Genomic DNA, 144,179 nt, shown 5'->3' with positions numbered 1-144,179 from the left:
GGCCAGTGCGGGAGATCGCTCCCCACACCATGATGCCGGGTGTTGGCCCTGTGTGCCTCGGTCGTAGGCAGTCCTGATTGTGGCGCTCACCTGCACGGCGCCAAACACGCATACGACCATCATTGGCACCAAGGCAGAAGCGACTCTCATCGCTGAAGACGACACGTCTCCATTCGTCCCTCCATTCACGCCTGTCGCGACACCACTGGAGGCGGGCTGCACGATGTTGGGGCGTGAGCGGAAGACGGCGTAACGGTGTGCGGGACCGTAGCCCAGCTTCATGGAGACGGTTGCGAATGGTCCTCGCCGATACCCCAGGAGCAACAGTGTCCCTAATTTGCTAGGAAGTGGCGGTGCGGTCCCCTACGGCACTGCGTAGGATCCTACGGTCTTGGCGTGCATCCGTGCGTCGCTGCGGTCCGGTCCCAGGTCGACGGGCACGTGCACCTTCCGCCGACCACTGGCGACAACATCGATGTACTGTGGAGACCTCACGCCCCACGTGTTGAGCAATTCGGCGGTACGTCCACCCGGCCTCCCGCATGCCCACTATACGCCCTCGCTCAAAGTCCGTCAACTGCACATACGGTTCACGTCCACGCTGTCGCGGCATGCTACCAGTGTTAAAGACTGCGATGGAGCTCCGTATGCCACGGCAAACTGGCTGCCACTGACGGCGGCGGTGCACAAATGCTGCGCAGCTAGCGCCATTCGACGGCCAACACCGCGGTTCCTGGTGTGTCCGCTGTGCCGTGCGTGTGATCATTGCTTGTACAGCCCTCTCGCAGTGTCCGGAGCAAGTATGGTGGGTCTGACACGCCGGTATCAATGTGTTCTTTTTTCCATTTCCAGGAGTGTAGTATGTCTCAGGTTTCATTCGAGTAAAGTTGTTATTCAAATCAATATGGACACTCGAAAACGAACGTCATGGTTCTGGGAATACTTTACGGAGGATGGTGATAACGTTACTTGCAACATTTGTCGTAAAAATCTCCCTTTTGTATCAAAAAATGCAACAGGCATGATTAGATATCTTAAACTGCACAATTTATTGAGCAATAAAACAGCGACGTCCGTGGATACAGAGGTTCTCCCAATAGTGCGAGGCAGACAAAAAATCCAGGTACGTATGGTACAAAATATGCAGGCATGATTATGTGGTGAAGTATAATGTTCACAACTCACTGTACTACTGATTTAAATAAACAGAATTTATTTCTATCTTTTTAACACATAAATGCTTAGCAGTAAACTAAAAGCGACTGTGCGAGTGCTTATCACTGACATGATCGTTCTTATCATTGATGTCAGCATGGGAGAATCACGCTCCCCTCCCTATCCAACTCGCCTCCTCCTCCTATCACCTCCAGTCAGCCGGTTACAGTGTAGTATTTTAGCAGTCACTAAAATGATACGGCCAGTCACAATATAGCCCCAGGGTGTGCTAAAAATATCTGAATTATATGTTGTTCTTTTTTTTTTACCGATACACAAAATTATGTGAACTACCTGTATTCAAATGAAACTACATGATTCCAGAGACCTTTTCAAGTCTGAAACGTCAATGCTGTATCTATGCAGACTGAAGCGATGAATAAACATTCCTACAAAGCCCGGGATTGGGGCCTTATTAGGCAAATGCGCTAACTAATATGCCAAACTGGCATAGTGGCTTTGCACAACTGCACAGACTGCCCTATAATGTCCCCTTCCTCAAGCCAAATCCCCATTAACGCCTCACCTCACTTGTTATTCCCTTTAAATTCGAACAGCATTGCAGAGCCTCTCCGTGTAGTATTAGCACCTCAGCATGGAACGAAACGGGGGATCGTTCCTGAAATCCAGGCACAGATGCTTTAATCAAATGAAACTGTATGGTTCCAGAGATATTTTCAAGCCTCAGACATCTATGATGTATATATGCAGACTGAAGTTATGAACGAAACTTTGTACCAAGGCCAGGAATCAAAGCTTGATCTCCTGCTCACTAAGCAGATGCACAAACCATTAAGTCAACATGGCACAGTGGCTCTGCACAACTGCAAAGACTACCCCAGCATACCTCCCTCCTCAATCAAATGGAATTTGGTTTGAGGAGGAGGTCGTATTAGGGTATGAGATTTTCACTCAGCAGCGGAGTGTGCGCTGATATGAAACTTCCTGGCAGATTAAAACTGTGTGCCGGACCGAGTCTCGAACTCGGGACCTTTGCCTTTCGCGGGCAACTGCCCTACTAACTGAGCTACCCATGCAAGACTCACGCCCCGTCCTCCCGTCCTCACAGCTAGCTCAGTTAGTAGGGCAGTTGCCCACGAAGGCAAAAATCCAGAGTTCGAGTCTCGGTCCGGCACACAGTTTTAATCTGCCAGGAAGTTTCATATCAGCGCACACTCCGCTGCAGAGTGAAAATCGCATTCTGGAAACATCCCTCACTCTGCGGCTAAGCCATATCTCTGCACTATCCTTTCTTTCAGGAGTGCTACTCTGCAAGGTTCGCAGAAGAGCTTCTGTAAAGTTTGGAAGGTAGGAGACGAGGTACTGGCAGAAGTAAGGATGTGAGAACAGGGCGTGAGTCGTGCTAGGGTAGCTCAGTTGGTAGAGAAATTGCCCACGAAAGGCGAAGGTCCCGAGTTCGAGTCTCGGTCCGGCACACAGTTTTAATCTGACAGGAAGCTTCGTATTAGGGAAATCTGTACAATTGTGCAACGCCACTGTGCCAGGGTTGTGTAGTGGTTTGTGCATCTGCGCGAGCGCGCGCGTGTGTGTGTGTATGTGTGTGTGTGTGTGTTTGTGTGTGACATAGATGTTTGAGACTTGAAAAGCCCTGTGTTTCCTTTCATTAAAGCACCTATGCCTGGGTTTCAGGCAGGATACCCATTTCGTTAGACGCAGACGTGCTATTCTAATACAGTTGGAGAGCCTCTGGAATGCTGTTCCTGTTTCGAGAGAATACGAAGTGGGCTGAGGTGTGAATGTGATGTGACTTTGAACTGAGGAGGGAGGCGTGCTAGTGCAGTTCGTGCTGTCATGGAAAGCCACTGTGCCAGGGCAGTATAGGGGTTTGTGCATCTGCCTAGTAAGCAGGGGACCCTAGTTCGAATCCCGCCTTGGTACAAATTTCCATTTGTCACTTGAGTTTGCATATGTACTACCTGTATTATTTATAAAAAAATATTATGTTTCTGGTAATTTTCATCTCGAAAATGTGAGCAGTGAAGCACACACACACACACACACACACACACACACACACACACACACACACACAGTCTTCAAGAAAAGGTAACCTTCACCTGAACTGAATTTCTCAAAATTGCGCCATATTAAAAAAATATTGCCAACTTTGTCGACATGCCAATCCAACAATGCAGAGTTGATATATGCTGGGAAAAAATTATTTCCAAATTTAGCCATTTGATGCAGATCTGGTACCGTCAATGCAAGAAAGGCATATAGAATTGTTACCATTGGGAATGGGACATGGACAGGGAACGTCAAACAGGTGAGAAAGACATAAGGTTGGTTTTATTATTAACCACTATGGCTTGTCAAGTAACAGCATGGATGTCATGCAAACAGTGCAGGGTGCAGGGTGCAGGGTGGAGGCTAAGTACGAGTAGAACACCTGGAGCATTAAAACCACCATGTCATCATTTGTATATTTTTCATTAATGCAGTGTCGAAATTTTTTGGACTGACGGGATATTTAAACACGTCTTTCAATGCGTGGAGCACCACCTTATAAAATTACGTTTTATTAATTCATTTCCAACGCCCTTACCACGTTCGATTCACCAGTTCTCGCACGATTATCGTAGTTGCGCAACTTCCGATTTCGGAACGCCGGGTACTATTGACTAGGGACATGCAGTCGCCTAAGTGGCGTCCAGTTGAAGAACTAACATCAGACTGTTGAACTACACGACATTATTATTATTATTAATTCAGCAGGAAGAAGCACCATGGCAGTGGCATCGGCATGTAACAGCATTTCCTACCGATGAACTGCCCTGTAGGATGGATCGGCCGTAGGGGGCGTAGGATCTCGCATTACGCCTTTGGCTCCAAGGTCGCCTCAGCCCAAGGTATGATTTTGTTATTTTTCCAGGGGTGAAGCGTGTGTTAAGAAAGCAATCGTCTGTCTGACACATGGTTCTCTTGGTAGAACCAGTGATGGGAAGGCGAGGCGCGGCGACTCGAGCGCACCGAGAATTTCTCGAGCCTCTAGTTCTTAAGCAATTCTCGAGAAGCTCACGAGAAATCGCTCGGCGGCGTGTGCCGCTGCGCGCCAGTTGACTGCGACAACATACGCCGCGCCGCTGTTGTTTTATGAATTGAATGTCGCCGCTAGACAAACACGCTCGCTGTGCTCATAACTCGTATGTCTCAGGTTTCATTCGAGTAAAGTTGTTATTCAAATCAATATGGACACTCGAAAACGAACATCATGGTGCTGGCAATACTTTACGGAGGATGGTGATAACGTTACTTGCAACATTTGTCGTAAAAATCTCCGTAATGTATCAAAAAATACAACAGGCATGATTAGATATCTTAAACTGCACAATTTATTGAGCAATAAAACAGCAACGTCCGTGGATACAGAGGTTCTCCCAATAGTGCGAGGCAGACAAAATATCCAGGTACGTATGGTACAAAAGGTGTATTCCGTGCAAAAGTTCGGATAGTGTCCGAAGCGATCCTCCACGCTTAAAAAACATTGATTATTTTAATCGTACTCCGATAACATGCAACATACCCCAAATCAATCCTATAGTATCCTAGCTTTTGCACGATACGATATGTGATTTCATTGGACTAGTTGTCGAGCATAACGTATACCCTCGCAGGAGCACTGAACTAAATCTTACGTTTCTCTTCATAGAGGGAAGAAAACGGCAACAACAGCTAGATGAAGCACTAGTGGCCATGATAACAGACGATTTTCAACCGCTTTCAATCGTCGAGGACACTGGTTTTCGACGTTTTGTTTCACTGTTGGACCCACAATACTCGATACCAAATCGAAAAAAGTTGCGCCTCATGATTGAGGACGATTACCATAAACAGAAAGAGGCTGTAAACTTGGCCGTGGAAGACTCTACTTGTGTTTCTTTAACGACCGATATTTGGACCTCGCTCAATAGTGAGCCATATATTGCTGTAACTGGTCATTTCATTAACACTAATTGGTGCCTGAAAGCTTTTGCTCTCGAGACATTCCGTTTCCCGGCAAAGCATACAGCCCTAAATATTAGTGAGGTGTTAGATAATGTGATTTCAATATAGAACATTGAAAACGAAGTTGTAAGCATCACAACTGACAACGCCAGTAACATTACGGCAGCCGTACAACTTATTCACAGTGGCGACATGGATATGCAACATGTGCCTTGTTTAGCACACACCATCAATTTAGTTGTGAAAAATTCTTTGAACATCAACAGTGAGCTCTGCATAATGCGGGAAAGGGCCAAAAAAATTGTTAGCTATTTTAAAACAAGTTGCAATGCTAATGAAAAACTCCATGAAATCCAGGATCTAATAAAAAAACTTGTTCATAAATTGATTCAGGAAACCGAAACCCGATGGAAAAGTACGTTTTATATGCTACTACGTCTAGTGGAGCAAAACGAATGCATTACAGCCTGTTTATCAACTTTGTATTCAGGTGTACAGAACCTCACAGCTGACGAGTGGCGAATTTTGAGCGAATGTTTATGTGTACTAGAGCCATTTGACGTGGTAACAAGTGAAATCTCAACTGAAAACTATACCTCTCTTTCGAAAGCTATTCCAGTAATCAGACAGCTAATCCTAACCGTATGCAATGGGAAGTGGGCTACCACGACAGCGCAAGAGCTACAGCAACATCTGCGCAACTCACTAATAGCCCGGCTAGGATTAATAGAAACAAACAAAGTACATGCCGTTGCCACAGTTCTCGACCCAAGATTCAAAACATTACCATTTACGAATCCCATTCATTCAAAACATGCCGTTGCAAGCCTAACTGCAGAGTGCACAAACGTGGTAGAGACCGTACGATCTACTCATTCGGCTGCGAACGACACTAGCCACGAGTACCATTTCGTACAAAACGTCAGTAGTTCTTTATGGGCTTCTTTCGATGAAGAGGTTTCCAATAAAAATCTAATGAAAAGCGGTTGCGATGGCATAGACCTGGAGGTACAACGATATTTGGAAGAACCGTACCTACAACGCACGGATAATCCTTTACATTACTGGAAAAAAATGAAAACAGCTACCCAGGTCTAGCTGTCGTGGGAAGAAAATATCTTGCAATACCTGCAACTTCTGTTCCCAGTGAAAGAATATTTTCGAAAACAGGACTATTTACAAACAAACAAAGAAGCAGACTAAAAGGCCAATTGGTTAATAAAATCATATTTCTAAACAAAAATCTACGGCAGCGTAGCAATGGGATGTAAAAATGCCTTCTGTTGAGCAACTTTTGTTTCTTTTCTTTCTTCAGTAAGTAAACGCATGTACGCAGTTTCTGTATATAAAAGGCAATAGCACTTCTCTTTTACGTTTAAGCACGCATGCATTCATGCATAATGTACAAGGTAATTTATTTTGTAAGAATAAAGCTTCTGTTTTATGCGAATTCTGTGCTTTGTTTTAAACAACAATTCTATGATTTTTGTCTTATGAGACATATACTAATACTTCAGTACACATTAATAAAGGTAGTACTGTTGATATCGATCATAGAATTTCAAAGTTTTCCGAGCACGTACGTACGACGAGTACGACCGCCGCGGCTCAGTGCTTCGTGTACTGAAGGTTTGCGCAATTTCTCACAGAGCGCAGCACTGTCAACTTCTCGAGCGTCCCCGAGAAATTCTCGAGAAATTGCCTTCGCGTCGCGCGTTTCTCCAGCGCGATCATAGCCCATCCCTAGGTAGAACATCGACAACAGTTGTGTACATTATTCGTCATTGGTACCGTCTGCATAATTTGTAACGTACCTACAACAAATTAAACCTATGTTCGTCTGTGAAAATGGACTCGATAACAACCTGAGCTATGAGTAATCGGAATCTAACCCGCATAACAATGTGTGCGTGTTGTATAAGTATTGGTTTCCTTTGTCATTTAAGCCCTCAACAGATCGTTACATAAAAAACTTAAAACTAACATTTGGATAAGCTATCTGACTGCGTATTTCAGCCGGCCGGTGTGGCCGTGCGGTTCTAGGCGCTTCAGTCTGGAACCGCGTGACCGCTACGGTCGCAGGTTCGAATCCTGCCTCGGGTATTGATGTGTGTGCTGTCCTTAGGTTAGTTAGGTTTAAGTAGTTCTAAGTTCTAGGGGACTGATGACCACAGATGTTAAGTCCCGTAGTGCTCAGAGCCATTTGAACCATTTTTGCGTATTTCAATATGAAAAATTGCAGGAACAAATGAACCTGTAACAATGAATACCTAACTTATCTGACTGCGTATTTGAATAGGAATTTACAAGCAATACAGAATCCAGCTAGTGCTACGGAATTTACTGGATTACAGTACATGACATGTTGTGGTGTGTCAGTGTCACTATTTTGACCCTAAGTTTTGCACTCACTTCTTTAGATTACTGCCTTTTTCCAAGTGGTTTACAGCCATTCGCAGCAGCATGCAGCAGAAGCGTCTAAAGCTCATTGTTACTAACAATGAAGTTAATAAAAAGGAGTTTGCGTGGCTCCTGTTAACTACTAAATAACTTGTAAGAAAGGATTTCATAAATTAAGTCTATTTAAAAACTTCAGAAATCTTCATGACCAATAATAATTTGACAAGCATTAATAATGGTGAAAAGCCTGACAATGACATTATAAGTATCAATAATTACTGAGTGGCAGATTAACAAATTACTTCAATTTCAAAGTTACATTAACATTTAATAACCATAGCATATTTATAAATTAGATGTGGAGAATAATTATTATTTTTTGGAGCATACGGAGGCTCCTTTAACTGACAAACAAAACATGGGATTATTGCAAACTCGGTTAGCAATCACGAGCCTAACCCTGCAATTGCGCTTTGCTCTATGCTTGCGAAGTTTACCTTGAATTCCATCTTGAAGCATAGTTAAGCTATCTAAGTCTCTCCTGGCCATATAAATGATATCAGGCCTTGAGTGAGGTAAGATCCGCCATCACCGACGTAAGGGCAGCGTGACACGTCTTCCGTCTCCGAGTTATCGACCAACACTACTGAAATTTTGCTAGCACAGACAGACCTCGTCTCACAACAATACTTAGAATCGCGCTCCATTGTTTCGCCCTCAGATTGCTCCTATCAATATCTGAGTGCTTATTTATTTCCACAGAGAATCGCAGAATCTTACACAATGCAAAGAATAGCCGAAAGTCGGCTGTATTGTTTTTGATACTCAATGTAATATTTAATCAATGTAATGGAGAGTTCTGACGCACTCCTTACACTATTTGTATTACATTTTCCAATAAATAAAGACCACAACCAGGTTTCAGGGAGACGGTCCTGTAATCAGGTGCATAGACTATCCATACCAGTCAACTAAAACGAAGCAAGACAGTGATTCTCTGGCACATGTCATGTAAGCAGAAAATTAATCTCATATATTCCAAGATTACCCGGAGATCACTCACAGAACTGGATAAAGGTGCAGGCTTAAGTTTGTCACCAACACCCGCCCGAAAAAGGTGAGGTAACCAGACTGTCGCACACAATACTGCATACTTGCCAATCGGGTACCATACCAACTGCATACCGACGTAAAAAATATTCGTCCATCTGCCGCCCCTTCCAACAATTTTGAACAATTGCGTGGTCGCAGTGTAACAGCTGTGAATGCAGGATTTCCAAACATGATCGCAAAGGTATGCGACGATCGTGACTAACGTCTCGTGTGGATGTTTGTCTTGCGTCCGGTGAAAGGGATATTTAACGTTTGGAAAAAGTAAATAAATAGTTTGATTCGAAATTTAATTTTGTAAAGTAGCCCTACGTTGTAATAGGCGCAGATGGCACGAGTTTGATAGTAATTATTACACGAAGAGCGACACTCCTTCATGCAAATGACGAAGAATCCAGGTTTTGTACTGATAACACCAATCCTCGTCAATTGTCCGCTTTCGCATTTCAATTATGTCGCGGCAGGCGTGTGTGCGTCGTTTCTGCTGGGGAGTCAAGGTGTGTGCGACAAACACTGCACAAACTTCGCTCTTCTTCAAAACATTCTGGAAAATGTCTTTAGGTTTAGAGAGGTTGCTCCATTGCGACTTGTGACACAACATCGTTGGCACTCTACAGCCACACGTCCACTGCGTAACAATGCCTACTCGCAGCTGACTGGTACAATGCACGTCTAGTAACAGTTGTTAGATCAAGCTGCCACTGTAGTTAATGCTCTGACGTCGTTTACACTCCAGGAACACAATCAGTCTCGGGTCTTTTTCGGCAAGAGGTGTATACCTTGAGTCATGCCACAACGCTTAAGTTTTTTCTTCTTGATGGGATGTACGAATCATAAATAATGAATTAACGGATGAAAAAAATTCCGAGTGTTGGCCGTTACTTACTCTGTCGGGAAAGTTCAAATTTTTATTAATATGCATCACGATATTTCTTTCTTATTTCAGATGAAACTGCTGCAACGTATACCCTCAGTAATGGGTTTCGAATACTCGGCCAGTCTAAAGATGGCTGCTGCCTACAGTCGAAACTAATTATTGGATGATGTGTAATTGAAAATGGTGTTTGTCGTCCGGATAAATTAAAGAAAAATAATTATTATACAGATCACGGAATTTTCCGAAGCGACAACTTGCCTCCTTACAGAAAAAAGTTTATTCTGTTGCTGTAATTTTGTGTCAGTTTTACTGCTAACGTACACCATAGTTCGTCGTTTTAATTTCATCTCCACTGTCCAACTCTATTCATATTCCAAGAGAGTGAAATGATGCTACTTTCTACACTTTGTTCGTGATTAGGTATCCGAATTCCAAGTAACAAAATTAGCATTCTACTGCCGCAACATTTATACCACACATTCACGAAGTGCCTGTATCTCTCTACTTCATTACGTGTGCATTTCCTCTGATTTGCAATACTAAACCTGGTATTTTCAAATATTTCAAAATTATTACTGAACATCTATAAGTAGTAATAATTTAAAAAGAAATCGTCACTGCTCTCAATATGTGTGTATCCCAATGGGGAAACAATTTTTGGAAATAATGCTGTATATAGCTATCCCGGTCACGTTACAAGCACGCTTCACCTGAACGAAACATCTAGCAGGGCTGGCAAACGGTTATGAATATTCATGTGCTTTGCTCTTCTAGCGTCTGACGTCATGCTCAGTATCGAAGTCTCTGTATGCAGACCGTATCGTGCCAAGCACCTCCATGCTCTTCTCCTTCCATTTGCAAGAATGTTCCTTGAAATACAGGAATACTAGAACAGTTTGGCCACAAACAGCAAGAAAGAAGAACCTGATCACAATCGTTATAAACTTGATTAGCTTAGGAAGCGTAATGTGATTTGTGAAATACCAACATAATTTTCGACCATCTTCATAACGAGAATGATTAATGACTTAACGTGTGAATCTTGTAAGTGAATGACTTTCGCCACATGATTTCTGTGATCAGTTTTCAACACTAGCTGATGAAATATGAAAAATAAAAAGTTGATGGCATTCCAACAAATTTCTGGGTACTAGAGCCTCAGCCGGTTTCCGTAGTTTCGTTACAGCCTCACAGAGAAAGCAACTGACTCAAAATCTACATGCTACTTCCGTGCTGGAAGTAGAACATCACTTCAAGACGCAATATTGGTGGACATTTTCATAATTTCTGTCTTTCTTTGATGCCACAACACACAGCTTGTCCCCTTACACGTCCTTCTCTCTAGGACAAATGGAGACAGTTAAGTGCCATCTGTGGTAACACAGAGAAGGAGACAGCAAGCGCAATCGCTCTGATGACTGACTTACGTCATATTGAGTAATGACGACAGTGTATTCTAATTTATCATTCGTTTATGGTGGAGGATAGATTTAGTGGATAGTAATGGATGGGATACAATATCGAAATAAGAGGAAATACTAATCACGAAAGCTTAACCTGTTTCCGTTACTGGTACAAATTCCAGATGCAGTCGTGCCTTGAATGAAGTAGCGTCAAAACTTGTTCGGATTGTGTTTGGTGTACCATTTAGTTATGATACCCATTAACCATCAGACCACAGTGATCGCACGTACTTCGACTCTGCATGAAGCTGAAAATGATAAAAGTTTCAACTTTTCGAGACTGAACTCATGTCCAGATATGCACTGGAATGCTTCTCTTGCTAGGCGCAGTCCGTATGTCCACTTTATACTTATCGCTAAGCAGATATCTTAGGGTACCAAACACAATCTGAAGGAGGTTTGACGCCATCATTCTCAAACTTCGACGCCCCACACTGTCTAAATTATGCAGAACGCCCATTTCCGTCTTTAAAATTGACGAGATTACCGTTCCGCACAACATACTAAGGATCTGGAGTATTTTTTTAAACGCCATACATGACCTGCGCGCATATAGTGTGACATTTTGCTCTTAAATTTCCGACAAAAGGAAAACTGAGACGTACTCAAGAAATACTTATTCTTCTGTTGAAAGTGAAGTTTTGAAGAAGTTCTTTAGCCATTATTTAACCATATTTGTCCCTATAAAAAGGTGAAATACAGAAATAACACGCAAGATAATTAAAGAAGTAAATGCAGGTACTGAGAATGGGACGCTGTGTTCTAGCATGAAAGCCGTTATTAAGATGTCGGTGAAGAAAGAAAGGTCTGTTACGTAGGTAACAGTTGGCGAAATCCTTATCCACTATTGTGAAAAAAAGTGAATAGACAGTTGGCCTTCAATTCCTTCATGTAGGCAGTAATCTCTAACAAACTAAATTAGATTTTTAAAATATCTTTCATTTCCGTGGATATCAATTAATTGTTGGATAATTTACTCACTTATAACTATTTATTTATTTCAGTCATTGTTGCTAACGGATACAAGTAATCGAGACTAGTCTTAACCGCTAGACATCCATAAAACAAACAAATGAATAATATATAGTATCTTTACCACCAACATAAATTCGGGAAAGCTCGTCCACGTAAATAAAAAAAAATAAAAATAAAAAACTTCTTGCTTCATTCAACCAGAGTACGTTGCAAATAATAGATGCTGGTGGACAGGTAGATTGTTTCTTATTAAATTTCTAAAAGGTATCCTATACTCTAGCACATTATCTACAAGGAACCAAGATGTGATGATCATCACATATATGCGGCTGGCTCGAGGATTATTTGATTAACAAAACCAAGCACATTGCAATGGAAGCAGTTCAGCAGAAACGAAAGTAACATAGGATATGAACCAAGGAGCAGCAAAAGAAATTGTAATTTTCTCAATACATGTAAACTTGTTGTCAGACAGGAGAGCCTCTAAAGACACTGTTATCTAAAGAAAAATATCGACGTTACACGATAGAAAGGAAATGCAGAATGACTTGGCAAAAACAAAAAATGGTTCAAATAGCTCTTAGCAATACGGGACTTAACATCTGTGGTCAAAAGTCCCCTAAAACTTAGAACTACTTAAACCTAACTAACCTAAGGACGTCACACACATCCATGCCCGAGGCAGGATTCGAACCTGCGACCGGAGCGGTCACGCGATTCCAGAATGAAGCGCCTAGACCGCACGGCCACACCGGCCGGCTCAAAAAAACAGAAAAGGTAAAGACCCACATCAGCAGTTCCGAGGTAGCACTTAATAATGGAGGGAAATCAAAACACCTTCGCAAGATATCTAGACTGAGAAAAGTTGTTCGGCAACGGAATATGTGGCAGTATGTTTGTAACTGTCAGAAAAATAGTTATACGCTGTAGGGAAAACGGATAGTATATAATTTGCACCAAGAGAAAACAGTTATACTGGAAGACCAAGCTGCTGAGCGAAGAACCTATGGAGAAACTAAAAGAAAGGTTCAGGATTGAGATTAAAATTCTGAGTAAAAGGGTCTCAATCATAAGATTTGATGACGACATGGGTATCCTCAGCGAAAATGAGAAAATATTACGAAAACTGTTAAATGTAAAGAACAGTCTCATGAGGGAAACACGAAAGTAATGTGGAATGGCAGAAATGAATTCTGGCTATAAATTTGACGACGTCGTGAAGTAATTCTGCTACCTTGGAAGCAAAATACATCGCAGACAAACCAAGGAGAATATAAGAAGCAGACTAGCACAAGCAAAGAGGGAATTCCTCGCTAAATGGAGCCTACGAAAATAGGATATATTTGAGAATGAATTTTCGAGAATGTAAGTCGGGAGCACGTGATTATATGGAAGTGCTATGAACTGAGGGAAACGGGAGACTTACCAAGCTAGTGGGATGTGGTGCTACAGAGAGATGCTGAAAATTGCATGGACTAATAAGCAATGAAGAGGTCCTCTGCCGGCACGGCAAGGGAAGTAATTTACAGGAAACACTGACTTGAAGATGGGACAGGATGATAGGATTTGCGTTAAGGCATCAGGTACATCCATGGTACTAGCGGGTGTAGTAGAGAGCAAAATTTGATTTGGTCCACAACTGTTACCTTGTGAGACTTCAGTCCGAAGTGCTTAGGGGAATAAAGATTTTGTCAGTGTTCCTTAATACCAGCCTCCATCTCGTAAAGCTCAGTTAAAACCGATCCGCCGCCTACCGCAGTCAAAGGAACAGTCTGGAACGCGTGCAACAATCGGAACCTGCCTCCTCAGTACTGATTTCCGCATCCCCGGATGCAGCACTTGGATCACACGCCGAATCCACTGATTACAACGGATATCCATGAATTATCGTATCACTTTTTAATAATCTGTATACAATTGTAATAAGCGCAGTTGGATTTGTATATGAAATAGAGGTACAAAATATTTTCAGGCTTCCAACCACGTCACTATCTGAAGTATCCGGACAGCCCCATATAATGACTGGAGGACTAGAACTCCTCCTTCTTTAGTCTGAGTGTACTTAGATAGATTTCCAGGAATATTACCAGGCTATCGCGACTAAATCTATTGGTGTGCGGAAGTGACTACTAGGTGTCACGACAGGCCGACCCATCTGTATAAAAGGAGACGCGGTGTATTGTGTTTACTCGTAAGAAATCAGCAAAAGCAGAATGTGCTTGCCAGGAGAGATCGTGACTTCGAAAATGGACTAACCCTAGTCGGCCGTTGGTGATATATGACCGCGAAAATTGGAAACGCGAAACAACAATCACAGCTGAATCAGGACCATCATGACCTCATCCACTGACGGACAGGGGCCGTCAAGCACTCCTGAGGCTGATTGTACAAAATCTCATGAAATCAACGAAAGGAATGACTCGTGAGCGTGAGTTCCGATTTGCTACCAGCACTCCAGATAGCACAAAGATTGTGCGCAGGGAGTTAAAAAGAACGGGGTACAATGCTCTAGCAGCTCCTCATAAGCTACACATTTCGGAAGTCAATACTAAAGGACGCCTAGTTGGTAGAAAGAGCGACGCCACTGGACGTTGGATGACTGGAAACAAGTGATACAGGGTGAAGAATCACGCTATACCCTGTGACAGTCCAATAAAAGGGTTTGGGTCTGGCGAATGCCTACAGAACTTCACCTGCCATCATGTGTAGCGGCAACAGTGAAATACGGAGGAGGCAGTGTTACTTTGTTACAGTATGGGGTGTTTTTTGTGGTAGGTGCCCGCATCTCGTGGTCGTGCGGTAGCGTTCTCGCTTCCCACGCCCGGGTTCCCGGGTTCGATTCCCGGCGGGGTCAGGGATTTTCTCTGCCTCGTGATGGCTGGGTGTTGTGTGCTGTCCTTAGGTTAATTAGGTTTAAGTAGTTCTAAGTTCTAGGGGACTTATGACCACAGCAGTTGAGTCCCATAGTGCTCAGAGCCATTTGAACCATTTTGTGGTAGGTGTGTGGTCGCTGCGTACAGTAGAGAAACAGTTCTGGGGCGATGACGATGACTGCATTAGCATGACAATGAACCCTGTCATAATGCAGCATCATTGAGGTCATGGTCTAGAGGATAATAGAGGATCATAACACTCCCAAAATGGACTGGCCTTCCCAGAATTCCAACCTGAATCAATTATAAGACCTTTGCGTTGGGTTAGAAACGTCTACTTCGTTCTAGAACCCAGGTCCAACATCATTATCTTCTTCGGTCTCGATTCTTGAGGAAGAACGGACTGCCATTCCTCCACATTCAGACTCCGCCATAAAGCCGAAGTACCCAATATTAATGTCCACTAATAGGTGTCCACATACTTTTGATTTGATTTACACCCACTAGCTCCCCGATGAATGATCCTAGGATATAGGTAATCAAGAAAGCGCTGAAGATTCCAATCTAACAGACGTAAAAGCACAGTAAATTTAAAAAGTTTTGCAAGCAATAATCTTGGGACAAATAAAAACTGATTTGCGCGTCGTCGATTGATAAAATTCCAAGGGCTGAGTTAAGATGGTTTTTGGGGAGTGTAACCTGCGTGAGGCAATATTTGGTTGAGAGTTCCGGTCCTGACGCCATTGAAAGTTACAGACCATTCAAGAGTTAGTGGCGGAATTGCTACACAAGTAGTTCCAACATGCACCGATGTATTTTTTAATTACTTTGTCTTCATAGACACCATACAGCAGTATCCTTACAGTTAAACCGGGACATATTTTGTATAAACCTACTATCGACAGTCGGCCGCGGTGGTCTCGCGGTTCTAGGCGCGCAGTCCGGAACCGTGGGACTGCTACGGTCGCAGGTTCGAATCCTGCCTCGGGCATGGATGTGTGTGATGTCCTTAGGTTAGTTAGGTTTAAGTAGTTCTAAGTTCTAGGGGACTGATAACCACAGCAGTTGAGTCCCATAGTGCTCCGAGCCATTTGAACCTACTATCGACAGTGTTTGCGTACAGATGTCACGACAGACGCTGCTTTCAATTACTGCGCAGTGAATAAGTAAATAAGTAGTTGTAAAGACTACGGAGTATTCTAAGTTAGCTATACAACACCATCAAGTAGTGAGTGTGTCTGAAAGAATATCAAATGCTGTCTAGGTACCATCCTTCGCAACCAACAAATATGTCTCGTCTGGTATCATCTTGACAAACATCACATAGCTGCTCCATTGTATGCGACTCGCAATCGTTTCAGCTATTATTCATCATTTTCTAGGTCAGTCGATGTCACGGCAACCAGTGGCCAGTATAATATTGGCAAACTGTTCAATAATTCTCGAAAATTTTTGACATCTGGTTTCTTGAGATGCAAGTAAATAACGGGCGTTTGAAGACAGCGCGTGGAGTATACGGGACACCTTATGCGAGTGACTCTGCCTTTGATGGCTTGCATATAACGGCTCGGTACCTGTACAGTCGCCGACACGTCTTCGCCGCCTGTACACCTGCTGCGCAGTGACGTCACACTGAACTGACATCACCGACCCCTGCGGCGGCGTCTATTCATAATGACCGAGTGGACGTGGTGCAACCTTCCGAACAAATAGGAATTCAAACTTGCCGATGCTGTCATAGTTTGGCGTTGAGAATCGGTAATAAATAGCGGCTCGTGCAGCAATATCCCGAAGGCCTAATTAATATTAAAATCTCGATGGTGGCACCGAAAGTAATAGTTTCTTGACACCAACACTGCCAAGGATATATGCGACACTCCGGGAATTACAAATGCAAATTCTCACAGCAGCTAGTAAATTAACGTTTAATGCCATATCGTTTTTTACTGTGAGGGTAAATACTGGAAATTGAAAACAATCACTTGAGGTTTAATGAGAAGAAACGTTGTAAATTCCACATACGTTGGACTCGCTGAAATACAATCATTTTCTCCGTTTCACTGGTAAGTGGCAGCACATTTGCTAGTGAGGACAAGTTGTAGCGTCGAAGATCAGCACGTTTCACCAGCAGCTGGAATCGAGATTTTCCGTATCTCACTACAACTTTCTAGCAGTCCGATTTCCCTATACTCAACAGCAAAACTCGTGAATAGGCTTTCGTACCTCCCGACACTATTCACGAGATCATTTAAACGTATCACGATGAGTGATGGCCCCAAAACATTCCCTTGGAGTACTCCCTACGCTGATGCGCATCTGACGATTCCTCCCACCTTAACAACCATATTTTGCATTCTGTCTACAAGAAAGTCTTCGGTGCAGTCTCAGTGCCGGTCATAATGCCGCTCACACCACGTAACCTTTTACACTCTAAGGGAAAAGAAAGACACACCACGTTGGGATTATCCGAATGGGACAGAAATCGGTAAATGTGATGTGCGTGTACAGACAAACAAATGATTACAGTTTCAGAAAAATTGGATGACTTACTCATGAAAGAGAGTTTAACAAATTTAGCTTGTCGTAACGCCTTGGTCCACCAGTTATTTGGCTTGTCACTAAACGATAGTGCTGTTGGATGTCCTCCTGAGGGGGGAGATCGTGCCAAATTCTGTCGGATTAGCGAATTAGGTCCGCAACATTCTCTATTGGGGAAAGATCCGGCGACATTGCTGATCAAGGTGGGGTTTGGAAAGCACAGTCACAAGCAGTAGAAACACTCACTGTGTGCTGACGTGCATTAGTTTACTGAAACGTAAGACCAAGACGGCTTGCCATGAAGTGCAACAAAACAGGGCGTAGAATATCGACGACCTCTTGCCCAACGTAAAGTCCCGAGCGACTGGAAAAAAGCGCAGGTGACACGTGTATATAAGAAGGGTAGAAGGACGGATCCTCAAAATTACAGACCAATATCCTTAACATCGGTTTGTTGCAGGATTCTCGAACATATTCTCAGTTCGAGCAGAAGTTGCTGTCCATGCATCAGCACGGCTTTAGAAAGCATCGCTCCTGTGAAACGCAACTCGACCTTTTTTCACATGATATCTTGCGAACCATGGATGAAGGGTGTCAGACGGATGCCATATTCCTTGACTTCCGGAAAGCGTTTGACTCGGTGCCCCACTGCAGACTCCTAACTAAGGTACGAGAGTATGGGATTGGTTCCCAGATATGTGAGTGGCTCGAAGACTTCTTAAGTAATAGAACCCAGTAGGTTGTCCTCGATGGTGAGTGTTCATCGGAGGTGAGGGTTCAAAATGGCTCTGAACACTATGGGACTCAACTGCTGAGGTCATTAGTCCCCTAGAACGTAGAACTAGTTAAACCTAACTAACCTAAGGACATCATACACATCCATGCCCGAGGCAGGATTCGAACCTGCGACCGTAGCGGTCTCTTGGTTCCAGACTGCAGCGCCAGAACCGCGCGGCCACTTCGGCCGGCCGGAGGTGAGGGTATCATCTGGATTGCCCCAGGGAAGTGTGGTAGGTCCGCTGTTGTTTTCTATCTACACAAATGATCTATTGGATAGGGTGGATAGCAATGTGCGGCTTTTTGCTGATTGATGCTCTGGTGTATGGGAAGGTGTCGTCGTTGAGGGACTGTAGGAGGACACAAGATGACTTGGACAGGATTTGTGATTGATGTAAAGAATGGCAGCTAACTCTAAATATAGATAAATGTTAATTAATGCAGATGAATAGGAAAAAGAATCCCGTAATGTTTGAATACTCCATTAGTAGTGTAGCGCTTGACACAATCACGTCGATTAAATATTTGGGCTTAACATTGCAGAGCGATATGAAGTGGGACAAGCATGTAATGGGAGTTGTGGGGAAGGCGGATAGTCGTCTTCGGTTCACTGGTAGAATTTTGGGAAGATGTGGTTCATCTGTAAAGGAGACCGCTTATAAAACACTAATCCGACCTATTCTTGAGTACTGCTTGAGCGTTTGGGATCCCTATCAGGTCGGATTGAGGGAGGACATAGAAGCAATTCAGAGGCGGGCTGCTAGATTTGTTACTGGTAGGTTTGATCATCGCGTGAGTGTTACGGAAATGCTTCAGGAACTCGGGTGGGATTTTCTAGAGGAAAGGAGGAGTTCTTTTCGTGAATCGCTACTGAGGAAATTTAGAGAACCAGCATTTGAGGCTGACTGCAGTACAATTTTACTGCCGCCAACTTATATTTCGCAGAAAGACCACAAAGATAAGATAAGAGAGATTACGGCTCGTACAGAGGCATATAGGCAGTCATTTTTCCCTCGTTCTGTTTGGGAGTGGAACAGGGAGAGAACATGCTAGTTGTGGTACGAGGTACCCTTCGCCACACACCGTATGGTGGATTGCGGAGTATGTATGTACATGTAGACCTACGACTGTGCTATAAGAAGTGCTGTGGATGAGAACCAAACGGGTCTTGCTATGAAAAGAAAGGGCACCCCAGCTCATTACTCATTGTCGTCAGGCCGTCTGGCGCGCAACATTCACCGCCTTCTGGGGCGTCTCCACACACGCTTTGGGTGTGGTACTGGGCTCAGTTATGAGCGGGACTCATCACTTAATTCTAGTCCACCCAATGAAATTCCAAGTCGATGACGTGCCTGGAGACGTTCCAGACGGCGATGGGATACAAACCTGTGTGTCGCCCACCACACAGCGATGAGTGTTGGTCTGGACTGCTCTTTCTTTCTGTGATAGGACCCCTTTGGTTGTCATCAGCTGCAGCCTTACAGTACTACGGTACGTTGACAATATTCTATGCTCCGTTTTGTCGCCCTTCGTGGCAAGCCATTGTGGGCTAACATTTTAGAGAGATAATGCCCGCGCGCACACGGCGAGAGATTCTACTTCTTCTCTTGGTGCTTCCCAAACAGTACCTTCGCCAACAAGGTCGCCGAATCCCTCCCGAATTATGAACGCTGGGAGGATTACGGGTAGGACCCCATACCAGCTCGGGATTTTGACGATCTGAAATACCAGTTGGACAGAATTTGGTACAATATCCCTCAGGAGGACATGCAATAACCAGAAAATCAATACTAAGCACAATAACTGCTTGCATAAGAACCAAAGGTGGACCAACGCGTTATTGACCTGCTCATTCTGTGAAGCTCTTTCCCTTGAATAAATATAATTTTTCTGAAATCACTTGTTTGTCTCTAGCCTACATGTATATCACATCTAATCGTTACTGTCTCATTTGGTTTCTGTGAGTGTGTTAGTGTGTACATTCATGGAATCGGAACTAACAGCTTGACAGAACGCTTCCACATCGACACACAATTATTTCCATGGCTGTGGGATATGTCCTTCAGTGCTGAAGAAAGTCATTCCTGCAGATGAATAGTTCACTCTAGCCCTATATGTCTCCGCCTGCAGGAACGATGTGCTGTGGAGCTATTAGACAAGGCAAACAGTAAGGATTTAGTAATTGCTCAAGGAAAGCCAAATGCTCGATATTATCTGTCGAGAATACTGCACCCTCATGTCCATGATAACAAAAGGGTACTTTCCAGCAGGATAATTCACAATTTCACACTGCTGTTCACACCAGATGACATTGCCGGCCGGAGTGGCCGTGCGCTTCTAGGCGCTACAGTCTGGAACCGAGCAACCGCTACGGTCGCAGGTTCGAATCCTGCCTCGGGCATGGATGTGTGTGATGTCCTTAGGTTAGTTAGGTTTACTTAGTTCTAAGTTCTAGGCGACTGATAACCTCAGAAGTTAAGTCGCATAGTGGGTACCCATTTGAACCAGATGACATTCCGATACTGCTTGCCTCCATGCCACAACGGATACAAGTGTATTTGCGCCTGCGGTGGTCACTAGAGATATGCAAACTGAAACACGTAACTGTTTGGAAACAAATGAAACAGTACAATGTAAGGCTTCGAAACGCTGTTTCTAAACAGTGAAACAGTTTGTGTTTTGTAATAGTATAGGCCTACACATTATATCATCTTGAGATCTTGAGTGTCTACTGTATAAATATTGTCATAAAAACACAAAGCCCCGCGGGGTAGCCACGCGGTCTCGCGCCCTGTCACGGTTCGCGCGGCTCCCACCCCCGCCCCCTCTGCCTCCCTCGGGCATGTGTGTGTGTGTGTGTGTGTGTGTGTGTGTGTGTGTGTGTGTGTGTGTTGTCCTTAGTGTCGGTTAGTTTAAGTGACCTCAGCAGTTTGGTCCCATAGAAACTCATACAAAAAACAGAAAAAAAAATGAGGTGCAAGAGCCCCCATCGTTTTGCAGAAAGCAGGAAACTTTCACTTAGGCGTCTTGGCAGTTTCGTATTTCCTGTTGAAAATGCGCTAATTTTGTGTCATGTGAGTTTCATACTTTCCAATTGGCTGAGGACAGACTTTGTATGTTTGACATAACAGATTTTGCCTAATTCGTTTCCCTGTATTCTAGTTTCTAATGTTGATAGATCTTATGAGTGGATGTGCTCTTGAAAAAGCATATCATGAGCTATAATTTATTGAGATAGCATTCTGGGAAGCGAGGCACTGAATTAACATTTATGCGTGTGCCACTGACACTTTTCTTACTCACAGTTAAATCTCCCATTGTTTGTAAATACAGAGCAGGATGCAAAGTGACTGAGCACACCGATCAAAAAATTACCATAACAGACTGGAGCATATAGCACAATGGTCAAGTATGGCAGTTATTCATCAAATGTTCACAAGTTAGCTGGATACAGATTATAATACGTACATTTGCTGGAAGTGGAAAACATGTTAAAACATTTCACTGTAACTGCGATGCAGAGATCGGAATGTTTCCTTGAAGTATGAAGTCCAGATTAAAATTTAAAACAATTCATCCAGTGTAATGCCTTTGCGATACCTATATCATATCAGATCTGGCTCTAGACCACTTGCAATTCTTGATAAAGAAGTTTATTTGATGTACAGTTATATGGCGTTCCCTCCAGTACGCACAGCAAGCATATATATTATCATCTTATTATAAACTTCCACAGGAAATCAGACATGAAGTTAAGTTGCTGTTGAAATGCAATTTTTATCACAATATCTGAAGCAAAAACAAAAGCATTAAAGTTTGCTGATTTGCCTGAGAATTATTTATGATACACAAGTATTAAGTTACCTATAGTGTAATAACCAAACATAGCACATTTACAGAATTAAACACATAAACATATACATACATAAATCAGATAATTATTCTCAAACACATATATGAATAACGTACTCAAAAAAATTAAACTCACTGAATGATGAGCAACAAATGGTATGCAACAAATTTGAGAAAAACGTTCTTGTGAGGTAGCTACATGTAAGATTTAGTGGACTAAAGAAAATATAGTCAAATACAAATTCAGTGCACATTATCCAGAGAAGAACAAAATCAACTGAAATTTTACTGTTTCATTTCTGCGTTTATCTATTGTACCCATTCTAAGTTGTAGTTTAGAAATATCATTTTTGATACATTTTCACTTGAAAGATGGGATCGTCTGTCTATTGTTGTTTGCCCCTGCTTTGAAAACATGCGCTAACATGGAACAGAAGTGGCCATAATGACAAAGACGTCGTTTCATTATTTCAAACAGCATAGGAAACAGCCACAGCAATGGGTCTTGTGATCTGTGTACCAGTGGCATCTTCGTATATTTGTCAAGCTCGAATCTACTTGCAGCACGTGGATCGTCTACACTTTGGATCAAACCTCCTACAGCTTGGTCAAAATCTTGCCAAATACTGCCACTGCTAGAGTTCAATGTGCTCACCAAAACTGGTTTGGCTGGTGGTGGATTGTCTGTAGAAAACCGAGTGGATTTCTGTCGTATCGCACAGCACTTGTTAATTATGGCATCTTTTGTTTCTTTTAATCGATGGAAACTCGTGCTCCCTGAAGCGATGATCCAATAATGTTGCTTCACAAACAATTGCTTTATCTGCAAACTTTTGAACGAAGCAGGTACAGATTCCATCCTCAAGTTCAGCAATTACTGTATTAATGGCTTCATTGCTGTAATCTGAGTTTTTCAATCTCAGACAGCTTTTGACAAGGGTAGATTTCTTTCGCTGTTAATTTCTGTTGTGACTTGCTAAGGAGGAGATAGTTTTTCACAAGTTTTTTTCAATAACTGACCGGACAGTTTGTGAATCCACTCTGAGGATTGCGAGGCTGCTTTGCAAAGGATCTTTGATTTTCAGGAGCCTGTCAAACGTTTCATACGTGGAATTCCATCTCGTAGGGCAATCTTGTTTCGGTGTTAAAACAGGGAAGCCCATTTGCTTCTGGATAATGTATTTTTTCAAGTGCTTGAGGACTTCTTTTCAGAAATTCCACTATTGACTTCACTTTTGTCCTTGTGTCTCTAATTGGTTCAAGGCTTGCTTGCACAATTAAATTCAGTGTACTATGCGCAAAACAAGGTACATGCCACCATTTGCACATCATCATTGCCTTCACCATATTAGGTGCATTACCTGTCATGCAATCTACAATTTATTCGTAATACCCCAAGTTGAAATCACATTTTTAATTCACTGGATATGTTTTCAGCAGTATGCTTGTCATGGAATTTAAAACTAGATAACAAATATGACTTCAGATTGCAGTTTTCATCAGTGGAGTGAGCAGTCACTGCAATATAACTCTCATTTTTCACAGATGTCCATCCATCAGTCGTAATGCAGATGTAGATGCAGCTTGCACTGCAGATCTCACTCGCACTAGTGTGTTGTCGCACAATTGGGAGAGTAAACTGTTGGAGAGTGTTTCTCTACTGGGAGGTACATAGTTTTTATTTAATAAATAAGTCATTTTTCTAAACTCTACACTCTCAATTACATTAAATGGAAGACATTCTTTAACAAGTCTTGAAATCTGTACGTCTATTTTGGCTTGTTTGGATGAAGGCACTGGCCTTGATGCAAATCCAGTAATCTTTGTTCGTCTACCACACCTATCCAGAACTGAACTGGGTGAAGTGATGAGTATTTCTTGCGCAGATTGTTCATCTTGACGCACAGGCACTGAAATAGTAGATTCCTGAACAATTGCTGTGGAAGATGAAATGGCTTCGTCACTGCCCAGATTCATAAAAACTAGTTTCGAACGAGTTTCACTTAAATTAACTGTAGGATGGTTATGTCGCAAATGTCTGTTTAAGGAAGAAGTTGAACTAATTTTAAACGACATCATTGCCAAGCATATGAAGGGCTCGGAGAGATATAGTCATAAGCCACAACTTTGACGAAATTGAGTTTTTCATGCTGCGACATTCTTAACAATGTCTTCTTCACAATGTGTTGAAAAAGTTCCGTGCAACTGCAACAGACGGCAGGCTATGATGGAGTGCAGTTCTATGCTGTGCTATCTGGTGGTTGTTTCAGAAGATACATAGTCACAAGCCACGGCAAAATGGCAGGTGCGTCAGGAACGTCTCCAGCGTCTTCGGGTCTTCAACGCACATTTGACACAGACAGTAGTGGAAGTGAAGAGCTTTACCCTTTGGATCCTGAAAATGATGAATCTTGGCATCCATCGACCAGTAGTTCCAGCTCATATGATGTTTCGGTAACTATATAAAACGGTTTATTTCTGGTGATTAATTTCCTGTGGCTTGTGACTTTGTTTCTCTCAACATTGCCAACGCATTTCACAGCCATCCTGTGTGTTAATGATGAAACTTGATGGGCACATTTATGTTACTGCATAAAGGTACAACAATGTAGTTTCAAAGGCAAAAGATGTGTAAAAAATATTTTCTCGTTAATGTGATTGTAGCGAAATTTAATGTTTTTTGTGGCTTATGACTATATCTCACGCAAATTCTTAGACTATTTTACTCTTCATACTATAGCTTGAAATAAGTAGATTAAATGAAGAATCACCCGAAAAACCAAAGCCCTCACGGAAAAGAAAGCGAAATATTGATCAGTGGAAGAAAAATAAAGTAAAACGTCGACGAAATGATGGTCAGCAGTATAAGTCTTTAAACACCCACAAGACCGTTCAGGCTGATACTACAGGAAGTCCCTGTATTTGTTTAAATAAATGCTTCACAAAACTGCTTGGAGAGGAAGAAAACATTTTTCATTCATTTTGGGACATAGGAAACTTTAATGCCCAGTATACTTACCTGAAAATGGAATCGAAAAAGAAGAGGTTTGTTCACTATTTAAATACAAATGGTTTAATATTTTGTATATTTATTTCATTTTGTTATATTTGTCATAATTTCTTTCAAAGCTATCCAAAAAAGACTTCCAAGAAAATATCATCCAGGGATGTTACATTTTCTTATACTGTGATGGTATGCAGAATAGAAGTCTTGATCTGCAAGGAAGCTTTCCTAAGAGTTCATAGCTTACAGATACATACATGAAGAGTGAGGAATTTGCAACATATAATGAAGCAGGGATTTGCAGTGCCAAAAGGAGATGGAAGAGGTTTGTATGTTACTCTTTGCTGTAAGTTAGAGATGTACTCAAACTGAGTACTATACAAATATTTCTATTAGGAAGAGGATATAAGCTCATCTTTTTTTTCTTTCAGGAAAACATGGAAACTACCCACACAAATTTCAAGATGAAGCTGTACAAAGTGTGAGAGAATTTCTCAACGCCATACCGAAATATAACAGTCATTACAGTAGGCAACAGAACGTCAATCAAGTGTATTTGGATTGTGATCTCACAATTGCTTCCTTATTTCGAGATAAATACTCAGAATACTGCAAGGAAAAGCAAGTTCCTGCAGTATCTGAAAGTAAATTCAGAGAAATTTTCGTATCTGAATTTGACATAGGCTTCAAACTAACAAAAAGTGACACCTGTCCACAATGTGATGGATTTCTAATTGCAATAAATAACCCAGAATTATGTGCAGAAGATGTCACAGAAAAGAAACAACAATGTGAACTGCATCTCAAAAAGGCTGACAGAGGACAAAATATGATTGCGTCTTTAACTGCTCTGGCTAAAGAACATTCGAAAGAGCATCATGTGATAGCAATGGACATGCAGCAAACGTTCCCCACACCTAAACTAACAGTTGGTCCAGCATTTTACAAGAGGAAAATATGAACATACAACTATGGTATCCACGACTGTGGATCAAATAAGGGGTATATGTTTCTGTGTAGCGAGAAAGATGGAGGACGGGGTTCAGATGAGGTTGAGAGCTGCTTATTGAAGTTCTTGGAGATAACTAATCCTCAGACAAAACGTCTCCACATAATCACAGACAACAACTGCAAGGGTCAAGCAAAGAATTGGACTATTATTTCTTTGGAAAGGTCCCTTGTCGCTATCAAAAGATTTGATTGTCCAGCATTACTTCCCTGTGGTAGGTCACACCATGCTACCTTGCGATCGTGAATCTGGCTGCGATCGTGATTTTGGTCGCATTGACCGGTATGCAAGAAACAGACGTCCAATAGTGTACACTCCAGATGAATGGGCAGAAGTAATAAAATCTGCGAGTCCAAAACATTTAACCGTAACTAAACTGGAAAGAGAAGACTTCAGAAATTTGGAAAGCCTGAAGACATTGATCTCTCAACATACAGAATCCACATCTGGAGATCCCCACCATTTCAGTGAAGCTACTCAATTTGAGTCTGAAGATCCCTTCAAGCTAAGTTTAAAGCACTCTTATTCAGACAGGAGCTTTCATGTTGACATTTGTATAAAAAAGAAAGGAAGGCTAGTTGAACCAAATCCATATCAGCTGCCAATAAAGTACAGAAAGCCACTACCAATTAACCAGAAAAAATTGATATACTGTCTCTTATACCATACATACCTCCAGCAAATCAAGATTTCTTTCGGTCATGTGCTGGAAATAACGTGTACAATGATGATGTAGAGGAACTTCCTTGATGTAACTGTATCAATGAAAAAATAATCCATACATCTCAGATACCTGATATGTATATATTAATGTGTAAAAAATATATATTGTGCTTGCTGTGTAAGAGTAGTTAAAATAAATCCTTACAAATTCATACTTTATGTTTTAAACAATTTTTTGGGAGATATAGTCATAAGCCACCATTGACTACATCTTAATTAGAATCATTCTAAAATTAAAATTTTATAGCATGCAGAGAGTTGACTATTTAACAACATACTTCACAAGTATTAAGCAAGTGTTTGCAGTAGAAATAAGGTTTCTATTTTGTATTAAAGATTTTCAGATCTCCGTGGAACTTTAAACTCGCTGTATCTCAAAACTAGTTCGATGTGGCTTATGACTATATCTCTCCGACCCCTTCATATGTTACATTTAATTTTCTCACGATTCATCTTCATAAAATAATCCCACACCGTGCTTCGTAACGCCGTGGCTAAAGACAGAAGAACCAACACGAACTGGAGGCGGGAACAAAGTGCAGAAGCAATGGATACGCTACTGGGTTCAAAATGGTTCAAATGGCTCTAAGCACTAAGGGACTTAACATCTGAGGTCATCAGTCCCCTACACTTAGAACTACTTGAACTTAACTAACCTAAGGACATCATATACATCCATGCCCGAGGCAGGATTCGAACCTGCGACCGTAGCAGCAGCGCGGTTCCGGACTGTAGCGTCTAGAACCACTCGGCCACAGCGGCCGGCATACGCTACTGGGATTGCCACATTCCGTTAATATGGATAGTACACCCGTCCTGCTAATTTCCATGCACACAACACGGATCATTGTGGAGAATAGGCACATTGACTATAGACTCACAAATAACGCCACGTATTTCAAATAAATAACAAAATATAAGAAAAAATTTTTGTTCCCTAAGGTGTTTCGGACCATTACTATAAATCCTCCATGCTTCCCAGCCCTTCCCGTTCACCATTACACCATCAGTGATCCGTCAATCACATTGCTTGCAATTATACATGCATCCAATTTATGTATATGTCTGAAATCTACCACTCTACGCCTTTTTTTCTTTAAAATGTTATAGGTTTACTTGAGTTTTTTAATATGATTACTCTACATGGATAGAGAAGCGTATGTTATAAGAGATGTGTAATTTAACTGAATGTTTTCACACTTTTATTATTTTGAATGCGAATACGAGGTGTGGCTAGAAAAAAACCGGACTAGTACTGGTGAAACAATAAAACAAATGCAATAAGGCTGAAAGTCGCGTGGCCTGTCACGTGACTCTCGCTACTGCTCGAGTTTCATCTGCCTCCTGCACTCAGTCTGCCCGTGGCGTCTGTTTTAAGTAGTTGACGTTTCGTCTGTGCGTCGGAAAATGTTGAGTGTACAGAAAGAACAGCGTGTTAACATCAAATTTTGTTTCAAACTAGGAAAATCTGCAAGTGAAACGTTTGTAATGTTACAAGTGTACGGCGACGATTGTTTATCGCGAACACAAGTGTTTGAGTGGTTTAAACGATTTAAAGATGGCCGCGAAGACACCAGTGATGACACTCGCACTGGCAGACCATTGTCAGCAAAAACTGATGCAAACATTGAAAAAATCGGTAAACTTGTTCGACAAGATCGCCGTTTAACGATCAGAGCAGTGTCTGAGTTAACAGGAGTTGACAAGGAAAGTGTTAGGCAGATTCTTCATGAAAGTTTCAACATGAACAAAGTGTGTTCAAAAATGGTTCCAAAGTGTCTCACAATTGAACAGAAGGAACGCCGAAGAATGATTTGTTCTGACATCCTGGAAAACATTGAAAGTGATCCCACCTTCTTACAAAATGTTATTACTTGCGATGAATCGTGGTTTTTACTTACGATCCCGAAACTAAACGCCAATCGATGCATTGGAAAACTCCTGGTTCTCCACGACAAAAAAAAAAAAAAAAAAGCACGAATGTCAAAATCGAAATTCAAGGCAATGATGATTGTTTTCTTTGACATCAAAGGGATTGTGCACATTGATTGGGTACCAGAGGGACAAACAGTGAATCAGCATTACTACATTAGCGTCCTGGCTACCCTACGTGAGCGAGTACGGAGAAAACGGAACGATTTGTGGAGAAAAAAGTCATGGATCATTCACCAAGACAATGCCCCAGCTCACAGTGCGTTGTCAGTGAAGACGTTTTTGGCAAAACACAACATTCCCATCTTAGATCATCCACCCTACTCACCTGATTTGGCCCCCTGTGACTTTTTTCTTTTCCCTAAAGCCAAGTCAGCTTTGAAAGGAACTAGATTTGAGACTGTTGAAGCAGTAAAAGAAAAAGCGACGGAAGTAATGTATGGACTTACCGAAAATGATCTGCAGCATTGCTATGAACAGTGGAAAATTCGTATGGAGCGGTGTAGAGACCGAGGAGGAGAGTACATTGAAGGAGATAACATGAAATTGTAAATAATTGTAAATAAATGTTTTTTCCAGCATCAGTCCGCTTTTTTTCTAGCCGCACCTCGTAGTGTGCGTTATTTTGTTATTTGTTAGTGTTTATAAAGCAGATATTACGTTATTTCGGAATAGGGCAGTCAGTTAGAAACGAAGCTTCATTTTCAGAAATCTTAAGCTTGATGCTGTTGTGTGTCAAAAAGATTTCGACTCTCTTGAAAGTATTTTATGAAGTGGTATGTTAAATGTGTTTCAGCATGTGTGTTGTGCCCGAATCTCGTCCGAGACAGAGCGGAATGAAACATCACTGTTCCGGTACAATTAGTGCGTTACAAGCACAAAAGGACTGAAACAGCATTATTTTGAAACAACAAACAGTTTCTGTGTTTGGCTCGAGATCGAATCTGGTTCCGTTATCCGAGACAAAGCGGAATGAAACACCACTGTTTCGAAACAGTGAAACATAGTTGTTTTGAAACACTGAAGCATTTCCACGTATCGATACACTGTATCGAAACATAGAAACAGTGGCCAAGTCTAGTGGTCACACCTCACACTGATGTTGGTGACAGACATTGCCCTTGCTGTTGGTGGGGAAGCTTGCATGGCTAAGCGATACTGATAGCTGATAGCTGTGCAACCACAATGGAGGGATATCTGTTGAGAAGCCAGACAAACGTGTGGTTCCTGAAGAGGGGCAGCAGCCTTTTCACTAGTTACAGGGAAATAGTGTGGATGATTGATCTGGCCTTGTAACATCAACCAAAACGTCCTTCCTGTGCTGGTACTGTGAACGACTGAAAGCAAGGGGAAATTAGAGACGTAATTTCTCCGGAGGGTATTTAGCTCTACTGCTTGGTTAAATGATGATGGCGTCCTCTTGGGTAAAATATTCCGGAGGTAAAATAGTCCCACATTCGGATCTCCGGGCAGGGAGGATGCCGTTATCAGGAGAAACAAAATAGGCGTTGTACGGATCGGAGCGTAGAATGTTAGCTCCCTTAATAGGGCAGGTAGGTTAGGAGATTTAAAAAGGGAAATGGATAGGTTAAAGTTAGATACAGTGGGAATTAGTGATGTTCGGTGGCAAGAGGAACAGGACTTGTGGTCAAGTGAATACGGGGTTATAAATACAAATTCAAATAGGGGTAATGCAGGAGTAGGTTCAACAACGAATAATAAAATACGAACGCGGATAAGGTACTATGAACAGCGTAGTGAACGCATTATCGTAGCCAAGAGAGACACGATGCCCACACCCACCACAGTAGTATAAGTTTATATGCCAACTAGCTCCACAGATGATGAAGAGATTGAAGAAACGTATTATGAGATAAAAGAAATTATTCAGATAGTTAAGGGAGAAGAAAATTTAATAGTCACGGTGGAACGAAATTCGATAGTAGGAAACGGAAGAGAAGGAAAAGTAGTGGGTGAATATGGACTGGCGGGAAAAGAATGAAAAAGAAAGCCGCCTAATAGAATTTTGCACAGAGCGTAATTCAGCCAGAGATAACACTTAGTTTAAGAATCCTGAAAGAAGGTTGTATAGTGGAAGAAAGCTGGAAACATCAGAAGGTTTCAGATTAATTATACAATGGTAAGACAGAGGTTTAGGAATCAGGTTTTAAATTATGAGACATTTCCAGTGGCAGATGTGGACCCTGACCACAATTTACTGGTTATGAACTGCACATTAAAACTGAAGAAACTGTAAAAAGCTAGGAATTTAAGGAGATGGGATCTGGATAAACAGAAAGGGACCGGAGGTTGTAGAGAGTTCCAGAGGAAGCATTAGGGAACGAATGACAAGAACGGGGGGAAAGCAATGCAGCAGAAGGAGAACGGGCAACTGTGAGAGATGAAACAGTGAAGGAACCAAAGGATCAAGTAGGTAAAAAGACGAGGGCTAGTAGGAATCCTTGGATAACACAAGAGATATTGAATTTAATTGATGAAAGGAGAAAATATAAAAAATGAAGGATCAAGTAGGTAAAAAGACGAGGGCTAGTAGGAATCCTTGGATAACACAAGAGATATTGAATTTAATTCATGAAAGAAGAAAATATAAAAAATCAATAAATGAAGCAGGTGAAAGGGAATACAAACGTCTAAAAGCATGGATCGACAGGCAGTGCAAAATGGCTAAGCAGGAATGGCTAGAAGACAAACGTAGGGATGTAGAAGCATATATCACTAGGGGTAAGACAGCTGCCTACAGGAAATTTAAAGAGATTTTGGAGAAAAGAGGACCACTTGTATGAATATCAAGAGCTCAAATTGAAAACCAGTCCTATGCAAAGAAGGGAAGGGAGAGAGGTGAAAGAAGTATATAGAGAGTCTATACAAGGGACATGCACTTCAGGGTAATATTAGGGAAATGGAGGAGGACATAGATGAAGATGTGGTGGGAGATTTGATACTGCGTGAAGAATTGGACAAAGCACTGAAAGACCTAACTCCAAACAAAGCCCCAGGAGTGAGCAACATTCCGTTAGAACTACTGATAGTCTTAGGTGAGCCAGCCATGACAAATCTCTTCCATCTGGTGAGCAACATGTATGAGACAGGCGAAATACCTTCAGACTTCATGAAGAATGTAACAGTTCATATTCCAAAGAAAGCAGGTGCTTACAGGTTTGATAATTACCGAAATATCATTTTAATAAGTCAGAGTTGCAAAATACTAACACGAATCCTCTACAGAAGAATGGAAAACCTGGTAGAAGCCGGCCTCGGTGAAGATCAGTTTGGATTCCGGAGAAATGTAGGAACACGCGAGGAAATACTGATCATACGACATCTCATGGAAGACAGGTTAAGGAAAGGCAAACCTATGTTTATAGCATTCGTAATCTTAGAGAAAGCCTTTGACCATCTTGACTGGAATACTCTCAAATTCTAAAGGCAGCGAAAGGCTACTTACAATTGTACAGAAACCAGAACGCAATTATAAGAGTCAAGGGGCACGAAAGGGAAGCAGTGGTTGAAAAGGGATTGAAACAGGGTTCTAGCCTGTCCCCGATGTTATTCAATCTGTTATTGCGTACCATGAGAAAAAGATCGAATAATCAACGAAATTAAAAGTTCTACGAGTCGGGAGGTCGAATGTCAGAAGCTTGAACGTGGTAGGGAAACTAGAAAAACTGAAAAGTTCAAAAAATGGCTCTGAGCACTATGGGACTTAACATCTTAGGTCATCAGTCCCCTAGAACTTAGAACTACTTAAACCTAACTAATCTAAGGACATCACACACATCCATGCCTGCGACCGTAGCAGTCCCGCGGTTCCGGACTGCAGCGCCTAGAACCGCACGGCCACCGCGGCCGGCTAATCTGAAAAGGAGATGTAAAGGCTCGACCAAAGTATAGTAGGAGTCAGTGAAGTGAAATGGAAAGAAGACAAGGATTTCTGGTCCGATGAGTATAGGGTAATAGCAACAGCAACAGAAAATGGCGTAACAGGAGCAGGATTCGATATTAATAGGGAGGTAGGGCAGAGAGTGTGTTACTGTGAACAGTTCAGTGATATGATTTTTCTTAGCAGAATCGACGGAAAACTGACACCGAAAACAATATTTCATATACACATGCCAACATCGCAAGCTGAAGATGAAGAGATAGACAAAGTATATGAGGATACTGAAAAGGTAATACAGTACGTAAAGGGAGGTGAAGATCTAATAGTCACGGGGGGCTGCAGTGCAGTTGTAGGGGTGGGAGGATAAGAAAAGGTTATAGGAGAATATGGGCTTGGGGCAAGGAATGAGAGAGGACAAAGACTAATTTAATTCTGTAGTAAATATCAGCTAGTAATAGCGAATACTCTGTTCAAGAATCACAACAGCAGGAGGTATACTTGGAAAACGTCGGATGATACGGGACGATTTCAGTTAGATTACATCATGGTCAGACAGAGATTCCAAAATCAGATACTGGATTGTAAGGTGTACCAGGAGCAAATAAAGACTCAGATCACAATTTAGTTGTGGTGAAGAGTAGGCTGAAGTTTAAGAGAGTAGTCAGGAAGGATCAATATGCAAATAAGTGGGATACAGAGGTACTACGGAATGACGAGATACGCTAGAAATTCTCTAAGGCTACAGATACAGCAATAAGGAATAGCTCAGTAGGCAGTTCAGTTGAAGGGGAATGGACATCTCTAAAAAGGGCCATCACAGAAGTTGGAAAGAAAAACATAGGTAAAAAGAAGATAACTGCAAAGAAACCATGCGTAACAGAAAATGTATTTCAGTTGATTGATCAGAGAAGAAGGTACAGAAATATTCAGCGTAATTCAGGAGTACAGAAATACAAGTCGCTGAGAACTGAAATAAATAAGAAGTGCTGGTAAGCTAAGACGAAAAGGCTGCACGAAAAATGTGAAGAAATTGAAAAAGAAATTATTGACGGAAGGACTGACTCAACGTATAGGACAGTCAAAACAACATTCGGTGAAATTAAAAACAAGGATGGCAACATTAATAGTGTAACGGAAATTCCAGTGTTAAATGTGAGGAGAGAGCGGATAAGTGGAAGGAGTACACTGAAGGCCTCTGTGAGGGGGCAAATTTGTTTGATGGGATAGAAGGAAAAGCAGGAGTCGATTTAGAAGAGATAAGGGATCCAATATTAGAATCGGAATTTAAAATAGCTTTGGAGGACTTAAGATTAAATAAGGCAGAAGGGATAGATAACATTCCATCACAATTTCTAAAATCATTGGGGGAAGTGGCAACTAAACGACTATTCACGCTGATGTATAGAATTTACGCGTCTGGCGACATACCATCTTACTTTCAGAAAAATAGTATCCACACAATTCTGAAGACGCAAGAGCTGACAAGTTTGATAAATACTTCACAATCACCATAACAGGTCATGCATCCAAGTTACTGACAGGAATAATATACAGAAGAACGGGAAAGAAAATTGAGGATGTGTTAGATGACGATCAGTTTTCTTTAGGAAAAGTAAAGGTACCAGAGAGGCAATTCTGACGCTGTGGTTGAGAATGGAGGCAAGACTAAAGAAAAATCAAGACACTTTCATAGGATTTGTCGACCTGGAAAGAGCGTTCGACAGTGTAGAATGGTGCAAGATCTTCGAAATTCTGATAAAAATAGGGGTAAGCTATAAGGAGAGCCGGGTAATATACAATATGTACCAGAGTCAAGAGGGAATAATAAGAATTGACGACCATAAACGAAGTGCTGGGATTAAAAAGGGTGTAAGACGGGGATGTAGCCTTTCGCCCCTACTGTACAATACGTACCTCGAAGAAGTAATTATGTAAATAAAAGAAAGGTTCAGGAGTGGGATTAAAATTCAAGGTTACAGGATATCAATGATACGATTCGCTGATGACATTGCTATCCTGAGTGAAAGTGAAGAAGAATTACATCATCCGCTGAATGGAATGAACAGACGAATGAGTACAAAATATGGACTGAGAGCAAATTGAAGAAACACGAAACTAATGAGAAGTAGCAGAAAGGAGAACAGCGAGAAATTTAACATTCGGTTGATCGTCACAAAGTAGTTGAAGTCACGGAATTCTGCTACCTAGACAGCAAAATAACGCATGACGGACGGAGCAAGGAGGACATCAGAAGCAGACTAGGAATGGTAAAACGGGCATTCCTGGCCAAGAGAAGTCAACTAATATCAAATATCGGCCTTAATTTGAGGAAGAAATTTCAGAGAATGCACTTGCAATGTATGGCAGTGAAACCTGGAGTGTGGGAAAACCGGAACAGAAGAGAATGGAAGCATTTGAGATGTGGTGCTACAGACGAATGTGGACTGATAAGGTAAGGAATGAGGAGGTTCTGCGCAGACTAGGGGAGGAAAGGAATATGTGGAAAACACTGATAAGGAGAAGGGACAGGATGATAGGACATCTGTTAAGACATGAGGAAATGACTTCCATGGTACTAGAGGGAGCTGTAGAGGGGAAAAACTGTAGAGGAAGACAGAGATTGCAATACATCCAGCAAATAATTGAGGCTGTAGCTTGCAAGTGCTACTCTGAGATAAGAGATTGGCACAGGAGAGGAATTCGTGGCGGGTCGCATCAAACCAGTCAGAAGACTGATGACTCAAAAAAATAAAAAATAAATAAAAAATAAAAAAAATAAAAATAAAAAAATAAAAAAATGAGCGAGCAGTGAAGGTAAAAAAAAAGAAAAATTTGGAGTAGGAATTAAAGTCCATGGAGAAGAACTAAAAACTTTGTGGTTTATCGATGACATTGTAACTCTGTCAGAGACAGCAAAGGACCTGGAAGAGAGCTGAACGGAATGGACAGTGTCTTGAAAGGAAAATATACACTGAAGAGCCAAAGAAACTAATACACCTGAGTAACATGGTGTATGGCCCGCGCGAGCACGCAGAAGTGATACAACACGGCGTGGAATGGACTCGATTAACGTCTGAAGTAGTGCTGGAGGCAACTGACACCATGATTCCTGGACAGCTGTCAATAAATCCGTAAGAGTCTGGGAAGTTTGGTGGCCAGCGGAAGAGTTTAAACTCAGAAGAGTGTTCCTGTAGCCACTCTGTAGCAATTCTGGACGTGTAGGGTGTCGCATTGTCCTGCTGGAATTGCCCAAGTCTATCAGAATGCACAATGGACATGAATGCATGTAGGTGATCAGACATGCTTACGTAAGTGCCATCTGTCAGAGTCGTATCTAGACGTATCAGGGGTCCCATACCACTCCAACTGCACTCGCCCCACACCATTACAGAGCCTCCCCTGCTGATGTGCAGTGTCTGATGTTTCATTGAACGGTTCGCACGCTGACGGTTGTTGCTGGCCCACCACTGAAATCTGCAACAATTTGCGGAAAGTTTGCATTTTCACACTGAACGACTCTCTTCAGTCGTCGTTGGTCCCGTTCTTGCAGGATCTTTTTCCGGCCGCAGCAATGTCGGAGATTTGATGTTTTACCGGATTCCTGATATTCACCGTACACTCGTGAAGTGGTCGTACGGGAAATCCCAACTTCTTCGCTACCTCAGAGTTGCTGTGTCCCATCGCTCGTGCACAGTCTATAACACAAGGCTCAAACTCACTTAAATCTTGATAACCTTCCATAGTAGCAGCAGTAACCGATCTAACAACTGCGCCAGACATTTTTTGTCTTATATGGGCGTTTCCTACGGCAGCACCGTATTCTGCCTGTTTGAATATGCATGCCTGTACCAGTTCTTTGGCGCTTCAGTGTAAAGCAAAACGGGGATAATGGAATGTGGTAGAATTAAATCAAGTGATGCTAAGGGAATTAAATTAGGAAAGGAGACACTGAAAGTACTAGAGGAGTTTTGTTATTTGGCCAGCAAAGTAAAAATGATGAGCGCAGCAGGGAGGACATAAAAGGTAGACTGGCAGTGGCAAGGAAAGAGTTTCTGAAGAAGAGAAATTTGTTAGCATCGAGTGTAGATGTGCGTGTCAGGAAGTCCTTTGTGAAAGTATTTTTATCGAGTGTAGTCATGTATGGACGATAACCAGTTTAGACAAGGAGAGAAAATAAGCTTTTGAAATATGGCGCTGCAGGGGAATGCTGAAGATTAGATGGTTAGATCATTAACTAATGAGGAAGTACTGAATAGAAATGGGGAGAAGAGAAATTTTTGGTTCAACTTAACAAGAAGAAGCGATCGATTGATATAAGACATTCTGAGTCATCAAGGATTCACCAGTTTAGTACCGGAGGGAAGCGTGGAAGATAAAAATCATAGAGGGCGACCAAGAGATGAATGTAATAAGCAGATTCAGCAGGATGTAGGTGGCAATAGTCAGAGATGAAGAGGCTTGCACAGGACAGAGTAGCATGGACAGCTGCATCAAACCGCTATTTGGACTGAGGACCACAACAACAACAACAACAGCCCGTTACGTGGAGAACAACTCCACGGTGTTTGATAAATGTTGGTTGGTGTTTCATCGTGCTTTCCATCCGCCAGTGTATTTAGGAATGTACCCTTATTTGCTACCATCTGGATCACATTGACGAACACACTCACAAGCTCTGTGTTTGTGAATTTCGTGTTGATACCCAAAAAAGAGGTTTTCAATCTTCAAAAAGAATTGCTATCGTAAAAGTGTGCCATAACTCAACAACACCCGCCGTCGATACAGTCCTGCAGTTATGACCATAGCCCCCTGCTTTTTTTTAAAAAAAAAAGAAAAAAAGAACATAAATCACCGGACCCTTGTTCCCATTATTTGCAACGCTTCTTTGCTATTGGAAGAGAAGCAGGATCATTCACATAAATTTTGCAGGCTATCCAAAGGGTTCCTGACGGCTTTTCCATGCTCTGTTGCACCTCTATACCGCGGTCACTTACGACTCTATATGTCTGTTTGTTAGTGCAACGACTGAAAGGATAAATATCACTACAATATTTCTCAATGAAACTACCTTTAGGGGTCGAGTCCAGTATTTCGGTCTCCTCCGTGCCATCTGTATTGGTGCCAGAATGAGCACGGAACGATTCGACACATGAATCTGATACGTTTTCTGATTTTTCATATGACAAATAAACGAGTATCTTAGGGTTCTTTTTGTCAGATCTAGTGATAAAATTTTACTTTCAACTTCATCGAATGTTTCTCATGTTACTCTCCTCACGCTCGTCCCTTGCTTCATTCAACTTTTATTTCTCAACAAATCTGTGATGCTCTCTTTGCTATCGCACCAACTTCTTAATACTTGTATTGAACCCATCGAGTTTTTCATACCGATCAAAAATTTGCTCGGCACATACCTGTTAAAGTGTATTCTACATTAATCTTGAATTAATTCCATCGCTGCTCCTTCTCCTAATCCGGAGACGAACTGTTTATGTTTGATGATCGTTTCATCTATTATCTGTTTCTTGGTGGATTTTTAAATGGAAATATTTTGCTTCAGATATTTAAAAACTCCGTTCTTGCAAATACTGCCTGCCGAATTGGCCGTGCGGTTGTAGGCGCTGCAGTCTGGAACCGCGAGACCGCTACGGTCGCAGGTTCGAATCCTGCCTCGGGCATGGATGTGTGTGATGTCCTTAGATTAGTTAGGTTTAACTAGTTCTAAGTTCTAGGGGACTAATGACCTCAGTAGTTGAGTCCCATAGTGCTCAGAGCCATTTTGAACTTGCAAATACTAAGGATGCATATTTATTCTACCATACACGTTGCGTTTTATTCTTTTATTTATAGCGTAATGACTAGTTGCGTTTTGTATGATTTTTCACTTCCATTCAAAAGTGTCGTTTACTTGTTCATTTTCAAGGCATTCTTCCGTTTGGTACAAGTTTTTTCGGCCTAGTTTCTCTTTCACTTGCAGCACTACACATTTCTTAGTATAGTACACTAGTAAATATCACACCACTAATGTTTTTTAATTAAATAAACATTAGTGGAGAACAATTAAACATCAAGAAAAGATAGCGCTCCAAGACTAAGGGAAACTAGGCCGATGACATCAGCACCAAATGCAAGGTCGCCTGGAAAATGAGCATGGAGACGACATTTCCGAACGAAAGCAAAAATGAGACTAAAAACCATTTAATTAATAAAATGTAACACATATGGTAGAATAATTGCAATGGTAGAATCATTACAAAGTATTATTTTTAAGTGCCTTAAATACTCATACACCAACTACGGTCCAGCATTGCCACAGACGGGAAGAAGAAATATTGTAGATCATTCCTTAACGTCCCTATTACCATATGTGATCGCATGTATCAACATAGCCTGATGCACACTAACTGCCTCGTCTACTTTAAGCGAAGAAAATTATTTTGTTTGCTTCCTTGCCTATTTCCCTCTCGAGTGAGTTACCTATATATCCTAGGTGAATCTCGGATAAGACACTTAAGTAATATCATATTTTCCCAGTCAAGTCACTTGCTGATCATGTGAGATTACCATGCTGTACAATGTTTCATCTCTTCCTAATACCACAACATGAAGAGGAAATTTATTTAATCAGATCTGTGATTTATAAAAGCATTCTTCGAATTTGACCCACCATCAATGCTTACCTTTACCCAGGTTATTTCAGATTCAGAGTACGTAATTACTACTGCAGTAAATGCGCTGCTAATGTGTGTAGTATAACAACAGACTACAGCGTTGGTCGCAGAGTGGCATTTCCAGAGACGGAGCTTTCCCTCCAATTTCTGTTGGCGTCTGCGAGTTGCTCCGTTTGATTAGAGAGAGAGGGAATTTCAAACAAGCAAATCCCACATATAGGGTGTTGTAATCACTGGCTAACCCTGCCAGACAGATATCCCTTCCAGCAGCTTTGTGCTCCGAGTGACATGCTCTGCAGGTGACGGCATGAGTAGCGCAGGCCTCTGCGGTTGTCCGAAGGTGTCACTTGTTGCAGGTGGACCACTTGCCATATCCACCGTGGACACCAACCAGAGACTACGAAGACATCATCCGGCCAGGAGAGCCAATGGTCAACGAGTTCGTTATCTCCAACAGTGGTAGCCAATTTTGCAGATCCAAAGCAGAACTCTGTGCGGTGTTGCAACCTCCAGCTCGGTGGCTAGAGGGCGGTAATAATTCTACTCCGTCAGTTGCAGTTCTGTTCTGAATCAATCTGCAGTTGCAGTTATGAAGTTATCAGCAAGTGCCATAGACTATTGAGAGATGCCATACTGGAATACGTCATATTAGTAAACACACTTGTTACTCGAACCACCACAGCCATAGTGCTGCATTGCAAATGCAGACTTAGTGTCTGGATACTAACTACTGCAGGCTCTATGGTCAATGAGACTATTGTAGAGGGCTGACAGTGGTTGTGATGCCGAATTGAAGGCCGCTGCTGTGTTCGTTCAGTTCTAGGCGCTTCAGTCCGGAACAACGCGGCTGCTACAGTCGCAGGTTCGAATCCTGCCTCGGGCATGGATGTCTGTGATGTCCTTAAGTTAGTTAGGTTTAAGTAGTTCTAAGTCTAGGGGACTGATGACCCCAGATGTTAAGTCGCTTAGTGCTTCGAGCCATTTGAACCATTTGATGTCGAATTTAATGGTAACTAAAAGCATGAAGCCATTAGCGGTGGAGGAACTGAGCTCTTATTCAGAATGAGATTTTCACTCTGCAGCGGAGTGTGCGCTGATATGAAACTTCCTGGCAGATTAAAACTGTGTGCCCGACCGAGACTCGAACTCGGGACCTTTGCCTTTCGCGGGCAAGCGCTCTACCATCTGAGCTACCGAAACACGACTCACGGCCGGTCTCACAGCTTCGGTAGCTCAGTTGGTAGAGCGCTTGCCCGCGAAAGGCAAAGGTCCCGAGTTCGAGTCCCGGTCGGGCACACAGTTTTAATCTGCCAGGAAGTTTCTGAGCTCTTATTTTTTCAAACAACCATGGCTGTGACAGTAGTGGCTTAATGGCGACAATTCTGAGAGTACGACAAGTCACAGGTGTCTCTAGAGGGAGGTGAGACCCGAGCTGGCACCTCTGGACAGCGGAAGCCACTACAGAGGTCTCAGCCAATGGCCCGGTGGTGGGAAGGGGTGGGGACGGTCACGGCATAGAGAGTGGAAAGCCAGGAGCAGGGCAACAGTGTATTGTTCCTGACGCCAGAGGTAAAACATTTTACGACTGCTTTCGCCGAGCTGCGGTGGACTGAGGAAATGGAAATTATTCCCGGCCTAGCTGAAGCACATTCTGCCGTTCCGACAAGGATCCTTGTATTGTTATCTGGGAAGCTTTCTGTAAGATTGGTATCAGCTAGGCCGGCGAAAACATTTCGCCGGAACGGACGAAATACTGGGTGCCCGAGAGTGCTGTATTCACTTTTTTTCATATGTCATTGTAGATGCACGAGCTGTGCTCTGTGGTAAATAATAGCGTGTTGATTGGGAGGTGGACGGTGAATTCAGTAAACGTAACAGTGTGGGCCGTGCGTGGCTTATGTTCCCCCATCACGCATTTTATACCCTGTTTTTAAAGTACTTCCACCTCACTACGTTAATTTAAATTACCACTGTCACTGAGTTGCTGCTTCGCCTGACCGTGAGCGGCGCTAGCAGCGCGTATCAATATATCTCCTCTCTTTGCTGGACTGCTATTACTTCCCGGTCGTTCTCTGTCGACGCGAGTTCTGGCTGCCAGTCAGTTGGAACATGTCTGGAGGGCAGCCCGGACCTGCCAGTCGGGGAGTTGCAATGCGGCACTAGTGCAGTCGGGTTGGAGCTGTGAGGTCTGCGGCGACATGGCTCGTCCGACCATTGCCGCCACGCATCTCTTGAGCCAGGCCATGGTCTTGGTGGATCGTCGGTCGGTCGTCCTACCGGACGACGCGTTTTGACTCGTCGATCCTTCATGAGTCGGCTGTGTGTGTGTGCATCGACTCCCGATTTGTCTTCGTGCGTGCTTCGTTACTGTTTGGTATCGTTCAGGCTTCGTGCAAGTTTTCGTCAGGTTGTGTGTGTAGTGACGTCTATTTTAGATGTTGTCGGCATTCTGCGGGCAGTCGGTCGAATGGTGCGGACCAGGGAGGATATCTCCGTGTGGTGCAGTCAGCTGGGTCCGCTGGGGGTTCTTGCGCAGTGTCAGAGCGTGTTTGGAGCTGTCCGATCGCTACGAGCTTCGTGGCTCACTGACCCAGGACGTCAAAGTTGAATTGTGTTTTAAGTACCCAAGCCACGTCCATTCCTGTTGTGGTTCGTTCCGGTGGTTCGCTGTTGAGGAGGTTTTGCTGTGAGCAACATCGACTGTTTGTATTGCTGAAATTTAGCCGCCATGCGGTGGAATTAACTATATTGGTTGACTACAATTCAAGTGCACCAGCGGAATTTTCTGCCTTGTGGCCGTTAGTGTTCCGGTTACCTGCCCTGCCCACTAAATTTCAGGCAGTGTCCTTTCCTCACCTGTGTCGCTGTCCAACACGATGTGTAGCTTTGACAGCTGTTCCATTGCTTGAGACTTACTGCGATTAGCGAAAGGAGTCGGAAGGCGACTGTACAGTAAATGAAGTGATATACGACTGGCGCAGGAGTCTTTACCAGATTTCAGTTGGTTGTTTTAGCTGCACAGTGACCTTTTGGCAGACTTGGATGTAATGTGTAGAAGCAGAAGATTCGATCACAAAACGCGGATGAGAGCAGTCGATTTGGTGTTGGAGAAGAGATTTGGTTTTGGACTGGGACCCCGAGTGCGAAGGTAGATCAGGTCGAGAGGAGGAAATGGTCTGCCGTTCGATCCGAAGCTGACGCGTACTGGGCACCACATCTCGAGACATCTACATGCACACGGTGAGCATTTCACAGCACTGGCACTAGGAATCTTTGGAGTGAATTTCTCTTGCTTTATTGTGCACCCACAGCAGCAGCAGTCGCAGTCTTATTTAAGGGCAATGTGGATGTTTGTTTCAGAGTACCGTTTCACAGTCACTACCATTCTATTAATCACAGTCAGATCGCGTTATCGATTTGTTCAACTTCGTCAGCTGTCTATAGGAACACTGCACTTTATGAAAATGAGGAAAAATATAATCGATGTGTTGTGTTAACCTATGTTCCATTTAATTCATGTCTTTTAGAAATACGTCTGTCGTTACATTGAATTCTACCTGTTATTCACACAGAAAAGGTCCCTTGATCACTTTTACTAATTTTACTTATCTGAGTGAGAAATACTAGGAGTAGTCCTGGAATAAAAAAATACAATTTGTCGTTTTCAGTTTTACTGCACAAGACACATTTCTTGTTATTCACGTCTAAATTCTTTTGCTTACACTTTCCTCCGTAGTGTCAATGAAGGGGTGGTTCTGTAACAGAGAGACACCTGCCTGTCAGATACATTTTGTAAGGTTTGCGGCTCTATTGAACACTTGTGTACCAGAGTTCACGTTGAGATATTCTGTAAGTTAAAATAATATTTCTTGTACTTAGACTCATTTATTTATGTAGTAGTTCCAGAACCTGGACTGGTGCAGTCGACAGTCGTTCATAGTGACAGAGGTTAACAGAGCAGATACCACGTCGCAGTAGTGGCGCAGTCCGTACCGTGACACAACACCTATGCTTTAGTCACCATAGCCACAAGTGACCTACACGTTAGCTGCATTTCTCCATATACACTCCTGGAAATGGAAAAAGAACACATTGACACCGGTGTGTCAGACCCACCATACTTGCTCCGGACACTGCGAGAGGGCTGTACAAGCAATGATCACACGCACGGCACAGCGGACACACCAGGAACCGCGGTGTTGGCCGTCGAATGGCGCTAGCTGCGCAGCATTTGTGCACCGCCGCCGTCAGTGTCAGCCAGTTTGCCGTGGCATACGGAGCACCATCGCAGTCTTTAACACTGGTAGCATGCCGCGACAGCGTGGACGTGAAACGTATGTGCAGTTGACGGACTTTGAGCGAGGGCGTATAGTGGGCATGCGGGAGGCCGGGTGGACGTACCGCCGAATTGCTCAACACGTGGGGCGTGAGGTCTCCACAGTACATCGATGTTGTCGCCAGTGGTCGGCGGAAGGTGCACGTGCCCGTCGACCTGGGACGGACCGCAGCGACGCACGGATGCACGCCAAGACCGTAGGATCCTACGCAGTGCCGTAGGGGACCGCACCGCCACTTCCCAGCAAATTAGGGACACTGTTGCTCCTGGGGTATCGGCGAGGACCATTCGCAACCGTCTCCATGAAGCTGGGCTACGGTCCCGCACACCGTTAGGCCGTCTTCCGCTCACGCCCCAACATCGTGCAGCCCGCCTCCAGTGGTGTCGCGACAGGCGTGAATGGAGGGACGAATGGAGACGTGTCGTCTTCAGCGATGAGAGTCGCTTCTGCCTTGGTGCCAATGATGGTCGTATGCGTGTTTGGCGCCGTGCAAGTGAGCGCCACAATCAGGACTGCATACGACCGAGGCACACAGGGCCAACACCCGGCATCATGGTGTGGGGAGCGATCTCCTACACTGGCCGTACACCACTGGTGATCGTCGAGGGGACACTGAATAGTGCACGGTACATCCAAACGGTCATCGAACCCATCGTTCTACCATTCCTAGACCGGCAAGGGAACTTGCTGTTCCAACAGGACAATGCACGTCCGCATGTATCCCGTGCCATCCAACGTGCTCTAGAAGGTGTAAGTCAACTACCCTGGCCAGCAAGATCTCCGGATCTGTCCCCCATTGAGCATGTTTGGGACTGGATGAAGCGTCGTCTCACGCGGTCTGCACGTCCAGCACGAACGCTGGTCCAACCGAGGCGCCAGGTTGAAATGGCATGGCAAGCCGTTCCACAGGACTACATCCAGCATCTCTACGATCGTCTCCATGGGAGAATAGCACCCTGCATTGCTGCGAAAGGTGGATATACACTGTACTAGTGCCGACATTGTGCATGCTCTGTTGCCTGTGTCTATGTGCCTGTGGTTCTGTCAGTGTGATCATGTGATGTATCTGACCCCAGGAATGTGTCAATAAAGTTTCCCCTTCCTGGGACAATGAATTCACGGTGTTCTGATTTCAGTTTCCAGGAGTGTATTTGGCAAATTTATTGAGCCATTGAAGCAGTTACACTTCAGCGCATTTCTTTTGGATCTCGCTGACAAGGTACTTCATGTGGTAATGTTATTCAGCACAGTGTACTTTCTCCGGATTTTCTATCTTCTAGTGTTGTCCTCAGAACATTGGGTGTTTATTGTGAACGTAGAAGTCAAAATTTTTTTTTCTCAGAACTCTGTTGGACATTGATTTAAAATAGGTTATTTGGTGGGTGTTTTGGACTTGGGCAGCCACTCTTGCGGCCTTATTATATGGTTAAGATTTCTCGCTGTTCGTGAACTGATCCAAATGTCGCGAACACTTGACGTTATGAACATTTTACAGGCACTCACTGCTTCTACGGAAAAATTAAGTCTTACTCAGGACTTACTGTTGCACCAGCTGAAGGACCAGGAACGACACCACCTAGATATTTAGCGGATGCCATCTGCGTTTCATCCATTTGACGTGGCACAGGAACATTTGGCCAATTACATGGTCATCCTTGAACAACATTTTACTGCACACTGAACTTCACGTTATATAATTAACGTACATTTATCTTTTCTAATGCTGATACTTACATGTATGGACTGGTTCAGCAACTTTTCCCAAATAAAAACTTGAGTGAGTTGAGCTATTCAGACATTAAGGACAAGTTAAGTGAATATTTTCAAACGTCTAGTTGCGGCGGCATGCTATACAGTTTTTCGTACTTCTGAAGAGCCTGGCAAACACTTAAAGAATAGGACTTTACAATGGGAGGCTTCAAACGCAACTGTCGCTTCAATTTTGAAAACAAAGATTTTGCCCTTTCCTATGCAAATGCTGCATGAGAGATATGTTAGTTATTTATGCTCCTATCACAGGGCTTCGTAATGATCTCATCAATTTGAATAATCCTACATTAGATTAGTGCATTTGAACAGTTAAATCAAGTGGCACAGGCTCTTGAATGCTAGGGAACCGGAATTTTTCAACTTCAAGCGCAATGACTTTCACAAAGGAAAAAAGAACGATAAACATAGTCAGGCACCTAGACCCTGCGCCTCAGAACAAGGCCAAATCATCTACTGGTGGTAACAACTCTCACGTCAAATCTTGGTCTCAGTGTTTCGTGACTCGTAATTCGCAGTTCTGCTATTACAAACGCACGAATTAATAAGGATGAAGTTAGTTTGAAGAGATTACGACACACGATCAGGTGCTTCACTTGCACAGGTGGCACACATGATTCAGCAAAGACATTCTAATACTGATGGTTTTGAGAACAAAGTATACAGTGTGTTATTACGTGACAATTTTAATAGTGATGGTTTTGAAGATAATTTTTACGGTGCTCTCTCATTTTACAACTTTCGCCCTAATGTTGATGAATATGAAATGATTTGGATCGGCTACTTCCACATAATGATAAGGTTATGTTTGTGGATATCGCAATTAATGGGCAAGTAATTCAGTTTCACGTACGCATTGGTTCATATAAATCTCCTATCAATAGTGATACTTATGAGATAATTGGATTTATAAAGTTTTTCATGTTCCATGGAACTCTGAACTGTTACGATAAGCAAGCAGTGTAAATCAATAGTCATTGTCAAGTATGTATCCGCTATAAATACAATGAAGTGTAAACTCTGTTTTTAGTGATGCAATCGCATACAGATCTCTCTCGCCAACTGCGTTTCTGGGTCCCTATTCAGGCCCCCACATCCCGGCCATGGATGTGGATGGGGGCGGTACGCTGCCGCCTTCTTCGCTGCATTGGACAGAGCCATGTGAGCCATCTAACTGCCTCCACCTTCGATCTGTTGGAACTTCTGTGGGGATGCACTGGTTCGTCCTGCTATAAGCTAGCATTGACAATTCCTATGTGGTATATATGGACAATCTACCAGACAGTCTGGACATTACAATGATTTTTCGCTGTGGATGGTCTTCCTCACGCCCTTGTGACAGATCATGGCATACAGCATTTGCACTGTTCTACCGATGGTGTCACAGGTCACTTCATCCAAACATTCTAGGATCAAATGTGGACGTTAGTGGCTGACTACCCTCTATAGGATGCTTTGCATTGCCAGTGGACACGCTGCACTCCTGTTACGGGCGACGCCCTGCCGCCACGACAACGTGGACGTTACCTGCTTCCATATTGGCAAACCTCAGTTCACCCAGGACACGACAGTTTCTAAGTCGGTGACTTGATTGGGACGGTATGGAGACGAACGGTGACCTCACAACATCGTTCTCTATGCATCAGGGCAGTCTTGTCTTACAGGCTTTACAGCCCTCTTCAGGTACAAGTGCCAGTGATGCATCTTTTCATGTAGAGGAATTTGGAGTCTAACACAGAAGCAGACCACTCTCACTGATGCTCAGCCACACCACATGCACTACTCGTATAACGCACAGTGTGTTGTAACGACCATCAAACCACCAGCAAGCAACCATCAGCTGCAGAATCACTCGGGTAGTGCTCCTCTCCTTCCCTCTTCCTCGACTGGGATCACTTTCCGCCTGGCCTGGATGCAGAGACCCACATCATTGGCAGGGAGGCCTGGATACAAATAGAAGACCAAAACCCATGGCCAATGAAGATGACGCGCTCAACTCACACTATCACAGGGATGTCGTATCCCCTGGGTACCCCTGCTGTATAGATATCCTTCCCAGCACTTTTGTGTTCCAGGCTGCATGCCTCGCAGGCGATTCAATAAGCAGCACAAACTTCGGCGACTATTCACAAAAGGTCACCTACAGCATAAGGACTACACTGTGACACTCGCCATGAACACCAGCCAGAAACTGAGATGACATCATGCAGCCAGGAGAGCCAATAGACAAGGACCACTCCTGTGAGTGGCAGCCAGTCACATGGATCCAGTGGAACAATTTGCACGGTGATATAACCTGCAACCCAAGGGCTGCAGGGCAATTGCAGTTCTACTCCAGCAGTTGCAGTTCTACTCTGCACCAAGGTGCATACACAGTTACGATGTTACCAACATGTTCCATGGACTGTCGTGAGACGCCATAGTGGAATATACTGTATTAACAAACACACTTGTAATCGGAGTCACCGCAGCTACAGTGCTGCATCACAGATATAGACATAGTGTCTACATCTACATCTATATAGATACTCCGCAAGCCACCGTAAGATGCGTGGTGGAGGGTACCCATACCACTACTTGTCACTTCCCCTCCCGTTCCATTCGCAAGTAGAGGGAGGGAAAACGACTGTCTGTACGCCTCCGTATGAGCCCTAATTTCTCGTATCTCATCTTTGTGGTCTTCACGCGCGATGTATGTTGGTGGCAGCAGAATCGTTTGGCAGTCAGCTTCAAATGCCAGTTCTCTAAATTTTCTCATCAGTGTTTCTCGAAAGAACGTTGCCTTCGTTTAGGGATTCCCATTTCAGTTCCTTAAGCTTCTCTGTAGCACTTATGTTTTGTTCGAACCTACCGGTAACAAATCTAGCAGTCCTCCTCTGAATTGCTTCGATGTCTTCCTTCAATCAGACCTGGTACGGATCCCAAACAATCGAGCAGTACTCAAGAAAAGCCGCACCAGCATCCTATATGCGGTCTCCTTTACAGGTGAACCACTCTTTCCTAAAATTCTCCCAATAAACCGAAGTCGACTATTTGCCTTCCCAACCACGTTTTTCACATGCTCGTTCCAGTTCATATCCCTTTGAAACGCTACGCCCAGATATTTAAACGACTTGACTGTGTCAATCAGGACACTGGTAATACTATAATGGAACATTACAGGTTTGATCTTCCTACTCACCCGTATTAACTTACATTTTTTCACATTTAGAGCTAGCTGCCATTCATCACACCAATCGGAAATTTTGTCTAAGTCGTTTCTTTCTACAGTCACTCAACTTCGACATCTTACCGACACCACCGCATCATCATCAAACAGCCGCAGACTGCTGCCCACCGTGTCCACCAAATCATAGAGAACAACATCGGTTCGATCACACTTCCCTGGGGCACTCCCGACGATACTCCCATCTCTGATGAACACTTGCTGTCAAGGACAACTTATGGGGTTCTATTACTTAAGAAGTCTTCGAGCCACTCACATATCTGTGAACTTATTCCATATGCTCGTACTTTCGTTATCAGTCTGCAATATGGCACCGTGTCAAATGCTTTCTGGAAATCTAGAAATATCGAATCTGCCTTTTGCCCTTCATCCATAGTTCTCAGTATATCATGTGAGAAAAGGCCAAACTGAGTTCTGCACGAGCGATGCTTTCTTAAACGATGCTGATTCGTGGACATGAGCTTCTTAGACTCATGAAAGTTTATTATATTCGAATTGAGAATGTGTTCAAGAATTGTACAGCAAACAGAAGTTAGGGATATTGGTCCGTAATTTTGCGGGTCCTTTCTTTTACCTTATATGCTTGGGTCACCTGCTGTTTTTTTTCAGTCGCTTGGGACTTTGTGCTGGGCGAGAGATTCAATAAATGCAAGCTAGGTAACGGACCAATGCCATAGAGTACTCTTTGTCAAATCGAATTGGGGTTCCATCCGGACCTGATGATTTATTTGTTTTCAAATCTTCAAGTTGCCTCTCTACACCAGGTATGTTTATTTCTATGTCGTCCGTATGGGAGTCTGTCCGATGGTCAAATGACGGTATATTTGTGCGGTTGCCTGCGTGAACGATTTCTTGATCGTGAAATTTAAATCTTCGGCTTTTGTTTTGCTGTCTTGAAGTGCCACTGGTTAACAAGGGACTTAATGCAAACCTTAGACCCTCTTAGCAATTTTACATAAGACCAGAATTTTCTTGGGTTCTCTGCCAGATTTTTTACTAAAGTATGACGGTGGTAGTTGTTGTACGCTTCGGGCATAGATATTTTCACAGACGCAACAATCTCTACTAACCTGTGCTTGTCGTCATTTGTGCGTCCCCTTTTGAACCTGTCTGGAGGATATTTACTATTCCACCTGATAAACTTGTCACGGGTTAATTTTTTGTCTGTACTGAAACTACTCGTGTACTGCATTTAATGTTAAAGAATTATGTGCCTCACAAAAACCTAAGAGTTCTTGTACGTGGACTAGGTTATTCGTCTGGTAGTTACAGAACACTATGCTGCACAGTTGTTAATAATAATGCTACTTAACAGTAGAACAGAGCAAATTACAGAAGAGGGTACTTACTTCGCTTTAGATACTTTTTCATATGTCACCATGGCTTCATGAGACTTCATGTTTTTGTATCCTTATTAACCTAACCAACGAGTGTCAGATATCAGCTCGGTTTTTTCATATGAAACAATGCGACTTTTTGGTTGCAGAATGTTAGTCTTACATCAGCTCTGTGCTCCTTAAGTGTTCTCCACAACTTCGTTGTCAGCTAATTATACAGTATTAAAAATAATTTTCGACCAAAAAAGTTTACAAATTCATAACGCTGCTACACAAAATAATTTATGAGAAGTATTAATTAAATTAACTTAGGCTTATGTACCACTATGTCTGACTACGTAGATTTTGATTCCAGTGTATTTCATTCAAAACTTCAGAATGGCGACGTACAATTAATATATTATCTTCTAGCTAGCGCTTTTAGTTTTTTTTTTTTTTTTTTTTTTTTTTTTTTTTAAAGAGAGAAGCATAAAATGCTTTGTATAACACCTCAAGAACATCAGTAAAACAAAAATTTTAATATATTTTACTACATAGTATCATTGCAGAACTACGGTTTTGTTATACCAGTGAACTGTGTGTGCCCTCTGTTCCACTTATAAGTTATCGATGCGGCTGCATAAATTGTTTGCAGAAATTTTCATGTTAGAATTTTCGCATAAGGAATGAAATTGTGAGTGCAGAATAACAAACAAATTTATTGGTGAAATTGAGTAATTTACCTATTACAGTATTTCAGTTTATGCTATCTGTGAATATACATGGAATGTAACTCAGAAGCCCCCCATGACTCTGCAGCACACTATCGTTCCCTCGATGACATTTTCCATAACTTTTAGGCACACTTGCACCTCTGTCTCTGAAATCATGCGCTAAATCTCGACCTTGAGTTCTGGAACTGATTGTGGCATATTGGGTTACTCAAGAGATTTCAAACACCCTTACAGAAAGAAATTATGTGGTGTCAAATCACAACATGTAGATAACCAATTGACGTTCCTGTTTCCATCTGTCACTATGACAGGGAACCTCTCTCGTGACAAGTCCATTTTTGCAATCTATGAGTGACAGACTGCACCATCTTGTTGAAAGCAAGCCTCTTTCTGTATTCACACGATCCACTTTAGACCAAAAAAGCTTCCTAAACATACTGCGGTAACTTTCGGTTTCCGGTGTTAGCGCGTTTCCCGCGCTTTCTTCAAAGAAGTGCAGCCCAATTACGACCTCAGCTCAAAAGCCGCACCATCCAATAACTCGTTTTGGATGTAATGGGTTCTCGAGGTTTTTTATGCCTCAAATCTTGCAATTCTACTTGTTCACGAAGCCACTCAAGCACGTCTCATAAATGAATACTATTTTATTGATGAATTTGTTGCCTTCTCTTTGATTCGCTCTTGTGCCTGTTAAATTTTATAGGCTCAAGGTGCTGATCTTCTTTCAGTATCCGATACATGCTGCTTGATGTGAACGTCACAATGTATATTTTACCGGACTTACAGCAACATTACCACTCACGTCAGCAGAAGTACTTATAGCATAGGATTTAAGTGGAATACGGGTCCAGCGGAGGTTTTGCAGACTTGGGGCTCAATTTAACGATTTTCTTCTTTAACATGAGTATAGTTCTGATTTCAGAATTGTAAAGCATATTCAATAAAGCAAAATATTTCTGTGTCCTTTAAAGATCCTTAAATAGGACACCACAGAATTAATACAAAAAATATCTTCCATTCAATCAGAGAACGAAAATCCGATCTTTGTCCCAACATAAACAAGAGAGCAACAACATTAACAATTTACAATGCTCAGCCTTAGGCCGTAACCAGTAATAGTATCCGAGACAACTTCAGCAGTAGAACATAAAGTGGAAAAACAACCCTTAGACTTACCTAGGATCATCACACACAACTGCGCATTGATCTTCTGCTACCACAACAAGCTGCACACAATGCTCTGCCTGTCTACCTACACACATATCTTAACAGGTTCATGTATTAGAATACAAACAATTGATCATCCGCAAAGAGCAAGTAACAAGATGAATTTCCAGCAGCAAATCTCATGGTGTAGTTTAAACAGAACACTTCAGGATTAATATAATTACTCGCTCTCAGAGCATGTAGGTAACAAGTAGAACTTCTCTCGCTTCCAGCACACGTAACTCCACTGCTGTGTCCCTTCAATACAAATCCACATTTGTTACACTACAGCCACGGATTCCGTGCAGATATAAGCGTTGTATCAACCATCAAACCAACGGCAAGCAACCATCAGCTGCAGAATCACTCCGGTAGTGCTCCTCTTCCTTCCCCTGCCTCGACTGGGTTCACTTTCCGCCTGGCCTGGGAAAGACACAAACCGCGCCACCAAGTCACTGCGTCCACATAGTGTCAACGTCCTGTGCAGACCTAGCTGGCAATACCAAAGCACACCAGCTCCTAGAGGCCCTCGCTCACACCTTTGCCCAGAAGTCGCTCTTTCGTCTATGTCAAGTGAGTGACTCAGACACCTTCAGGCCTAACGTGCCGTTCCAGTTACCTCGGCTGCCACTCGAAACCATCGCTTGACGATGTGCAGTAGGCTTGACAACGGCGGCGAGGCGCTATCCTCCAGAAGATGTTGCGTGACTGCGCTCGTGGTAGCTGAGTGGCTGCTCCACTGACCGCTCTTCCCATCAGCTCGGCCAAGGCGGCGATTGCAGCAGACACCAACCTGCCCTGTCCATCCTCTAGCGGCACCAGCATCACACGCCATTCAGAATGACTCTCTAGAGGCGGGGAAAACAACCGTGTCATTCGACAAGGCGCAAACTAACTTGAGGACGCACCGAGGTTTAAATATGCTCAACAGAACCGGTTTTCTCAAATTTAGCCCCAAGGCTCGCCATAGTCTACTTATCCAGTGCATGAAGATGAGCAAATATTCCACGCACTTTGTGAGCACTCTTCTTATAACATCCTCCACACTTTTAATGAGTTTTCACAATGACACCGCGCTGTTACGCCGTAAAGTTCTCCATTAACAATCACGGCAAAAACAGATGAAAATCATGGGGCACTCAGCGCTTCCAAATTTATTAGTATAGAAATAGCGAGCATTTCAAAAGATGCCGTCTTTATGAGACACACTTACATATTTTTGGCCCTACAGCATCATATTAATTTTTGTGGCATCGTTTTAAGTGACTGTGGGAAGCAGACGTCACTGCACACTTCGTTTTGAGCCTCCGATCTGCGTTTTGCCCTACGTAAAAAATAGCCAAATGACCATCTCATCCGTTCCTCATCGTTGTGATAGCAATCTAGTCAGAAGTTATAACCTCATCGCTAATTAACTGGATTAGATGTCTATATAACTCACACAAAATAACGTGGCTCCTGTAGAGAATCGCATTCTCGGACCGAATGCTGGGAGACTCCGCCCTGTTGTTCGGAAGTAACGGCCACCTTATCTGACTGCAGCCAGCCAGCTCCCACCTCCGAGGACTCCCTTTGCTGTCTCCCTATTACAGCTATCAAGGCGCTGCAGTCTTCTCGCGCAATAGGTGGATAGAAGTTCTTGGTAATCAGGCGCAAATGATTGTATGCAATCTCATTAAGATTTGTCGAAAGACTGAAATGAGGAAGCCAAAATCTGGTAGAAACGGGTGTCTGAGACAATTGCAGGAACCGCTGGAATGTTGTTGTTGTAACCGATTTCACCGGAGTCGGCGTCCGGCGTTAGTTGCCAACTTATCCCAAGATTTCGGCGGACGTAGATAGCGGTCACACAAGACAGGACCGTAGCCGATGATGCGCACCGGCTGCTGACGACAATGACCTCTACGGAATGTATAAAGAACAGCCCCGCTGTACGTAAGGTTCAGTTCAGCTGACTGTGGGCAGGACGTCAGACTGCGTCGCGTCCTTTCTTGCAGACTGTGTGTTCTGTGCTAATACGTTTTCCTGTGAACCTTGGACTCTGATTTTGGATTTTACTTCAGAAATATTGGAACAGATAAAGTATTTGTCCTATGTAGATGACTGGGGGCGACAATCCGCTACTCTTCGCCACTCGTCATCCTATGTGTGTATCTCAGTGACAAATACGTCGGCTATTCCAGTCGAGCAAAAAAGGTAATGAAGGAAGGGGAAAACGTACACTACAGGACATTAAAATTGCTACACCAAGAAGATGACGTGCTACAGACGCTAAATTTAACCGACAGGAAGAAGATGCTGTCATATGCAAATGATTAACTTTTCAGAGCATTCACACAAGGTTGGCGCCGGCGGCGACACCCACAACGTACTAACATGAGGAAAGTTTCCAACCGATTTCTCATACACAAACCACAGTTGACCGGCGTTGCCTGGTGAAACGTCGTTGTGATGCCTCGTGTAAGGAGGAGAAATGCGTACCATCACGTTTCCGATTTTGATAAAGATCGGATTGTAGCCTCTCACGATTGTGGTTTATCGTATCGCGACATTGCTGCTCGCGTTGGTCAAGATCCAATGACTGTTATCAGAATATGGAATCGGTGGGATCAGGAGGTTAATACGGAACGCAGTGCTGGATCCCAACGGCCTCGTATCACTAGCAGTCGAGAGGACGAGCATCTTATCCGCATGGCTGTAACGGCTGGTGTAGCCACGTCTAGATCACTGAGTCAACACATGGGGACGTTTGCAAGACAACAACCATCTGCACGAACAGTTCGACGACGTTTGCAGCATCGTGGACTATCAGATCGGAGACCATGGCTGCGGTTACCCTTGACGCTGCATCACAGACCGGAGCGCCTGCGATGGTGTACTCAATGACGAACCTGGGTGCACGAATGGCAAAACGTCATTTTTTCGGATGAATCCATGTTCTGTTTACAGCTTCATGATGGTCGCATCCGTGTTTGGCGACATCGAGGTGAACGCACATTGGAAGCGTGTATTCGTCATCGCCATACTGGCGTATCACCCGGCGTGATGGTATGGGGTGCCATTGGTTACACGTCTCGGTCACCTCTTGTTCTCATTGACGGCACTTTGAACAGTGGACGTTACATTTCAGATGTGTTACGACCCGTGGCTCTACCCTTCATTCGATCCCTGCGAAACCCTACATTTCAGCAGGATAACGCACGACCGCATGTTGCAGGTCTTGCACGGGCCTTTCTGGATACAGAAAATGTTCGTCTGCTACCCTGGCCAGCACATTCTCCAGATCTCTCACCAACTGAAAACGTCTGGTCAATGGTGGCCGAGCAACTGGCTCGTCACAATACGCCAGTCACTACTCTTGATGAACTGTGGTATCGTGTTGAATCTGCATGGGCAGCTGTACCTGTACACGTGATCCAATTGGTGTTTGACTCAATGCCCAGGCGTATCAAGGGCATTATTACGGCCAGAGGTGGTTGTTCTGGGTACTGATTTCTCAGGATCTACGCACCCAAATTGCGTGAAAATGTTAAAACCTTCCCGTGTCCTCTATACCTCTTTTGTTAACGATCACCTTCCCTTTTACAAACTTCCCTTTGAAATTTATTCTCTTTCTCAATCTTCGCATACAAATTGAATTGCTGCTTATTAATAGTGATTTTCTGATTATTTCGACGAAACATAGAATGTGTCGTCGTTGTGGCCTTCAGTCGTTATCTGCAATAACCCAAAACTATTCCTTACCTTTTTTTACTGTTACTGGATCGCTATCTGACTGCTACATCGCGCTGCGACATGAATATGCTTGCTCTGTTTTACTATACTCTATTAGCTGCTGGTGGGCTTTCATAATAAGTGGCTGTATTTATTACCAAAGCTGACGTTATTCTTTAATAGCAAAGCTGACGTTATTCTTTAATTAATTTGAGTGAAGTTACGTAATTCATAGTTAAACTAATTCTTGAAGCAATAAAATTTTGCAAAGTTTTACGTTGATGGTTTTTGGGATGGATTATAATTAGAAATGCAATATTGCTGGCAAAAGTTAATTATATTCTGAATAAAATGATTTTACAAACGTTCTAATGGGACTTACTTTTTACAATAATCTTACAACTAGCAATGCGCAAACATACCTTCAGTAGTCTTGAGTTTCTCAAAGAAATTAATTCAATAATATTAGTTCCTCTTATTATAATAGTTAGCTGATGTCTCTGTACATCCGTTTATAATCTCTTGCAAATCATAGCTAGTGGTTGGCAGGCACACCGCTCCTCTCAACCTCTCGCTTCAGATCTGCTACCGACTCGCTTCACTTCTCGCTTACTACTGAGTTCCTACGACCGCTAATGTGCGGTCTCTCCTGCCAACAAAGCTTTCTGGTGCAGACAATCCCTGCTACCATTACAAAATGTATCAATGCGCGGTCTTTCCCGCTCTTTTCTTAAAATGGATCCATACGCGGTCCCTCCCACCCTTTTTAAAATTATATCATTTTGCGGTCTCTCTTGTCAACAACACTTTGGTGCAGACATTCCCTGCTACCACAATTATTTCCAACATGACAAATATTAATTATTCCTACTTAATCCTATTAATAAAATATAAACATCTTTCATAAATTGTGATTTGACAATAGATAATAGAAATATGTATAATTTATGGAATCAAGTCGTGATTCATTTTAGTAACATCCCAAAAGGAATGATTGGCTTGTTGTGCTAAAGTGAAGTGAAATAAAACCGCAATACGATAATTCGTTTCATGGAAATCCCTAGGTCTAGGTTGTCAATGATAGGGTCATTTGAATAATCTACAGACGTAAGAATCCTTTTGCAAAGACGACATTAGCCAACCATACACACACGAACTGCATGTTATATATACCACGAGGTTTACACAGATACTTCCTTAGTTTCTACAACTTCGGAAAGACGTGAGAGTAGGAGAAGGAAATTTTACTTTTAGATAATATTACCGAACAAGTTAGAAGGAAATAGTACAGAATTCCCATGAGACGCAAATTCTTAATTTCATTTTGTCAGTCTCGTAGTAAGCCACGTTGCCCGCTATCTTACATTTCTTACCCCTTTTTTCCTTTATGGGATTTCCTTTTGGCACTATGCACTCGGTCTTGTTTTGATTTAGTTGCTCCTTTCTTTATGCGACTATCTGTGTTTCGGCACTCTATTGAGAAACAACTGAATTCGTGATGGGACGTAGCAAATAAATAAGGAGATAGCCAGTTTAGTATCAGTTGCTGTGATTGCGATGAAAATTGGTGTGTGGCCTGACGCCTGAGTGGATGGTGACCAGCCAGGCTTTATGGGGGTTTGAAGAGACGCGACAGCCCGGTTTGAAAGGGTGTGGGGAATGTGACACGGCAAATTCCTCCAACGCACTGACGCCAGCGTAAAACCATTGACTGCCCGGTCAGCCTTGAGCGCCTATAGGTACTGAAGTCCACCAAAAAATGAGTTAACAAATCACTGCCCTGCATTTAAATTATGTATGTCCCGTCTACTATAAAAAGTCATCGCTATGTATGCGACGGCATGCTTATCAATAAGTTCCCAAATGCCATGCATAAAAAAAGGATTTTCCGGAGCTCATACCTCAGGCTCTATTGGTGATAAAAAGATAGGCTCAAGTGTTGTGGATAGCCCTTGTGCTAGGGACCATTTGTATACCCAACATAAGGATCGTCTTAGTGTCACTACCCTGCAGTACAGGATCAAAGTATGGATATAACACACTTCCTCCTGCTCAGGCAAACGGAGAAAATCGGTTGATTCTTTTTGCATTTGATGTGACCTATGGTGGGCTTGACGGCACCATTAGTCCATGGACGGTTCCGCGCAAAACACCAAAAAAGTTTTTTTTATATATTTTCGCCGTCACCAATGGACCAAAACCCAGCCGAAGGTTCCAAGATATCTACCCACAGCAAATGGCTGAAAGTATTGTGATATGTTCCTGAGATCGCGATCTCTAACAACGTCGTAAATTTTCTTCATATCTTTCTCCTTATCCCAGATACAGAGGTTCGATGTTACCCTACTTGTACACGCAAAAAAGGCACATAAAAATTAAATAGATTGATTGATGAGGGGTATACTCGTCATAAACCCATGATTTAATTAAACTAACGGGTATACCCGTGACAGAATGTATGAACGAATTAACGATGCATTTGCGTAAATTCATGGGTGGTTCCTGAGAAAACACAAAGCGTTTTTCACCATTTTTTTCGCCGTCAGCAGCGGACCAAACCACAGTCGCGAATTCCAAGATGGCTATGCACAGCAAATGATGTAAGTTGTACGATATATTTTTACGATTCCGGTCTCGAACAACCTTGAAAATTTTCTCGATAAATTTATCCATTTTCGGGATACAGAGCTTTAAAATTACCCTGCTTGCGCACGTAAAACACGAACGTAAAATGCGTGTGAACCGAAAACATGGTGACAGAACAGTTCTAGGAAAAGAATGAAGCAGACACTGCAAGTGGGAGATGAATAACGAGAAGGAGAATGTGGAAGTGGAAGAGAGTCAGTGATGATGAGAGACACAATGACAACGAGGGAGAGAGGGATAGTAACAATGAGAAGAGACAGCAGTAGCAGCAGCAGAGGGAAGGAATGAATGGGACAGTAGCAGTAAGAGAGAACAAGAGGGAGAGGATACAGTAGTAGTAGTAGTAGGACAGAACGAATGCGATTGTGGCAGTGACAGTGGCAGTTCGAGAGCCACAAAGAGAACAAGACAATGAGTTAGGCGGAATGACTGAGTGAGAATGGACAGTTGGGAATGGATGAGCACGAGAGACTTACAGCGATGGACCAGTAGATGTGAGCGAGTTACAGATAAGGGAGATGGTGAGGGTGAGACGTGAGTTGCGTGTTAAAAAGAGTGCGAATATGCTCGCATGCCAACATTTTTTAAAAAAATTTTAAAGGTGTTGAGGAAGGCAGAAATAGGCGGCTGGTATCCCGCTTTTCAGTCATAGTCCCTTATTGAAGAGGAGCATATTCGCCTTTTTTGTGCACGCAAGGAGCATTTTTCCGCTAGATTCATGAGTACATGACATGTAGACAAAGAGAACCTGTCTTCCACCAAGTCATCTGCGACAATTAATCACATTTTCAAAGATGCAGTCACTCTAAAATGACATTAAAAGCTAAAGAAGCGTCGAGGAAGTTACCAATCGCTGACTGGCTGGAAGAAACGTATGTTGTGCACTCGAAAAAGACACTAGATGCTGGTCGCACGTCAGCAGCGGACGCGAATACTTCTTCATCGTCACACGTGATTTGGCGAATATGTTTGAGCATGGTGGTGCACAATAAAGGTTAGAAGTTGTGCACCAATTAGCTTCTTCCTTTGACATTGGTTTTTCCTATCCGGGAACAATTTGTGGCATAGCAGGTTTAGTGTAAATATTTACAGTAAGATTTAACTGGTGCTTCCTAAAGGCTAATCAACGATGTGTAGTAGCTGGGTCGTGGCTTCTGTAATCCTGACTGATTTGTTTATTTCGGTGTGCTAAACCAGTAGCGACCTTGTTGTTTGCTGTTGGTCCCTGCTGACGTTGTTGCACATGCTGCATGCAGAGTCTTGGTTGCATCAGTTGAACGACAGGATTCAGCGAAGTACAAAGCAAATCTCGATCCGCTTATTTCCGCAGGTTGTCGAATCCGCACGCTCCATCAGAATACAGCAACAGCATTTCAAACCCCTTCTGTCACAGACAAGTGATATCACCGTTACTCTTAAAGTCCGTAATTGTCGAGTTGTCATATTAGTGATCGTAGATACATAACTCGTCCATACGATCGCCTGCAGACTCGCCAGCTATAGCCTACAAGTTCTACTTCTTTCATCATCGCCTAAGCTACAGGCCTGTTCCGGCTTCCAAGTATCGAGCCATCTATTTCTTGGTCATTGTAAGGATGTTTTAACTATAGACCTGACATTTAAGTCTTGTTTTAGTAGTGTCGAAACTTGCATTCTTTGTAGATGTTCTAGTCAGCTTAGTCTATTATACTTGATCTTCTCATTTATAGCATACATCCCAAGCTCCGCTCTCATTCATTCGTTTCCTAGTCTTCACTTGTGTTAGAAATTTAATTCGTGCCGCGTGGCTTGTACTTTCTTGCTAATTAGTAGTCGTCTAAGTTTCGCATACAAATAGGAGTGCGAAGTCGGCCATTACCTTACAAAATTTGATTTTTGTGGCTTTACTAACTTTATTTCTCAATGTTCTATTGATTGCTCCGTATGCAATTTGATATTTCTGCAGTTTGATGTCAATGTCGAGTTAATTCTGATAGCTTAAAATATTTTGCAGCTAGTTGAAGTGACTAACTAGTTCAGTTATTTTGTTTCCTGTTATTATCTTAGTCTTCAGCGTTTTGATACCTTTGAAAGCAATAATTTTTGTTTCTTGAATGGATATTGCATTCTTTAGAAATTAGGTTCAGTCTACAAATGGATCTTTGTAGCGAAGTTTTGCTACCCTTTACGATTGCAAATTCGTTTGCAAAAATCATTGTATTAAAAAATCTTTCATGTGATAATCTCAAGCCTGGATAAATTTCTTGTTTCCGTGTTTCAATCATATCGTCAATATTTATTTAAAAAAATGTTCAAATGTGTGTGAAATCTTATGAGACTTAACTGCTAAGGTCATCAGTCCCTAAGCTTACACACTACTTAACCTAAATTATCCTAAGGACAAACACACACACACACCCATGTCCGAGGGCGGACTCGAACCTCCGCCGGGACCAGCCGCACAGAATATTTATAAAAGTATGGGTAATAAGCTCCGACTTCTCGGTTTCTAGAGGGTTTCATACAGCATGGTTATTGTCTGTTAAGTAAGGTCGTGCTCGGCTTAATTATTAGAAAAATGATTTGACAACAAATTAAAACATTTACACACATCCAACACGAACAAAAGAAAAATTAAATTACATTTAATAATATGTCTAGCAGCTTGCAGCGTCGATAATTGCTTGGCTTCTCCGAGGCACCCTTGAAACTAAGTTTTCCACTTATTCACGTGGAAGAGACCTCCAAATGCGTCAATTTTGCGTTGACAGTTGTTTGCAAGTGAAGAACTTTTTCCATTGCAACTTCTTTCTTATGTAAGACAATACATTTTCTATAGGCTTTCAGTACCTGCATATCTTTCTGTTTGTAACAGTCACTGCAAAGCCCGCTGCGGATCATTGTCCTTCTGAGGTATCACATCTTAATTTTTGTCGATAAATCAACGTTTGGCAGTCGACATAAAAATTCTTTGATAAATGCGTTGCGCAAGCTACAGTCATGTCTCTTACTGTGTATCTCAGTCAAGAATTCAAAGTAAACTGGTGCTTTTCGGTCACTACCTGAGTGACTAAAGTTCCCTCTAGTGGGCTGCGAAAGAACTAATGCGATATCTTTTACCAGCTATGTGTAATGGCGACCGCGCTCTCAGTAAACAGACTGTAGTTTTTATTCTTATTTTTGTACCTGTATATCGGCTTTCTATCAGCGTTATTATTTGCTGCGGATATCCTTTCTTGTCTAGTATGTTGCATAGGATTTTTCTGTCTGCATGGACAAAGGCTTTATGTAAGTCTACAAATGCGATGTGTGTTTTCCTATTGAGTTCTCTTTGGTTCTCTATGTCTTGTTTAAGTGTGACAAGATTAATCAGTACAGAATCATTTTCTGAACCATTTTGTTCAGGTAATAAATTTTTATCAATGATTTATAGACGCTGATTTATTATCTTTGCGTAAATCTTAAGCGCTCTTTTTGCCAATATACTACGGTAATTATTTCGTTTACCTTTTTTAAGACTCGTATGGCAACTGCAACTGTCCATAGTTTTGGGATTTGGCGTTTTTTCCAACTCACTGTATAACTGAAGAAGTCTAGTAATGCGGGATATTCCGCATGGGCTTCAGTTATCGAACTACAGTACTGGCCATTGAAATTGCTGCACCAAGAAGAAATGCAGATGATAAACGGGTATTCATTGGACAAATATATTATACTAGAACTGACATGTGATTACATTTTCACGCAATTTGGGTGCATAGATCCTGAGAAATCACTACCCAGAACAACCACCTCTGGCGGTAATAACGGCCTTGATACGCCTGGGCATTGAGTCAAACAGAGCTTGGATGGCGTGTACAGGTACAGCTGCCCATGCAGATTCAACACGATACCACAGTTCATCAAGAGTAGTGACTGGCGTATAGTGACGAGCCAGTTGCTCGGCCACCATTGACCAGACGTTTTCAATTGGTGGAGATCTGGAGAATGTGCTGGCCAGGGCAGCAGTCGAACATTTTCTGTATCCAGAAAGGCCCGTACAGGACCTGCAACATGTGGTCGTGTACTATCCTGTTGAAATGTAGGATTTCGCAGGAATCGAATGAAGGTTAGAGCCACAGGTCGTAACACATCTGAAATGTAACGTCCACTGTTCAAAGTGAGGTCAATGCGAACAAGAGGTGACCGAGGTGTGTAACTGATGGCACCCCATAACATCACGCCGGGTGATACGCCAGTATGGCGATGACGAATACACGCTTCCAATGTGCGTTCACCGCGATGTCGCCAAACACGGATGCGACCATCATGATGCTGTAAACACAACCTGGATTCATCCGAAAAAATGACGTTTTACCACTGGTGCACCCAGGTTCGTCGTTGAGTAAACCATCGCAGCGCTCCCGTCAGTTATGCAGCGTCAAGGGTAACGGCAGCCATGGTCTCCGATTTGATAGTCCATGCTGCTGCAAACGTCGTCGAACTGTTCGTACAGATGGTTGTTGTTGTCTTGCAAACGTACCCATCTGTTGACTCAGGGATCGGGACGTGGCTGCAAGATCCGTTACAGCCATGCGGATAAGATGCCTGTCATCTCGACTGCTAGTGATACGAGGCCGTTGGGATCCAGCACGGCGTTCTGTATTACCCTCCTGAACCCACGGATTCCATATTCTGCTAACAGTCATTGGATCTCGACCAACGCGAGCAGCAATGTCGCGATACGATAAACCACAATCGCGATAGGCTACAATTCGACCTCTATCAAAATCGGAAACTTGATGGTACGTATTTCTCCTCCCTACACGAGGCATCACAACAACGTTTCACTGGGCAACGCCGGTCAACTGCTGTTTGTGTATGAGAAATCGGTTGGAAACTTTCATCATATCAGCACGTTGTAGGTCTCGCCACCGGCGCCAACCTTGTGTGAATGCTCTGAAAAGCTAATCATTTGCATATCACAGCGTCTTCTTCCTGTCGGTTAAATTTCGCGTCTGTAGCACGTCATCTTCGTGGTGTAGCAATTTTAATGGCCGGTAGTGTACTTCTGCACTGTGGCATGGAAGTCGTTCACTCGGAGTACCGAACTACCGTTGTCCCCACCCCTACCTCATCGTCCTTTGCAATTATGGACCAAGTTATTTTCTACGAACCGTAGCCTTAGCTCCAATAGAGCTGCTTTGAGTAACACAAGAGCTAACCCGAGGGAACTCTGACTTAACTCGCCGGCTAGCAGGATCCTGTCACCACCGGTAATACTCGCGCCTTCGTCCCCGGTTGCTCCTCTCCCTTGATGACATTCCACGCCGGATGGCATCGTGAGGCGGTGAAGGCTACGCGATCGCGTCAGCCCGCCTTCACGGCAAGCGGCGGAGAATGCCATCCGCGAGCGCCCGCCGGGGTCTCGCGCCACGCCCGCCCTTGGGAGACCGCCATTGCTCGCGTAACGTGGCGTGGAGGGCCGCGAGCACGCCTAGGTGACGCTAAGGCGGCGGCGCCACCTGGACGTCGCAGGGCGCCGATGAGGCGCGCCGCATCTAGGCCGACGCCGGAGCGAGGCGGAACGAATGTGCCTCACGTACTTGCCCGCTCAGCGCAAGTCACTTTCTCAGTAAAAGGCACTCCATAATACAGCTTGGCGAGTCCACCGATCACAGAGAAGCCTTAAAGGTAGACAACGCAATAGAAGGGGAAGAAGGACAAGTTCTTGTTAACGTGGGTATGTGACGGAACTGCAGTTCATCCCGTATGTCGAAGAAACAACAAAGGAACAAGTGAAAAAAATTATAGGGGAACAGATACCGATCTTAAGTTAACAGACCACACAGACAATCTGTCATGTACTATCCTACTACAGTATTTATTTTCTGCAAGCGTTGGGGAGTGCAATAACTATGATCTCATTACTCAACAGCAGCAACTACTGCACTTGGCTCCCATGTGCAGTAAAGATCTGTTCTGCGAGGTACCGAAAGAATAATTGATGAAAATGTGGAAACTTTTCATTTTCACTGCTTAAGGACAATTATCATTTTTTACTTGTAATGAGCAGGCCGCGGGACTGCTACGGTCGCAGGTTCGAATCCTGCCTCGGGCATGGATGTGTGTGATGTCCTTAGGTTAGTTAGGTTTAAGTAGTTCTAAGTTCTAGGGGACTGATGACCTAAGATGTTAAGTCCCATAGTGCTCAGAGCCATTTGAACCATTTGAACTTGTAATGAAGTGGCATAGGAAATGAATCGTCATTGTGATAATGTCTGGTTGTACAGGGTGGGGCAAATAAAAGTAGCCCAGACAGTTTGAAACCATTTGCGACGGTATTAACGGAGGAGGAAAAGACCTATAGTTACTTCTAACACGATGGGGCAACTGCCCTTTCAGCCGGCCGAACCTCGGAGCACCACAATTTTCACACCTGACACAGTTGTTACTAGAGGTCAGCCTGGTCGCGGCCTTAGATGGCCACTCACGCCACCTGACCTGTCAGTGAGCGATTAGTTTGTGCGGCGAGCCGTCAAGTCTAAGGCGTATTGCAACAACCCTCATAGTCTTCAAGGGCTCCAATAGAACATTTAGGATGAAATTGCAGCTTCGATCCTTCAGAAACTTACTGACCAGAGCCCAAAAGCGCCAAGAGCTGATGGTGGTCACTTTCAACGTCTGATATAGTCTCGTTAGTACTGCATTTCCTTTCCTGTTCTGTGTCCCTTTGTACCCGTGAAGTGTGTACCACTTTGATTTGTCCCACCATGTGTAATCCGATATAGAGTAATTGGGCTTCGACAGATAACATACTGAACTGCTCCCGCCAGTGATACACCATTCTCGACTCTCAGTGTGTTACAACATCCGTTGCGGTAGCTTCTTGCCTACTAGTTCCCAAATAGGAAACTAGCTTTTTTATGGTGAGAGAAAAAGATAGTGGCTCTGGCAAAGAGACGGAAAAGTAATAAATACTGCAAGATAGCAGTGTGTTATAGAAATAGTGAAGAAGAGAATGGTAGTGTGAGAGAAAGAGAGGGATTCAGTGGCAGTGGAACATGGTTGACAGTGACAGAATGGTGCTAGGATACGAGTTAAGGAAACAGTGCCGGGGGGAGGGGGAGGAATAAAGAGAAAGATAAAGTAGAAAAGGGTGAGAGCTAGTGATAATCAGAGTATATGACAGTGACAACGAGTAAGACAGAGATAGTGACGATGAGAAGAGATAGCCGCTGTAGGAAGGAAGGTATGAGATATTTGGAGTAAGAGAGAGCAAGAAGGAGACAGTGACAATGAGAGGAGAACTAAATAGGACAGAACGAAGTTGACTGTGGCTGTGACATAGGAGACAATGACAGATAGACGCGAAGAGAAAATGACTGTTTCAACTTCCTTTGCCGCGTCGCCAGTCTGTTTTAACTTCCTTGCACGTTGCGTGGTTCCTCAGTGGATACAGGAGCGAGGAACACTAGAGCAGGAAAGGTTTTTAATGTGTTGTTCCGGTGTTTGGATGGAGACGATTATGTCGTCAAGATAATTAAAACAAGAAGGCAATTTGGTCATTACTTATTCGAGGAATTTTTGAAATAACGCAGGCGCGGAAGCACTTACGAAGAGCAAGCGTTGATATTCAATCAAGCCGACATGACTATTCACAAAAGAAATTTTCTTTGTCTCTCCGTCCAATGGTAATTGAAGACAGGTTTCTGCAACATCGGTTTTTGAGAACTGTCCTGCTGTCCTCTACTCGTGGGGGCAGGTAGGGATCAATGACTGAATTTACCGTGCGTCTGAAATCTGCACAAAGACGAATGTTTCCATTTGGGTTAAGAATGACGACTAAGGGCGATGCCCACTGACTTGATGACACCGACGGATTCCAGTCTCTGTATTTCTGCAGCCACGTCATCACGTCATGCATGCGGCACAGGGCGTGCGCAGCAAAATTTGGTGCCCATTCGCTTTCAGCGTAATGTGGCCGTGAAAATCTTTTGCACATCCTAGAGTACCGTCGCGCAAATGCTGATACTTGTCACAGAATTGTTGAACTGCAGAATCGTCACAGAATTGTTCAATTGCAGAATAGGAAACTTTTGTGTCAATGGCACGCACAATGTCCTGTATGTCTAATCCGAAAGAATCAAATGCATCCATGCCGAAAATATTTGTGTTCTTGTGTGAGCGGGCTACAGTGAAAGGGCTTTCGTTAATCGTTTTATTTTATTTTTTATTTCGAAGGTAAGCGGTACGCTCTAAGCACTGAAATGCTGTCACCGTTATAGGCGTTGAGACTCACACTTGATGTCTGCAAAGGTGGTTGACCAATTTTTTCATGTGTATCTAGGTTAAGCAACTCACAGAAGCTTCGATATCTAGTTGAACAGGCAATGGCTGGTTACAATTTTGCAATGTAATATCTATTTTGTGTGTCTGCCAGTTGAATAACATTTATAGACCTACATAGTGGCCAGGGCTAGTGATCTGTCGAACAGTTATTGTACTGAAGATTGACTGATTTGTAAATCTGCGGTATCTGCATAGGTTTCAACATTGAAAGCTACTATTAGAGACTGACGCTGCAACTACAGCTACAAAATTATATATTATTTTAGTGACACCGACTTGTGCAGAAAGAGTGAGCGAGTAAGGGCAGCTGGGAGTGGATGGGTATGAGCGACTCACACCGATGGACTAGCGGGTGCGAGTGAGTTGTAGTTGGGTGAGCTTGTGGGAGTTTCACGTGAGCTGTATGTTAAAAAAAAAAAAACCACGAATAGGTTCACACACCAAAATTATTGGGAAAGTTTTTAAAGGTGCTGAGGAAGGTAGAATGAGGCAGCTGGTACCCCATTTTTCAGTCAGTCTTTTAAATAAACAGGAAAATATTCGCATTTTTTGTGCTCCGATAGGAGCATTTTTCCGCTTGTATGGGAATATATTTGAACAATAGGAAAATAAAACTCTTTTTCTAAAACTTGTACCCAGGAAACGCAATGCGATATGCTGCTTTGAAAATATCCTTTCCTGATCTAAGTAGTTTAGCAAAAAACAAAAAATTATTACAGAGCGCAAGAGTTTCCACAGTATGACGTAATGGGTTTGAACCCGCTTCCCAGACAGCGAAATTTTAACAATTCCAAAAAAATTTACGTATCTCTAATAATGAGCTAACATTAAGAAAAATTTTTGGACATGCATGTAACACCACACCATAAGTAAAATTCAGATTTTCCACGCGATTTGTGTAGGAGACAGATATTTGAAAGTGATTTTCTATCGTCTGGAAAGTGTAGCGCAATGGCAGTTGCCTGCCGATATTAGTGGTGGCGACGACACGTCGCATTAAGGAATTGAAAATCTTTGGTGTTATTGTAACCGGAATAAAATCCAGGTATACGTTTTCCAGTCAGGCATTCTATCTATACTTATTTTACTAACATACTTTTTGTGATTCGGAGGTACTGACCCTTCCTCATAAATATTAAAGATATATAGAAAATTTCACCTTCAAATGTACATAGATAAAATAACAATTTGATCACAAAGGTACTTTGTTTTCAACATACGAGTAGTTATCGTTGTTGACCAGTCGATTCTCAACGGTTAGTAATACTTCATGGAAGATATAAGACTACTAAATAAGTCCATATTTATATTTCGCGTACTTTTTTTTATTTTTAGGAAGATTTTTAATATACATCGAGCACGTTTCATCATCATTTTTTGAAGCTGTCGCTCTACGTTTTTATTGCTTATGGAATTTGATTATATCGCTCTATACAGCAACTCAAATCACTTAATAAAAGCAAGTCTTCTGGTCAAGAAGGTATACCAAATAGGTTGCTTTCGGAGTATGCGCTGCATTACCTCCATACTTAACAATCATATACAACCGTTCGCTCGACGAAAGATCCGTACCCAAAGACTGGAAAGTTGCACAGGTCACACCACTATTCAAGAAAGGTAGTAGGAGTAATCCACTAAATTACAGGCCCATATCGTTAACGTCGATATGCAGCAGGATTTTAGAACATATATTGTGTTCGAACATTATGAATTACCTCGAAGGAAACGGTCTATTGACACACAGTCAGCATGGATTTAGAAAACATCGTTCCTCTGAAACACAACGAGCTCTTTATTCACATGAAGTGCTGAGTACTGTTGACAAGGGATTTCAGATCGATTCCGTATTCCTGGATTTCCGGAAGGCTTTTTGACACTCTACCACACAAGCGGCTCGTAGTGAAATTGCGTGCTTATGGAATGTCGTCTCAGTTATGTGACTGGATTTGTAATTTCCTGTCAGAGAGGTCACAGTTCGTAGTAATTGACGGAAAGTCATCGAGTAAAACAGAAATGATTTCACGCGTTCCCCAAGGTAGTGTTCCCTTTTGCTGTTCCTTATCTATATAAACGATTTGGGAGACAATCTGAGCAGCCGTCTTCGGTTCTTTGCTGATGACGCTGTTGTTTATCGACTAATAAAGTCGTCAGAAGATCAAAACAAACTGCAAAACGATTTAGAAAAAATGTCTGAATGGTACGAAAAGTGGCAGTTGACCTTAAATAACGAAAAGTGTGAGGTCATCCACATGAGTGCTAAAAGAAACTCGTTAAACTTCGGTTACACGATAAATCAGTCTAATCTAAAAGCCGTAAATTCAACTAAATACTTAGGTATTACAACTACGAACAACTTAAATTGGAAAGAACACATAGAAAATGTTGTGGGGAAGGCTAACCAAAGGCTGCGTTTTATTGGCAGGACACTTAGAAAATGTAACAGATCTACTAAGGAGACCGCCTACACTACACCTGTCCGTCCTCATTTAGAATACTGCTGCGCGGTGTGGGATCCTTACCAGATAGCACTGACGGAGTACATCGAAAAAATTCAAAGAAAGGCAGCATGTTTTGTATTATCGCGAAATATGGGAGAGAGTGTCACAGAAATGATACAGGATTTGGGGTGAACACCATTAAAACAAAGGCGTTTTTCGTTGCGGCGGAATTTTCTCACGACATTCCAATCACCAACATTCTCCTCCGAATGCAAAAATATTTTGTTGACACCGACCTACATAGGGAGGAATGATCACCACGATAAAATAAGGGACACTCACGCTATAAAATCGCTGAGCATAGCTTTTACAAGAAATTCTTGCTCCGGTCTCTAATTTATGTCCATGACACGTATCTTACAGTGAAGCATACTTTAACTGACCCGAGAGAACAGTGAAGCTTCGTTCTCAAAAAAATTCAGTGAACAGCACAGCAGGTTTTTTGAACTTTTGCGAGTCGTCAGAACTACTCTCTAAAATATTAGGTAACAGATTTTAATGTATTACAGACTGACCGCCGGCCAGAGTGGCCGAGCGGTTCTAGGCGCTACAGTCTGGAACCGTGCGACCGCTACGGTCTCAGGTTCGAATCCTGCCTCGGGCATGGATGTGTGTGATGTCCTTAGGTTAGTTAGGTTTAAGTAGTTCTAAGTTATATGGGACTGATGACCTCAGAAATTGAGTCCCATAGTGCTCAGAGCCATTTGAACCATTTGAAGAGACTGACCAGTCATATTGATATATGTACGAGGGCGTGCTGGAAAGTAATGCCTTCAAATTTGTTATGAGAAAATTCTTAAAGCTTCTTCAGTAAAACAAGTATAATTAATATTCTACACCTTTAATCTTCTTGTCTACGTAATTTTCTGTTGTTGTTTTGTTTACGTTGATCCCTGGTGACGAACACATTTCTCTCCAAACGAGGGACCAGTTTGTTGATAGCATCACTGTAGAATGTTTGACTTTGTTGACGGAGGCACAGCTTCGCCTCTGCTTGCACCGCTTCGTCAATATCAAAGAGAAGTCCTCGACGGTGTTGTGTAAGTCGTGGAAACAGATGAAAACCGCATGGGGCCAAATGGGGACTGTATGGAGGATGGTTCATCGTATGATCCCAAGAAGTTGGATTATTGCAGATGGCACAGTCCTCGGTTGTGATATGGCATTATCGTGCTGAAATAGAGAATGGTCCACGTATGGACGAGCTCTTTGAATTCGACACTCGATTACTGCACGGTGCTTCTCAAGCACGTACATAAGAGAGGCCTTGAGTAAGTAATGCAACACATTTTTCTCGGCGTATTTCCGTTCAAAAAATGTGGAATTTGCTTTGGAACATTGTGGAATGATCACGCTTCAGCCCGTATAGTTTCATGAAGTTCCAATAGCTGAGGGCGTTATACGTTGCCATCAAAGTGCCGACTGTGACAGAGATGCGCTGTAAGCACAGAGCTGTCAGCGAGTTTCTTTTGACGGAAAACCAAAGCGTCGCAGATATTGGTAGGTGTCTGCATGATATCTATGAAGACATGGCAGCGAACAAAAGCACGGTGAGTCGAGCGCGGCGTCATCATCATCATCATCATCGCAACAAGGCCGCGCGAATGTGTCCGATGTCCCGCGTGCTGGCCGACCGCACAGAGTTGTGACTGCTGCAATGTTGAAACGAACGGACACTCACATTCGACGTGATCGACAGATTACAGTCAAATAACCCTTTGGCAACTGCACATCTCTGTTGGTAGCGCTGACATACTCGTCCACCAGTTGGGTACTCACAGGTGTGTGCCGTCTGGGTTGCTTGTTGCGTAACGGAAGTCCATAAAAAGCAACGAAGAACCATTTGTGAGGAATTGCTTGCGCGCTACGAGATTAATTGTAACAATTTTTTGTCTAAAGGTGCGTTTACACTGCGATTTGTATCGGCACATGTATGAGATACATGTATATGCGACTTTGCGACATGTATCGCGACTTGTATGAGTTGACAAGTATCAACCTCATACATGTATGAGCGTGCGTTTACACTGGTTGACATGTATCACTGTGCGATAGCTTCCGACGACGATTTGGAAGATTTCACATTTTTATGTGCTGATACACTTGCTCTTTTGGAAGATGATAGGAAGAAAAGGCGGAGGAAGCGTAGATGGTGACACAGAGAGTTTCTCGCGAATTAACGCTAGAGGATGGCGCATATTTTAGAAATTATGTTAGGATGAGTATGGAGGATTTCCGCGGTTTGTTATCACTTGTGGATCCTCTTGTGTCCAAAACCAACACAAACTTTCGGGAAGCGATTCCACCAGAGGATCAGTTGGCAGTAACACTTCGTTTTTTAGCCACTGGGGATTCCTCGTAAAACGAAGATTTCATGACAAAACATTTGCATTGTCGCGCGATTGCTAATGCCAACGTCTCACACACGATTGTCGGCATCCGTTGTCAACATTATCACGCGAGGCCGCCGGAATAATAGCAAAACATTGATATACGTGCCAGATGCATGAAAAAATTATATAATGTATTACATACACTGATATATATATATATATATATATATATATATATATATATATATATATATATATATAACTTCACTTCTTGGGATAAAACTTGCACAATGGCCTCGCAAACACGAAGAATAATGTTGCATATGGCACTTTTTGATATTCTATGCAGATACATTAACGTCGAAACGACAGTCGGCACCTTCAAAACTCAAACAGCCGCCAAAGAGCCTGGTACTACGCATGCGCTAATCGTCGAAATAAGCGGCAGTCGACAAGACGACAGGAAATGATAGTACTGCGCATGCGCGAGTTCTTCAAATGTCGCTCATACATGTCGCATATATGGCCAAAAAGCGATATACAAAATGTATACGCGACATGTATGAGCTGGACGGTCCGCATACAAGTTCCGTGAATTTTTGTATGAGGTGATGTATCGCGACATGTCAAATTGACATGTCGCTCATACATGTCGCGATACATGTATCCCAGTGTAAACGTACCTTAATATCGTCACAGGTGGTGAAACATAGATCGATCACTTCGAACCGGAAACAAAACGGCAGGGCACGGAGTAGCGCCACCCCCCCCCCCCCTTCTCTTCCGAGGAAACAGTTGAAAGTCGCACCCTCAGCCGCAAATCCTGATGACGGTCTCTGAAGGGGTTACTCCGTTTGATGCTCTCCCTCAACATGCAACGATCAACTCTGAAGTCTATTGTGCTATCCTCAGAAAATCGAATAAACGAATTCAGCATGTTCGTCGCCACAAATATGCAAACGCACTTCTCTTTCTCCATGACAACGCAAAGGTTCACACAAGTCTGCGTACACGAGAGGAGCTGATCAAACGTCACTGGACTGTTCTTCCTCATCCATCCTACAGCCCGGATCTCACGATATCCATCTGTTTGGCCCAACGAAGGATGAACTCCGCGGGAAGAAGCCACAACCAATGATTTTTATCAGATGGTCTGCCTCATGTGCCATGATGTCCATATGGTTTTGTAAATGCTAATCCACGTTTCAGATCCGATGATGGCACCTTCAGAGTGCTGAAACCGCTCATCTAGTAAACGATATTGAAGCGATCGTGGCTTTTCAATTATTTAAAAACAGAGTGATCGCTCCACGACACACCATGTATTCACTACAAAATTTTGTATGGACTCTAGCATCTACGACATTAGTTCTCTGAATCCCATCTGGACTACAGTCAAATGTCTTGGGTGGGGCGGGGGGGGGGCACAAAAAATATCAACTGGCGATATTTTGCTATGTAATGTTTTTAAATGTGCAAATCGCATTCTCAGTTGAGCAACTCGTTTGGAACTCAAACTACACTCCTGGAAATGGAAAAAAGAACACATTGACACCGGTGTGTCAGACCCACCATACTTGCTCCGGACACTGCGAGAGGGCTGTACAAGCAATGATCACACGCACGGCACAGCGGACACACCAGGAACCGCGGTGTTGGCCGTCGAATGGCGCTAGCTGCGCAGCATTTGAGCACCGCCGCCGTCAGTGTCAGCCAGTTTGCCGTGGCATACGGAGCTCCATCGCAGTCTTTAACACTGGTAGCATGCCGCGACAGCGTGGACGTGAACCGTATGTGCAGTTGACGGACTTTGAGCGAGGGCATATAGGGGGCATGCGGGAGGCCGGGTGGACGTACCGCCGAATTGCTCAACACGTGGGGCGTGAGGTCTCCACAGTACATCGATGTTGTCGCCAGTGGTCGGCGGAAGGTGCACGTGCCCGTCGACCTGGGACCGGACCGCAGCGACGCACGGATGCACGCCAAGACCGTAGGATCCTATGCAGTGCCGTAGGGGACCGCACCGCCACTTCCCAGCAAATTAGGGACACTGTTGCTCCTGGGGTATCGGCGAGGACCATTCGCAACCGTCTCCATGAAGCTGGGCTACGGTCCCGCACACCGTTAGGCCGTTTTCCGCTCACGCCCCAACATCGTGCAGCCCGCCTCCAGTGGTGTCGCGACAGGCGTGAATGGAGGGACGAATGGAGACGTGTCGTCTTCAGCGATGAGAGTCGCTTCTGCCTTGGTGCCAATGATGGTCGTATGCGTGTTTGGCGCCGTGCAGGTGAGAGCCACAATCAGGACTGCATACGACCGAGGCACACAGGGCCAACACCCGGCATCATGGTGTGGGGAGCGATCTCCTACATCCAAACCGTCATCGAACCCATCGTTCTACCATTCCTAGACCGGCAAGGGAACTTGCTGTTCCAACAGGACAATGCACGTCCGCATGTATCCCGTGCCACCCAACGTGCTCTAGAAGGTGTAAGTCAACTACCCTGGCCAGCAAGATCTCCGGATCTGTCCCCCATTGAGCATGTTTGGGACTGGATGAAGCGTCGTCTCACGCGGTCTGCACGTCCAGCACGAACGCTGGTCCAACTGAGGCGCTAGGTGGAAATGGCATGGCAAGCCGTTCCACAGGACTACATCCAGCATCTCTACGATCGTCTCCATGGGAGAATAGCAGCCTGCATTGCTGCGAAAGGTGGATATACACTGTACTAGTGCCGACATTGTGCATGCTCTGTTGCCTGTGTCTATGTGCCTGTGGTTCTGTCAGTGTGATCGTGTGATGTATCTGACCCCAGGAATGTGTCAATAAAGTTTCCCCTTCCTGGGACAATGAATTCACGGTGTTCTTATTTCAATTTCCAGGAGTGTATGATTTTAATTCATGTGGCACATCAAATCGAACGAGAACATAGAGGAGATATCGTACATATTTGCGTGTATAGAAGATGCATTGCCACCGTATCCTTCTGTCCAGCATTCGCGTATTGGACAGTTTCTAACTGAAATTTGAAGCAGGAGACTGTGACTGCCTCTAGATGCGATGTCCTTCACGGAAGGTGAACCTGCGCAGTTGCCTGGATGACGCCTCCGGCTGCTATCGAGGGCCGGTGTACTCTGCAGAGATAAGACTTGTTTGCTCGCAGGTTCGGCAGATCAGCTCAGCTGGAGATAAGCGACAACGGCCAGCCTTCCCGCTCACTGGTCCAGGCTCATCTGAGCAGACCAGGCCCGAGAAACTAAACTGCCACATTTACAGCCTGTACTTATCACGGAACATTTACCCCTGTCTTCCTGGAAAACTTTTGTAGAAACAAGGTTAATTTTTTAGTGCCTTTTGGGAATAAGTTATGTACGTACGTACGAAACATTGAAACAAATTACGACACAGAAAACAGAACTTATGTATTTGAAACTGGAATAAGGAAGTGCGTAAAAGAATAAACTGATATTTAATTTTGGTTAGTTACATATGTCGACACGCGCCCGAGAGCCGCTAATAGCCAACCGAAGCGGTATTTGTTACCGCTATATAACTATATCGTCAGAATTATGTAGAGCAGCAACTTTGCATCAGCGATCTATTGACATTTTTAAGCAGAAATCAAAAATACAGAGGACTATGAAAATGCAGTTTTTTTACCGTTGGCTACGTGCATAAAGGATAGCTTTGTGGACAGAGGAACGATTTTTTGTAATAATTAGTCTATTACTTACATTATAATTTGGCTGTTCTCTGTGCGGGACTTCTTTTCTTAATTTCTGGTGGAGATGGGTGTATGAAAACGTGTAAAATAATTTATTAAATCAACAACAGCAGAAAGACTGCAAAAAAGTTACTGCTAATATTAAGAGTCTCAAGAGCGTTTTTTGTGTTGTATTTCTTGTTTTGTTTCGTCAAATGCAACTACAAGTGAAGTCTGATGAAGAAAGGAAGTAGATAGAAATAAATACTTCAACGAGGTATTTCATTGGTCTTGTGGAAAGATGTCGAGTTGTTTCGATCAAACAGCACATTCGTGATGGTACATTCAAATTTGAAGTTATTGCGGTACTGTAGTTATTGTACTATCATAAAGAAAAATAGGTCAAAACTTTATATTTTTAACTTCTCATTGCTGAAATTATCACTGTGGTAACATTTTGTAAAAGACATCACGGCAGTCTTTGATTGTAAAATTCTCTATTTGACTAACCCACTATTGAAAGACTGCGTCTTACAGTTAAAGTCACAACACACGAATGTGACTTCGACATCTATATTTCTCACATGATTTTATTAGGTTCTTGACATGTGCTGAGGAACAATTACTTCCAGTTCGTAATGGCCAAAAGCCCGAAATTGCAATAGCGGGACCTGCAAATAAAAATTTTACGGTTTCTACTGTCAAACTCGATAAAAATGTATTTCACACAATTTTTAAGTGCAGTATCTTGGTACACTTTTCAAACAGATGTTGATACGGTAATCCCTCCAAGCTCCCAGCATCCACACAGCCATAAACATGCAGCTTTCCATTCGAAGGTGCATCGCTACATAGTGCTCTACTATTTGAACCAGCCTTTCAAACAGGGCTATAGACTATCGAACGTATCACTTCCAGCAATGGCTGTCTTGATAATGAACCACGAAAAAATAAAACACATAACACTGTACCACTTCTGTACGCTGGCCAACAGCAATCACTCAGTAGTTACACAGCGTCTTGCAAAACCCCATATACTGGCAACATTTAAGACAACTTTCCAAAAAATTCTCGTAACTGCAGACCCGCCTTGTATAATACCAACAGCAAAGCAAAATTTTTATTCAGTAGCAAAGACAAATTGCAACGCTTGGCACAGAGCGATGTATATAAAATCACTTACAAGCAACGTGAAAAAGTGTATTTTGGTCAGTCAGGCAGAGCTGTGGTAATTATGCTACGTGAATATGAGAGAAGCTAGAGATTAAGGAAAAAATATTCATCCTTTGCTGACCACGTGTTAGCAGAAAACCATTCATACGAAGTAGAATTTGCAGTTTTACTTTCTGTCAAGGAAGTAGAAATATGACCCTACTGGAAATACTGCAATTCAACAAGTACATGACACCGAATGCCAGCCAAGTATTAAATGATCAGACTCAGTTTCCATTTTCGCCTTTGTTAAATTAAGTTTTCGTTACAAACACTAGAATCAAACTGTAAGGTCTTATTTCTCATCAGCTGTAGCCGGACGGAGTGGCCCAGCGGTTCTAGGCGCTACAGTCTGGAATTGCGCGACCGCTACGGCCGCAGGTTCGAATCCTGCCTCGGACATCGATGTGTGTGATGTCCTTAGGTTAGTTAGGTTTAAGTTGTTCTAAGTTCTAGGGGACTGATGACCTCAGAAGTTAAGTCCCGTAGTGCTCAGAGCGATTTGAACCATTTCATCAGCTGTCAAAAGCATCTCCACGTTTAAACTTTGTACATCCCCTTTTCTAGTTAGTGTTATTACTTCTGTGTGACAAAGAATGTATGTTTCTCCTACGTAAAGACTTTGTCATCTTTGTATCTGCTGTACAAATAATGTCTGTGTAAGTCACATGTTATGTTCAAGTGCGTTTGCGACTTCAGCTGTCACATGAAGATGACCTGAGAAACCGAAGCCTCGTTCGTGACCAAATAAACATGTTGTTGTTGTGGTCTTCAGTCCTGAGACTGGTTTGATGCAGCTCTCCATGCTACTCTATCCTGTGCAAGCTTCTTCATCTCCCCGTACCTACTGCAACCTACATCCTTCTGAATCTGCTTAGTGTATTCATCTCTTGGTCTCCCTCTACGATTTTTGCCCTCCACGCTGCCCTCCAATGCTAAATTTGTGATCCCTCGATGCCTCAAAACATGTCCTACCAACCGATCCCTTCTTCTAGTCAAGTTGTGCCACAAACTTCTCTTCTCCCCAATCCTATTCAATACCTCCTCATTAGTTACGTGATCTACCCACCTTATCTTCAGCATTCTTCTGTAGCACCACATATCGAAAGCTTCTATTCTCTTCTTGTCCAAACTAGTTATCGTCCATGTTTCACTTCCATACATGGCTACACTCCATACAAATACTTTCAGAAACGACTTCCTGACACTTAAATCTATACTCGATGTTAACAAATTTCTATTCTTGAGAAACGCTTTCCTTGCCATTGCCAGTCTACATTTTATATCCTCTCTACTTCGACCATCATCAGTTATTTTACTCCATAAATAGCAAAACTCCTTTACTACTTTAAGTGTCTCATTTCCTAATCTAATCCCCTCAGCATCACCCGATTTAATTTGACTACATTCCATTATCCTCGTTTTGTTTTTGTTGATATTCATCTTATATCCTCCTTTCAAGACACTGTCCATTCCGTTCAACTGCTCTTCCAAGTCCTTTGCTGTCTCTGACAGAATTACAATGTCATCGGCGAACCTCAAAGTTTTTACTTCTTCTCCATGAATTTTAATACCTACTCCGAATTTTTCTTTTGTTTCCTTTACTGCTTGCTCAATATACAGATTGAATAACATCGGGGAGAGGCTACAACCCTGTCTCACTCCTTTCCCAACCACTGCTTCCCTTTCATGCCCCTCGACTCTTATAACTGCCATCTGGTTTCTGTACAAATTGTAAATAGCCTTTCGCTCCCTGTATTTTACCCCTGCCGCCTTCAGAATTTGAAAGAGAGTATTCCAGTTAACATTGTCAAAAGCTTTCTCTAAGTCTACAAATGCTAGAAACGTAGGTTTGCCTTTTCTTAATCTTTCTTCTAAGATAAGTCGTAAGGTCAGTATTGCCTCACGTGTTCCAACATTTCTACGGAATCCAAACTGATCTTCCCCGAGGTCGGCTTCTACCAGTTTTTCCATTCGTCTGTAAAGAATTAATGTTAGTATTTTGCAGCTGTGACTTATTAAACTGACAGTTAGGTAATTTTCACATCTGTCAACACCTGCTTTCTTTGGGACTGGAATTATTATATTCTTCTTGAAGTTTGAGGGTATTTCGCCTGTCTCATACATCGTGCTCATCAGATGGTAGAGTTTGGTCAGGACTGGCTCTCCCGAGGCCATCAGTAGTTCTAATGGAATGTTGTCTACTCCCGGGGCCTTGTTTCGACTCAGGTCTTTCAGTGCTCTGTCAAACTCTTCACGCAGTATCTTATCTCCCATTTCGTCTTCATCTACATCCTCTTCCATTTCCATAATATTGTCCTCAAGTACATCGCCCTTGTATAAACCCTCTATATACTCCTTCCACCTTTCTGCCTTCCCTTCTTTGCTTAGAACTGGGTTGCCATCTGAGCTCTTGATATTCATACAAGTGGTTCTCTTCTCTCCAAAGGTCTCTTTAATTTTCCTGTAGGCAGTATCTATCTTACCCCTAGTGAGACAAGCCTCTACATCCTTACATTTGTCCTCTAGCCATCCCTGCTTAGCCATTTTGCACTTCCTGTCGATCTCATTTTTGAGACGTTTGTATTCCTTTTTGCCTGCTTCATTTACTGCATTTTTATATTTTCTCCTTTCATCAATTAAATTCAATATTTCTTCTGTTACCCAAGGATTTCTATTAGCCCTCGTCTTTTTACCTACTTTATCGTCTGCTGCCTTCACTACTTCATCCCTCAGAGCTACCCATTCTTCTTCTACTGTATTTCTTTCCCCCATTCCTGTCAATTGTTCCCTTATGCTCTCCCTGAAACTCTCTACAACCTCTGGTTCTTTCAGTTTATCCAGGTCCCATCTCCTTAAATTCCCACCTTTTTGCAGTTTCTTCAGTTTCAATCTGCAGTTCATAACCAATAGATTGTGGTCAGAATCCACATCTGCCCCAGGAAATGTCTTACAATTTAAAACCTGGTTCCTAAATCTCTGTCTTACCATTATATAATCTATCTGATACCTTTTAGTATCTCCAGGATTCTTCCTGGTATACAACCTTCTTTTATGATTCTTGAACCAAATGTTAGCTATGATTAAGTTATGCTGTGTGCAAAATTCTACAAGGCGGCTTCCTCTCTCATTCCTTCCCCCCAATCCATATTCATCTATGTTTCCTTCTCTCCATTTTCCTACTGACGAATTCCAGTCGCCCATGACTATTAAATTTTCTTCACTACCTGAATAATTTCTTTTATCTCGTCATACATTTCATCTACTTCTTCATCATCTGCAGAGCTAGTTGGTATATAAACTTGTACTACTGTAGTAGGCATGGGCTTTGTGTCTATCTTGGCCACAATAATGCGTTCACTATGCTGTTTGTAGTAGCTAACCCGCACTCCTATTTTTTTATTCATTATTAAACCTACTCCTGCATTACCCCTATTTGATTTTGTATTTATAACCCTGTAATCACCTGACCAAAAGTCTTGTTCCTCCTGCCACCGAACTTCACTAATTCCCACTATATCTAACTTTAACCTATCCATTTCCCTTTTTAAATTTTCTAACCTACCTACCCGATTAAGGGATCTGACATTCCACGCTCCGATCCGTAGAACGCCAGTTTTCTTTCTCCTGATAACGACGTCCTCCTGAGTAGTCCCCGCCCGGAGATCCGAATGGGAGACTATTTTACCTCCGGAATATTTTACCCAAGAGAACGCCATCATCATTTAATCATACAGTAAAGCTGCATGTCCTCGGGAAAAATTACGGCTGTAGTTTCCCCTTGCTTTCAGCCGTTCGCAGTACCAGCACAGCAAGGCTGTATTGGTTAATGTTACAAGGCCAGGTCAGTCAATCATCCGGACTGTTGCCCTGCAGCGGTGTTTATCCCTCCGAGCGACATATCGTGCCCATACTAGCCGTTTTCTTGTCTTCAGGCCTTCAAGGTTATTACTTAAGTCTTTTTTTCGGACACTACAATTTTCGCAACCTCACAATCCTACACGCTGGATCAGTATTTTGTGCAGCTGGAGTTTGAAATTCCTTGAGGAACTACGTAATTTAAAATGCTGACTTGGAAGGAACCCCTTGAGTGCGAGATAGCAAGTTCAGTCTTTAGTAAGGCTTATTTGGAAGCATTGTGTTAACTATTATGACAGGAAAAAAATCTTAGCTGCTACTGACGCACCACGTCCATCAGGTGGGCGACAGAAAATGGGTATCCGGGAGGTGTAGATATCAACCTTCTATGGGATGTACGAATTGCACTTCACCACGCAGGATTAGCCGAGCGGTCTGAGGCGCTGCAAACCTGGTCTGTGCGGCTTGTCCTGGCGGAGGTTCGAGTCCTCCCTCGGGCATGGGTGCGTGTGTTTGTCCTTAGGATAATTTAGGTTAAGTAGTGTGTAAGCTTAGGGACTGATGACCTTAGCCGTTAAGTCCAATCAGATTTCACACCCATTTGAACATTTTTGAATTACACTTCACAAAATAGACATCGTCGACATCTACGAAATGTTCAAAACAAACCATTAGCTTGCGCCCTGAACACCGAATGAAAAATGGCGCACCACAGTGATCACAAAGGTTCGCACCATCAAGATCGAGGGCGGACTCCTTGGGAGTTACAAACCGTGCAGGATGTTCAGCTAGGTATTCACTCTGAAAGAGTCGGCAAGACTCACCGGAGGAGAAACACCCCTCTGAAGATGTCCAGCGCAGCTCTGGACGAAACGTCAGGAGCCGAAGAGTTTCATGGACCACGACCTTACATCTCGGAAGGTTTACCAGAAGATATGTCATCCGGTCGTGAAAGCCTTCATACTATAATTCATATAGAATTGTGTTTGTGTAACGGGGTGAAGAGAACTGATAGAATGTGAAGGCATGCAACTGAATGCGAAATAATCTGTTGTGGAGCTTATCGTGAAACTGACTATTCTTTAAGACGTAGCTGCAGGCAGTGCAATAATATGTTTTATAGTCATGGAAAAAACAAACATAGAGAGACAGAATTTGTACAGTGTTCCAGTTGTATGAACTGCAATGTCACACACTTTTCAGGAGGCATACTGAGCTCTAAAAGAGTAGCATTTTTATATACTGACCAGGAATCAAGTCAAACCAAGTTACTTTGACCAGCTATTGGATAAAAGCAGTGCTCATTCCATAGTTGTACTTCTCTTCCGCGTATTTTCGTACCTTTGCTTGCTGTGATGTAAACATTGCCTCATGCCCTTTCAAGATCACGTACACGAGGATGCATCGTAGCGGGCAAAGCACTTCCTACTTCTCGCAGCGCAATAAATAACTTTCCAGCCAATTTACCATCCTGATTAACAGTCGGCGTAATTGTACGCGAATGGTCTAAGGCATCGATGTTAGTTGATCTTGATACAACTCTCTTGGCAGCTTTAACTGCCAAGGTGCCTTTCATATGCGTTTCCTCTTCAAACCCCAATTGGTCGGAGTTGAAAACAAATTCCTTACTGAACGATAGGATAAGTTTGTTTATCTCGTCTACAAATTTACTGGCCGATCCCGCAGTTTTCTGTACATCGGCAAATTAACACTTTGTTTGAGATTTAGTTATCTCACGTTTTCCAATACTGTAGCATTGTTGTTTGAAGTTATACAACCGTCTACTGCTTCCCTTGAACTCACTGTAATATAGGTCGCGCGCAGTTTCATGTGCGTGACATACTAGGTCAGTGTCAAGCACATCCTGTAATTTGTATCCAGTATCCTTGAAACGAACAAACATCAGTTTTTGTAACAAGTGCGCCTTTTGCCTCCTTGAATATCCGAAGTTTATCTTATGCATTACACAGTCATACTTCTGCGGACTTATTCTAAATCCGTTCACAATCGTTCTTTTACTATGCTGCGGATGATTTTCCATGTACGTAGTTACGTTTAGTATTGGCTTCTTGACTAACGACTGTCCTTTAAGCGTTTTCCTGGAGACTAGTTATGTGGCTCCCTGTCCGAAAAGGATTATGAACTACATAGCTCGGTATCTGTTTCAATATCACTTTCACTTGTTAACCACCAATCGTCATAATTGTACTCTTCACGACAAATACATTCCTGGAAATTGGAATAAGAACACCGTGAATTCATTGTCCCAGGAAGGGGAAACTTTATTGACACATTCCTGGGGTCAGATACATCACATGATCACACTGACAGAACCACAGGCACATAGACACAGGCAACAGAGCATGCACAATGTCGACACTAGTACAGTGTATATCCACCTTTCGCAGCAATGCAGGCTGCTATTCTCCCATGGAGACGATCGTAGAGATGCTGGATGTAGTCCTGTGGAACGGCTTGCCATGCCATTTCCACCTGGCGCCTCAGTTGGACCAGCGTTCGTGCCGGACGTGCAGACCGCGTGAGACGACGCTTCATCCAGTCCCAAACATGCTCAATGGGGGACAGATCCGGAGATCTTGCTGGCCAGGGTAGTTGACTTACACCTTCTAGAGCACGTTGGGTGGCACGGGATACATGCGGACGTGCATTGTCCTGTTGGAACAGCAAGTTCCCTTGCCGGTCTAGGAATGGTAGAACGATGGGTTCGATGACGGTTTGGATGTACCGTGCACTATTCAGTGTCCCCTCGACGATCACCAGTGGTGTACGGCCAGTGTAGGAGATCGCTCCCCACACCATGATGCCGGGTGTTGGCCCTGTGTGCCTCGGTCGTATGCAGTCCTGATTGTGGCGCTCACCTGCACGGCGCCAAACACGCATACGACCATCATTGGCACCAAGGCAGAAGCGACTCTCATCGCTGAAGACGACACGTCTCCATTCGTCCCTCCATTCACGCCTGTCGCGACACCACTGGAGGCGGGCTGCACGATGTTGGGGCGTGAGCGGAAGACGGCCTAACGGTTGCGAATGGTCCTCGCTGTTACCCCAGGAGCAACAGTGTTCCTAATTTGCTGGGAAGTGGCGGTGCGGTCCCCTACGGCACCGCGTAGGATCCTACGGTCTTGGCGTGCATCCGTGCGTCGCTGCGGTCCGGTCCCAGGTCGACGGGCACGTGCACCTTCCGCCGACCACTGGCGACAACATCGATGTACTGTGGAGACCTCACGCCCCACGTGTTGAGCAATTCGGCGGTACGTCCACCCGGCCTCCCGCATGCCCACTATACGCCCTCGCTCAAAGTCCGTCAACTGCACATACGGTTCACGTCCACGCTGTCGCGGCATGCTACCAGTGTTAAAGACTGCGATGGAGCTCCGTATGCCACGGCAAACTGGCTGACACTGACGGCGGCGGTGCACAAATGCTGCGCGGCTAGCGCCATTCGACGGCCAACACCGCGGTTCCTGGTGTGTCCGCTGTGCCGTGCGTGTGATCATTGCTTGTACAGCCCTCTCGCAGTGTCCGGAGCAAGTATGGTGGGTCTGACACACCGGTGTCAATGTGTTCTTTTTTCCATTTCCAGGAGTGTAGATTATCCTCACAGTCGAGCTTATACGACACCACACTTTCCACTAACCCATCTTGCAGAAACGGTAATATTTCATCTGCGACTTCTTTCTCACTCTGCGAAATACGTTGGGTTTTTTTCTGACAAAATGTCAAAATCGGCAACTGTTGTCATAGACATTAAGTGATGTTCGCTATGTTTATCGTTGCCATTGGTCTGCTTTGTATCAACACCACTAGCACCGTAGCACTGTTGTAAGTTACTTGTCAATTAAACAGTTCAGCTACGATCCGTTGCCTCATGCTGTGCGTACCATTGGACTCCTGTCCACTCCCGCGCCCTGTTGCCATCAGCAGCTAGCGTCATTGTTAGATGGTAAACAACTTTTGGGTCGTCGAATGTCGTAAACATCATTGGCATTTTGCGACCAAAGGGTTCCTCGTTAAACTGAAGTACGATCGGTTTCCATCTTGGATTCTCGCTTTGATTTCTGCCTCAGACGATGTATCCTCTGTAAAGATTGCCCCCAGTATGAACCCTTTCATATGATCGGGTTCCGATTACCAGGCGCTGGAGACGGTCTCTTCAATAGGCATGGTTCCTGCTCATCACCATGTGTCTTCGATTGTCTCACAAGGAACCGGTTTTGCCCGCTGCCGCCTCCATGCTGTCCAGCACTCGCACCAGTTCTCCCTTAGATCGGGACAGCAGGGCCACATCGTCGGTTAATGCGAGGTGTGTGATTTTCACATCCTCTACATCAATCCCCTCAAAGTTTTATAGAAAGCTTTCTCATTCACTTATTAATAACTTGAATATACTGCATTAATGTTTCACAATCATTTGTTTAAGAGCTCACTATGAACCGGCTTTCGGCTTGTTATACCATCCTCTGATAACGTAACACTAAACAGTGAATATTCACAGCTATAAAAAGATTGTTGTACAAAGACATTCGAAATTTTATGACTATATCGATACAAAACACAGACACAAAGAGAAAGCCTCTGAACAAATAAATCTTGGATTGAAGTATATTGAAATATTAAAACTATATGAATGTACAAGCCAAAAAACGTTCTACATGTGAGTAATGGAGCAGGCTACTGTGTCATATGAACAAACTGTTGAATGTGACTGAACAGCCCAGAAAAGATTGGGGGGTGGGGGTGGGGGTGGGGGTGGGGGGGGAGTGGCGAGAAAGAAGTCTACGGAATGTAGGTGTGGAACAAGCATTATCTAACGGTGAGAGAAATAATAACTGGCTGCTGCTGCTTTAGCAAGGGTGATTAAATGAACAGTTGGTCATTAAGGAAGGGGTCATAATTCTATGACTGGTGTTTATTTATGGACAGAATTTCGAGTGATGTTAGTTTTCTGATTTTGGTTCCTCTATAGAGAACTACACATGTAATATCATGTGAGTGACTTACTTCAGAGCATGTTCAGTAAAGGTGGAATCTTTATTTTTCAGTCTCCAACTCCTTCCATGCTCAGTCAGTCTAGTAGTTATAGCGCTTCCTGATTGGCCTACGTATAATTTACCACACGGATTGCAAGAAGTACTATATATTCATCTCTGTTCTAAAGGCAAAGTCTTGTCTTTAATGCTGAACAGAAGTAGTGTAAAAAACCTGGAGTGTATTTCGTGGATTTTAGTTTCCTGGCAAAAACATGTGTAGTCCTACCCAGAAACAGCCTGGGAGCCTATGTGTTATCGGTATGGTTTTGTGCTGTCTGCGGTGAATAAAAGAGTGCTGTTATTCTGTGTCTCATCTTTTTGTTGAATGTGTTTGAGCCGTGGCGCCACTGATTTAGTAGGCTGTTCTGTCTGGCGCCACTGGCTCAGGTGTAGTATCGACTAGCCCTCTTTCGACCCCATTGCCAATATCTATGAAGAAAAGTTTCTGTCTGTGGATTGTGTCCTTAGAAGGTCTTTGCTTGCCGATATACATACGGGGTTCGCTGGCCCGAGAGGGAGGCACGAAGTTTGGGGATTGGCGGTAGCGCCGCAACAAGAGGTGGTCACGAGGTCCGAGCGGCCGAAGCCACGAGCTGCGCAAGGAGGGCCTGCGCAGAGCGAAGATACCGGAGTACTTCACCGGGCTCAGCGTCGACTACAAGCAGGAGGCCGACATCCCGTCGATTGGTTGGAAACATTCGTGTCGGACGACCGCTCGTAGCCTGGCTGCCCTCTTCCACCTGGCTTTCATCGGCACCACTCAGTAGCAGTAGCAGTAGTAGTAGTATCAGTAGCTTTATTCACCCGTAGATCTCTTTTTACAAGGATGTAGGACATGTCAAAGTATTTACAAGTTTAGACCGATTTAAAATAAGCTAATTCGTACACACATACACTCCTGGAAATGGAAAAAAGAACACATTGACACCGGTGTGTCAGACCCACCATACTTGCTCCGGACACTGCGAGAGGGCTGTACAAGCAATGATCACACGCACGGCACAGCGGACACACCAGGAACCGCGGTGTTGGCCGTCGAATGGCGCTAGCTGCGCAGCATTTGTGCACCGCCGCCGTCAGTGTCAGCCAGTTTGCCGTGGCATACGGAGCTCCATCGCAGTCTTTAACACTGGTAGCATGCCGCGACAGCGTGGACGTGAACCGTATGTGCAGTTGACGGACTTTGAGCGAGGGCGTATAGTGGGCATGCGGGAGGCCGGGTGGACGTACCGCCGAATTGCTCAACACGTGGGGCGTGAGGCCTCCACAGTACATCGATGTTGTCGCCAGTGGTCGGCGGAAGGTGCACGTGCCCGTCGACCTGGGACCGGACCGCAGCGACGCACGGATGCACGCCAAGACCGTAGGATCCTACGCAGTGCCGTAGGGGACCGCACCGCCACTTCCCAGCAAATTAGGGACACTGTTGCTCCTGGGGTATCGGCGAGGACCATTCGCAACCGTCTCCATGAAGCTGGGCTACGGTCCCGCACACCGTTAGGCCGTCTTACGCTCACGCCCCAACATCGTGCAGCCCGCCTCCAGTGGTGTCGCGACAGGCGTGAATGGAGGGACGAATGGAGACGTGTCGTCTTCAGCGATGAGAGTCGCTTCTGCCTTGGTGCCAATGATGGTCGTATGCGTGTTTGGCGCCGTGCAGGTGAGCGCCACAATCAGGACTGCATACGACCGAGGCACACAGGGCCAACACCCGCCATCATGGTGTGGGGAGCGATCTCCTACACTGGCCGTACACCACTGGTGATCGTCGAGGGGACACTGAATAGTGCACGGTACATCCAAACCGTCATCGAACCCATCGTTCTACCATTCCTAGACCGGCAAGGGAACTTGCTGTTCCAACAGGACAATGCACGTCCGCATGTATCCCGTGCCACCCAACGTGCTCTAGAAGGTGTAAGTCAACTACCCTGGCCAGCAAGATCTCCGGATCTGTCCCCCATTGAGCATGTTTGGGACTGGATGAAGCGTCGTCTCACGCGGTCTGCGCGTTCAGCACGAACGCTGGTCCAACTGAGGCGCCAGGTGGAAATGGCATGGCAAGCCGTTCCACAGGACTACATCCAGCATCTCTACGATCGTCTCCATGGGAGAATAGCAGCCTGCATTGCTGCGAAAGGTAGATATACACTGTACTAGTGCCGACATTGTGCATGCTCTGTTGCCTGTGTCTATGTGCCTGTGGTTCTGTCAGTGTGATCATGTGATGTATCTGACCCCAGGAATGTGTCAATAAAGTTTCCCCTTCCTGGGACAATGAATTCACGGTGTTCTTATTTCAATTTCCAGGAGTGTACATCTACTGTCTTCTAGTTAGAGACACGCACTGTGCATCCATGCAACTGCTTGCTGGAGAAGGGGAGTAATATTCTGTAATCCTTGTGGTGATTTGTTTCTTTGCCTACCTGCCCTCCTCATTATTTTCTGGTTTGTGCCCAACCCTCAGAGTTTTACTCGGTCGGCTCTTTGGTCGTAAATATAGGCAGTACTATTGTACTAAGACATTAGTTGTTGTTTGAAGATTTGTCCCTCTATTACAAGGTGGGTTCCAAAATTTTCGGTACTGGTGCTGCCATCTGGAAAGTAGAAGTAGTAGATCTTTGCACAGCTAGGTGGCGATAGCTGCATATCTGATGAGTCAGTGTGCGGAGTAGCATTCAGCTGGGAGAACGTGTTGTGTGTCCACAGTGATTTCCGTAATACTCTATGTTTGGTGTGTGGCGATTTTACGATGGATCCGCGAACAGAACAGCTCGTGTGTATCAAATTCTGTGCGAATCTCGGGAAAAGTGCTACAGAGACTCTTGCAATCATTCAACGAGTACTTGGGGGACAGAACATCAGCCGTACACGTGTGTTTGAGTGGCATGCTCGGTTCAGGGCCTCCCGTACAGACGTCGAAGATGATGCTCACACTGGAAGGCCCGTTAGCGCAAAATGTCAGACATTGTTGCCAAAATTCAACAATTGGTTCGTGCGGTTCGACGTCGAACCATTCAAGACCCTGCTGATGAAGTGGGTATTGGTTATGGGACATGTCAACGAATGTTGACTGATGAATTGGGCAGGCATCGTGTCGCCGCAAAATTTGTGGCCAGGATCTTGACTGCGGATCAGAAGGCACAGCGTGCTGAAGTGTGCACGGACCTTCCTCAGACCGCATCTGATGATCCAACCTTCTTGTCACGGGTTATCACCGGCGAGGAGAGCTGGATTTACGGCTGTGACCCAAGACCAAGCAACAATTGTCCCAGTGGAAGAACCCGGTCTCTCCAAGACCCAAAAACAGAGAGACAGGTGAAGAGCAAAGTGAAGAGCAGGATCATCGTTTTCTTTGATACCAAGGGAATTGTGCACAAAGTATTCGTCCCACTCAACCAAACAGTGAATTCCGCATACTACTGTGACGTTTCGAGATGGCTCCGTGAAAATGTGTGGTGACGACGGCCCAAACTTTGGCGTCAAGGGAAGTGGCTGCTGCATAACGACGACGTGCCCTGTCACACATTCTTGCTCACTAGGACCTTTTTGGCAAAAAGCAACATGGCGGTTGTACCCCACCCACCGTACTCGCCAGATCTAGCACCTTGCGACTTCGCGCTATTCCCAAACGTGAAACCCAAGTTGAAAGGCCGTTGGTTCGACACTCTAGAGATGACTCAAGGAGCATTGCTGGCGGTGATAAACACCCTCAAAGAACAGGACTTCCAGAAAACGTTTGACCAGTGGCAGAAGCGCTGGGGCCAGTGAGTATTTGCAGATGGGAACTACTTCGATGGTGATGGTAACCATTAGTCCAAAGGTAAGGTTTTCAACAGATGGCAGCACCAGTCCCGAAAATTTAGGATAGAACCTTGTATATTGCCTTCCCGTTCTGGTTTGTACCCGATCATAAATGTTCAAATTAGTCATCTCTTGGTTATACATACAGCTGGAACAATTGTATTAAGGCACAGGTTGCCATTAAACAAAAGAGGGAACTCGTGGTTGGATTTAGCTGTTAGCCAGTTCAATTCTTTGATTGTAATTGCATTTCTCAGCCATTAGTTACAATTTGAAAGACCTGTTGTATTAAGCTGTTTGTTTCCGTATTTGAAAGATCTCGTCATTATTGGTGTTTTTCAACTGGACCTTGTAGCTCCGACGAGTGAGTTCTCTTGTAATAAGTGTTCACAAGTGGTGTTTTAAGACGTTCCTTCAGAGCGGTCTTAATAACTTACAATCAGTTTAACCTTGAAAATATTAACAGCCAACTGTCACCAGAGCTTTAGTCAATTGTCAGGTAGGGACGGCTTGGGGTCCAGTCACACCTTGGTTGCTGATTGAAACTAAGAGGTTGGTTGCTTTGAAGCAAGCCTTATCATTGTCATATTGTTTGCTAACCTGTTTAATCTTTAAGCACAGGTGCGCATCTTAACCCTGAACCTTTCGACATACAGCATCCAAATTAAAAGTTATGTCATTTGTTTTGAGTAATTGAACCACTCTTGTCATCACTGGGCTTATATAGTCTTTAAGTGTTGCAGTGTGATAGTAAACACCGCTGTTTCACCCATAACGGGTGGGCTGCAGGTCCGACCGTCTTGTAATCATTGTCATATTGTTTGCTGTTTGCAATATAGCACTACAGATTTCTTTTGCAAAGATTAAAAGCTTATTCAACTTAAGGTTTAAGGTCAAAAGAATTTTGAAGATTTGTTCATTTTGTTAAAGAAAATTTTATCGTTAAATGCTTTGATTGTCTGTAAAACACAGTTTATATATTGTTAAATGAAGAGGGTGTGTGAAAAGAAAGTTATATTGGTGGGTCGCCCCTTCCAAGTTTTCCTTAATTCCAGTAAGTACCACGTATCAGTGTTGTCAATTTTGGTAGGACTATAACAATTGCTGTAAGCTATTTCTTTAATTATTTTCATTTCATTTTCAAAATATGGTTTCGTTTGGGGTGTAGGCAGTAAGTGGTGCACCAAGGAGTGCTGATTGCTTGTGTGCTAGGGGATGCTGCGAACTTGCTGGTATTACTGTGTCTGTTGAAGTTACTTTCCGGTACATCTCAGACAAATTCTGTTGCTTGTGAATATCAATGTTCAGATCTAAAAAGCTGATAGTCTCCTCACAACTCCACCGTAAATTTGATTTTACTGCGGTGTGAATTCAAATGTGGAAAAAATTTATTTAAATCACTGGTTGTAGCCGTTCACAAGCACAGTACATCGTCCACGTCGTGCTAAGTCCAATATTGTATCTTAGAACTTAGAGGTTTTTTATTCAAAACTTTTTGCTCCAAATTATCCATAAATATTTAAGCTAATAAGGGATGCAGCGTTTTCAAAATGGTTCAAATGGCTCAAAGCACTATGGGACTTAACATCTGAGGTCATCAGTCCCCTGGACGTAGAACTACTTACACCTAACTAACCTAAGGACATCACACACATCCATGCCCGAGGCAGGATTCGAACCTGCGACCGTAGCAGCAGCGCGGTTCCGAACTGAAGCGCCTAGAACCGCTCGCCACAGCAGCCGGCGGTGCAGTGTGGATCCAATTACTAAGCCATCTGACTGGCAGTACAGAGTATGTTGAAATTGGAAATAATTTTGCTTTAATCATGTGTCTGTTGCCATTCTTATGTCTTCTGTCTCCACTGGATTTGTTCTTGCTTTACATAACAGTTCTGTTAAACTTTTCATTGCATCTGCAACAAATGGAAAACAAGCTTCTAACATCAAATGAGACTAGTTTTACTCTAGATGAAATGTGCACATATTTTAATTTTTTCACTAATGCAAGTGGATTAGGTATTCCAAATTTTGGTTGAAATTTAGTTTTTGTTTTAATTAGTAAATCTAACTCTTTTGCTAATTTATGGCAAAGTTCTGAAACTGAAGACACTGAATGTATTATTCGAACACCTTCTTTGTGAAGCTTAGATAACCTGCTTGCTCTGGGTGCTATCGGATTCATGTTTGTGAGGTATTTGGAGTCACTATCAGTAAACATGGATTTGCAGGTTTTAAAAATGTTCTTCGCTTCCATAGCATATTTCATTGTGGGATCGTTAGGTAATTAAGAGAAGTCTACAGGGTTGTGGAATGTAAACACTTTTTCAGTATATTCTGACTTACTAACATTAAACTGTTCCCTTGTCGCTCATGGTGGCAATCACATCTTGAGAATGTGTACAACACTCCTTTCTCCCTACAAATAGAGTTGAATATAGCTGTGTTTATAGTTCTTCGTTCATGGGTTACCAAATATATCGTAGACACATCGTCTAACGAAGATCATTCGAGAAACACTTTCAGAATGTCTAGTTGTTTTTGGAAATATTGTATTTGGGAGCCTATTTAATTCCCTCACTAAAAATTTGGAATTCTTCAGAAGACAAATTTAGATTTGCTGTTCTAATGACACGTTCTACAGACTGTTGACGTTTAGTGGCTGGCTCTGAGCACTATGGGACTTAACATCTATGGTCATCAGTCCCCTAGAACTTAGAACTACTTAAACCTAACTAACCTAAGGACATCACACAACACCCAGCCATCACGAGGCAGAGAAAATCCCTGACCCCGCCGGGAATCGAACCCGGGAACCCGGGCGTGGGAAGCGAGAACGCTACCGCACGACCACGAGATGCGGGCTGTTGACGTTTAGTGTTTGATGGAGTTCGTGATAGTTGATATGACTGGTACACTTTAGCTTTCTGGCGGAGGTACATCAGGTTTGTAACAGCAAATGAATCTTCTGGGACTTCTTTATGAAATACGTCGAATTCTCAAGGGTGTGGGAGTGACGTAACTGCCATGTGAACAACTTTCAAATGTAAACACCCACTTTCAGGCACCATATACCACTTTTTCATTTCTTCATTCACCAGCGTTCTCTCGGCAACACGGACTGGTTTCTTGGGTACTTGTGTGGTGCTTCCTGACTTCAGTATCGCGCATCTCGGTGTGACGGTTAGTTTTAAGCAATCGCAGTTGAACCAGGTATGTTGTCTGGCTTTAGACTTCTGTTTCACTATCCTGTTGTTTATGACGGATAATTGAGCTAAGTTAGCACATTTAATAATATTTATGGAATATTCCATAGAGTTCTTTCTCGCCCCTCCTCCCCGCTTTTTCGGGCTATTCAGTAGTTTATCCACATGAGGTAGAAGCCTGTGCCATTACTCACTTGTAGTACATTTTTAGCTTGTACATTCATATATTTTTAATATTTTAATATACAGCGAAACAAGATTTATTTCTTCAGTTTCTCTTTAGGTATTACATTATGCTTGTGTTTTGTATTGATGTTGTCATGAAATGTCACATATCTTTGCACGACAATCTTTTTACAACTATGAATTTTCACTAAAGTTGTGTGGACTATTAAGTTCTGACGATGGCCTAAGAAGCCGAAAGCCGGTTCATAGCGAACTATTAAATAAATCATTGCGGAACATTAAAACTGTGTGTTCAAGTTATTAATATATCTATGTTCCCCCACGAACCGACGGAATATGCCAGAAATATTTCCCATCTCCCTTTCTCAACCCTATTTATGGAAAAGCTCTCCGTGACCTGTTTCCCAGCTTCACTTCGCCTTTGGAATCAGTGAGACAATCTCGAACTAGGCTGAAAAGTTTCTAACGTATTTCAAACTGGGATGGACAGTTCATCAGGCTCTCCTGGTGGATGCAGACACATTCCTTCTTAAAATCTACGAAGTTCACATTCAGGTCTTCGCCATATCCCTACATCTACTCGGTGAGCTGTCGCAACACCTAGATGTTGTAGACAGTAGAACAGCCCTTTCTGAACCCCCCCCCCCCCCCCGCCACCCCCCCTAAAGCTCACCAGTCAGTTCTTCTGCAAACGGGTGGATTGTATCCAGCATACAGTCGGAGAAGATCTCATAACGGACGTTCACCAGGGCAATTTCTCTGTACTTAGTGTAGTCCATTTTGTCACCATTCTTTTCGGTACAGCAGATGACCGCTGCTTTCCAGTCTTCTGCGATCTCCTTCTAAATCTAGAACCTCTTGATTAGTTTGTGAATTTTCTTGTGGTCTCTCTCCATCAGCCTGAATGATTTCAGCCTGGATTCCATCTTCTCCTCGACTTTTCTTCTCTTCAGCTTCATTAGCTGAATATTTACGTCCTCCAGTGAAGTTGGGGGGGGGGGGGGATTATCTAAATCTACACTATCAGGAGGTTAAAATTCGAATATATCTTTAGGTTCATCACAGTTGAGGAGCTCACTGAAATATTGTTTTCATCTCTGAGTAATGTTGTAATCGTTGGTGAGTATGATCCCATTATTGTCCTTGATAAAAGTTTGGCTGCTTTGGAATTCCTTCTTGCAGAAGTTAACTTTACAGGACATCTTTTGCGCCTCTTTTCCCACGAAATCTTGATTAGCTTCATCTACCATTCCTGTGGCGTACATTCTCTCAGCTCTCGTCATGGTTTCTTTGCTGGGTTTTCATTCTTCTTCGAACTATACTTTGCCTTAAGCAAAATCTGCGCCTCGTAGCCAGCTCTCCTTGGCTTCTCTTCTCTTGGCTGATGCCTTAATGCATTCGTCCCCGAACCGAATCTGCTTGCCCCTGAACCGCTTCTTGATAACGGCATTTGCCATCTCAGTTACTGCATGTTTGGCTTCTTTCCACTCTTGACCTTTTTTTTGCAAATCCTCTTCCTGCAGAATTTCAAAGCGTTTTCTGAGCTGGAGTTTAAATTCGATTGTTTCTAACTCTGACTGTGGGCTACGCTTGTAGCCAGTTTTTTACTAGGAAGTACTAGGAAGTGGTCGCTCTCGCACCCGGCGCTCCATTCAGTCTTTACATGCGACATCGCATGCTGTCTTTACATCCATCACCCTGTTCTTTGCCTAGATGTCAGTTGCCGTGTGATTTATCTGATTAACTGTTTCATCATCTGGCGACACCTAAGTTCCTTTATGCATATTCTTCCGTTGGAAATTTGTGCTGTTATTGAACATCCCTTTCGATGTTGCAAAAGTTATGAACCTGATGCCATTTCCGTTGCCATTGCTGAATGTATGTAAGCTGCGTGTTCCAGTTGTTGAAAGGAATTCGTCTTCACTTCCTGCCTTAACATTCATATCACCTAGTGAGGCTTCAAAACTGCTTTTGCGACTGGTATCAACGACAGCTTCCAGTTCCGCATAGAATTCATCCTCCAGTAGGCATGTGCTTTCTTCTGTGTGCACATGGAAGTTCACAAACTACACTTTTGTGCCTTCACATCTATCGTTAATACTGCTATTCTAATGGTCACTGATGAAAAGCCGGATACATTAGCAGCTAGAGCATTACCCACATAGAATACCGTGCCTAGTTTGTGTCCTGTCTCACAGCTTCCATTTTAATGTTATGGTTTCTTATGGGCCATTTTAATGTTATGGTTTCTTATGGGGGTTTATTTTTTAACAAATTCTGTCAATAAAGGATCGACGCGCTCTTGTGCACGCATTAGAATTCAAACGCTCCCCACAGCTGGGAAAGGAAATTCACTAATCACAGAAAATCCTAATAATCCCTGCGAACTGCGAGAGTCTGTTTCCAAACCTGGCTTGTGACTGCTGTTTCTATTCAAGAAAAACTGCAGAGCACAATAGACAAATTCTGACGCAGGTGGATAATGAGAACAAGATTCCTTAAACAACTAAGTTAAAAACCGGTAAAGTTTACATACACAGAATTTATTCGCGTATTTCCCTTGCTAACTGAATGTAATTACTGCATCGATTACCACCATTATAAAGAGAAACATCAAACAATAGTATACACCAAAATGTTTTATGCTAAGTGGGCTCAGAAGCAGCAGATGTCACTAATCACGCCAGAACACGACTAAATAACCACGAAAACTTTTCTAACTTCCCAGACGCTGTGATCTTGTGAAAAATTTCTGATTCGTGGCGGTGGACAGAAAATCGTGAGGAAAAACGACCCTGCTGTGCCAAACGCTTCGCCCAATCGAATGAACGCTAAAACAATGTTAGCGCTTGTTAATCGGATCTCCCACCAGTTTACCCAATAAAATTCGAACAATAGTTCGGTGGAAAATTCCACAGTTCATTCGTTAGCATGACTGACCAATCGCAAGACGAACGTTTAAAAAGAGCAGGATGATCTGTTGTCTCGAGTCGAGTAACGATGCAAGCCTACTTTGAAAGTTGGAACTCAGTGGACATTCTCACTCTTCCGCAATGAAACTCAAGAAGGCTACTCTGATTCTACAATTGCACATGTATTTTCACACAACCACCCATTCATGCATCAAAGAGATAAGTGATTAGGTTATGGACAGAAGTTAACATATGATGTTCATATGAAATAAAAGGAAATAAAATAAATAAAGTTGGTTCCGTACGCTACTCGTTTTCCAGACGTCGCTATATGATAAGCAAATAGCAGAAAAGCAATCGCTGAACTAGGTGAAGTCAGGTAAGTCATTACAAATAATACTTTCGTGAAATTTCTCTTTCGTGTGGGGCCATAGCCTCTAGAAATTTTATGAAGGAAAGCATGGTCCATAGTAGGTTGTATAGTTATTATGTTTTATTAGTGGTGCTATCAGCCGCTTTCTACAATTACATCATTATCAACCACACGTGGATTAGTATCACATGATGCAACACATAAGGTGTGCCACATGATGAAAACTTCTGTGGCACACTTGGGGCAACATTTTATATACTCCACATCAAATGGCTCTGGGCACTATGGGACTTAACATCTGAGGTCATCAGTCCCATAGAACTTAGAGTGGCCTGCACCTCAACAGGTATGGAAAGAGGAGGTTGGCAAAGCTTATAGGTGACAGCATAGGTGGGGGTGGTGGGATCACTCATGGGAAAATTCCTGTACTGGTGGGTGTTAGAGCTGCACCATTTTTAGATTGAAGTCAGCTAATAGGTATTCCTGCTTAAGGGAAGTCTCTCTAACAAAGAAACCACTTTCGACAAAGCTTAGGTATCCGAGTAATGAGGGAATTAGTATATTTCATCAAAATATACAAGGTATTAGAGATAAAGTTAGTGAACTGCTTATAGATGTTGACTCTGAAATTATTGGTATATCTGAACACTTCTTAAATAAGGAGATAATTCAGAGGCTTCCTTTACCAGGATACAGGTTGGCTGGCAGCTTTTCTACGAGCCCTTTGCAGTGTGGGGGTGTAACCATGTATGTGAAAAACGGTATACCATTTGAGTTAATTGATTTTTCAAAGTACTGCACTGAAAAGGTGTTTGAATGTTGTGCAGGTGTGGTTAAATTTAGTGGAGTTAAACTTCTAACTGTTGTTATTTATAGATCCTCAGACTCCGATTTCACATTTTTTCTAAAGCTAGAGGAGGTTCTTGGTTCACTTTATAGGAAATACAAAAAGTTTGTTATATGTGGTGACTTCAATATTAATTGTATAAGTGATTGTGCAAGGAAAAGGATGCTGGTAGACCTCCTTAATTCATATAATCTTATGCAAACCGTAATCTTTCCAACGAGAGTGCAAGGGAACAGTAGAACAACCACAGACAACATTTTTGTTCATTCCTCATTACTAGAAGGGCATTCTGTTAGCAAAAAGGTGAATGGCCTTTCAAGTTTTAACTCTAAAAGATTTTTGTGCTGCAACACATGTTAAATATAGTTATCAACTTTTTAGGAAAGCTGATCCAGTTGCTGTAGAGACCTTTGTAAACTTTATCAAGGAACAAGGGTGGCAAGATGTTTATAGTGCTGATACAGTAGACGATAAATACAATGCTTTCCTCAAAACTTTTATCGTGCTCTTTGAAAGTTGCTTTCCCTTAGAATGTTCAAAACAGGGTACTAGCACAAACAGGCAGCCTGGATGGCTGACTAGAGGGATAAGAATATCCTGTAGGACAAAGTGGCAATTATATCAAAACGTTAGAAACAGTCAAAATCTAAATGCAGCAGCGCATTACAAACAGTATTGTAAGGTGCTTAAAAAATTTATTAGGAAGGCAAAAAGTATGTGGTATGCAGATAGAATAGCTAAGTCTCAGGATAAAATTAAAACCATATGGTCAGTCGTAAAGGAAGTGGCTGTTCTGCAGAGACAGGTCGAGGATATAGAATCAGTGCGTAGTGGGAATGTCCGTGTTACTGATCAGTCGCATATATGTACAGTATTTAATAATCACTTTCTGAATGTAGCAAGTGAACTAAATAGAAACCTAGTCCCAACAGGGAATCATATAGCGCTTGTAGAAAAAAGGGTTCCGAGACTGTTACCTGAAATGCTCCTCCATGACAGTGACAAGAGGGAGATTGAGTTAATAATTAAATCACTAAAGAACAAGAACTCTCATGGATATGACGGGGTACTAGCAAAATACTGAAGTATTGTTCTATGTATGTTAGCTTAGTACTTAGCCATATCTGTAACTTTTCCTTTAGGAGTGGTCAGTTTCCTGACCGATTAAAGTACTCGGTAGTGAAGCCACTTTATAAAAAGGGAGACAGGGATAATGTTGACAATTATAGACATATTTCTATGCCATCGGTGTTTGCTAAAGTTATCGAGAAGGTTGTATATACAAGGTTACTGGAGCATTTAAATTCACATAATTTGCTGTCAAATGTACAGTTTGGTTTTAGAAATGGTTTAACATTTGAAAATGCTATATTCTCTTTTCTCTGTGAGGTTTTGGGCGGATTAAATAAAAGGTTGCGAACGCTAGGTGTTTGATTTGATTTAACGAAGGCTTTTGACTGTTGACCACAAAATATTACTGCAGAAATTGGACCATTATGGAGTAGCTCACAATTGGTTCACCTCTTACTTTAAGAACAGAAAGCAGAAGGTAATTCTCCGCAATATTGAGAGTGGTAGCGATGTTCAGTCCCAATGGGGCACTGTTAAGTGGGGCGTTCCCCAAGGGTCGGTGCTGGGGCCACTGCTGTTTCTTATTTATGTAAATGATATGCCTTCTAGTATTACAGGTGATTCAAAAATATTTCTGTTTGCTGATGACACCAGCTTGGTAGTGAAGGATCTTGTGTGTAATACTGAAACATTATCAAATAATGTAGTTCATGAAATAAGTTCGTGGCTTGTGGAAAATAACTTGATGCTAAATCACAGTATGACTCAGTTTTTACAGTTTCTAACTCACAATTCAACAAGAACCGATATTTTGCTCAGACAAAATGGGCATATTATAAGCGAGACGGAACAGTTCAAGTTCCTAGGCGTTCGGATAGATAGTAAGCTGTTGTGGAAAGCCCATGTCCAGGATCTTGTTCAGAAACTAAATGCTGCTTTATTTACCATTAGAACAGTATCTGAAATAAGTGACACTTCAACACGAAAAGTAGTCTACTTCGCATATTTTCATACGCTTATGTCGTATGGTATTATTTTTTGGGGTAATTCTTCTGATTCAAAAAGGGTATTTTTGGCTCAAAAACGGGCTGTTCGAGCTATATGTGGTGTAAGTTCGAGAACCTCTTGTCGACCCCTATTCAATAGTCTGGGAATTCTAACAATGCCCTCACAATATATATTTTCTTTAATGTCGTTTGTTGTTAGCAATATTAGCCTATTCCCAAGAGTTAGCAGCTTTCACTCAGTTAATACTAGGCAGAAATCCAATCTGCATGTGGAATGCACTTCCTTGACTCTTGTGCAGAAAGGAGTGCAGTATTCTGCTGCATCCATTTTCAATAAGCTACCACAAGAACTCAAAAATCTTAGCAGTAGCCCAAACTCTTTTAAGTCCAAACAGAAGAGTTTCCTCATGGCTCACTCCTTCTATTCTGTCGAGTTTCACTCAGTTAATACTAGGCAGAAATGAAATCTGCATGTGGAAGGCACTTCCTTGACTCTTGTGCAGAAAGGAGTGCACTATTCTGCTGCATCCATTTTCAATAAGCTACCACAAGAACTCAAAAATCTTAGCAGTAGCCCAAACACTTTTAAGTCTAAACTGAAGAGTTTCCTCATGGCTCACTCCTTCTATTCTGTCGAGGAGCTCCTGGAAGAGCTGAAAAATTAAGCAAATTCCAGTGTTGCATTGGTGATTTTCTTTATTTAAACTTACGAATTGTCGCCCGAATACGTTTCTTATATTTCATTTTATCTGTTTCTACTATCGTGTTATAATTTCATGTATTGACTCGTTCCATGACCATGCGCCTAGAACCGCACAAATTTCACATCAAATATATCAGGTGCACGGTAGCATTTCATTACATATACATAAACACATGACAGTAGGTGTAAGGTGGGACCAGGCGAAATATACACTGTCAGCTTGGACTGTAACTGTCAGATTACCTACTGAGTGGCTACAGATTGCACCTACTGCCATTTGTTCGTGTATGTGTAATGACATGCTATCATGCACGGGTAATATTGGATATGGTCTGTGTAAAATGTGGTCTCAAGCATGAAATAGAAATTTTAACATCTTATGTGCGCCACCAACTGATACTCGTCAACATATGCTTGATAATGACGTAATTGTCGAAATCGGCGGATAGCACAGCTGACAAAAAATAAAAACAGTTCAGCCTACTACGGACCATACTCTCCCTCATATTACTTTCATAAAAGGTAGTTGCGACAGATGCGTTTAAATACAAAATCAGTAAAAGACAGTGTAAGAACGTCCACAACTTCGAATAAAAGAATTTTGGGGTATTATGTTGTGTCATTCTAAAACGCTAAAGCAACTACACTCCTGGAAATGGAAAAAAGAACACATTGACACCGGTGTGTCAGACCCACCATACTTGCTCCGGACACTGCGAGAGGGCTGTACAAGCAATGATCACACGCACGGCACAGCGGACACACCAGGAACCGCGGTGTTGGCCGTCGAATGGCGCTAGCTGCGCAGCATTTGTGCACCGCCGCCGTCAGTGTCAGCCAGTTTGCCGTGGCATACGGAGCTCCATCGCAGTCTTTAACACTGGTAGCATGCCGCGACAGCGTGGACGTCAACCGTATGTGCAGTTGACGGACTTTGAGCGAGGGCGTATAGTGGGCATGCGGGAGGCCGGGTGGACGTACCGCCGAATTGCTCAACACGCGGGGCGTGAGGTCTCCACAGTACATCGATGTTGTCGCCAGTGGCCGGCGGAAGGTGCACGTGCCCGTCGACCTGGGACCGGACCGCAGCGACGCACGGATGCACGCCAAGACCGTAGGATCCTACGCAGTGCCGTAGGGGACCGCACCGCCACTTCCCAGCAAATTAGGGACACTGTTGCTCCTGGGGTATCGGCGAGGACCATTCGCAACCGTCTCCATGAAGCTGGGCTATGGTCCCGCACACCGTTAGGCCGTCTTCCGCTCACGCCCCAACATCGTGCAGCCCGCCTCCAGTGGTGTCGCGACAGGCGTGAATGGAGGGACGAATGGAGACGTGTCGCCTTCAGCGATGAGAGTCGCTTCTGCCTTGGTGCCAATGATGGTCGTATGCGTGTTTGGCGCCGTGCGGGTGAGCGCCACAATCAGGACTGCATACGACCGAGGCACACAGGGCCAACACCCGGCATCATGGTGTGGGGAGCGATCTCCTACACTGGCCGTACACCACTGGTGATCGTCGAGGGGACACTGAATAATGCACGGTACATCCAAACCGTCATCGAACCCATCGTTCTACCATTCCTAGACCGGCAAGGGAACTTGCTGTTCCAACAGGACAATGCACGTCCGCATGTATCCCGTGCCACCCAACGTGCTCTAGAAGGTGTAAGTCAACTACCCTGGCCAGCAAGATCTCCGGATCTGTCCCCCATTGAGCATGTTTGGGACTGGATGAAGCGTCGTCTCACGCGGTCTGCACGTCCAGCACGAACGCTGGTCCAACTGAGGCGCCAGGTGGAAATGGCATGGCAAGCCGTTCCACAGGACTACATCCAGCATCTCTACGATCGTCTCCATGGGAGAATAGCAGCCTGCATTGCTGCGAAAGGTGGATATACACTGTACTAGTGCCGACATTGTGCATGCTCTGTTGCCTTATGTGCCTGTGGTTCTGTCAGTGTGATCATGTGATGTATCTGACCCCAGGAATGTGTCAATAAAGTTTCCCCTTCCTGGGACAATGAATTCACGGTGTTCTTATTACAATTTCCAGGAGTGTAAATCGCCAACGTTTCGACCGTCCTCCTGCGGTCCTCTTCAGGGTGGTTAACTGCCGGAGACTGGTGAATCTGGTCCCCTACCTGCTGTCTGTTTCGGTCATCTGGTTTGCTATCGACGTGATGTCACATATCAGGTACATCATTGGACAAAATGAAGAGAGATTGTTGTGGAAGGGGGTAGTTGTATGGCGGGCTATTGTCTGTGCTACCTTGCTGGCTGACTGGAAGGCAACTCTAGTTGATAACTGGTAGGCAATTGCAAATCGGCAGTTATTATCCATGGGGTCAGGTTTTCCTGCAGCGAAGCGTTAAGGGCGTACGGCGGTTCTCTCGTGGCCCCTGTTTACGCTGCTAAACGCAGGTCAAGTGGTGCTGCTGGCTGGCGATCACACGCCGTCCGCCAAGCTGGAACCACTTGCAGTCAGCTCGCAGCTAACTTATAGCCACCCTCCCTGTTCATGCTGTTCGAACATTTGATTATTTGAGTAGCTTCTTTTATTTTTCGCTGCTGCATCTACAGCTGGCGAGCAAACTGGAGGTTCTAGAAAATTTATAGAACGGCCACATTCCCGGTGATGTTCAGCTACGGCTGACTTGTTGTTCTGTCCCAGTCGAGCGAAACGTTCACGCTCCTTCACTATTAGTCTCCTGCTTTCACCAATATAGACTTCGGTGCATTCAGTCACGCATACTCTCTCTCTCTCTCTCTCTCTCTCTCTCTCTCTCTCTCTCTCTCACACACACACACACACACACACACACACACACAACTATAACAAGCGGTGCACGGTCACTTCTGGCTAACGATAGAAGTGAAAAGAAATCTGAATGCGATACGAAAACATATCACACACACGATGTCTCTGGACTGTAAGATTTCCAAGTCATTTCATTCCCCATAAAACTCCAGGAACTGCCAACTTAAGGGGCTCCGGAAAGGCTCAAAAATCATGAAAAGTTCAATTTTTACTTTTTTGCGTTTTCTGAATCTGCAGACTATTACCTTTTAATAGATACATAATTTATTCAATTCCGAAGACTACAACTATTTTTAATTTTTTTTGAAATGTGTTCTACATGGGCGTGACCCACTGTGGCGCTGTTAAACTGCTGTCAAATGGTGTTATTATTAACGTCCGTGTTCATCAGGTACATTTTAGTGATGTGAGATAAAGTATGTGTTGTGGCTAACCTGTGATGGTTCAATATATATCGCTGGTGTGATTGTCGATTGTTTCATGATTATTTACTCTGTCGTTATCTCGAAAATATTCGTAATTAATTCTGTTTCTTGAGTCTCTGTTTTGTTGAAGTATAATAATGAGTAAAAGTAAAGTTATTAGAAATCCTCTGAAGGCTTTTAAGAAAAGGAGAAATGTTGGAAAGCCAAAGGTATGTGTTATTACTGTAAACAATAAAGACGATGAAAATCCCCAACATAGCTTGTGTCCCAAAGAAGAAGACAGTTGGTGTAAATATAACAAAGGATTGCTAACTGGTGAAGTGTACACTCATAAGCATAGTCTGCCTCATGCAGTAATGGAGGTGATAAAACCTATTTTCAGAGACTTAGCAGCACCTGAACTGTTGAAAAAGTGTATTCACGGAAAAACTCAAAACCCCAATGAAAGTGTAAATAGTGTTATATGGTCGAGAATCCCCAAGACAGTATTTGTTGGAATAGAAACACTTCACTTTGGTGTGTATGATGCTGTTGCGACTTTCAATGATGGCAACATTGTAAGGTGCAAGGTATTTAGAAATATGGGAATGAAGATAGGTTCTAACATGGTACGAGCGATGCTTGCTTTAGACAAGGAACGCCTTCGGGCTGCAGACAGGGTTGTAAAGAGTCTAGAAATACAAGCAAGAGTAAACAGGAGGAGGAACAAGAGGAAGCTGGAGGAGGAGTTTGCAGAGGATGAAGATAATCCATCCTATGGACTTGGAATGCACTGAAAAGTTAATCCAATCTTTGTCGCTCGATTCCCAAAACTTTTATTTTCTCATACTAATTACATGTTTTCTAAGGATCTTCCAACAAACTTTCAGTAAGTGTTACACAGTACCTTCTGCATAATTTAACACAGCCTTTTTCCAAAAAACTGTATATTTTTGAATATATAAATAAAAAATTGCAAAAAAATGTTGTGAATTTTCATTACAATTTAAAAAAATCATCTTTAATAACTGAACTAAAATTTTGTAAAATCCCTGTGTTAAGTTGTAGCCCATATTCCAATAAATAATTTGTAAAAAGTTCAACTTCCTACCTCAAATACTTTGTGAGGAAAGATGTAATTTATAAGCGTTATTTTAACATTGCAAGTATAGGGCGTTCCGGAGCCCCTTAAGCGACAGAACCCTGGCTGTTCAATTCACTTATACACCCTGGAAGTTGATGATAACAAGCCAGAAGATGCTGATCGACAAAGGACTGTAAATAATGTGTTACAAATAAGGAATTGTTGATAATGAACTGCTAGTTAGTTTCTTCTATCACTGTTATTATTTCCAAACCTTGCCAGTATAGAATTATTGTTTATAACATTCCTGAACTTCTCCCCATAGTGCAGATACCTCGATGAAGAGGCATATAGAACTGAATTAATTATGAAGCATGATAAGGGGGAGTGGGGATGCTTGAATCTAATTGGTTCACAGGTTTCCAGCCATTTTGATAGGCTCCCATTGACCCAGGAGTGTCCCACCAATTATGTCAAGACCTCGAATATAAATAGTCGACATGCCTTGGGTGAGTAGGGGGTACCTTGGATGAACTTGGTCAATTAACAGTGTTTTCCCAGGAGAATTGGTGTGGGGGGTAACCTTGAGTATAAGTCTCCCAAGTGTGTAACCTGACATGGGAAGTCTTCATCAGCGACCTTGAGCTAAATGTAAATGTCGTGTGACTAGGGCTTCTCGTCGGGTAGATCGTTCGTTGGGTGCAAGTCTTTGGATTTGACGCCACTTCGGCGACTTGCGCGTCGATGGGGATGAAATGATGATGAATAGGACAACACAACACCCAGTCCCTGAACGGAGAAAATCTCCGACCCAGCCGGGAATCGAACCCGGGCCCATAGGATTGACATTCTGTCGCGCTGATCACTCAGCTACCGGGGGCGGACCCTTGATCTAAGAAACTGGTTATAACTGTCTCGCAGTCTGAATGCCCACCAATAATCTACTGTCGCGCGACCCCAAATTACGCTCACACTTAGTATAATATTCAGTACTGGAATGCAAGATACGTCTTATACAAATCCAATTCAGATGGCCTCGTGCTTTTACATTACCATTCAGATAGAATACACAAAATAAAATCACTATATATTACATTAATGCTCGAAATATTATTTGACGAGTGGAAGAGCAATGAGATAAGCTACATGAAACCTTGGATGACTGAGATATACTCATAATATGCTATTTGCCCCATGTGTTCCGAAAAGTTAAATGTTCGAACGATGACACTGGACTTCTCAAGTTAAACTCTAATGTTAGAAAACCATGTAAGGTACAGTCACGTAAAAACAACGTAAAACTGCAAGCCAGCAACGAAGTCGGTTAAACATGCACAGTTAACTATTACAATACAAAGCGTCTATATTTAGAGGTAGAATCGAAACGTAGACATAGCAGCAACAAGCGCAGTGTTAGTGAGTGTCTTTGTATGCCAGCCACACTGCCCCGCCAACCAATTCTGCCGCCAAGCTTTCCCATTGGCGTCAAATCTCGCACGACTTGGTAAGGCGCACCATGCAGTTTCCAGCTAGACATGTACTACCCTAGCAGACGGATAACTAACGGCTGATCATTGAGCCTGGCAAGTGCCTTTCGACGAGGGCACGAAAACGCGGCATGAAAGATGTGTGAACAGCGGACGCCTCTTAAGCTCTACTGACGTCAGATTTTGATATTGAAATAAATAAATTCCTGGAGGGATACATAGTTTCAAAGTGAAATGTGAACTAAATGAAATTCTAAGAAGAGGAAACTGGGAGCATTCGATATGAAGTACTGTAGCATGTTGTTAAAAATTAAGTTGATAATGAAATGAAAAAACTACTAAGTAGAATACTTGAGGAAAGAAGTCTATAAATAATCCTTATCAGAAGAAGCGTCTAGTTAATGCGACATCTGATACCTCGTCCGTGTCAGACTAACTTGCTGCTCGTTGGAACATTAGAAAGGAAAATAGTGGGAGCCTATAGCTAGAATATGTAAAGACACAATGAAGGATGTTTGGTGTAAAACTTTCAAGGAAGTGAAAAGATTTGCACAGGCTAGCAAAAAACTGAGGACAGTATCACACCAACAAAAGGACTGACGTAAATCAAAAACAGTCCTCTATTAGCAGTGTAGCAGAAATGTTGTATTCTATTTTGACGTAGTCATCGACTAAAAAGTATGTAAAGTGTGTAATGGTTGTCGATAGTGATTGGTCAGGCGAAACCAGTATAGTTTATATGAACATAACCAGAACTAAACTTTATTGTGAAAAGCCAGTTATTATGCACCTCTGTTGTGACTGACTGATGGAACCCAAAGTTTCAGTATCTCGGGTACTGGTTGACTGCGTTATATATTTCCTCAGTTAAGTGTAGAGCAAATATTCTTTTCCTTGTCAGACAGGTAAGGTATTAGAATTGATTTTTTATTTCGCTGTTTTTGAAACATTATGGACAACTGGTTCGGCTGACCGACGAAGTTCTTCAGAAAAATTAGGACTTGTTATAGTTTACTGGTGAGTTATTCAGCTAGGAAAATGATGTTGGGGCATAATTATTGCACTTATTGGAGTGAAAAGGCACTATATCTATTTCAAAAGCAATTTCATCTTGTCATACAGAAGGAAGGTTCAAACATAAAGTTCCCCCAAACGTAACAGCTTTCTCCGATTATTTTACGACGATTATATTCCCTCAAATAAATCACAATCTTGGATAAAGTTTGAGCAAGCAAGGTGAAAAAACTTTTTATGAAAAATAATTGCATTTGAAATTGTAGTTACTACTAAAATGTCGGTAAAAAATAGAAGAGTGGTCGTGCGGAAGTGTGTTTTCTGGAACGGAAAATTAAAGAAGACGAATGTTACACCGATGATTCGGAGTTTCATTTGCCAAGAAACACTATGAATTCTAATATTTTATAGTTACATAAAAACCCCTGGGGAGCATTTATCCATTAAACTGACATCGTTTTCAGTTTTGTTCTGTTTTATCAGGATGTATTTTACGAGCATTTGCAGCATGGGTAGAGCATTGTAATTCGGTAAGTCAAGCTGTACGGAATTCAGAAGGAACAGCAGTGGAAATAATTATGTTCATAGGCCACAGTCGGATAGCCCTCACTGTTGACGTGATGTAAAGAAGCTAATGAGATAAAAAAAAAAAAACGTATGTTGCTTCGTTCCTCACAATACGTGTTTCCAGATAATACGACAACCAGTTTCTAGCAGCAGAAAACCATTGGCGAGCGAAAGCAAAGCGACAGCTGAAACGAACAGCAACTGTAAAGCGGCACGCTTCAGGAAGTCTGTAACATCTCATAAAAGCCGAGGCCACGGGAAACGCTGTTTGACAGCCGCGACTTATCATCCATACACCACCCACAGAGCGACATTGTGCACCGAGAACCTGTCACGCTTTTATTCACGAGCTCCCTCCTGAATGAAGCGGCTTCGTTAGATGTCACAAATGCAAATGCAACGAATTAATTAAGATACCGTGTATCCGGTGACGCCGCGCTAACGCAAGCTATTTACATAAACTACTTAGCAATCTGAACATCACACTCTCTGACGCAAGAGCTTTTCCAAACTGACATCGAATAGCCGCGAATATTGTATCTGCAGCTACCGAATTTTCTCACCGAAGACAAGAGAAGTACTATCACCTATGAATTTAAAATTAAAGTAAGGGAAAGTATGGGGAAATCAGAGCTCGCACGGGAAGATATAGGTGTTTGTTTTTTCCGCACGCTGTTCGTGAATAGAATAGCAGATAATTATTGTGAAGGTGGTTTGGTGAACCCTCTGCCAGGCACTGAAGTGTCATTTGCAGAGTATCCATGTATTTAGATTCTTAAGCTACATGAAGATGCGAATAATTCATACATGACAATAAGAATACATTATCTTTGTAGCTCACAATACATTGCAGAAGTAAATAAATCAATATCACAGTTTTTTTAAAGAAATCTAAGGACACATGTAATAGTATTCGTACGTTATTGCCATGACTCTTTGAACTTAGTGATTTCCAAGAGTTTTGTTTTTCATAGCAACGAAACACATCTCTGGACATTTGATTATCTTACCTGTTTTAACGTCACAGTCTCGTCTCGCGGTGGCGTGTGGATAGGCAACCCAGTTTGTGTTTTGCCAGCCCTGCACGACGAGGTATCAAATTATCTACACTGAAGAGCCAAAGAAAGTGGTACACTTGTCTAATATCGAGCAGGGCCCCGCGAGCACGCAGAAGTGACGCAGCACGACGTGACTAATGAACACCATGAATCCTGCAGGGCTGTCCATAAATCCGTTAAGAGTGCGAGGTGGTGGAGATCTCTTCTGAACAGCACTTTGCAAGGCATCCCAGATATGCTCAATAATGGTCATGTCTGGGGAGTTTGATGGCCATCTGAAGTCTTCATGAAGTCTTCAAACTCAGAAGAGTGTTCCTGGAGCCACTCGGTAACAATTCTGGATGTGTGGGGTGTCGCATGGTCCTGCTGGAATTGTCCAGGTCCGTCGGAATGCACAATGGACATGAATGGATGCAGGTGATCAGACAGGAAGCTTTCGCACATTTCACCTGTCAGAGTCGTATCAAAACGTATCACGGGTCTCATATCACTCTAACTGCACACGCTCAACACCATTACAGAGCCTCCACTAGCTTGAACAGTCCAATGCTCACATGCAGGGTGCATGGATTCGTGAGGTTGTCTCCATAACTGTACAAGTCCATCCGCTCGGTACGGTTTGAAACGAGGCTGGTCCGACCAGACATAGTGTTTCCAGTCATCAACAGTCCAATGTCGGTGTTGACGGGCCCAGGCCAGGCGTAAGGCTTTGTGTCGTGCAGTCATCAAGGGTACATGAGTGGGCCTTCGGCTTCGAAAGCCCACATCGATGATGTTTCGCTGAATTGATCTCACGCTGACACTTGTTGACGGCTCAGCACTGAAATCTGCAGCAGTTTGCGGAAGGGTTGCACTTCTGTCACGTGAAATATCCTCCTCAGCCGTAGTTGGTCTCGTTCTTGCAGGATCTTTTTCCGGCCGTAGCGTTGTCGGACATTTGATGTTTTACCGGATTGCTGATATTCACGGTGCACTCGTGATATCGTCGTACGGTAAAATCCCCACTTCATTGCTACCTCGGAGATGCTGTGTCCCATCGCTCGTGCGCCGACTTTAGCACCGTGTTCTAACTTAAATAAATCATGATAACCATGAAACGCGTACGTTTCATAGGCAGCGATGGTGAGGCACAGAATCTTTGACCAGAGTTGCGATACAATGCAGTCGCGAGTTAGCTTTTAGAGAGAGTATAGTTGCTAGCTAGCGGTTGCGAGTAGCACGTGCGAGACGATGCAGTCGCGGTCTAGATGCGAGAGAGTTTTGTTGTGTGTGAGCGGTCGGCGGGCGTCGACATGCCACTGGTCAAGATTCAGGATGAGGTATATTTTTATTAAATAAGTATTCATGCAACATTGCGCTCAACAGATAATCTAATGTATATTCATTGTAATTAACTTTCAAGAATCGCCCCAATAATAATTTTGATTTCAAAGCAATTTTTAACAAACAAACAAAAAAATCATTTGATACCTTTGCATTTCCTTAAAGAAAATTTTCAGTTAACTAAAAAAAAAAAATTAATACTTGCAATGCATTTCCTCCAAGCTGCGGCCAACAATAAGAGCAGAACTTTGACATGCAGTTATACTGAGGTAAGAAATTAATTCTGATTTCGCACAGGGCCAAAGACTGATATTTCCGTCTATTTGCGTTTCCATTGTCACTGAGATTTTCATTATCATTGAATTGACTTTCATTTTGTGAGGAACTTATACTTGGGTCAGATAGCTAATTTTTATTTAATTGTCTTTGTGTTTCAAAATTCTCTGGAGAGCTTACACTTAGCTCAATGTCCATTTGCATTTAAAATATTATTAACTTTTCATTTTTCTGTTGGGTGGTTACACTTAGCTTTGGCTCGATTTCTAATAAATATTGTCTTTTTAAATTTTGTGGGGAGGTTACACTTGGCGACACCCGGTCCAGGATCGTATTTCGTTGAGAATCTTTTGAAAAACAGTCAGATATCTGCTCTTATTTGCTTAAATATAATTATAATTTGGCGCAACGCTTTTACTAATTTTGTGACTTTCTTTCCTCAGATCATCGGCAATTCGTTGCTCTGTTGTATTTTTTTGTTGCTTTTGCATTGTGCTTATTTATTTTGTGAATAATTTTGACTATTGTAAAAATGCCGCGAAAGACTGTGAATAGTGTATCGCGAGGTATTTTGAATGAAATTACCGACTTAAACAACATGACCGATAGTAATTGCGACACGCAGTGTAATGATGACAATCCTGCGTTCTCTGACAATCAGTGCGTTCCAACCATTAATAATGATGTAGATCTTAATGATGAACAAGCGAACTCAATTGTCTCCTCTGTTAATTTGACGACAATTGATGACGCGGGGCGTTCTGTTGGAATGAGCGCTGCCCAGCTTAACACACCCGGTTTGGAAAATTCTTGTAATGTACAGCCAAATTTTTCTAATGAAAATGGACAGTGTACTGAAAGTACGACGGATTTATTTAATTCCGAAATAATGTCTGACAATGTACATCCGACTGATAAACCTTTTTGTAAAGTACAGAATGACCAAATGGTCACACAAAACGCGACAAGTGCAAATACACTGTCAAACAGTACAGAGAATGGAGTAGATATTGTTAGTTTGGGTCGAATTATGGCAATATTGCTACAAAATAGTGAAGATTTCAAACAACAACTTGGTGAACAGGCTAGACAACAGAGTGAAGATAACAAACAATTTAAAGAAAGTTTAAAACAACAGAACGAAAAACTAGACAATAATAATGAAGATCTCAAACAACTTAGTGAACAGAACAAACAGCTTAATAAAAAATTAGACGACAATTCCAGACAATTAAATGAAAAATTAGACAACAATTCCAGGCAGCTTAGTGAACAAATTAGAGCCGTTGCCGCGCAGTGTCACGATACCAAGGAACAGTTACGCGAGGAAATTGAGGCTTGTTCAAGAAAAAATAGCGAAGAAATTAAGTCTGTTGCTCAGGAATTAAGGGAATTGCAAACAGCTGCAACAGAAACACTCAGAGGCGAAATTAGCGGAGTCGCTAAACAATGCTCTGAAAAGACTACACAATTACGGGACGAGTTTAAAGCAATGACAGCAGAACTTTCGCGCACAATGGATGAAAAGATTGACGCGAAATTCGAACAACAGAACTCTCAAATTAACGAACGTCTTAGTCTTCACATAGAAAACAGTGATACACGTTTCCGCAAGTTCATACAGGATCAAAATAAAGTAAAACGACAAGTAATGGAAACAATCACAGCTCAGAGACAAGAAGACAAACGTAAAATGTTTGCAAAGGCAAAAACATATGTAGACAACAATATTGCTACAGTGTCGGACAAAATTAATACTATCGAACAGTCGAACACAGAATTACGTGACGAAATTTGCGATCTTAAATCGAAAACAGACACATACACAACAGATTTTCAGACAGTGACAGACAGACTCGAACAATTAGAACTAACACAGGATTCCGATGTAATTCAAGCTGATGTTAAAAAACTGAACGAAACAACACGTAAATTGCAAAAACAGATTAATGCCTCTGATTCTAAAACCGATGATCAGGTAAAAATACTGACTGAGAAATGTGATGAATTGGACAGTCGTATTGACGTGATTGAAAGCAATAATGACAGCAAATCAGACGATGCTTCACCGGTTTCATTTAATCAAACAACTGAATTTCAAAATTTACAGCAGACAATTAATGAAATCGATTCGTCTAATAACCCGTTGCGTAGAAAACTGTCAAGTTTACAGCAGGAAGTAACAGAGATGAAAAATATTTCAGTTAATAACACATCACAGCAGATGCCACTTTGTGAACATTTGTCAGACTCACGCAGTGCGTATAATTTAGGTAATCAACAGAGAGTATACGACTTAGATTCCGAACAACCACAGTTCAATAGATTCTCTTACAATCCTGAACCTGTTCCATCACACAGAGACGATAATTTTGATTACAAACATTTTCTGTCAGTGAGAAAGTTTAAAGTGTTTAAAAACGACAGAACACAGATTCACCCACTGGATTGGATACAACAGTTTAGCTTTGCTTTTCCACCGACTTGGCCTGTTACGCATAAACTTGAATTTATTTGCAGTTTTTTGGAAGGCGAACCGGCAACTCGTATGAGACCGATCGCGAGACAATGTTATTCGGTAGAGGAATTTCAGAATGCTTTTCTGTCAGCGTATTGGTCGAAAACGACACAGCGCGGAATAAAAGATCAATTAATTAGTTTACCAAATTATGAAAACTCCAATTTTCCCAGTGTGACGCAATTTTTTGAGCACATGGTGCAACAAAACCAGTACCTGAGTGAACCTTATAGTGAATCTGCACTTATTCAATTATGTATCTCTAAATTACCACGATCATTAAGAGTGTCACTTCTAACGGGTCAGCAAAAAGAAAACATTTCAGCATTCAGAGATCTATTGCAGCTTTTAGAAGTGCAGCAATCGGATTATTCCTTCGTAAACAAAAAATTTTCATATAACAACCAAAGCCAACAAACTTACAGCAATTACGATCAGCCACGTAATTTCAATAGGAGAGGTAACAGACGCTTTAGGACCGACAACCACCAAAACTTTAATAACAGACAAGATTCTAATTATCAATATCGTCAGAATTTTCAGCAACAGGAGCCATATTTTGGTAACAATAGAAGTTTTCCACCGCAACAGCATGAAAGTCAACCGGTTAGAATACCTAACCAACAATGTAATGCACAAGGTCAACCTAACTTTAATGTTTCGCCGCGTGAACGTATAGTCCCTGGTACAACAAACAGTAACGCACGGCAGCAAAGGAACAACTACGTACAGAAAACACAGTATTTCAATTCCTATCGCAATGCACCGTATAGGAATGACTATTACGACAGACGTAAAAACGATGAGCACAATTTTCAGCGTACATCTAACAACAGTCGGTAATACCAACAGCAGAATTATCCGCAAGAACATATTCTCATGAATGAACCCGACAGTAGGTATCATCCAGAGCGTAATACGTCTGGAAGAAGTAATAGAACAGTTCAAATAGTAGAAATGCCACATCCTCCTGATAACAATAACACGTCAGATAGAATTTGACTAGATACTGTACAGGTCGCATCTTCCAGTAACACAAGCACTAGTTTTGACACGCAAAATGTTGTTCACGAAAATGTTATTACTTTTGACGACATACGAGACACACTTTTGCAGGAAAGACCAGTTGTTCAGAAAACTATTTCACATCCTGTCATCGAAATTAAAATAGGTTCATCTAAATTTTCAGCAGTAATCGACTCCGGATCACCTATGTCAGTTATAAATGAGGAGACTTTCAACGAGTGCAACAAAGAGAATACCTATCCTACATTACCTTTAGGCAAAACGAAAGTGAAAGGAGCAGTATCGAGTAAAGGAGTGGATGTAAAATTACAGACGCATTTATCATTTTGTATTGGAGGTCATACTTTTCACTCAAATTTTTGGATTGTTCCTTTATTGACAACAGACGTTATTTTAGGCATGAACTTTCTGGTACAACACGACGCAGTGGTCGATTTTCAAAATTCTTATTTAATGTTGAAGGACGAAAATGTACAATTAGCTTTAGAGTTTCAGCATTCCTTATCTGCGGAAGAACAAACAATTAACCGCACAGAGGTCATTTCCGCAACACGTAACATAGACTGTAATTCCGCATTGTTCACAGACACGTACGTACACAACTATAATACTCCAGACGAAGCTGACTACGACGTTATGCAGATGATTTCCGATAAAGTTAAACAAAGCAGTGCAAATACAGACGACGAACGAACGCAATTACATAAAATTCTTTTGCAGCAAGCTCCAGTTTTCGACAACATTCCTGGTACTATGTCCGGCTTTATGTATGAATTTCAAGTCAAACAGCACGACACATTTAAAGCAAAGCATTATCCCATTCCATATATCCACAGAGAACAAGTTAAAAAAGAGTTGCAGGATATGCTCGACCAAGGAATTATAGAACCGGCAGTTAGTCCGTACATAAACCCGTTACATATTGTTAAGAAAAAAGATGGCTCACTTCGCCTTGTACTTGATTCGCGTCACATTAATGACATTATTATTAATGAAACAGATCGACCACAGACACTAGAGGAACTTCTACAGAAATTTCATGGTACAGCTATTTATTCTACATTAGATTTGAAATCGGGATTTTGGCAAATTCAACTTCATCCGAATTGCAGAAAGTACACAGCATTTCTCTGTTTTGGTGACTGTTATCAATTTTGTAAATTACCGTTCGGCTTAACTATTTCCTCTGCAGCTTTCATTCGCGGTTTGAACACAATACTTCCAACAGAACTTAAAGACAGAATTACGACGTACGTAGACGACATTCTTATCGCAGAAGCTAACTGGTCTGAACACAATGTGATTTTAGAACAACTATTACAAACTTTTCGTACACAAGGACTCACAGTAAACCTCAGTAAATCGCATTTTGGTAAAACTTCTATAAAATTTCTTGGACACGTAATTTCAGCAGAAGGCATTGCGCCTGATCCAGAAAAACTTCAAGCTCTACGTGACATTACTGTTCCTACAACGAAGAAACAACTACGCAGTTTTTTGGGCTTAATTAACTTTTTTCGTAAATTTATTCATCATTCTGCTTTAGACACACCTAGATTATGCCAATTAACAGGTAAAAACACTATTTGGTCATGGGATAAGCAAGCACACTCTGAATTTATGAACCTGAAACATGCTTTGTTGAATGCTCCACTTTTATCGCACCCAGATCTTACTAGAAATTTTTCCATTGCCACCGACAGTTCCAATACAGCTTTAGGCGTACATATTTTTCAAGAAATTGAAGAAGATGGCTCGACAGTAATTAAAAACATCGCATTTGCAAGCCGCATTTTGTCACCTGCTGAACGAAATTATTCCGTTACTGAACTAGAAACATTATGTGTTGTATGGGCTTTTACGAGATTTAGGCACTTTCTTTATGGCAGACATACCACCGTTTACACAGACCACAGAGCTATACAATTTTTACTTACGGCTAAATTCTCTCACGATAGATTAAGCAGATGGAAACTTTATTTACAGGAATTTAATTTTACGATTGTTCACATTCCCGGCACACAAAATGTAATAGCAGACGCATTATCCCGTTCTCTCAGCAACAATCAGCAAGACGTAGCAACCAACTTCTGCAAAGCAAATTTCAGTGTCATGTACATTCAGCAAGTTGCATTTGAAAATTTTATTTCATCGTCATTACAGGACATAGCAAAAGAGCAAAGCAAAGACAATGTGTGGAAAGAAATTAAACACCTTTGGCAAGATAAGAATAATGTTACGATTAGGAACCACTACACTGTACGCAATGACATTCTGTTTCGCCGCTCTCATCCTGACAGCAACAATTGGTTACTATGCATTCCTGACGAACTGATTAACAAATTAATTTGGTATACTCATTTAAGCTACGCACATTACGGAGCCAGAAAATGTTTTCTTATACTGAGACAGAACAGTTATTTTGCCAACATGGAAAAACGTATACGACGAGTTTTAGCGTCATGTAAAATTTGCCAGAAAGCTAAATCAGACACCACTTCACACATTCCTCCATTATATCCCATTATACCTGTTAAATTAAGACATATAGCCGCAGTAGACATTTTTGGTCCAATTCCGAGAACTAATAGAGGTTTTTGCTACATCTTTGTCGCTGTTGAACTCACTTCAAAATTTGTTACTTTCACTCCGTTACGCAAAGCTACTGCTAAGACTGTTTCGAAAGCATTTGTAAAACATTTTCTATTTCACGTTGGGCATTTGATGAAAGTAATTTCTGACAATGGACCACAATTTCGTTCTGCTATATGGACACGCATGTTACGAGCTAGAAACATTTCGCCGATTTATATATCCAAGTACCACGCTTCTTCGAACCCTTGTGAACGATTAATGAAAGAAATTGGTAAACTGTGTAGAATATACTGCCACAAAAGACATGTTAATTGGGACACACACATATTCTCATTCCAAGATGTAATTAATTCGATTCCAAATGAATCCACTATGCTATCTCCGTATGTTATACTGAAAAACGTTGAACCACCTAACAAAATCACAGAATTAGTAAACTTTCCTACATCTCGTCGTTTACGACACCACGAAATAATTGACATTGCGCTGAACAACATCAAACGTGCCGCAGAGCGCCGGAGAAGACAGCAAAAACAGGTTTGTAGACACCGAGACTTTCACGTTGGACAGAAGATATTAGTACGTACACACTATTTATCCAGCAAATTAAAAGGTAGGTGCAGTAAATTTGAGCTTCTATACGCAGGTCCATATCGGATTCGCAGTATTCCTCACCCCAATGTTGTACACGTCGAAACTCTGAGAACCAGAAAATCGAAAGGCAACCACCATTGGTCAAACATAAAACCCTTTATTGAGTGAACATACTTTACGATTTGTCACGCTCTAATGCTAATCACTAATTTTTATGAACATTTCTGCAATTATATTGACATGAATAATTACTGATGATGATTATCGTATTTTTTCTTGGCAAGTGCCCGGCAAGGTAAGGTTAGCAGGTCGCTCTTCTTGTCGTTACACACCAGACCGTGCATATTTTCCAGATGAACTTACGCATTTTATGAATAATTATGCAATTCTCTGTAGTGACGCATTAATTTTATCAAATTCTCTCTCCATTAAAGTCTTTAATTATCGCCTCTATTAACTACACTACATACAAGCTGAACACAACGAATGTCACATTTTGTCTTTCTTATGTATGTACGATTGTTTTCATGTTTTGTTTGTATGCACTGTGAACTAGTTAAGGTATAACACACACCAGTTGACTTTGACATTTTTTGCACTATGATATCTCAACATCGTGACTGTTTTACATTTTCCTTTTTTTTTTTGCTGCTGCATTATGATATTCTCTGTACACTTTTTGCCTTTGAACACTGTCTATGCTTTTGACATATTACGTTTTCTGTCATGTTATGCTGTATGCTTAATTGTGTCACCTTTAACCAATCATTATCTAATGGGTATATGATTTAAATGCAAGACATTAATCTTTGTTCATCAGTTTCAGAAAGAAATGATGCATAAAGGAAATAAATTAAACAGAAATGGGAATTTCACCTTCGGAATAAACGAAAGAAGATGCAATAATTTTATGAGGAAGAGTAAATGGATTAGGATTAACAAGCATTAACAAGAATATACTATACACATCGCAGAATAGCAGTCTTAACTAATTTTTTCTTTCAGAATACAAGGCGATTGATGCAAGCTGTCAGACAGAACTACACATCTTAGTTTTAAGTGATGAAGTATGCTAGAGATAAGGAATAGTTGTGTAATGAGTAATGAACTGATTTTTGCAGATTATAATGAGTGCTGATGATGAATAATGATGAAGAATATACTAATATGGATAATGAAGTTTTTCTTTACAGGTGATGACGATAATGAAGTTATGATAATATGGATAATGAAGTTTTTTTCTTTACAGATGAGGATGATGTTGAAGTTTATGTATTTATGCTATGTAGTTATTTAAGTATTTGTTGCAGTTTGCTTTGACAGCAGGTGTTATATTGCGTAGTAGGATGACTGAAGGTTTTGGAAAGGACAGCTATGGAACACATTTTTTATACAGATTTCACTACCTGTTAATTCGAAGTTCACTACTTTTCAGCATTGTCTGCGTTTCTTCTTTCAGCTCAATAATCCATTTTGTATTTTTTCCAGGAGAAGCTTTTCATGATACTTACTAAACTTGTTACTTATTAAGCCTATACTAGTACTTGCATTTTTATTTTTTTTACCCATTTGTGTCTATAATTTATAAATATGATCACATATACTGCCTTGTGTCACAACCTTGCTACAGCTGACTCATGACGAATGACGTTACACATTTTTCATTTATAGGAACAACCTAGAAGCAATTTTTTCTCTTATTTCTTCTTGCTTTCCCTTATAATTACCCAAAGCAATGCATTGCTAGCACAAAAAGAAAAAAAAAAAAACAAAATGTATTACCAGTCTCATATAATGTCACTAGTTTATGATAATTCTGAATTATACTGATCAGCTCTGAATAGTATGTCACTTGAATAATGACTTCTTAATGATACCAAATATATATATATATATATATATATATATATATATATATATATATATATATATATATAAAATAAAAAAAATATAATGCTTTGTAACTGGCTAATAATTGTCACTGTTTATTGTAATGAGACTACTTATAATGCCCATGATTATTAATGCTATGATTGTAATTTTGTAACTGGCTAATAACTGCCACTGTTTATTGTACTGAGACTACTTATAATGCCCATGATTATTAATGCTACGATTGTAATTAACTGATTTTTTATAATGACTTCTTAATGATCTGAATAATACTGAATGATGAACAATGTTTTATACTATTCAATACTTGCTGGCCACTGAGTGCCAATAATTAATGTAATTAAGACTTCTGATGAACATTATTCTGTCATACTAAACATGGTTTGTAACTGGACAAAGATTGCCGCTGTTTATTGTAATACGACTACCCATGATGGCAATAATTTAATTTTATGAACATTATTCTGTAATATGGTTTGTAACTGGTCCAAGATTGCCGCTGTTTATTGTAATACGACTACCCATGATGGCAATAATTTAATTTTATGAACATTATTCTGTAATACTAAAATACAGAAAGTACAGAAATGTTCAATAACTAGGCTATGGATGCCGCAAACTACTTATGTAATCACTAATCAAGACTTGTGTGTTAGTTAATGTCCTTCACCTTCTGACCTAACTACCTGAAATTATTGTAACATCCATTGTCTTGTCCATCCTCATTATCATGGAGCACTATATTTGGTTTTTGCACTAATTCTACGTTGGTGTGCCTCTTAAGAGCGTGGTGTTGACACGACATGCTGTCCACCACCGTAAGCGATGAAGACGTTGTTATGGTCCCACTGTTTGGTGTAACTGGTGTACTGCCAAATGATAGCATGGAATATTACTACGACGTTTCAGTGTCTTGATACGCTGATAAATACTTCTGGGAACGGAACTGCAGATTGTATCACTTAGTGTTGTCATTCTGTGGAAAGATATGGACTTTCAGTGCAGCTGTGTGCAAACTAAAGTGCTACAACCATGATGCAATCCTTTTCTTTCCTATCCTAATAGGAAAATCATTTTAGCTAACATCATTTATGTTCATGGCCTATACATTTCTTTTCGATTTGTTGAACTCCAGTGCAAGTACACTTATGTCACCTGTCGACATGATTTTTTGCCATTATGTTTATTTATTGTGAAAATACTAAAGACATTTTTCGATTTGTTCTGAAGTACAGTATATGTGCACTCTTGTCATCTATATTGTATATACTTTTTGTGATTTGATGATTTTTTTACCCTTGCGTTTATTTGTTATGAAAATGTTCAAAAGTTTCCAGTGCATGTGCACTTATGTGTTAATATGTTTTCTACTGAACTTCAGTGCCTGTGCACTTTTCTCATTTTTCAACATGATTTGTGTTCATTCTGCATACCTTTTATGATTTATGTCACTTGTTCCTCATTGTATATACATTTCGTCTTTTGCTGATATGTTCTGAACTCCAGTGCATATGCACTCATGTCACTTTTCAATATGATATTTTGTCATTCTATTTATTTGTTCTGAAAATGCTACAGAATCTTACAGTGCGTGTGCACTTTGTTATCTATTAAATAATTTGTATATACATTTTTCTGATTTGCTAATATGTTTTGTACTCACATTTTGTCATTATGTTTTGTACTTGATGCATGTGCACCATATTTCCTTCATATTCTCTATCTGTATATATGCAGTAATTGTAAAGTTAATTAGTTGAAAAAAAAATTTGTTACGATGGCAAGTCCAAATGACTCACCATCGCTGCCAAATTTTTGCCCCCTCAGTGGAGGGTTATGAAACGCCTACGTTTCATAGGCAGCGATGGTGAGGCACAGAATCTTTGACCAGAGTTGCGATACAATGCAGTCGCGAGTTAGCTTTTAGAGAGAGTATAGTTGCTAGCTAGCGGTTGCGAGTAGCACGTGCGAGACGATGCAGTCGCGGTCTAGATGCGAGAGAGTTTTGTTGTGTGTGAGCGGTCGGCGGGCGTCGACATGCCACTGGTCAAGATTCAGGATGAGGTATATTTTTATTAAATAAGTATTCATGCAACATTGCGCTCAACAGATAATCTAATGTATATTCATTGTAATTAACTTTCAAGAATCGCCCCAATAATAATTTTGATTTCAAAGCAATTTTTAACAAACAAAAAAAAATCATTTGATACCTTTGCATTTCCTTAAAGAAAATTTTCAGTTAACTAAAAAAAAAAAAAATTTAATACTTGCAATGCAGTTCCTCCAAGCTGCGGCCAACAATAAGAGCAGAACTTTGACATGCAGTTATACTGAGGTAAGAAATTAATTCTGATTTCGCACAGGGCCAAAGACTGATATTTCCGTCTATTTGCGTTTCCATTGTCACTGAGATTTTCATTATCATTGAATTGACTTTCATTTTGTGAGGAACTTATACTTGGGTCAGATAGCTAATTTTTATTTAATTGTCTTTGTGTTTCAAAATTCTCTGGAGAGCTTACACTTAGCTCAATGTCCATTTGCATTTAAAATATTATTAACTTTTCATTTTTCTGTGGGGAGGTTACACTTAGCTTTGGCTCGATTTCTAATAAATATTGTCTTTTTAAATTTTGTGGGGAGGTTACAACCAGCATTAAGCGATCTAACAACTGCGCCAGACACTTGTTGTCTTATATAGGCGTTGTCGACCGCAGCACCGTATTCTGTCTGTTTACATATCTCTGTATTTGAGTACTCATTCCTACACCAGTTTATCTGGCGCTGCAGTGTATTACGAGCGTAAAAATTTCTTAGCGGGTATGGAACAAACAGCGCAAAAGCCTCAGATTTGCTTCTACCTAGCACCAGGAACTGCCGGATAAGCACTGCCTGACAAAAACGTGGAGCGCCAAAAATACTTGGTTTGATGTCATTGTAGCTTTGCATCTGTACACATCATCTGCGGGTGTGTAAATGACATTCTTTCTGGTAGAACGGCCACCAGTCTGTATTAGTTGTTCGTGTTCAGTGTTGTTACCAAGCCTGATAGATCATATAGGAGGCCTAAACAGAGTCAAATGTAGTGACCATCGTGAAGGACACGGTGATGCAGCGCAAGATAGCGTTATTAAGACGTGACTGTTTCAGAGGGGTCTAGTTGTCGGACTCCATTTGGCCGACTGGTCGAATCGCGCAGTATCCAGATTAGTGGGGCATTCGAAGGGGACAGTTGCCCGACGAGGGACGGCAAGCAAACGTGAGGGCAGACATACTCACTGTCAGGGTCCTGGTCTACCATCTCTGACCACCACAACAGAGGATCTACATATTGTGCACTAAGCACGTTGTAACCCGTTCACGTCCGCGCCTGCCATCCGAGAACAACTAATGGACTCCCTGCACCATTATGTGTGACCATGCACCATTCGTCGCCGACTAGCAGCAGCCGTAGTAGGGAATTAACGTCCCATTGTGTTAACACCTCAACACAGCCGCTTGCGTTTGGGGTGGTGCGTCACCGGGAAGAGATTCTGGTCGTATGTGAAGTAAACTAGCGGCAAAACACAATCAATGCCTTCTCTGCATGATAACAATGGAAAAACTATCGACGACATCGCTGCCAAAGCAGAGTTATTAAACACAGCCATCCGAAATTCCTTCACCAAAGAAGACGAAGTAAATATTCCGGAATTCGAATCAAGAACAACTGCCAACATGATTAACTTAGAAGTAGATATCCTCGGAGTAGTGAAGCAACTTAAATCACCTAAGATAAGCAATTCCGGTCCAGACTGTATACCAATTAGGTTCCATTCAGAGTATGCCCACGCAATAGCTCCATACTTAATAATGATATACAACAGGTAGCTCGACGAAAGATCCTTATCCAAAGACTGGAAAATGAACAGGTCACACCAATATTCAAGAAAGGCAGTGGGAGTAATCCTCTAAATTACAAGCCCACGTCATTAACGTCGATATGCAGGAGGATTTTGGAACATATATTGTGTTCGAATATTAAGAACTACCTCGAAGAGAACGGTCTATTGGCACATAGTCAACACGGATTTGGAAAACATTGTTCTTGTGAAACACAACTAGCTCTTCACTCACTCGACATGTTCAGTGCTACTGACAAGGGACGTCAAGCTGATTCCTTTTTTCTAGATTTCCGGAAGGCTTTTGACACTGCACCACACAATTGAAATTCCGTGCTTATGGAATATTGTCTCAGTTATGTGACTGAGTTCGTGACATCCTATCAGATAGGTTACAGTTCATAGTAACTGACAGAAAGTCATCGAGTAAAAGAGAAATGATTTCTGGCATTCCCCAACGATGTGTTATGGGCCCTCTGCTGTTCCTTATCTATGTAAACGATCTAGGATACAATCGGAGAAGCGGTCTTAGGTTGTTTGTAGATGATGCTGTCGTTTATCGTCTAGTAAAGTCATCAGAAGATCAAAACAAACTCCAAAACGGTTTAGAAATGAAAATTGACATTTGACCCTAAATAATGAAAACTATGAGGTCATCCACACGAGTGCTAAAAGGTATCCGTTAAACTTCGGTTACACGATAAATCACTCAAACCTAATTACCTACGAATTACAATTATGAACGACATAAATTGGAAAGAACTGACATAAAATGCTCTGGGGAAGCCAAACCAATGATTGCGTTTTATTGGCAGATCACTTAGAAAATGTGACAGATCTACTAACGTGACTTCCTACACTACGCTTATCCGTCCTCTTTTGGATTACTGCTGTTTGGTGTAGGATCCTTACCAGACAAGATTAACGAAGTACGTCGAGGAAGTTCAAAGAAGAGCAATACGTTTTGTATTTTCGCGAAATAGGGGAGAGAGTATCACTGACATGATACAGGATTTGCGGTGAACATCATTAAAACAAAGGCGTTTTTCGGTACGGCGGAACCATTTCACGAAATTACAGACACCAGCTTTCTCCTCCGAATCCGAAAATATTTTGTTGACACCGACCTACATAGGGAGATGGTGGTGGTGGTGGTGGTGGTTAGTGTTTAACGTCCCGTCGACAACGAGGTCATTAGAGACGGAGCGCAAGCTCGGTTTAGGGAAGGATTGGGAAGGAAATCGGCCGTGCCCTTTCAAAGGAACCATCCCGGCATTTGCCTGACACGATTTAGGGAAATCACGGAAAACCTAAATCAGGATGGCCGGAGACGGGATTGAACCGTCGTCCTCCCGAATGCGAGTCCAGTGTGCTAACCACTGCGCCACCTCGCTCGGTACATAGGGAGAAACAATCGTCATAATAAAATAAGGGAAATCAGAGCTCGCACAGAAAGATACAGGTGTTCGATTTTTCTGCGCTGTTCGATATTAGAATAATAGAGAATTATTACGAACGTGGTTCGATGAATCTTCTGCAGGCACTTAAGTGTGATTTACAGAGTGTCCATGTAGATGTAGATGTAGCGTGGGATGTTGAAGGGTGGCATGGCATTGTGTTCAGCGATGAACAACGCTTCGGCACTAATCCGAACGAAAAACCTCGGCGAGTATGGGGGCGATTTGGGGAGGGATCGCGTTCCGCGTTCTTCCAATATACTGGAGAGGCACAGCGGTGTTACTCCCGGCGTCGTGGTTTGAAGAACCATCGGTATGACTTCAGTACTTAGCTGGTAGTGACTGAGGCACAACGGCACGTCAGGGGCATTCGGCGTCCTCACGTGCTACCCTCTCATGCTGCAGTGCCCTGGTGCCACTTTTCAATATAGCAATGCTCGTCTACACATGACACGTGACTATGAACCGTCTGCGCGAAGACGAGAAACTCCAGTGGCGGGCAAGATCCGCATATCTACGGCCTATAGAGTATGTGTGGAACCAGCTCGGACGCCAACCTCCATCCCAGTGTCAGTATCCAGAACTGGTAGGACCAATTACAACAGTTTTCCATATTACATCTGGAGCGCTTACAACGGCTTTATGGCACCATTCACAGTCGAATGAGTGCTTCGAGGCCAAAGGGCTTGTAGTCTCATACTAATAAGTGGGCTAATACAGTCAAGTTCTTTAAGTTCTTTGGAAATTTGAATCGATTGTATAATCTCAATATAATACCTCCTCAATCCGTGTTTCATTTAGCTCTCCATCCCTTAGAGATGCATCATTTTTTTTTTCTCAGGCACTGTACATGGGCGCATATTTGAGAAAATAACCTGAGAGACGATATCGTGTTCACAGTACTACACTGCTCAATATAATTAGGGGAATATCGTTTTGGCCGGCCGAAATAGCCGAGCGGTTCTAGGCGCTACAATCTGGAACCGCGCGACCGCTACGGTCGCAGGTTCGAATCCTGCCTCGGGCATGGATGTGTGTGATGTCCTTAGGTCAGTTAGGTTTAAGTAGTTCTAAGTTCTAGGGAACTGATGACCTCAGCAGTTAAGTCCCATAGAGCTCAGATCCATTTGAACCAGCCAATATCGTTTTGTGCGTCAGTCTTATTCCATTAAGAAATAATTGAGGACTGCGTATGTTCCCAAATTACACCTCTATCTTCTACAAATTAAGTACACAACGAAACATCATTGCATCCTCGATCGTTTGCATAAAAAAAAATTAAATGTCCAACAGATGTCGAAAACAAAGTGAAAACAACCTTCCATCCTGCCATCTTCGATGCTTTTCATTGGAATTTGAGAGCTTCAGTAACGTTTAGGCCCTCCGCGAGCTTTTATCAGTGCCTGACACCTACGTGACATGCTCCGTATAAATCTACCGAAGCAGCCCTATCGTATTCGTCCTCATTCTTCAATACGAGCACAAGAGAAGTGCTGGAGAGTCTGTGGTGGGACAGGAAGCGACGGATACGCCTGTCGAGCACGTCCCACTTATGCACGATGGGGTTCGCCACCGGCCATTACATTACTTCAATGTCCATGCTTCGCAAGAAGTCCCTGCTGACGCCGTCACATGGGCCCTGGCAATAGAAGAAATTCAGGACTGCCATCGTATACAGCATCCACCACATGGTCCAATAGGATTTGTTCGATTTACTGAGTGGCGATAAGGTGACCATGGACAACAACAAGATCCGTATGCGGATCAACACTGACGTCATAGAACGTTGGGAATCTGTCGACTTCCTGGACAACATTTGGGAGGTACCGATGATCACGGGTCTCCACACACGAACACGGCTGTCATCTTGTGTCAGAGGACATCTGAACTCAGTGACGAAGTTATGAGTTGACATCGGAACAGCAAAACTGAAGGGGAGCTGCAAGATATCGTGTCAAGTGGGGTACTCGAACAGGACGCCTAGGTCTCATGGTCCTTTCATGTAACCTGTTCATTACAACCTGGCTGGACACAGCGAATCCAGCGATCTGAGATCGTCTGTTAGTGCTCTGGCGGTATCCAAGTGACGCTTCAACGGATGTCTGTCTTTACATGGGGCTTTAATGCGACGGCAACCAGTCCAACTCGCCTTTTGTACTGACCTATCTCCCTTCGGCGTATCCACAACCTATGGATGACGGACGGAGAGACGTTGGCAGTAACACGAGTTAAAGTCTAGTCTTTTTGGATCAAACAGGCCGCCCTTTATGATGTACCTTTTGCATTTCTTGCTTTTATGTTTTCGTTTTCTTCAAAGGCAAAGAGAAAAGGTGAAGCCGTAGCGCAGCGTACAGCCTGCGCCTGCCGTCAAGTATTTTTGATTTTCAAGTGTTAAAAAACATAAGATGTTCTTCCTGTTCCTCGGTAAGAGGAAGGACTCGCTCTTTGTCAATGAAAGAACGTAGATGTACGTTATTTTAGAGTGTAATCAGCGGTAGCCATTGTGGTTGAGAGAATGAGTAAAAAGTCAGTATTTTTACAGAATATAGCATTATTTTACCTGCGAAGTTGTATGAGTCATTATCCCAAGTAGTAGAGTACTATATAAAAATCCAAGAAGCCCACCTGTGTACTTCGGAGTTATGACGAAGATCCGATTACAACATCAAGGACATGGTCAAGATTTTGTAGGTGGATACGGCGATCGGACGTAATTGGTAAACATAAATCTGCAACAAGAGAAAGACAATTTCGTTAACCTGGAACTAATATAAAAACATTCTTTACCCATTTACAGGCATCGCTCAGCTTATTGTGCATGCCTGACTCGCCGAAAAATTAATCTCATTATTTACATGTAACTAAACGAACATTTTATATATTTTTTATTATATTATAAAATGGCGACAAGTGACAGGCACGATACATAGTGGGCAAAACTGTGAGTACTAGTATACTTAAGACAATTAATATACATGTATGTTAATTATTTCTTTATGTTCCATGTACTCTGATGACATAACGGAGACAATGATGTAATACTGGAAAAATACTAACTGAAAGAAAAAGAAATAATAAATGAATTAGAAGGAAAAAGACGACAATATCAAGAGTCGACAACTAAAAGTACGATAGAGGGAAGTACCAGTTACAAGAAAAACAGTAAGGTAGCACCGCGCAATACATGTAGACAATGCGTTCCTAGTAGACCTATTAGAAAATCCAAGTACCTATTTCCTATAATCCAGAACCCAAAGCTTCAGAGGTTAACTCAATTGCAATCAAGTAGAGAGAATGACATTTCTTTATCAGTACGAAAAGCATATTGAGTGAACAACAATTGAGATTACAATTACATGCATTCTGTCGTGCGTGAAATAGCGCGGAAGTAAAATCCAAACAGATAAAATAATAATTTCGGTAACTGCAGAGGCGTAATGATTTCTACAGTGGATGGACAAAACAATAAGAAAATGTCATTTCAAAATCAAAGTGCCAGTGTAGTAGAATTGCATTTGCAAAACGTAACAATGAGTGGTTTGGAACCATCATGTGGTGATTATTTGGATGCTGGACGCGACGTGCCATTGTTGCATTCGACGCCCGCGAATACGGACATTTCATTACAAGTAATACGTTGATTACAGTAGACGACATTAATGACACGTCAAGGCACAGGAGTATTTTAAGTGAAAGTAGTACAAGCGCAGATGCTGACAGGCGTAGGCCGTAAGTGACTGGGTAGGATATGCAAGCCTTATTTCAAGCGTTAACAGGCATACGAACAGACATGAACGCAATGAAAACAGACATAAATTCAAAAATGTCGGGTTTAGAGAGCAATTTGAACACAGTAAATTAAAAAATGTCGAGTTTAGAAACAATACAAGCGGACATGACTAATATGAAAGCAGACGTGACCACAGTAAAGTCCGAGAACGGGAAGGTAAATACAAACATGACACACATATCAGGCGAAATAAAAAAATTTGGGCACAGAACTTAATAATTAGGATGCGAAGTTCACACAGCAGATTTCGCAAATCTCCACGGAGGTGGATAGGAAAATTAACGAATAGGTACAAATCTCAGTTCACGATATGAGTGAGAGGTTAAAAGGCACAGTGGAAGAAAAATTTGAAACACTCACACGCACGTATGGACAGGAGCTATCGGGAATCAGAGAAACTCAGGAGAATTTACAGGTAATGCAAAAGAATACGCAGACTACCGTAGATAATGTACAATCACGCAAGTAGCGAAGCTGCAATCTTTCTGTGACGACTTATCAGAAAATGTAGAAATGGTTCAAACGGCTCTGAGCACTATGGGACTTAACATATGTGGTCATCAGTCCCCTAGAACTTAGAACTACTTAAACCTAACTAACCTAAGGACATCACACACATCCATGCCCGAGGCAGGATTCGAACCTGCGACCGTAGCAGTCGCATGGTTCCGGACTGCGCGTCTAGAACCGCTAGACCACCGCGGCCGGCAGAAAATGTAGAGAAAATCAGAGAGGAGATAGGATTACTTAAGTTAGAACATAAAAGAATCAACTCAGACATTGTGCAACTTTACGAAACAGTAAAGGATAATACAGAAGATGAAAACACAACGTTCGCGGAAAAATGTGTACGCGAACAGCGTACTTATGTGGAAGCGGTAAAGGAAGTAATGGGGGACAAGGAAGAAGAAAGTTTAAAACAGGTGGAACATGATATCGAACAGTAGAACAAAGATTAATGAACGATGTAGTTAGCAAATAAAGTACGATAATATCATCGTCGGGGGCGGTAAGCTGAACTGTAAACAGCCGTCCACCGGTGAGAGAAATCAGTGGCGCGGACAACAATGCCCAATCCAACCCACGCCGCGCGAGCGCAAGCCGACGCGCGACGCGAGGAACGGGCAAAGCCTTTATGAGATACACTCCTGGAAATTGAAATAAGAACACCGTGAATTCATTGTCCCAGGAAGGGGAAACTTTATTGACACATTCCTGGGGTCAGATACATCACATGATCACACTGACAGAACCACAGGCACATAAGGCAACAGAGCATGCACAATGTCGGCACTAGTACAGTGTATATCCACCTTTCGCAGCAATGCAGGCTGCTATTCTCCCATGGAGACGATCGTAGAGATGCTGGATGTAGCCCTGTGGAATGGCTTGCCATGCCGTTCCCACCTGGCGCCTCAGTTGGACCAGCGTTCGTGCTGGACGTGCAGACCGCGTGAGACGACGCTTCATCCAGTCCCAAACATGCTCAATGGGGGACAGATCCGGAGATCTTGCTGGCCAGGGTAGTTGACTTACATCTTCTAGAGCACGTTGGGTGGCACGGGATACATGCGGACGTGCATTGTCCTGTTGGAACAGCAAGTTCCCTTGCCGGTCTAGGAATGGTAGAACGATGGGTTCGATGACGGTTTGTATGTACCGTGCACTATTCAGTGTCCCCTCGACGATCACCAGTGGTGTACGGCCAGTGTAGGAGATCGCTCCCCACACCATGATGCCGGGTGTTGGCCCTGTGTGCCTCGGTCGTATGCAGTCCTGATTGTGGCGCTCACCTGCACGGCGCCAAACACGCATACGACCATCATTGGCACCAAGACAGAAGCGACTCTCATCGCTGAAGACGACACGTCTCCATTCGTCCCTCCATTCACGCCTGTCGCGACACCACTGGAGGCGGGCTGCACGATGTTGGGGCGTGAGCGGAAGACGGCCTAACGGTGTGCGGGACCGTAGCCCAGCTTCATGGAGACGGTTGCGAATGGTTCTCGCCGATACTCCAGGAGCAACAGTGTCCCTAATTTGCTGGGAAGTGGCGGTGCGGTCCCCTACGGCACTGCGTAGGATCCTACGGTCTTGGCGTGCATCCGTGCGTCGCTGCGGTCCGGTCCCAGGTCGACGGGCACGTGCACCTTCCGCCGACCACTGGCGACAACATCGATGTACTGTGGAGACCTCACGCCCCACGTGTTGAGCAATTCGGCGGTACGTCCACCCGGCCTCCCGCATGCCCACTATACGCCCTCGCTCAAAGTCCGTCAACTGCACATACGGTTCACGTCCACGCTGTCGCGGCATGCTACCAGTGTTAAAGACTGCGATGGAGCTCCGTATGCCACGGCAAACTGGCTGACACTGACGGCGGCGGTGCACAAATGCTGCGCAGCTAGCGCCATTCGACGGCCAACACCGCGGTTCCTGGTGTGTCCGCTGTGCCGTGCGTGTGATCATTGCTTGTACAGCCCTCTCGCAGTGTCCGGAGCAAGTATGGTGGGTCTGACACACCAGTGTCAATGTGTTCTTTTTTCCATTTCCAGGAGTGTAGATATGTCATCACCGCATGTAAAAGCTGTTCCATCCTGTTGGACAGCGTTGTTAATGGACGAGAGTTTAATAAAACACCGACAGTTTCCTGTATTTTCAAATGAAACAGAGCGAACGCACCCGGTAGTGTTTGTTCGAGCCTTTAGGAATGTGCTGCCTAGGACTCGGACAGAAGCTCAAAAGATTAAATATGTGGTAGGATACACAGAAGGCGACGCCCTTTTGTGGGCTACAGAGATGTCGGAACTCTGCGAGACACATGATCAATTTGAGAATGCATTTTTAGATAAATACTGGTCAACAGCTATCCAAGAAAGATTAAGACGAGAGGTATTTGACCCATTATCATATCATCCAAAATTCAGGGGGCAAAGAAACTATTTTGAAGCATATCTAAAGAACACCCACTACTGCAATAATCCGATATCTCATGTCCATGTACTGAAAACCTTAAAGAACAAGTTGCCTACAAATGTCAGGGAAAAATGAATAACCATTCCCGAATATGATCTCGAGTATTTTCTCTCAGTGCTCGACTCAATAGATCTAATTCATGAGGACTGGTAAGCCATGTCTAGTTATCGTAACGGTAATGAACACAACCCAAATGGAACAACTACGGTAACGACAATGGCTTTGGAAACTATAATAGTCGTGTGGGTAGGAATGAATGGCATCCTTATGCACCGCCGCGCCACCACTGAAATCAATACAATCGGTTTACCTTCAGCCACAGGGTGACCGAAGGTACGAAAATAAATATCAACCCCATTGGTATGGCAATGGCCGAAATAGGAGAAATTCGAGAGAAAACTTTGATATTAGGTGACAAGGAAATGCAAAATACCAGGATCGGAAGGTGGAACACAGGGATCCGACAAGGGGACACGAACTGGCGAGCACGCGAACATACGGTGAACATAGTAGAAATGACAATACCTTTACTGCCCCCGGGAAATGACAATAATCGAGCATGACTAGAGGAAGAAGGTAACTAACTGTCAGTGTGCCACAGCAATAATATTAGCGACATAAACACTAACACGAACAGAAATAGAAAAGAGGAAGTAGACACTGAAACAAGCTTATACCTACAGAATATATATTTTTAAGGTATCATAAGGAAGCAGAAATGAAAGATTTGTTCACTGAAGAGAAAGATACAGCACGTCAGATAAGTGAAATTATTCAAAGAACAACAAAGGTAAAGGTGGGAAACATAGATTTACCAGTTGTTTTGGATACCGGCGCATCAACAAGCCCGATGGCAACCTGCTTGTGTAAAGAGATAGGGCTGGAAGTAAATATACCTATGCTACCTGTAGAGAACTGCAAGATCGTAACGGCGATGGAAAGTAAATCTGAAGTTATAAATTTACAGGCCACTATACTCATTAGCATATGTGGTGTAATTTTGCAGTGTACTTTCTTGTTGGAAGACAAACTTATAGTGAACTATATACTTGGTATTGAAGTGTTTTGAAGGGAGGTTTGTCGGCCGTTAATGAATAAACCGACTGGCGCTTGGTTCCTCTCCAACTTGGGGGTACAATACTTACATTTACGGTACCCTCTTCGTCTTCTACTATCCAGTTTAGCCAATAAGGAATGTTCAATGTTCTTCTACTATCTAACATGCATTCAATGTTCTTCTACTATCTAACATGCAAAGAATGACATGCAACCTAGAGAACAGAAATTTTCCTTGTATTTTGATTTGTACTTTCTTAGGACTCAAATATCTACAGAAGCAAAGGAAACCTTTTGATATTCCTTAAGGAAACACGGAATATACAACGAGGACTAAAACAAATATACATAAAACAGAAAGAGTGAAAACAGATGACGTCGCTATACTACATCAAGCGCAAAAACTTGAGTAAGAGTGATGGAAAAGGAAGGAACTGACAGCGCGCGAGAGTTAAGCGAAAGTCACGAGCGGTGATATGTATTGAGACGTGCAGCCGCGCTTAAAGCTGAGCTGACATTAACAACCATATGCGAAGCGGCTAACAGCTGATTGTAGGGGCAGAGTAGTCACAATGCAAAGTTAAGGTCAGTGTCATCTTTAAGGACAGCCGGTTACAGTCGAGAAGCGCAAAGACACACCGCGCACCGCGACGGAAACCAATATGGAATTTAAGCGAATCGACATCCACGGCGCGCAGCCAACTGGACAAAACAGAAGCGATACGAAATGGAGTACCTGTCAGCTGATTACTACAAGTCGGAGGCTATGCTTCAAAGAACACTAATTCTAAGAGTATATCATTAGGTGAAGCGCATCAACGCAAGTAGGCTAAGACCGTAGAACACTCTAATTTGTGAACTTAACATAGGCTACTGAATGTACATAGTTAGAAATAAGTATTAAAAGTAGGAAAGAATATACACAGGAAATAACCTATCCGACTATATACAACAGGATTAAGACAAGTTTAAAAGAGAAGTAATAACATGTACACTTAAAAGAAGATGATTAGCACAGAACTTAAAAACTAAGAGGCTTACATACAGCACGCAAGTAAGCGACGAAGATTAAGGCAGAATGAAATATACACATAGAAAAATGCGTGTGACTGAAACGTAAACTATAAAATAACGTATCATACAAGCTTTAGCGAGAGGAGCAGTTGTGTACTTACAGAACTATACTTCTTTACAGACAATATTGTAAGTAGTGAGCTTAATGTACAGGGAGAATACATACCCACAAATCTGCTATTACAGAACTCACTTATGTTAGTTGCTATTAATTACATAGTACCTTATAGGAAAAGCATAAGCAGCAAAATAAAACTGTGAACATGAGTCGTACAACAAGCGGGAGATAACCTAAGCAAGTACGAAAACAAACCAATACCCACACAACATGATTACATGGACTTCAACAAAATAATTGAGGTAAGTAGTGTGTGTTTAAAAAGCGATATGGAGAAATAAATTAAAATTCACTGCTGGATGATACTCGGAAGTAGAGAGAGAATGAGCCGGCCGCTGTGGGCGAGCGGCTCTAGGCGCTTCAGTCCGAAACCGCACTGCTGCAACGGTCGCAGGTTCGAATCCTGCCTCGGGCATGGATGTGTGTGATGTCCTTAGGTTAGTTAGGTTTAACTAGCTCTATGTCTAGGGACTGATGACCTCAGATGTTAAGACCCATAGTGCTAGAGGCATTTGAACCAAGTAGAGAGAGTGTGAAAGATTTTAGATTCAACTGGAAGTATTAATTAGTTTATCTACTTTTGTGCTGACATATCATACATGGAATGAAACTAGGAAAATAATGAAAATGTATTAGAATAAGATGAGTTTATTTATATTTGTGGGAAGAAATAAATAACGCGTTGGTACCAGAGTGAGAACCCCACAGGTAATATATGGGTATACTAATGGGCAGGGGCACTACGAATGTAGTGCGGGACAATACGTTGAGAATGTGGGTTTCGCGGGAGGCGTGCCAGAGATAAATCCCTGCAGTCGCGTTATCTTCTGTGTCCTCGGTGGCTCAGATGGATAGAGCGTCTGCCATGTAAGCAGGAAATCCCGGGTTCGAGTCTCGGTCAACGCCTCTAAGCAGCTAAGGGTGTTCATTTCATTGTAATAATATATGGGTATAAATGAAGATTTATGTGGAATATTTTTAAATAATAATTATATGGGTACACGGTGACGAATATGTAGTTGAATATTACTTGGTACCTAGGAAAGGACCACGAAAGCGACGTAAAAAAGGAATAGATTATATTGCTTTAAGTCTTGGAATGAATGATTGTATGAGTGTGGAAAGGGAAGTATGATGATACATTTACGGTAAGTAATTGTGAAAACGAACGCCTTGAAGAAGCAGTGAAGAGTAAAGAAGAGACAGTGAAGTCAATAGTAACAAAGGTACAAGGTACATTTAACGTACACCGAACAGTCCGGTTAGCAGTGCGGTCTAACTCGCTGCTTTCCGGGCGGAGAGGCGTGCCGGTCCTCGGCACGACTTCGCCCCGCTGGTTAGTGTCGAGGTACGGTGTGCCGGCCAGTCTGTATATGGTTTTTAAGGAGGTTTTCTATCTGCATCGGCGAATGCTGGCTGGTTCCCCTTATTACTCCTCAGTTACACTATGTCGGCGGTTGCTGCGCCAACACTATCTCCACGTACGCGAACACCATAATTAATCTATCACGCAAACATTTGAGGTTACACTCGTCTGGTGTGAGACGTTCCCGGAGGGACCCACTGGGGGCCGAACCGTACAATAATCCTGGGTTCGGTATGGGGCGGCGGTGGGGTGAGTGGACTGCTGTAGCCTGTTGTGTGGTTGTGAACCACTGAGGGCTACGGCGGGGACGAAGCCTCTCCGTCATTTCTAGGTCCCCAGTTCCAAACAGTAAAATACAATAACGTACGCCACAGAGCAGTAATTTGCTACACATACCTCAGAACGGAAAGTAACTTAGTATGAAAACTACTTCCTTAGCGACTAACTGTCACAGCTTGAGCAACTGTATGGTGAATATAAATGAAAATATGATATACAATTCGTACGAGGGATGAATACAAAATGCTGTGAAACAATATTCATTACACTAAGTTCTTGCCACACGGAGAAGTGAAAGCAGCACTTTAACATAAGCACCTTCTTCTACAGCAGGAATGAATTATGAGTGGAATTACCCATGACAGAAATGCAATAAAATTACCGGTCACACGTTACGAAGGTAAACATGTATTTGTCGTCGCATCAATAAGGCTGATATACAGCTTGAAATATGTGTTCATGAATATGAAATATTACGACGATTAACAAGCAGTGATGAAGTCAGGATTGTCAAGGGATAAAACACTCTCCATACTCGCTCACAAACGAGCACTTGTAAATATTGTACGTAGTATGAAGATTTATCAAATGCCATGAATAGAATAAGTAAACTAACGACGCACTACAAGTAGTAATTCTAGAAGTAGCTTGATCTGTGAAGCAGACCCTAGCAGATCTTCTTTTTTCAATGTAGTGAGTAATGCTGGAACGTATTTTCTATGTGTAGTTGTGATGATAAAAATGCGGAATAGGTCGGTCTTACACGACGAAAAAAGGAAATGAAAATATTCAGAATAAATGCCAGATTCCTTCTAATTTATATATCAGTGTGTAATTGGTGCCTGTCATGACGTCCATATCTGTAACGTGAATGTTAATTGTACATTTATTTGTCAAATTTATTATTCTCAATGTCGATGTATATGTAAAATTATGTACAATTTTCTATGTGTAATTGTGAAGATAAAAATGCGCAGCAGATCGGTCCTGCAAGACAAGAAAAGAAAATGCAAATATTCAGAACAAATGCAAGATTACTTCTAATTTACATATTAGTGTGTAAGATGGTGCATGTCATGGAGTCCATAAATGAAATTTGAATGTGAACTGTGCATTTATACGTCAACTTTATTGTTGTCAATGTTTATGTCTATGTAAAATGTATGCACTACAGGCAGTTTTATGTGGAATTTTATTCTTGAAGGATGTAGTGCTGCTCCTGACGGGCGAAAAGAAAAAGAATTGTTATTTTTATGTTTTTTGAAAAATGTCGAAAAAGTGAATATTTTGGCTGAGCACTTGGCAACAGAATCAGGGATTGATTACAAGATTATAAAAACATGCGTTGAGCATAAAATGACTGATTGGATTATTTTGAACAAGAGTAGCAGATTGGTTTATTTGAGATCGTTCGGAAGAAACATTTTCATTTCTGTGCATTTTTATAGTCGCGATGTAGTCATACTCGGAACAACACTAAGGGACCAGAAGATTTATAGACTTTCAAAGAAATGCAACACTACACAATTAAAACAAAACGGCTGATTCAGAAATAATAGGAAAACGATAATGTTCCTTCTGCGTCATGCCGCGTTCGGCCCAACAGCGTGATCGTAATTTCTGGCGATGAACTAACACAAAATAATTAACATTCAAGTAAATGAGGGGATGGAAATCATCAAGGTTAACTTACTAAAATAAGTACACTTATCTTTAACACACTTTTTTTAATGCTACCTACTTTTTCATACTAAATTACAATAGATGACCATTGTGGTTAAATACTTTATACATAACAGTCAAAATGTTCTCTTGGTGCTGTCTGTTGGTAATCAATTACAAGAAACTACATGTTTTCTGATTGGAAAAATAACAATTAGCATATTTACTGAATATTTTCACATAAAATATAGAATACCGATGCGTAACGCAGTAAGACCGTGTCCGCCTTTCATGGAATACAAACAGTAAAAGGTGAGGCACCCAATGCCTCATTTGTCTTGAAACAACAGAATTATTTTTTATATCATTAATCGATACAAGTATATAGAGATTTACAGGCACCGCGCAAGAACGGCAAAGATAAAGAATAATAGATTCTGTCGCTGCTATGCGACGGTTCATTTCTTTTACTTTACAATTGTTCGATAACTTTAGGCCATCAGACGTGTACTATTGAGCATATATTAATGTTTGTGAGGCGAAAATTACTAATATTACACTGCCTCCAATGAGGAGGGAAGGAATACTGAAGGTATTACTTTCATCGTCATGCTCATTAGAATATTTGTAATTTTCAGGTGTAACATACAGGTTATTAAACGTTTTCATTTCACATTCATTCCGTAATAAAAGAATTAACGTCACGATTTGTAATTACTGGCGATAGATCATTGCGAATTTGCTCTGTTTTTCTATCAGTCTTTGGGTTCAATCTTTCTTGATGATTCTTAAAATTAAGGCTATAAGTACACATATTTACAAAATTTATAAGGAAAAAAATGTTAGCCTTCATTTTTCATCGTTGCAAAAGTAATTTGACTATCACAACTGGTACACAACTTTCTGTTTTGACTGTATTCATTATATTGTCATCGTCTCGTCAGTTGATTGCTTTGTCCGTTATCGCACTTAATTATACATTTATTTTCGTCGCACATACACTATTTGCGATAGACTTTGATTGTAGTGCGGCCACTGGTGATGGCTTCGACAAAGAAGTCCGTATCTTTCACTTTCAGGGCTCGAGAGTGGCTCCCCGAATTATTTCACATATGAAACAAATAAAATATCTAATATTACAATAGCTTACAAAACTAATTTTATATACATGTGGGATGGGATATAGGAAAGATCGGATCCTTTGACGTATTTTCGTGTGCTTATTTTCAATGGCATCGCATTTCAACAGTGTTCAGAGATGACCTTGTGACTTATCTCTGTTTATAATCAGTCATTATAGAGGGTGTTTCAAAAATGACCGGTATATTTGAAACGGCAATAAAAACTAAACGAGCAGCGATAGAAATACACCGTTTGTTGCAATATGCTTGGGACAACAGTACATTTTCAGGCGGACAAACTTTCGAAATTACAGTAGTTACAATTTTCAACAACAGATGGCGCTGCAAGTGATGTGACAGATATAGAAGACAACGCAGTCTGTGGGTGCGCCATTCTGTACGTCGTCTTTCTGCTGTAAGCGTGTGCTGTTCACAACGTGCAAGTGTGCTGTAGGCAACATGGTGTATTCCTTAGAACAGAGGATTTTTCTGGTGTTGGAATTCCACCGCCTAGAACACAGTGTTGTTGCAACAAGACGAAGTTTTCAACGGAGGTTTAATGTAACCAAAGGACCGAAAAGCGATACAATAAAGGATCTGTTTGAAAAATTTCAACGGACTGGGAACGTGACGGATGAACATGCTGGAAAGGTAGGGCGACCGCGTACGGCAACCACAGAGGGCAACGCGCAGCTAGTGCAGCAGGTGATCCAACAGCGGCCTCGGGTTTCCGTTCGCCGTGTTGCAGCTGCGGTCCAAATGACGCCAACGTCCACGTATCGTCTCATGCGCCAGAGTTTACACCTCTATCCATACAAAATTCAAACGCGGCAACCCCTCAGCGCCGCTACCATTGCTGCACGAGAGACATTCGCTAACGATATAGTGCACAGGATTGATGACGGCGATATGCATGTGGGCAGCATTTGGTTTACTGACGAAGCTTATTTTTACCTGGACGGCTTCGTCAATAAACAGAACTGGCGCATATGGGGAACCGAAAAGCCCCATGTTGCAGTCCCATCGTCCCTGCATCCTCAAAAAGTACTGGTCTGGGCCGCCATTTCTTCCAAAGGAATCATTGGCCCATTTTTCAGATCCGAAACGATTACTGCATCACGCTATCTGGACATTCTTCGTGAATTTGTGGCGGTACAAACTGCCTTAGACGACACTGCGAACACCTCGTGGATTATGCAAGATGGTGCCCGGCCACATCGCACGGCCGACGTCTTTAATTTCCTGAATGAATATTTCGATGATCGTGTGATTGCTTTGGGCTATCCGAAACATACAGGAGGCGGCGTGGATTGGCCTCCCTATTCGCCAGACATGAACCCCTGTGACTTCTTTCTGTGGGGACACTTGAAAGACCAGGTGTACCGCCAGAATCCAGAAACAATTGAACAGCTGAAGCAGTACATCTCATCTGCATGTGAAGCCATTCCGCCAGACACGTTGGCAAAGGTTTCGGGTAATTTCATTCAGAGACTACGCCATATTATTGCTACGCATGGTCGATATGTGGAAAATATCGTACTATAGAGTTTCCCAGACCGCAGCGCCATCTGTTGTTGAAAACTGTAACTACTGTAATTTCGAAAGTTTGTCTGCCTGAAAATGTACTGTTGTCCCAAGCATATTGCAACAAACGGTGTATTTCTATCGCTGCTCGTTTAGTTTTTATTGCCGTTTCAAATATACCGGTCATTTTTGAAACACCCTGTACTAATTACGCTAACTTCTCTGTCTTAGAGTCTCTCAGAAGATTTATGATACATACAAAAATGTTTTCAGTACTGGGTGTCAATGTTTTTGCTACAGAACGTAGCGCACAGCAACTGCTGTTGGCGGTTGAACGTTTGCATTATTTCGTTACATGGTGGCTGTCCGCCTCCAGTGTTGCAAGCATTCTCGAAATTCAGTCTGCGCGCGCACCTGACCGGAGCTTACTTGCAGAGCGTTGATTTCGCGTTTGAGGTGCCGTGCGTCGCTTTTGTTCGACGGGTCGCGGCTTTGTGTTTTTTAGTTTGCTGGAGGGAGCTTCTGCCAGCGAAACTGCCTCACATAACTTCCTGCCCACTACCCAGTTATGGATTCACAGGTAAGAGGTAGCTACCGCTGCAACTACATGTGTGGAATGACACTGATTATGACACACTGCACACATCAGTGAATTTTTCACACATATGGCGCAGTAGAATACTGCCACTGAAAATCGTCGAACTTTGCAACTTCATTTGCACTATGGTGAGCATCTGCGTGAACATTGTATTTGATAAAATGCTCACTTCATAACATCAAACTGTGTTTACAAGTTGATTTACATACTAATATTTACAAGAGTTCATTTAAATCGAGAAATAATCTAATTGACCACTTTGAACCAGAACTATTGTTTCTTAATTGGTCTTTTCTTTTACCATTTATGCCTACAGTCACAGGTAAGCTATTAAAAGTTCTTTTTCTTTCACCAAATTCATTTCAGTCTCCTTTACAAATTAATTTCATTCATAGTAATCTTTATCACACTTGCTTATTCATTTTGTAGGCACAATATATTTTTTAATGCTCATCTTATTTTGTGAATTGTGAGAGGTGCTTCATTTATGTCAGTTTCTCTCGTATGTGCTTGTCTTCAAAAAAAATTCGAGGACAGATTTGAAAATAGCAAATCCGCCTCTGGATTTCGTGTAGAAATACAAACAGTTGAAAAAGAAAAGTGGGCAAAGCGGGCCTACTCTCGGATCGTCGACAGAATTTAAATTACTCCTCAACGAGGTCGAAAATTTAATTTACATTGCGCAAGACAAAAGCAATTTGCGCGTCGCGAACCTACTCATTTTTATACGTAGTGCGTCACTTCCCAAGCACACGTGCATCCTTACAAGTTGATCCTGGGTAGTGGATAGGATCTAGGATCTATCACTTCAAGCATGTATATCTAATATGTATCTTGCTGCAGCTTCCTTACTGTTATTTGTTCATTTCTTAGACTAAGTCAAGTTTATGCATTACGCATTTGGGTATTAATTATCATTTGCATATATAAAAGCCTCTCACTAGTGTGTTGTTGTTTGCTGCTGAGGCGATCTGTGAAGCTTGGGCGAGATTCTTATTCTATTTGCTGTTAGCTTGTGAATTTACTGTATCGCTAATGCTCTTTAGTACCACGAAGTTGCCATTATAAACTATGTTACTCATATGTTCGTTTACTCAGCTTGTTTATAGTCTGGACTCACCTTACTTTGCATTATATAATAAACTTCCTTTTTATTCCATCACGCTTTTACTTAAGGTTAACGCCAGGTCTTTTTAGAACAATTGCGCTGCGTTATCAATCTGTTCATGCTTAATCCTAGGTATCTGTTTACTTCAAAGAGATGATTCCTTTTTTCAGTCTTGACATTAACTCACGTGGCGTGAATCCGGTCGGCAGATGAGGAAGGTGTTTTACAATCTGTTCGAAAGTGGGTGGGCTGGTTCTAAAGAACTATGAGTTTTGAGCGTTATCAAGTGGTGAGCGGTAATGTACATGCTGTTGTTCATCACATGGTGGTGAATTATTCCACTCTCCTGATGCGGGATGTGAGGAATTTTCAACTTGACATTTTAGTGTATGAACTTCATCGACTATCTGTTGACGCCATTCAGGTTAATCTTGAGCTAACGTTCGTCTTATCTGGCCTAATCCTGACATGACCGTGTCTCCTGTTTTTCCAGGGGCTGCCAATATTTCAAAGGTTACATTTTTGACAGTTTCCCTGAGTTCGTCCTTGAACTTGTTTTCTATGAATCCGTCTTTGTTTTTAATCCTTTCTTGGTAGTGGTCGGACAATTCTTCGGCATGTGCCTTAACAGTATTCTTTATTTGATCCTCTACTTTAAGAGTCTCAATCTGTTTGGAAAGATCATCAACGACATTCTCGATCGTGTCTACTGCAGTTTTAACTTCTGTGACCTCATCAGAGATTGCATTATAATCTTCTTTTAAGGTCGCAGCTTGTTGATGATATTCCATCACTTTTGAATTTATCTCTCCCTTGGCGGCATCGATTTTTTTATCTAACCGTTTTCAGATATCCTCTATTTTTGACTCTATTTGTGTGTCAATTTCTAACCTCATGGTCGTGATCTGACTACTGATTTGGTTTTGGACATTACCCAACAGATATTTAAATCAGCTGTTATGTCTGCCTTTAGTTCGGCCTTTACCGAATTTAACCGTATATTTAGGTCATTTATCTCCGTTTGTAGATCTGTTTTTACTGAAATTACGTCTGTTTTTACTGAATTTATGTCTGCTTTTACTGAATTTATGTCTGTTTTTACTAAATTTAAGTTTTCATTAAGATTTGCAAGGATCTGGTCTTTATTACGCCGTCTTTCGGCCGTCTCTTCTTCTTCGTGGGCCTTTTCATCTAATTTTTCCTGCTTTTCACGTTCCTTTCTTTGCATGTCTCTCTGTCTTTGTCTTTCGAACTTGCGTTCCATTATTGTTTCGATCATTGCGACCAAGTGATTTTTTTCAAAAGCGGGAATAGTTTGCACACTAGGACCGGCTTCTAAAACTTCGGTCGAGGTTGCTTCTGCCTCCGCTCGTGTACGTTTCGCGCGTGATCGTAATGGATAGCGAGGTCCATTCGCATCACCGCTGTCATCTGCTTTTGTTTTGTCTGTGTCCGCTGTTTGCCATCAGCCATGTTCATGAATTATTTGTCAAACGTCAAAATGCTACAGATATTGTTTGTTTGTCACTGCCGTCAGTTGTTTGTCTGTGACGTAGTGCTATGGCTTACTGGGACCTAAGATGAAATTTTAACTCTGCGTAACAACTGACGTTCACGTACGGCAAGAAGACAAGATGGTTCCTACTAATTACAAACAAATGAAATATCACACGTTTTACCAGTTTTGATCGTAATTATCCGTCATATTGCAAACATTTTTTGATGCACTGACAACAATGGTACACTTCCACTGAATTTAACTACAGAAGAATGGACTATGGACAAATTGAAATAAAGGTGTTTCAAGGCAAGGAAAGACAGTTTTACGTTCTGATCAACTCGAAAGATGCTAAGGCACTACGAAAGCTTGGCTACTGTGTATGAAAATTTCACTTACTATGGCTGTCTTGGTGGCTGTACGGCTGGATACTCGCGTAATTTCGCGTTATCTTAAGTCGTTCTTCTGAACTAATTACAGGTTTGTCCCACTTCTCTTTCTCGGTTGAAATGCATCCACATGAAAGAAAGGAAACAGTTTTTAGAACAAGCAATGAAAATTTTTTAAACACGTTCATGAAATGATTTTGATCGAGTCCCTGTTCGGGCACCAAGTGTAGCGTTGCTCATGGGGGGCGAAAAGAAAAATAAAGGTTATTTTTATATTTTTTGAAACATGTCGAAAAAGTGAATATATTGTTTGGGCACTTGGCAACAAAATCAGGGATTGATTACATACGTTGAGCATTAAATACCTCATTGGATTATTTTGAACAAGAGTAACAGATTGATTTATTTGAGATCTTTCGGAAGAAACACTTTCATTTCTGTGCATTTTTATAGTCGCGATGTAGTCATACCTGGAACAACACTAAGGGACCAGAAGATTTATAGACTTTCAAAAGAAATGCAACACTACACAATTAAAAAAAGTGCTGATTCAGAAATAATAGGAAAACGATAATGTTCCTTCTGCCTCATGCTGCGTTCGGCCCATCAGCGTGATCGTAATTTCTGGTGATGAATTAACACAAAATGATTAACAATCAAGTAAATGAGGAGATGGAAATCATCAAGGTTAATTTACTAAAATAAGCACATTTATCTTTAACACACGTTTTTTTAATGCTACATACCTTGTAACGCTGGAAATGCATATCCTCCTATTTCCATCTATTGCACTGCAAATTTTTTTCCTTATTTTGTTACCTGAAGATATAACATTTCTGTGTCTTTGTATATTGTAATTGTTTTACTATTTATGCATTTATGTCGATTTATAATTGGTTTGTTTTGAGAATATTATTTGTATTTATACGCTGGGTCTGGCCTAGGGAAAACTATGCTATCGAACGAATACACCGATAGGTCGTGTGGAGAACAAAAGTGTTTAGGATCTTTGGTAGTGTTAACTCTGCCGCGTGGAGCGCGGGCAGAGCAGAGAGAGTCTGGCTGGGGTAGTGGAGTGGGGCAGGTGTGTTGTGTGAAGCTCCCGCGAGTTGCCGCGCTTTCGGGGTTTGGCAGCATGTAATTGCGCTCGACTTGCCATGATAGTTTCTGACATGGTGTCGCGGACGGGAAGCATTAGCTGGCGCACATCAAGAGCCCGTTTCGTCTGGTGACCGTGTCGAGAAGAAGGCGCGCCAACATCCAGCTTCTGCAACAGAGACGGCCGACAATGACTGACTGTCGCCACCTCCTCGCTCGACGGCTTTCAAACCTTCAATCAACCAACAAGGAAGACTGGAAGCACGTAAAGTTTTAAAACTGTATGGCAGACCTCAGCTTTTAAAACTGTTCAAATCACAAAATTACAGCAACGTAGCATGAACCTTTGTTGCTCATTGTCCGAATTGCATTACCAAGCAGGGTCCCTTCCTTTTGTGGAATGAACCCGAGTGTCGTTGAAATTCAAACGCCAGCATTAAAGCAATATTATTCTATTTCACTGCTTTAATTTCAAAGTTCAGTTAAAGTATTCATAGCAGGATACAATATTTAGATTACACAAGCACAAATTATGAGTGCGAGTTTTGTTACCATATTTTAGCTTACCTGTGACTACAGCTCAGCTTGGTACGTACTAAATTTTACTATTGTTAATTGTTCAGAATCATTTAATTCAAGTTTGAAGTTAAATCTCTTATTTCTAAATTGCGTAGATTCAAGTAGCTTTTGAAATCATTGTTAAGGTAGCCCAAGACTAACTGTATTTTACTGAATTTCGATATGCTTCAGAAACAAAGTTCAATATTAATTTCAGTCACTAAATTAACTTTCAATTTTCCAGTTTTATTAATTCTGTTGCTAAATTAAGTCAGGATGTAGCGAAATTTATTACTTCAGACAAACATCCAGTTTTCACACAACACGTGTCAACCTTCAGTTGCCACGCTTTTAGTGCTAATTATATCTGCAGTAACCTTTCTTTTTCAGTTATTATAGTAATTGTCCATAGGACTGGTGACCGTAATTTTCCCCAAATCTCAAATATCTAATTACCGCTAGTTAATTGTTAACGTAACGGCCGCACATTTACTTTCTATATTAACTTTACCCCTTTTCAAAATTAATTTCCACCAGTTTCATTTGCATTTTCCTTTTCATTTAGATGTAACCCTTTCCTCCCTCTTTACCGACAGATTAACTTCGGTGACGATTGCTTTTCCCAAATTCCCATTAGGTACACGCGGTTTAATTTT

The sequence above is a fragment of the Schistocerca nitens genome, chromosome 5 (assembly GCF_023898315.1).
Source record: "Schistocerca nitens isolate TAMUIC-IGC-003100 chromosome 5, iqSchNite1.1, whole genome shotgun sequence".
NCBI lineage: Eukaryota > Metazoa > Arthropoda > Insecta > Orthoptera > Acrididae > Schistocerca > Schistocerca nitens.
This window is presented reverse-complemented; position numbering follows the sequence as displayed.